The sequence below is a fragment of the Accipiter gentilis genome, chromosome 8 (genome assembly GCF_929443795.1).
Source record: "Accipiter gentilis chromosome 8, bAccGen1.1, whole genome shotgun sequence".
NCBI classification, from domain to species: domain Eukaryota; kingdom Metazoa; phylum Chordata; class Aves; order Accipitriformes; family Accipitridae; genus Astur; species Astur gentilis.
The window spans coordinates 31774636-31894050 of NC_064887.1; the positions used below are offsets into that span (position 1 = coordinate 31774636).

General features: G+C 40.9%; 2 protein-coding genes across 7 annotated transcripts; both read left to right on the forward strand.

Annotated features, from left to right (window-relative positions):
- The first annotated feature begins 7315 nt into the window (after nucleotides 1-7315).
- NIBAN1 (niban apoptosis regulator 1) lies at nucleotides 7316-77347 on the forward strand. Of its 3 annotated transcripts, none has more exons than XM_049809471.1 (14): nucleotides 7316-7420; nucleotides 38463-38593; nucleotides 40013-40144; nucleotides 40835-40949; nucleotides 42433-42600; nucleotides 58465-58580; nucleotides 64469-64573; nucleotides 64668-64830; nucleotides 65769-65956; nucleotides 66212-66373; nucleotides 69214-69324; nucleotides 69929-70036; nucleotides 71884-71995; nucleotides 72936-77347. In XM_049809471.1, the coding sequence occupies exons 1-14, from the start codon at nucleotides 7366-7368 to the stop codon at nucleotides 74654-74656; spliced, it is 3387 nt and encodes a 1128-aa protein (XP_049665428.1). In that variant the 5' UTR covers nucleotides 7316-7365; the 3' UTR covers nucleotides 74657-77347. The 3 variants fall into 3 exon arrangements, with proteins under 3 accessions (XP_049665428.1, XP_049665427.1, XP_049665429.1); XM_049809470.1 differs by lacking the exon at nucleotides 7316-7420 and adding an exon at nucleotides 31240-31360; XM_049809472.1 differs by lacking the exon at nucleotides 7316-7420 and adding an exon at nucleotides 38260-38339.
- A 494-nt stretch (nucleotides 77348-77841) lies between these two features.
- EDEM3 (ER degradation enhancing alpha-mannosidase like protein 3) lies at nucleotides 77842-108354 on the forward strand. 4 transcript variants are annotated; one of them, XR_007507130.1, is made up of 22 exons: nucleotides 77842-78154; nucleotides 80430-80475; nucleotides 84852-84952; nucleotides 87539-87578; nucleotides 89034-89146; nucleotides 89861-90014; nucleotides 91177-91311; nucleotides 92455-92560; nucleotides 93174-93271; nucleotides 94592-94717; nucleotides 95306-95389; nucleotides 96927-97010; nucleotides 97571-97695; nucleotides 98190-98355; nucleotides 100882-101036; nucleotides 101835-101988; nucleotides 102298-102492; nucleotides 102833-102998; nucleotides 103489-103674; nucleotides 104534-104581; nucleotides 105212-106222; nucleotides 106618-108354. XR_007507130.1 is itself a non-coding variant. In XM_049809473.1 (21 exons), the coding sequence occupies exons 1-21, from the start codon at nucleotides 77982-77984 to the stop codon at nucleotides 105616-105618; spliced, it is 2862 nt and encodes a 953-aa protein (XP_049665430.1). In that variant the 5' UTR covers nucleotides 77842-77981; the 3' UTR covers nucleotides 105619-108354. The 4 variants fall into 4 exon arrangements, 3 of the variants coding, with proteins under 3 accessions (XP_049665430.1, XP_049665432.1, XP_049665431.1); XM_049809473.1 differs by having other exon boundaries at nucleotides 105212-108354; XM_049809474.1 differs by lacking the exon at nucleotides 104534-104581 and having other exon boundaries at nucleotides 77843-78154; nucleotides 105212-108354.
- The last annotated feature ends 11061 nt before the right edge of the window (nucleotides 108355-119415 follow it).

The following is a 119415-nucleotide window of genomic DNA, read 5'->3' on the forward strand; positions in this document are numbered from 1 at the left end:
AAGGATCAGCGGGTACCTCACTCACCGACACGATTAGTACATTGTGTTCTTTGTTGTGAAGGTTTATCACCGTGTGGCTTTCCCATGTCAGAAGCTAGGCTTGGATGGATGGACTTATGCTCTGAGCATCTAAACTTAATGAGCAGAAAAACTTGTGAACACTTGGGGATCCATTTACTGTAAGTTAAAAACCTAGGAGTGCTAAGGTTTTTGTAAAATTATCTAGAAAGAAATGAAGCAGACAAGACAATCACTTCTGAGAGAGGGGAGGGAAAATATAAAAAATCCAAACTATTCAGCTTCCCTTTGTTTATCTCCCTTTGAACTCTTGCAGCCCATTCAGTGTGCAAGATGGTTTAGCAAATCCCATTTCAATCACTACGTATGCCTTCTTGGATAGGCTCCCAATGAGAAGCTTCTCCATGGAAAATGGAGACTTGGAACAGGAAGGCTGTGTTTAAACCCCATGCTTAGTCTTAATGAATATACTCAGAATAAAAAGCAACCAAAACCATCTGTGCCCAGAAGAAGCAAATCCAGATGTCATGAGGATTTAGTCCTCTCCTTCATTAATCATGTCTGCAGGATCATTCAGCTTCTGCAGCATATGCCTGCTGTACTTTTGAAGGGTAGTTAATAATACATGAACATCAGCTCACTTGGGAAGAAAGTTTTGATCAGATCTTTGTTAATCAAACGGAAACAGAATTTCTTACTCATCTAGGTAGAGTCACACTACAATGTACTTAATTAAGAAGAAAAAAATGACAGGTCTAATTTCTAGGTTTTGATGTTTTGCCTCACTAAAGTCTGTTCAAAGACAGTGGGATACCTTGAGCCTTCCTGTTACCTGAGCTGAAAGCCTTTAACACTGCCTCCTGCAGATTGCACCCTATAAACTCATTTCCACCACTTATGAAGGTTTTTATTTTTTTTTTGTCTTCCCAAGCAGGTGTGGCTGCCTATTTGAGGCAGTGAAGAATCCATTGGATCTCTGACAGATGGATTCTTATCCTGGATTTTCTGCTGAGATCAACAGATTGAGCTGTGTCTTTTTGTTTGCTCTTCTGTAACTGTGTGAGCACTATGGAGTGGAAAGTGCAGTCAGCTGTGGTTTTATTTACTGATTTCTCTACACCACCTCTATTTCAAGGTGAGGGAACAAATCAATGTGTCTTGTTTGACAATGAGGAAGCTGGCTTCAACAATTAATTTGCAAAGGCCTGTATGTTAGCTGCTTTGACATGAATGTCCTAGCTAATTAAAATACAGCCTCTAATGGCAGCTGAGCAGGGATGGTCACCTCCAGCTGTGTCGTTTAACAGATTTCATAACCCAGTGACTAAGCAGAGAAGGAAATGGTGTTTGAATTTACCCAATATGATTTGATTTGTGTATTTAGTAAACAAGAAAAGTCCAACACATATAATTTATTTTAATTTACATATATACAAACCCCTGTAATTACTTGGCCACTGGGACAGGTAAATGGAGTATGCAACAGCTGGAGGTGATTCTCAGCTCTAGGATGCCTTAATTTATAGGAAATAAAATCAAGAATCACATCTTAAAGATTCTGAATTTCACATCCCTGTTGAGAGTCTTCATTCCTTTCCCAAATGCCTTTAGTCCTGTGTCATATCCTAACAACAGAGTTTCCTCCTTACTGATTCCCATTTGCTGCATCTCTCTATTTTCTTGTTCCTCTAGACCCAGCATTGCCCCTCCAGCCTTCCAAAAGCAGAATCCAGCTTCAAAGAGTCACAAGGCTGACATCAAAAGAACAAGCTTAAAACAGTATTCTTATTAAGTTCCTGACATGCCAGGTGACAGGGCCAACAGCACTGCTGCAGTAAAACCAGAGAGGGAAGGAGAGAAGGCCAGGGGAACTTTTCACCACAGGGCTTGAAGATAAGTTATTTCAAAGTTAAGGTAAGGTGAAGTCTGTTGTTCTTGTGAGGTTACTGATTTCAGAGGCTTTTTCTACTGAAGTACTCATGGTGTGTAGAGTGCTTTTCCTTCTCCCCAGCCACTGTCTAGAGCTGTACTTGACAGAATCTGTTTATTTGTAATAAATCAATTTTAGAATCTGTTTTTAACAAGCAGCCTTGACATGCAAGTTGGTAATATGACCTAACTACTAAGAGCTTGTGTATTTTGTTATAAAGAGTATAACTTGCTCAGAATATATTTAGAAGCTTCTACTTGTACTCCATGTGAAATGGGAACATAAGACACACTGAAGGGCCCTTATGGATAGGAAAGAAAAGAACATAATTTCTCTTGAGTGTATACCATTAGCAGTGTGCTATTCTCCTAATTTTAGAGAAGCAATTCTATGTAAGCAGCATTCTTATGATTTGCTTACCTAGTGTCTTTAAAGCCCAGCTGCTTAAATCCTCCCACTCAAGAATCTGAGGTGTCAAAAGAATGATTAGCTTCTAGCCCTCTTTTACAGTGTATTTTTCATTACCCCACCTCACTCTTTGACAACTAAGAAAAAAGAGGTTTTACCCCAAGTTTTCTACCTTTCCACTATAAAGTATTTATTTTTGAGGAACAAGATGTGTGCTGTTTGGATACTGAGGATGGAAATTCTAGATTTGTAGCAATGCTAACCTCTACCTAAGCCTTGCCATGGGCTAGATGTGTGTGTGTATATATATATATATATATATATATACACACTAAATGCGAGTGGAGAACTACTGAGCTCTGATATGTCACAATTAATGCATTATGAGAACATTTCATTGCTGAAAAGTTTCAAAAATCTCTAAGGTTATGAATCAGATTAAATTCTGTGGACGAAATTGACATTTATGAATGACTGGCAACCAAGCAGGGTAAAAAGATGAATGTTATTTATAATTTGGTATTTTATGAGCACTGGTATTCCATGAGTGTTCAAAGGAATGTTGTTTACATGTTGAATGGCAAGAAAACATAATTGGGAAGAAAATAAGGAGTGAGGAAGGCAGCCAGTAAAGCCGCCTCCTGCATTGGGCTGTGCACTCAGTGGTCCGACTACATTCTGACCTGCACCACCTTTTAAACCCTGTTCTTTCACAGAACTAGTGAAAGATAGATACAAAGTATCTAATTTTACCACCAAGATACTGTCTGCTATTGAAACATACCTTTGCCTTGCTTTTCCTCCTTTATGAGTAGCTCAAACTGTCATCCATACTTTCTGAAGTTACAAAAATAAGGGGTTTTATCTGATTTCTTTCTTTGAAAAATGACCATAAACACCATTTTTATCTCTTCCATAGGACACAGCAGCACTTCATACACTGCCTCCACATCACACTTTTTCATTTCATCTTGATATAAGAAAGAAATTTTTATAGTAAGAACAGTCATGCACTGGAACAACCTCCCCAGGGATGTGGTAGAGTCTCCATTGCTGGAGGTTCTCAAGATGCAATTGCACAGGGTGCTAGATGATTTCATCAAGGCTCCCTTACCCGTGAAAGGATGGACTAGATGATATTTTGAGGTCCCTTCCAACCTGGGCTGTTCCATGATTCTGTGGTTAAGAATCTATTGAAATCCACTCTTCTGTTTGTGGGTTTTCAGTGCTTCTTGCCAGTCTCTCAGAATTAGGGTAGTAGCTAAACCACAACCAACTCTAACTTTTTTTTTAAGGCTACTTTATCAAAATATTATTTTTGGCTCTCCAGCAAGAACAGTTGTGATTCTCTTAGAGTATATTCCACAGCTAGATTTTAAGACCTCCTTCTAACCTTTTGAAAATAACTCATAAGAATAACATTCTTCTGTGTTACTAAGATGGAAGGGATTTGGAATGTATTTCAACCAGCAGCCTGTCCTGAGAAAAGAGCTGCTTTTATCTTCTGACTCATCTTCTCTGTACTACTTTTCTGCAACCTGGTTTTCACTTGCAGACAATAATGATTAACAGTTTCCTCTAGCAATAGATAATTATTTATCTGCGATGGTTTTATTATATTTGCAGCTGTCTTTGTCAACAGCACCTTGTTATCCTGCTTAGAGAAGTCAGTGATCTTAAAATGGCTACTTTCCCTTGGAGAAATCTTATAAGGTAGTTTTGGATTATCACTTTTCTCTTCCAATGGATTGCATACACATTTAACTTAAATGCTTCTGGTTGATAACAAACTGTATTTCTGAGGCAATCAAGAAGGTTGTGGGAGTGTACACGCAGGATGAACCCTGCAGTTCCCTCTAAAGCAAAGGGTGCAGTCAAGTGCTATTATGCAGCATGTCAAATCAACTGGTTCCTTGGCATGTCCTATTTACAATTAGACAAGTGTTGGTACATGGGAGAGGTAGCCAACAACATGGCAAAGATTTTATCAGTCCCTCTGATGATACATCTGCAGCTTGTCAGCCCTGTGGTTGCGTTAAGGACAGTGTGTTTGACTAACAACAGCTGGAAGTTTATTATGATGGTATGCCCATTTGCATTGAGAATGGATCTTGTTGTCATGTCTATGTCAGTGGCGCATCAGGGTTACATTATAGTTCCCTCCGCAAGGAGATAATAAAGAAGTGATTGTGGAGAAAACCTCCTTCTCTCTCCCTCCCAAAATGGAGTTGGAGGCTGATACAAAATAAGGCAGTGTAGTGACTGTGCACTGCACTTTTTGGGTACGAGAGCTTTCAGTACTTTCACTGGCTGCCTTATGGGTACGGACCATGAAGTGAAGCTTGGACTCTGGTGATGTAAGGAACCACCTTTCTCCTGATGTCAAGCCTCCACAAGTGAAGTCACAGAGGCAGTGGAGACAGATCTTCATTCCCGTGTTGGGGAGGAGGTGCTTCTCCTGGTCCTGTTCACTCATGAGTCCCCTTTCTCTATCAGATAGAAGAGCTCCATCATGTTGCCCTGTAGGACATAATGCAAATCAGGTGTTTAGAGAAGGAACTCTTTGGGAGAGTAAAGGAAAAAAAAATCTCAAAGATTAGGATTTCATAAGCGAAAAAGTGGGGAAATATTTATTTTGCCTCCGGTGGTATTTTTGTTTTGATAATATTACTTTATCATTGATAGCTGCAGTGCAGATATGTCAGACTAAAATCTAACATGCCCAATTTCTTATCTTGGAGAAGAATAGTTTTGTTATTAAGCAGTATAGAAATAGAATCATTTATATCTGTTCCTGACTTTGCTCACATTTCTCATGGTATCTTTTTAAGATGCTTAAGATACAAACTTTGCCATTAAAACACAGCATTTCCCTATCTTAAAAGGAAGATTGTGGTCTTTAATTAGCTAGCGTTTGTAAAATGCGTGGGGATCTTGGGGATCAGGTATTACCAAAGCATAAAATGTTATAATTAAAAAAACTGTTCAGATCTCATTTTGGTTTTACCCTAGCTGTAATTAGACGGGGAGGTTTCCCATTCAGTATGCAGACTGACATCTGTTCTTGGGTATAAAGCTTCTGGGATTTGACATATTTTCATCTGCTAAATGATGAGACAGAATAGCAATTCAGTTTACGGCTCATGAATTTTCCATAGTTTATCTCTCCAGACTCCTGGAGCTGACTTGCATATTACATGTGAGTGTACATTATGAAAGCCTTCCCAAATACATTTGACAAAAGGTATGCTACACTCAGTGGAGGCCAAATTCTTCTCTGAATTAAAATGCATGACAGTAAACAGTATTTCCTCATCATTGTCTGCTCACACAGCTCAAAGATGTGCAGCGAGCAAACCACAGCATCCACCTTTCTGTGAGCAAGTGCAAAGCTCTCGGGCAGAGCTTAACAACCAAATATATTGGTAATAGAGTCCGAGTCGTATTTGACCTCTAGAAGTGCTGTTGATTTAGTACTATATTCTCAGCTGAGATATCTGTAGACTTGTGAAACTCTGTGTTAGTGATGGTCTGGATGAACCTGGTCTCCTCAGGGTAGTTAAACAATTGCTCCATTATACTTTGGTACAACTAGCATCTGCCCAGGGAACGTGAATTGATACTGAAGTTGGCTTCAGTCAGCTTTCTTGAAGGAAGAGGCTGTTTAGCAGAATACTGAACTGGATGTTACATATCATCTTCAGTATTTCAAATCTGATCGAGTTTAGTGTTGGTTTTAAAACTTTTAAGATTCAACCCCAGAATTTTTAACCAACCTGTGATCAACTGAGTGGCAAAGTATTAAACGCACCTACTGCGCAATCCACTTAACTATGTTAAAGCAATTTCACAGCAAGTGACAGGTGTACAAGCTCAATGAAAAGTATTTAAGTCTAAAATACATAACTTCCAGTCACTATGAATCTCCAGCGTGTCAGCACAATCCATGTTCATTGCAACTCATTGACTCCATCCTAAACACAGGAGGCACAATAATGTATGGCAAGCTGCCCGTTCCCGGTCAGCTGAATTAGCATTATAAAAACAGCGAAACAGAAGAAACTACCTTAGAAAGTCACATGTGGTATAAAGCCTCACTGAAATTATTGTTCAGAGGCAAGGAAATTCGGATAGCTGTTCCATACTATCTTACACTGCTGTGCCGAGGATCTGCAAAGTGGTGCTCTTACACGTTTTAGGAAGTTGGTTTGATCACTGGACTATTTTTACTGAAGTGACATACAAGCGGGCACTAAAATGCATAGGCCTATCATTCATCCTGGAATCATATAGTCAACAATATCCTATATAGGCCACCAGTATTCCCAGTCAGAGGCTGACTGGAGTGGGAAGGTATGGCCCTGAAGACTGAACCACACGAATCCCATGGTGTCTCAACGTGCCTCGCAGAAGAAGGTGTCCTGTTTGAAGGACGTTTCCGGTGGTTCTTGCTTCTTCTTGAAAAGTGTTGGAGAACGTTTCTAACGGACTTCCATCCCTTATGGGATATCCCACATGGTCTTTAAAGTAGCCTCCATGGAAACTTCAAAGGGTCTCCAAGGGGATGCGGATTTTGAGATGAGGGTAGCAAGTGACAGGAGGGCAAGAGCAGACGGCAGCGCCGCGCATTTTGATGGGCCAAAGGAAACAGATGGGGGCATGCGCGCGTAGAGGCACACCCGCTCACCTGGCAGACGGACGCCTTCCCCATTGCCTCTCTGTCTTCTGCTCCCACGTTTCTGGGAGCGGCGAGGGGCGACCCAGGGGCGGGGCGGGGCAGGGCAGGGCAGGGCAGGAGGTCGGCTGGCGGGGTGTGTGGGGGTGGGGGTGTGTGTGTGGAAGGCGGGGAGCAGGGCCGGAGCAGGGCCCGACCTCCTTTTGGCGGCGGCGGCGGCGGGCGAGAGGCGGCGCCAGCGGGAGGAAGCGGCCGCGGGGCGCGGGGCCGGGCGGGGCCGGGCGGCAGCGGCAGCGGTCGCCGGCAGCGGTCGCCGGCAGCGGTCCCCGGCAGCATGGGCGGCTCTGCCTCCAGCCTGCTGGACGAGAGCAAGTGCACCTACATCCGAGGTAGGGCTCTGCGAGGGGGCGGCGGAGCGGCCGGCTGCTTCCCGGGGCTCTTCTTCTGAGAGCACTGTATCTCGCAGTCGTGCTTTCTGGTGGGGAAAGCTCGGAAAAAAAAAAAGTCCGTCCGTCCCCCTCCTCCTTCCCCCCCCCTCCCCCCCCCCCCCCGGGGAGGGCGAGGAGAGGAAATCCCGAGCCCCCGCGGCGCGGCGGGGTGCCGAGCGGAGCCGGAGCCGGAGCCGGGCGCGGTGCAGCGGGCGGCCGGGAACCCCGGGCAGCGGGCGGGACTCGGCAGCCGGTGGGGTCAGCGGGGTTGGGGGACAGAGTGCGACGGGGTTTCTGAAAGGGCAGTGCTTTAAAAAGTACCGGCGAGTGAGTTAGGACATGCAGAAGAGCAGACAGTAGAAACTTTCAAGAGTGTGGAGAGATGCAGCCTGAAACTGCCCGTGGGGACAGTAAGGTCCCGATTCCCCAGCGCCGGCAGCTGAAACTTTTCAGGCACCGGGTTTTGCCAAGGTAGATTGGATCAAGACCATGTGGCCTGATGTTTTGCAAAGCCCGTTGAAGGCAGTGGGAAAACTGCTAGGTGGGTATTTAGGTAAACTATTCAGACCTGTGCAAGAACAATTTTTTAACCCACTAAAATGTTGAGAGAGAAAACGAAAAAAAAATTGCTTTAAATTTATGCATATCACTATTAAACTACAAAGGAAAAGAGCATAATTCTGTATTTTGGTGGGTATTTTTGTTATTCGAGTAGTTAAAAGATGAAATATGTCTCGCTCTTGCCTGTCACCTGCTCTCCTTGTTGGTAGGGTAGCAGGTAAAGTATTTACAAAGCAAATTTTAAGGCTGGAGATTTACAAGCGAAATAAAAGTTTGCATGTGAAAAGGAAGCCCTATTCCAGTATATTACGTATTATGCATCTGAAGCCTGCGAGAGTCCTCACTGCTGTGGACTGGGAGATCAAACTTGGCGCTGATGATTCAGACCACAGGATGACTCCTGGGTGGTGCCCACAGCTGAGCTTCTCCTTTTATTCTGTTGCTTTGGGATTTTTTTGTGGTGTAGGGGGAGTGCAAATGTTGAACTGCTCCTCTGTTAGGACTCCTTTGAAATCACAGTGGATCTTTCAAGAGATTCCCATAGTGGGAAGGACGTCCAAATATTAAATGGCCTTCACCCAAAAAGCAATCGGCAAAGCTGCCAGTCTCACATGCGGAGATTTTTCTACAGTGTTGCCTCAGTATTGTCATCTTCTCCTGCGCCATTGAGGGTGGTTTCAAGTCCCATCAGAGCCACAAGGGTGCGATGCCCATGGACTTCTTTTTTTCTTTACACTCATCCCCATGCTGCAGCCACAATTGCATTTCCACAGTTCAGCATTTCAAGTTTTCTGTCCCTGACTGAGGGCAGTGGTGAGCGCCTGAAAAGGCTGATGTCTAATTACTGCAAAGAAAAAAAAAGTAAAAAAAACCACCTAGGAGATTCAGGGAGCTTATTAGCTTCTTCACAGCTGTGCGAGAGGAAATAGTACAGGTCTTTGCCCTGGACACCATCTAGAATTAGAACAGGGAGCTCATGCCAGAGGGTTGGGAAATCCATGTCTGTTCGGACACGTGTGAATCTGGACTGGATGTATGTATCTGAGACTTCCCTGTAGCTCAAAGGAAGCATGCCTTTGCCTTGCTGAGAGCTGTGTGCTCTTTAGACACATCCCTAGTTTGCCTATCACATCTTTGCAGAGGCAAGTGATAGAGCGAAACCATTGTGAAAAAAGGAAGCATTGTGCTTATCCCCTGGCTCAAGCCTGCCGTTCTTGCTGTGAGGATCCCCTACTCTAAATTCTTGCTTTGAAAAATAATTAACAAGGCACTTTGTATAGAGGCTGCCTGTAAATTAGTATTTCCAAGAAGCAAAAGGAATCAGGAAGAGCATCTTAAATCAAAACAGAGTGAAGTCAAACCAACTCACCAAACCTACCACTCATCTTGAGGCTGGAGTCTGCAAGATTCGGGCCTTGCTTATCTGTCTTACAGCAAGTGCCGTGGTGAGCTCTCCTCGTTTCAAGAGGAAGCGGGCTGAATCGCTGATTCTGTAGATTAAATGAGCAGTGCCTATTTTAGCCAGCTTTGTAAAGGTTTGGTGAGTTTTACTAGCAGCCTGGGTGCTTTGGGTTTTTTTCCTCCCAAGATGATGCAGGGGGGTCCTCAGTAAAAAGGAAAAGGAAATACCCACTTTTTGTCAGTAGAACTGTCAATCCATAGTGCTTGAATGGGGCAGCACTGGTGAGGGAGGTCATGAGATAACAAGCTCGAAGATGCTTCCTCGCACCTCTTATTCAGCGACTGCAGCCAGTGACGTTCTCCAAACTTTGTACGTTTTGGGGTGCTCACTCATATTGGCCCAAATATCAGTAGACTCAAGACAGGAAATCCTGAGTATTACTTCAAGTGAAAGTTTGGTCTAGATCATCTCTAGTGCTCCCTCCCAACCAGTGTTCCTGTAAATAAATTTATATTTGCAATCTATATGTCCTGGTTTCAGCACTAGATTTTTGCATTTCCCTTCACGCAGCTTGGTGGAGGGCTCGTGCCCCCATCTCCTTGCCTTCGCAGCAGAAGCTTGCTGTGGTTGAACACTGGCATCCTTCAAGTTAGTTCCTGCCGCGCTAATGTCAGCCTGCAGCAGAGAAAATTATTTGGGTGGCGTGTCAGCTCTGCAGCATGCTGGGCTGCTACCTGCAAGTTGGGGGAGTTAGCCAAAATTGTGTGGGGCAGAGTTAAACATGACTGCTTGAATGTGCAGAAGGATTGCTGCATGGTTGTTGTCATGATGGTGTAATTTAATTTCTTGTTGCCGTAATGATAATTTAATTTGTCTGAAGCCATGTCCCTGTAATGTAAAGCCTTGTGGTTTATTTAGACAACATTCAAGCTAAAACACAATGTAATGAATGGAAATGAGGGACTGAGGGCTAAAGGAGTAGATGGAGTTTTCAGCAATAAGCTGATAGGGTTCCTTCATCCACGTGTGTACAAATCTACAGGTTTTCTAATTTCCGAAAGTCTGTTTGCTCACATTGTTTGAGGGATGAGAGGAGAACAAAACAAGGACAAAAATTATGTGCTATGTAAAATTATGTAAAAAAATATGTACAAACATACTTGTAGGTGTCTATATAAACCAGTGAGAACATGGCTCTCAGCATGAGCACCCCCAGGTAGAGCCTGAGAGACGCTTTGCTCGGTGCGGTTCCCTGCAGGTGAATAGGCGCCAGCCTTGTCAGACCAGTAGAAGAAAGGAATCCTGGAGAAAATCATGAAGGCATCCTACGTGGAGTCTTGGTTACTGAATGCAGAGACTGTGATTTCTGCCTAAACCTACTTCAACGTCTGTGCTCTTAAGGAAGAAGTGATAGTATTGAACCAGCCAAATTGCACATCCTCGAGATCTGTGTATACTTGTACATGGGGCAATATCTTGAGATAAGACATACCTGAAAGTCAGCTAATATAATTATTGACCTGGTAGCGTGCATTTCCTGCAGCAAATAATGCCTAAGAAGAGAATATACGATGCCAATGTGTAATTTTTCAAGTGGTCTTCACAGCATGGTACATGTGAGGCTGTGTTTGAAATTGCAAGGGCAGGGCTCATCCTTGCCAATTTTGAATTGGGGACAGGTACTTTACAAGCTGCCTAAAGACTTATTTGAGGATGGCAGTGTTTTGAAAACAATTTTTATACTCAGAAAATCTCTGCATTAAGAAACTATATATATATAGGTGAAGTTACATTTTTCAAGCCGTCACAAAGTCTTTTGTCTTTTTCAAGCAGAAATGATTGAAAATTGGTCACTATTGTGGAATGAAATTGTGACTAAAACATCAAGATGTGATATTCCTTAATCCTACCTGAAGGAAATTAATGTCATAGTAAAATAATGGGAAAATGAGTCAGCGGAGACTCCTGTGAGGGCTGGGGACAGCTTGTGTCCACTGGGAGAGGGTGGGTGGAGGCTATTTAGGGGAGAGTAGGAGGCCATGTAGTGCCAGCAAGGAGGTGTGGGGCAGAAAGCCAGACCACATGCACTGCAGCATTACTAGTATTGAAACCACAGCAGTTTCAAAGGTGTCTTCTGTTCTGTGTAGCACAACCCTGTTTTTATAACCATACCTATGGAAAAATATTTTTTTTCCATTTATTTAAGATCCTTAAGATATTTTAAATACACACATATTATAAGTGGTAAAATGATTTAAACCCCCCTGAAATTAAAAGAAATTTTAATAATAATTCCTCTAGGTTTTGGACTGAGCCCTTAAAAAAAAGGAGAGACTTGTGGCAGAGATAATCCTTCTTTGTAGGGTTTTGGTGGGGCTACATGTGAATTATTCAGGATGTGAGTGAAATAGATGGAGTTTAAAAAATGGCAGTAATAATTAGGAGACTGGGAATTGGTCATGTGAAAAGAGTTATTAAAAAAATTCATGCTTTCAGTTTGATGAGGCATGGGCTAAACTTGTGATGGGAGGTGCTCATTGCATGATTTGTCTAATGATATTTAATGAGTGTTACACCCAACAGGGAGTGGTATAGGGTGGTAGTGGAGAGTTACGGACTCAGGGTGCAATCATGAAATTGGGGAAAAAGATTAAAGTGGCTGCTAAAACAACTTAATGGTATGCCCTGAGAGATTGTGCCAGAGGTTTCAAGGTTGCTGATAGAAAATTTTTGCTTTGGGTATCTAATACTAGACAAGAAACAATCAAGGAAGCAGATCTCACAGCAGGGAGAAGGTGGAAATGGCCCCTAGAGTCTTAACGATTTTCCATTTCTGCAATCTCAGCAGCAACAGTAGTAGAGGACCAAGCTCTGCTCTGTCACACGTGGTCTGTTAGGACCAAATTTTTCTAAATTCGGAGAGGTGGAGAGATTTAAAGCACCCAATGCCAGTAATTTCAACAGGTGCATCTTCAAAAGAGTTTAGCGTACAAAAAAATGAACTTCTCTGAAGGTTGTTTTTTTATTAAAGGTGTTCAGTGTGCTTGACCATATCCAATCTACCCATTTCTATCAACGTAAAGCTGTCCACAGGATAAGGCTTTGCTTTTTATTTGTTTGTTTAAAAGCAGTTTTTCTTTCTTCCTTCCTTCCCTTCTTTTGCATCTCTTTCCTCACCCAGGCAGACAGGACAGCCCGACTGAGGTATGCAGCGATGGTGCTGTGACCCTGTGGTGCCCAGGGATGCACCCTGTGGGTTTCCTCATTGTTCAGGACTTTTTTCTGAGCAGACCTTCCAGCTGTTCTTCTTTTCAGTTGACAGTGAAAGCTGTTACTTAATGTCTGTAAGAAATTTCTTTCTAGTCATTTGCTTTGCCTATGAATTTCAGTATGGTACTAATTAAGACGGGGGGGGTTGCACAAGGATAAAACACTTCAGATGTGTTCCTGCAAGATGCAGCATACTTAGAAAAAGTAGATAGACTCCTCCTATTCTGTCAAGTTTTAGAGACTGAAGAGGAGCCTGGTCTAGCCTTTACTTAAAAGACAAGATAAGGAAATCTGTCACTGGCTTTACAGGAAACTGTCTGAACAAATACCATCGGTTGTACGGAGATAAATCCCACTGACTCGGAGGGAGATAACCCAAGTACCTGATACAGCTCTGGAGTGAAATTCTCACCAGCAGCCAGCTGACGTGCACGTAGCTATGAGCAAGGATGCTGGAGGATGGAAGAATAACTTGGAATTAATTGTGGAAAAGTTGGCCTTTTTTGGACAGGCACTCAGACTGGATGTTGGATTTTCTGCTTTAAACTGTCGTGTAGTCCTTCTGGTTTTAATTTGGTGTACGACTGCAAGTATAACAAAGTTTTGTAAAAAATCTGGCTGCACTTACTGCCTTTTCTCTCAGCCTGTTACAAGCTATGTCTTGCTGTGTTTTGGAAATCCTCTCTTTCGTTTTCCACAGGTGAGCATGGCTGTAGCATCATATAGAGCAGGAGTGTGGTATCTCTCTGGACTTACCAACATCTACTTTGTAGCTCTTAGAGGGTGCTTTTCATTTTCATTTTCATCTTCTGAGGTTTATGGTAAAAGCTGATACAAGTTTTCTGTGATTCCCAAAATCTAAGGAAGAGGCAGAGTAATATTCTCTTTTACAAACATGTATTGAATGCAGAATTCATGATTGCGGGTTAGCACTTAGCAAGTACTATCTAGTCCAATCCTAATAGGCATAAATACCCACGGAATGAGAGAGTGAAGTAAAATGCATAGGAAATTCAAATTTTGATATGGATATGAGATTCTGTTCTTCATTATATGCACCTTGCTAAGTTTCCAAGTTCTTGAAGACCTTAAGAAATGTGATTTTGAAGAAAAATCCTTTTGGCTTTACTTGCTTTCTCGGAAGTTTTAGTCCTCAGAGAGGTTGTTGCTGTTGGAGCCAGTGGCAGATTTTCATCCCATAGTTTTAATAAATGGTGCCTGTCTGTGTTGGAAAGGAAAGGCAGACTGCCTTTGGTTCTTATATTCTTTAATTCGGGGGGGCAGGCACTTTATCTTAGACTAAATGGAAGCAAGAGGCATCCAGGAACGTGATTAATGGGAAAGGTATTTGCCACCCAACTTGAACAGAATTTACTGTACTTGGTAACTTCCAGATTTCAGCTTTGGGAGATTAAGGCAGGCGATACTTTACTCAGTTTCCATTGCTCGTATATTCCCATTTTCTAACTTCTTTCAAAAGTACAGTGAGCAATTTTGGAAGTTTACAGTCAGGTTGTTTTGCAACAGGCAAGGGCAAGAATTTCCCTAATCAAAGCAGGAGGTAAGATTTTGTTCTTCAGTTTGTCAATAAAAGGATTGTCCATAATCAGATCCCATTTACCTTCTGTAAATGACTTGAGGTTTTCATAAACACAGAAATCTCAGTTATCCATTTTGTGGCACGGCTCCTCCTTCTGCCAAAGCATCTGAGAAGCTGGGTTAGGCTCCTTGCCAGTTCAGCAGGATCATCTCAAGCTCCCTTACACCAAAGGAAACCCTGTCGCTTGCACAGGAACTAACCTTAAAGATGATGTACTATGTAACACTTGCTACAGACCCTGCACTTGAAAACTGAAAGGTGGTTTCTTTCTGGGAAAGAAGGTGTTTTTCGGGTAGTATTGAGCGAAGGGAAACCACCAGGTGGTAGGGGAAGGCATGTGGCATTTTTCATGCTTTTCTGCTGTCTGCGTAGAAGAAACTACATACAGTGTTGAATTAAGCATCGGTATCAGTGGAAAAAGCTTCTTCTCAATAGAAAAAGTGAGAAATATGCTCACCTTTGCCCAAAAAACCTGTAATTGAGAAGCACACTGTAAGTGTGGAGTCTCCTAACTCTTTTGTACTTGATGTTTTCTGAAATCTTGAAGATTGGAGGTTCTTTAATTAGTGCAGCTTGGCCACAAATTATAAGACAGTCTTTGCATCTGATAGAAATTTTATTGATATTAAAGGGAGAAAAAGCAAGCTCTGAGATGATTAAAGCAGCTTTGTTGTTGATGCCTTTGGGCAGTAGCAGCTGAAAACCAGTGTCTAGATCAGGAAGGATGATATTCATAAGCAATGTGGTCATGGCTGATTTTAAAGTACAGCAGCATTTCTTTCTACAGCTTTTTCCATTGCTTATAATAAACATGCTGTTCTCTTCACACTTAAAGAACTATTAAAAGTGGCTTCAAGTTTTTGAACATGCATGCAAGTGTTTTAGTTGCTTTTGCAGTTAAAGGACAGCGATGAAACGAGGCCAACTCTTACATAAAAGCAAGATTAAAGCTTGCGGAAATGGCTCAAACTTGTGTGAAGAAAGGGTTTGCCTGTTTGGCTTTTCTAAAAAACTTTATTCTGTATATTTTTATTAGTCTTACATATAAAAAAAAATTGGTGCTGACTCTATACTAATGCTTAACTTGATATGCATAACCTAAGGTTTTGGTGAATTAGTTTCTTTAGGTATTTAATTAAGTGTTAATTTTTGAAACCATAAACCTTTAATCGTCATGCTTCTGTGACGTTAGTTAGTAACTCAGACACGAAGAGTTGCTCTTACGCTTTGGATAGTACTAAAGCTTTAAGCCTACATATTAGGCCATTGTAGTACTACCAAAGTTATTATTCAGTTATTGCATCTTTTTTAAAAAAACTAGGTAGTTGTCTTAGCTAGCAATATGAGGACGTAGAAAACAAAAGTGAGGCTGACTCTTGGGTTCTTCTGGTTAGATGATTAAAAAGTTAAAAGCAATATAGTTTTCAAAAAATATATAGAATATTTTTGTATGGTTGAAATTCTTCTAGGAAATAAGTAAAATAAGGAATACAGTAGTTAATTTATTTTCTAAATAAATTTTCTTATCCAAAAATAGTTATTAAAAATAACTTGTTGATGTTGTTTGTGATGATCTTGATTCTAAGCCTGTTCTTTTGCCTTGCCCTGGGCAGCATGGTTCCTAAGGAATGTGAGGATGCTACAGAGGCTTTCGTTGTGGATGAGATGTTCAGTGTTTTCGTGCAATCCCTGTTCAATGCCAGACCAGCCAAGTGTCTCTCAAGCAGTTTTCTGCTGAACGTGTGGCAGGTCTGATGTGGATGGGTGAGGTGCCACGTCAGCCATCAGAGCGAGACCGTGGTGGTTGGTAGATGTTTGCCTCTGGCTGTTGCAGGTGCGTGGTCACGCTCCGGGATCTCAGAGGGTGCTGGGCCAACCCTTTAGATTGGAGCAGCGTGCGGTCCTTCGGGACCGCCTCAAACCATGCCTGGCACTGTGCTGCTCAACAGGCTGGGATGGCTGCGGTGATGGGGTGCAGCAATGCAGTAACTCCAGGGTGGAAAATAGCAGCAGAGGTTTCTGGCTTGTTACCCGCTTTACATATCTTCCCAGGAGTGAGCCATGATCTGTCCTTCAGAATGAATTCTGCTTTCGAGATTTATGCAAAGTGAGCACGTCAGCTGATCTTAGGTTGTTTTTTCAACAGGTCATTGCTTAAAGAGTGTAACATGGTGCATCCTCCCTGTTACAATTTCTGGCCGGGTGGCATGCTGAGAAAAGCCACCCACATCAGTGCCTGCCCCGTTTTTGGACTCTCCACTGACACCACCACCAGCAGTGATGCCTTTTCAAATGATAGTGGACTTGTAAGGAGATCATTGGTAATGGTGTAAGACAATCAGTTCATAGCTCCCCCAAAATGCTGCTGTTTTTTCCAGGTTCATTCTGTATCGTGCTTCTAAGGTCAATGCACATTTTGACCGTGGCTCTCGTGTATTGCAACAGGCAACTTGCAGAAAAGGTCATCTGTGCCTGAATTGCACATTAGTTGTGTGTGGGACATGTTGGTCCTCACAAAGACTGTCTCACAAAGGCAATCCTTGTTCCTGGTTGTTTACTGTTTAAGCAGGCAAAACACACAAAGCTAAAGCAAAGGTACAGAGAAAAGAAGGCATGGGACCAGGGAGTGCCAGGAGTAGGAGAAGCAGCCTGTGCCAATCCCCAGTGCAGGGTCAGGCCTCTGCAACAGTTCCAGCTGCACCGTGCTGATGTGTCCCAGACAGGCTATGATACGTGCTAGGGACCAGCTGGACGTTTAAGCACCCGTGATCACTAAATACTTTCACAGCCAACCTTAGGAAAAAATGCCTACAGCTTCTTTAAATTATTAAAACATCTGGGATTTCCTAAGAAGGTTTATATTCCCTAGGTCAAGGTAGCTGCAGATTTTGTGGAGCTCAAAGGCCAGCTCTGTCCGTGCATCCTGTTTCTAAAGATCCCCTGCTCGCTGCCTGGGATGGTTCATTCACTGGAGTAATGCCTTCCTGGATTTACTACCAGTTTTTAGTTCTGTGTGCTTGGGATCCCAGCTAAAAAAAATTGCCCTCATATGCCTTATCTGGAAACTTGCTGCCTGCCAAGGACCTCTTCCTTACTCTTTTCAGAAATATATGGGCATCATTGCTTCAAATTTACAAAAGATGCCACCACCATCCTGCCACTCAGCATCCAGCTCACTCATCCCTGTCCTTTTAGCTAGCACTCTTCTTCAGTCCCTCTCATCTGTTGTCATAGGAAGCAATTTTTAAAGCTTTATGTGATATTTTCCTTCCTCTGCATGAAACCACAGTTGCTATTTGTGCTGTGATTCTCTGCAGAGCTTTGTTGCGATGTTGATAACTGAAGACCTGACTCTTGAAGCAGCATTGGGGACATTAAATATCTTAGGTGAACATTGTCTAAAGACTGACTTGCTTTTATTGAATATGATACAGAGGATCCTTGCATATTTTCACTTGATATTCCTCATATTGTAGTGGTCACACTAGAGGAAAGGCAAGCTTTCATCATCCCCCAAGCAAAGATTTAATGGCAGGGTCTGTGCAAAGGTGGGGGGGGGGGGAGGGAAAGGCTTTTTTGCTCTTAGGGGTACTCTGTAAAGTAATATCGTTGTCTGTAATTTAGTCTTCCAGACACTTTCCACTGTTTTCAGTTGCAAATGAGGCTTTGCCAGGCTTCAGCTGTTCAGACTGAAGTTTCCATGCTGAGCATCTGCCTCAAATTGCATTTTTGAGAAAACTGCAGCTAAAATGGATGAGCTTTTTTTTCCTTTATAATTAAGCTAAAGAAAAATGTATTTTTCCTCTCTTGATGTTCTGTTGAGCAGCTCCGGCGTATCCTGCAAGAGGAGAGAAAGGGTTGGGGGGCGTAGAGCTGGAATAAGGGAAACCAGACGTGAGTGTGAAGGGGTTCTAAGCACTGCCAGTGTTTACCTGCTGACCTAAACCCTGTTGTTTCCATGTTTGCCCTCTGTGCAGTCTAGCAAGTAGCTGCAAAACCCACAGCCAGAAGCAGCTGTTCACCCCTGTAGACAAAGGCGATGCCACAAAGCAAACACAACTTTCTACCATTTAAGCTTACCCTGTTAGCTGAAAATGTCCAGGAATCTGAAGCCCTGAACTCACTGCTGATGCTCAAGACACAACGGGGTGCAAAGGCAGCTTTTTGGTATATTTTCTATTGGCTTCATTCAGTAGAAAGCCCTAGATTTGTTGTCTGTTTTTTGTTTTTTTTTTTTCCTTTCTGAGATTTCCTGTACACCTGCCAAGCTACAAAGTGCTGTTCAGGCATCAATCAGCTGATCTTCCTGCTGAGATACTGTGATAGGTGGTGGTATTTTATTTCATGCATGAGGAGTTATGGCTAGTAATTTGGATATTGACAAACCTAGTGCTTAATTTTTCAGGGAACTGGCCATTTTAATGCTCTCCCCAGATATCCAGCAGGGCTCTGGCTGTGCTCAGTTGTGACTGTGGGCACTCAGAGTTTCTGTAAATCAGAAAACAGAAGACAGCAGGAGCTATCTGGGAGCTTCTCCCATAAGTGACATACATTTTGTCCAGCTTTACATTTTGTGGCAGACAGAGACAGGATCTGGTTCTTTGGAGTGGTATTTATCTGCCCTAAATATAAATCAAGTCCCTGCTATTTCCAGCTAACCATGCCACAAACTTTCAGAGCTCCCCAATGAATGGAGCAGGTACCATATGAAGTTGATTAAATGATGATATTTTTCGATGTGATTGTAAAGTAAAGTACCTTTAACCACTGCTGCTTGCGCTCCATCAGACTTTGCTCTGAGCCTGGGAAGCAGCAGCAAAACAACTGACACAAGGAGTGTTTGAGGTTAGTGATGGTTTGTGAGCATGACTGGAGGGAGGTATCCAGATGTCACAGTTGCATTTGATGTGTCTGCAAGGAGGAGCCCCAAAATCATCCAGATTGTAAGATGATCTAAGTTGATGGTAGTTTTATGGTGCTTTTGGAGGAGAAAAGATCATAGAGTCAGTCATAGAATGGTTTGGGTTGAAAAGGGCCCTCAAAGATCATCTAGTTCCAACCCCCCTGCCATGGGCAGGGACACCTTCCACTAGACCAGGTTGCTCAAAGCCCCATCCAGCCTGGCCTTGAACACTGCCAGGGGCAGGGCATCCACAGACTCTCTGGGCAACCTGTTCCAGTGTCTTGCCACCCTTTAAAAGTGTCTCAAATGCACATAGAAAAGGGGACTGTCTGAATTAAAGACACAGGGGAGACATGCATTCTTTATTTTCATGTGCTTTTAAAACGTAATCACGCTTGTTTAGTTATTTATTAGTGTTTTTACCAAGCTTGATAATTTGCAATGGGCTTTCCAGCTATGTCCAGGAAATAGGGAATCAGCTGGAGTTTCCTTTACCCCTCTTGTGGCCCACACTGAAGACCCTCATTTGCAGAATGCAAAATGATCATGTAATGAAATTGTGCTAAGAGCACAGATCTGTCATGCTGCAGTATTTTTAATGAAGAAGGAAGGGCTTAGACTGAGACTATGCCATTTCCTACATATTAATGTTGAAAAAAATTATTTCCCAAACCAAACATTGCCTGAAAAAGAAAAAGAAAGTAGCAAATGTCAGTAGGCATGGTGAAGGTATGTCCACCTCCCGTGCAGGTTGGAATTAGCAGATCAGTTGTGTGTGGAGGAAAGGGTGACGCACTAAAACAAAGCTGTAAACTCTTGGAAAAACCTATGTGTAAAAGTAACAGAGCTGTTGGATTGTTCATGGGGGGTTGTGTTTTATAGAAACCGAAGCAGTTTCTGGCATTTCATGGATCAGACCTTGGAGGCATTGCTCAGTATTATAATCTACCAAAATGAGGGGTAGGTGGGTGCACACCTACCTGGTGTAGCTTCCTATATCTTGCACAGGAGGCTTGATAGACTGGAGCCAATGGTTGTTCCAGCATCTTTTAGTTTAAAAAAAGATAAACAATCAGAAATCCTGTGAAGCTAACCTATATGTGCTGCACAGGAGGATTTAATCCAGGCAAATCAACCCCATTAATCCAAGTGTGCACTGTGTGAAGGAGGGACATATATCCATTTGAATATGAAACTAATAAATCATCTATTTACTTAAAAATCTGAAATTTTCTATGCAAAGCAGGATGGCAAGCTATGTTAGCCTCCTTGTCCATGTATTCAGCTTGTGGTACAAATCAAACATTATGATTTGGAGAGAGGTCTTGAGCAGACTGGTGAAAGGCCACAGGACAGGCATTGCTCCCAGTTTCCATGAGCTTTATTTGAGTCTGACCTATATGTGAAAGGTATTTGTAGCCCACGCCAAGGTTGATTCAGCCATCACAATGTATTTAGTAGAAGAAAATGATCTCTAGGAAGTTCAAAAAGCTTTTTGAGCTACAGAAGCAGATCATGTGCTGAGTAGAAAATGATGTTAACAGCTGCTTCCATCAGCCTGTTGATCAAGAACAGACCAGAGGGATGGGGAAGGATGTCAGTGTCTGTGTGGACTGATGTGGGATTTGAGCACCTTTCTCTCTGGATACCAAAATCAAGGTATCTTGAAAACTTGAATCTTAATTCAACCTTACTTCTAGACGTGTGATAGCTCACTAGTCTGCTACATTGGCTGCACTGCATTTTTAGGGCCAGTATTGGGATTCGGGTCCCACTTCTTTCATTCCTTCATACATAAGTATTTTAATTATGTGACGCATGCTTTCCTTAGGGAATGGCTGCAGTGTACATGCTTGCTTTCATGGTACATAATTGCTGTGCCGCTGGAGGGACCGTTAGTATTTCATTAGCACAGCAGTTCCTTTGCCAGTCCAGTTGTCCTCATTAGAGGGTTTCCTCAGCAGCTGTAGAAGAAAGATCCCCACGTTGTTGTATGTATGTCACCATTCTCTACCACAGCTTCAATTCCTTCCTCCCGTTGTTGAGTTTCATATGCTTTTTTAGCTGAGAGCATAAGGGCCCAGCAGCAAGCTGCTTTCAAAAAATGTCCTACCAAACCCAAGGGAAGCAGTGGGGAGGAAGAGTGCCCGGAACAAAATTGAGGCCATATTTACTGTGAAACACACCCAAGACCTGCGACAAAAACAGCTTCTGTAGAAGACTTTGGAGACTGGGCATTAAGGGCTTGATGCGTTTGTTTGTGGTAATCCCTTGGGAGCAGTGGCTAAGTAGTGGTGACAAATCATAAACTGAAGCAGCCCAGTGAGAAGCAGCACTGGGATTTGTTGGAGGAAGAAGTTGGGTTTGAAGTGAATGAAGAAGGCAGGCCCCCATCTGAATTTTTCACCAACTTCCCTTATGTCTGGAAAAAACATGAAGCTGCTCAGCACATCTCATACCAGAATGAGGATGTCTAAAGCTGATACCACACTGAGATACAAGGGAGTTACCAACATAAACAAACATACAAAAACAACGCGTTGGTAAGAGTATAAAATACTAAGTGGTAATTTTGAGCAAGATCTTGTGGTTTGTTAGTTATTAGTCTTGCTACATGGTTTTTCCTTAGTGTGTATTAATTTAGGCAGCAGGAAGTGTGGTCAACTGAAAAGTTGCCATGCTCTTTCCATAACACTTGGCAGTGGCAGATGTTACTTTCCTGACTACAAACTAAAATCAGGGTTGCCTTGGAGGGTGCTTTTACAGCCAGGTCTTGCAGGGTGCTGGAGCTGGATGGTGTAGGTGAATGCTGGCTGGATTTTTATTGTTACTGTCTGCAAAAGAGTAATTTTGAAAATAAAATCCAGCCTCTCTGATAGCTGAGGTGTCTGGAGTTCTGCTGTTGGAAGGGACACACGATTTTCTGAGACACTGAACCAAAAATAAATTTAAAGCTGAATTTGAGGATGCTATGCAAAATGTCAGGTTGAGTTTCTGTGACCATTACGTATAGTAGCGTAGGCTGAACCAGTGCCAGAGATGTGAGCGTGCGCAGCCTTGGGAGGATGTGAAAGCTGTATTTCAGATGGGGCCCATCTCTCTATTCATAGTTTTAACTTCTTTTGGATGATGGGAATGGAGACATCTGTAAAAAGTAATAAGTCCCCTTTCCTTCCAGAATAAGGCTATGAGTTTTCCAGCTGTTGGCTAAGACAGGTTTTCCTGTTGAAATAGCTTTTGTCTGATATAAGTCTAAAACAATATGGTTATGGTAACTGAAAATATTTCTTTGTCATTTCTGTCCCCTGTTAGTTTTAGTTGTAAATCCAAGTATTTCTATTCATTGTTGCTTCTTGTAGCAGCTGTTTGATTTTTTTAAAACCTCATGCAGTCTTCCAGTGAAGTGCACCATGCCGATAGAATGCAGTATGGCTTATACTCTGTATTTTCTTTACCATATTGTGTGGCTGATTTTCTTTTATCTTCAGAGTGGATTCTCACGATTATAGAACATGGTCTTGCTTTCCTTCAGAAGTCCTGTCATCTTAAATAATGCAAAAACAAGCCCATAACATCGATTCATGTGGTTCTTGGTTGCAACCACAATAATATGGACTGTGCCATATATTTGTCAGCTGATGCCATTCTATATTCATAAAACATGCCTTGGGATCTTTTTTTAGATCTGTAGAGTTTAAAGATTAGGTTATTAGGCATCTCTCTGGTGTGTAATTATTCCAGACTGAATAATATGTTAAGCAGAAGATTTGCAATTTATATACAGTAGACAAGCAAAGAAGAGTGTATGTTTAAAAAATCAGTTTTCCGGAGCAATTTGCAAAAAAGGTAGTTCTAATGCATTTAAAAGACTTTTTATTTCTATTTAAATAGATAATAATAAAAAAGCATATGCTGGCTAGTGAAACAGTTTTACTTTCTTATCTTCTGTTTCTTTACTATAATTCTATGTTTTCTTTCGATTTCAAGATACAGTATTTTACAAATTAGAGGAACCCTAGGAAATTAAGGGTTTGAAAAGCATGTTAGGGTATCTGCTCAATCTTGAAGCCAAGGCTGCATTATCTCTTCTGGCTTTCTTCACATTGCTCTGTACGAGTTGTTCTTGAATGAGATAAGATCTGATGCTTTCATTTTTTTCTCACAGAACATTCTTCTGAAGCACACAAAGCAGATACTTTTACTACATCCAAGCAAAAATTGTAATTTTTAGAACTTCCGTTGGTATTTAGGCTTTCAGCTTAGCTTCAGAGGTTCTGAGCACCTGCCTGGCACTGGTGGTTGGTATCCAGCAGTTCTGGAAACATGAGAAGTTGCCTCACACCAGTGGCAGCAAAAGTAATTTTCAAAAATACCTTTGAATCTTCAACCACGTATATTATCCTCTTAGTGATGGAGGTACTTCTAAAAGAGAAATAATTACAGTACAAGGACCTGACCTCATTACTGATTCAAAAGCTGTTGTAAGAAGACCACCATCTCCTAGATTGTGGTTTTTGTGGCTGTAAGCTAAGGTACATGTCCCTCAGAGGGACATGCCTGCAAGCAAAATTGGAAACCAGTATATTAAATCTGAGGCCTGTGTTTTGTTGTCCTGAACTCTGAATTTCTGAGACATGCAAAGAAAAAATCATGACTCCATTTAAACCCAAACCTTTGGATCCAGCATCTTTGCTAGTCAAGCTCAGTGTAAAGCAGAGACCATAAGATGCACTTTTTCAACACTGTCTCTGTGGCTGTGCTTTTGCATTGGAAATTATAAAGCATCCATGAATCATATTGCTGGTTTTTGTGAATACAGTTTTCCAGAATTCTTAGCCTGTTCTTATTCTATCATCCTTTTCACTGATCTGCTTTTTAGTTAACCAAGAGCATGCCTGTTTGTACGAAGCTGCTGGTTTTATGCAAAACCTATGGTGAAACTGTTGGGGAAATAATTGCTTAGCGGTGCTTGAAAGCATAAATAGTGAAGAATTAGTGTCCCAGGGTACAAAGAAGTTTTGCTACTGTGTGAATAGCACGCAGCCTGAGTAGCATCTTATTGGACAAGATGATTGCACTGTATAGTAGAGGTCTTTAGGAGTAATGGTAAGGGCTAGAAAAGTCTCTGAAAGGTTGTTGTGGATTCAAGAGCTCTTGAGGGTGTTTTGAAGCCACACGGGATGCTGTTAAGTGGGAAAATATTTCATAGAAATTCAGTGTTCATCCTGCACTTCATCAGGCTGGTGAATCACATCAGCCCAAATGAAGATAGAAAATTGGATTTATGTGGCTTTCCCTGCATTTTTTTTTCTTCTCAGAAAGCTACAGGCTGACTTTAAGCCAGCATCAAAAGATGCAAACATGGTTTGAAATTTAGTTGTAGTCCGTAAATGCAGGCAGGCTTTGGAGGAATTCAGATTTGGATGAGATTCAAAATGAGTGTTAGTCTGTTAGAGGCAGTTTGTGGATGTTGGACGCTTGCATGGGCTCATGGCAAATTTTTCCAGAGCAGCCCTGTAGAGGCTGGAGCAAAAGCTAGACCATCTCATAGACTCTGCTTTATCTTCTGCAGTCACTTAACTGAGGAGTTGGGGGAAAGACACAAAGAAAATACATTGTATAATTTTGAAATTTCAAAGCAACACCACATAATCATAGTTGTTTATTATTAACCAAAATCTGCTCTTTCTTATGAAGACCTGAACTAACATAAACACTTTGTGACCCCTTTTGCCACAGAGGGGTGCCTTTAGCATCCTTCCCCCCAGTTGTGTGTCTGTAAATGAGCCTGGCTGCCTACCCAGTGAAATGACCTGTGATAATGTACTTAAAGTGCAGTTGACTAGATAGGAGCTAAATATTTTTAAAGTAGCATTACTAATGATTACTTTTGCATTCAGAAAATGAAAATGTAATCTGATATACATAAATTTGCCAGATAAAACTCTTATCACACAGAAGCTATATTCTTTTATTCTTATCAGCTCTTGCATGTTGCATTCTTAGGGATGTTTTTTTCTTAGTCTCCTAAATAAAACATTTTACCAAACACAGAAAGATGAAGAATTTAAGTTTTGATATGGACAAACAAAACAGAGGACCATGTTCTTCTCCAAAAAGAGAGGAAGTATCAGCATCCGTGTTGATGGGAGCTCAGATTGGGTTGATGGGGAGAACTTTATGGAGACCCATGGTGGAAGAACTGAGACTTGCAAAACTGGAGCTCCATAGTTGATTGTACAAAGGCAAGAGCGACGAAAGCAAACTGTTAAATGCACTAATTGAGGTATTGCCACCATAGGGTATAAAACCAGGCCTTGAACATGTTCTGGTTATGTCTTGCCACAAGTTGTGGGCATATGGGTGAGTACTTTTGGCATGTCTATACGTGGATGTCCTGCTGAAGACTTCAAGGGTCATAGGGTTACTGCAAACCAGCAGGAGAGCTCTCACCAAACCATTTCCAAATAAATTCCTAAGAACAAATTTCCTCTCCTTAATAATAACCTGCCTAGCTGTTTTTCCAAGCCCAGAAGCTCATGTGGTCCTACTGTACAAACACACCACTGGAAGAAGGTGGTTTTGATTTGGTTTTTTTTTTGCCTTTCAAGTTGTGTTGTGTTGTCTCAAGCCCTTCTGAACGTGAAAGATAAATGGAGAGGAAATGAGGCAACTTTTTTTTTTTTTTTTTTTTTTTTTTTTTTTTTTTTTTCAAAAAGGAAGGAGCATTGAAACATTGAGGCGGAAGAGCTGAGCGGCTGAGGAGACTGAAACACACATTTAGTGAGAGGGACAATAGCTGACTGGTGTTTCTTCCCGGGAAGTCTTCCTAGAAATGAAAAAAACAAACACTGGCGCTAACCCTATTGTCTTCTCAGTGATGCTTTCATGAGTGTTTGAGGAACTGAAACTTGTCAAGGCGGAAGAAGAATAATGTACAACACTTGGCAAACCGTCATGTGGCTGGACTGTAACCCCTCCGAGCTTGATTCCACTGTATGTAAGCGGACTTTAGTGAAACCAGCTCCACAGAAGAAACAAGATGACTTTGAGAGTCCACCCGGGGAGTTGTGTGCCACCACCTTCCCGTCACAGCAAGCGACACTGTAGCTACACCTGTCTGGGAGTCGCAGTCAAACACACAGTGGGGCTCTGATGTTTCTCTGATTTACAGCTAAAATTAGAAGTCTGAAAAAGAAAATAAATACTTTTCAACAGTTTGCTGGGACAAAGAGTAATTAGACCTTAAACCCCAGCATTTGCACAGGAGCGACTATAAGAAAAAGGTCTTGCTTCTTATGTGTCCTCTGTTATATTTACATCAAATTCTTTCTGAACACAGTTCTTCTTTACCCTTTTTTTCCTTAAATTCCCCTAACCTAGACCTTGTGACCTGGGAGTATTTCTACTACCTCTGGATTACTGGCACTGGCAGGTTGTAGGAAGAGCAGACCTGGTGAATGTGAAGGCAGTCCTTCATCTTTGATACTGCTGCAGTTGCAGAAAGTTAGGGGTTGTCTTGATTTTTACTTGACCTCTTTTCAGGATTAAATTTCCAGAATGAATTCTGAGTTTGCTAGCAGAGGGTATACTTTTATTAGTCTGGTGCCAACTTTAATCCAGAAGAATCAAAGGCATAAACTCTGCCAAGTAAGGAATGATTGATTAAGTTTAATGGGTCCTTTTAGCTTTGCAAAAATACCCCAAAATGTTTGGATCACTTTATTTCCTTCTTTTACAGTGCTTTGGAAATACTGGGATTTTGATTATGGCCTTGCTCAACTTTGGATAGGAGAAAAGAGAGAAAAGGACACCACTGGCAGGTCTCCCATGTTGAGAAGTCCCAGGCAGCCAGAGGGCCATCTCCTGTCTTCTGTTTGCTTGTTCCCCTTTTATTTTCTTTTCATGCCCTTTTGCCTCATTTTCTCTGCTCCTGTCCATGGATTGTCCCTGGACTAAATTTAGCAGGGGCTTTAGGAGCAGTTGCATTGGTTTCATGAGGCAAAGGAAGACCTCCTTTGCTCTGTTGCAGCCAGTCCTGTTTCCTTTGCACCCGTTTCACAGCTGGAAGAGAGCAAAAGTCTGCGTCCTAACCCAAACTGGGGCTTTTGGGTGGTAGCAGCTGCTACAGTAGAGGCTGAGTAAAGTGTGAGTGAGAAAACCAGACGTACTCATTCAGACAAAGATGGTTTTGAAGGATGAGAGGAGACTTGGTTGAGGTCTCTGTTCACAGCTGAGCATCAATGTGTCTTCCTCCCTCTGTGTCAAAGCAGACATTTCTGTAGCTTTGAAGAACCCCAGATCCAGGTGGCTAATGCTCTGGTACCACTTCTTGGTGTTTCTCAACTAACCTGAATTATAAAGCTTATCTGTTGCATCACAGAGCTGTATTTTCCCTTCCCTTTCTGTAATATTCACAGAAAAAGAGACTGTTCTACATGAGATTTGGTGAGCAGATTCATGTAATAATTATACGCTTGTTTTCTAAACTCAACCTTAATTGATGCTTTTTTGCAGCCGTGGGAAGAAATGTCCTTCCCCACAGGACGAGGTGCCAACGCTTCCTCCCGTCTCTTCTCCAGAATTAAAAAATCAGTGAACAGTGTGGTTTTGCTGGCTGGGAGATGCTATCATCCACGGAGAAGTAGAGAAGGGTTTGTTTGTAAAAGGAGAGACTTTTAATTGCATGAATATAGACCCTTTAAAGCTTGGAAGTATTTCTTGCAAAGTGTGAATGCAGTCATTTTTTAATCAATTTATTTCTAAAGATTTAGCAAACATGTTTAAGGATATTATCTTATTTTTCTGAACCTGAGAACAGACTATCAGCAAGGAGAATTTGTCTAGTTTGGCTTAGTTAAGTCATAGAAAGATTAACCATATATTAGGAAAAATCATTTAGAAATGCCAGAACTGAGAAACATTCATCTACTGATTTATTTTGCCAGCTTAAAACGACTAGTCCACCCTGGTTGCTGTTCTGCAGCTGTTGGGTGTACATATGAATGGATGATATGATGGAAATATTTTTTCAGTATGTTTAATACATATGCAAAACAGGTTACTCAAAGTCATAGTGACTAATTCTGGCTTTACCAGGGCAAGGACGCAGGCTATCTGCTGGGACCATGACATTGCACCCTATGGCTTAGTGCTGTGAAACAACATTTTTGTCTTGCAGGTTGTGTGACCCCTGAACCATTCCTACTGTAGCATCTTTATGGCCAGCATGGTCCATGTAGTGTCAGAAAGTGGTCCCATTGTATCACCATGCTTTGTAAAAACAAAATATATGATATAGTAAAGAGATTTTGAAATGATGCTTCATTCAAACTTCTAGGTTTTATAAAGTAAGTCCTCCCATCCTCTCTCCAATAATGTTTTGCTGTGACAACAGTTAAATTTTCTTGCATTCATCTTGCAGTATTATAGCATGAAATTAATGAGAACCTGAAGCAAATGACTAAAAATGCACTACAAATGAAATATTTTCCCGTTTTTGTTGTCCAAGCTTAATGTAAAGTAGGAGGTGGGGTAAAAAAATCCTTAGGATGTGAACTGCACTTTACATATTCCTCTTCCTGTAATATAAAGTTTTATTAGAAGCTTAATTAGATATCTATTTTAATTTGTATGTCCTTTTTAAAAAAGGGGGAAGAGCAATAAAATTGATTCTTGATTTTCACAAAGAGTTGTCTCTTTGTCCATCTAAAGACCTATGTTGTCAGCTACATCTAACAGGGTTAAATAGTTCTGTCTCCTTTGCTATGTGGAATACACATCTGTGATTTTTTTTCTCCCTCTGCATAATGAAGGTTGCAGCACAAGCATCACTGTGGTTTTGACTTGAAAGAACTTCCTGGGTGCTGTAGCAGAGATCCAATTTTAAAAATACATATTTACCAAGAAAGCAACGTGTCAGAAGAGCACAAGAGGAGGTTACCTGAGAGATTACAACAGCAAAAGGCTTTTGCCATCTCATAAGATGGAAATGGGAAGGAGACCATGGCCAAGACTGCTCCTCTAATGTACACCTCCCAGGGAGAATATGTGTGTGTTCCTTGCAGTCCACCTCCAAACGTCCTTCCATGGCTGCTGCCCCACATAGGACCAAGGCAAGGTGGTGTTGGCACAAGCTAAGAAAAATAGATGAAATTGGAAAATGGCCCCAAGTGACATATTGGTGACATGTGTATGACCTTGGGCTATAGATCAGTGCTTCAAAAATCTGAACGGTGCTAGTTGTTTGCATTAAAATGTCTGTATATACCCAGTTGGCCTTTTGGGGTTCAAAATGGCAAGGAGGAGCTCTGAGGCTGAAACTATTTCCTTCAATAAAATTAAGAGACATTGCTGTGGTCTTGGAAAGCCACTAAAATAAACACCCATACTTTGAGACCTCTGCTAATTTAGTTCAGGGATTAATCTTGGTTTTATACCTCTTTTTTGCATGTAGGCTAGCTGAAATACTGTCCTTTACAAATCATGACACTTACTCATTTTCAGTGTATATGAGAGCCAAAAGAGAATCAAACCCCTTACGATTTGGTAAGAAAAATTGCAAAGAAAGGGGACCCGACAGCACCCTTATTCTCATTTTGTTACCCATATGTAGCCCTTTTCCATTTTGTGGGGTTTGTGTGTTTGTTGAAGAGAAATGGAATAAAATATTACCACAGGATAATGGCCTTCTGCTACAGTGCTTAAAAAGTGATGCCTTCAGGGGAAACCTGCTACTCTGAGAAGTCCATCTGGGTTGACTTACGCTAGACTGGTGGTGAAAGGACTTATAATGTAAAGGGAATAAAGGGAACTTTAAGACTAAGGCAAGGCAACCTCAACATAAATGAGGCCCTGCATGGAAAGACGTGTATGTGTACTCATAACTATGTCCAATGTCATATATGCCTTTGAGTAATTTTGTAATAGGTCTGTCTAGTATGGCATAATTTTGGAAACATAATTAAGAAAAAAGAAATGAGTAAAAATATCTCCTAGATATATATGAGCACACTCCAGGCATTGCACAGAATTAATCTTGTGTAGGTCTGTGTGTCTGTATAAATATATATATTCAGAAAAACCTTCAACTAGTATCATGAAGATGGTTATTTCTGTTATCTCTATCTCTGATGTGAGAATTGTTTTCGTTATTTTATCTTGTGGCTAGTCGGGCATTGAAGTGACTGGCTGCAAAGCCTGTCACCTGAAAGGGAGAGAAGAGACAATACATCATCATAATTTAAAGGGTGATGTGGCACTGGCTTACATTTTTGGAAAGCTGTTTAAATGTACCCAAGAAACGTTCTTGTACGACCTACCATGATGTGTAACGTGATGCTGACATTGGAGAAAGCTGCTCAAGACATGCCTGGTGTCTTTCCCCATTAGTGGCTCAGCTTGTGGATCAGGGAGTTGAAAAAAACTCCCAAACTTGAAAACTATTGACCTTCACTAAATTAACTTAATACAGAGCATAGTTTAGCTTCTTGTGGCCCCCAGGAATTAGACTGTGTTCACTTGTTTTATTAAATCCCTAGTTCTTCCAATGCTGTGAAATAAGCTTATAAATAAAGGATTGTCAGACCTTATTCTTGTTGAATTTGACCATGAGTAATTGTTTCTAGACAGAGCATTGCTGCTTCTAACCCCATTACCAATAAAGGATAAATTTCAGCAGCCTTAAGGATAAGCTTATCTGACAGTGTTAATCAAACCCTTGTCTCGCATTGAGCTTGTTTCTGCTTGATTAACCACAAGCTTTAACCTTTATGTAATTCATGATTATTAGGATTTTTTTTAATCTGACAAGTGCAAAGGCAACTCGTGAAATCTTGTTTCTCCCCTAAATAATGATTCGGCAACAGGAGCCTTGCAGAGCTGGCAGCTGGTGGCACCCGCTGTTTGATAGAGGAGTGCCTGATCTCACTGGTTGCAATTCAGGTGTTTTAAGGTTAAAATTCAAATCCTTCCCATTGTTTTCCCTATCCCCTGCTCCAGGTCTACATGTTTAGGAGGGCAATAGCACTGCCAATGGCTTCCTGATGTTTACTGCTTCTCCCCTCTGCAATGCTGGTGGAGCTGTTTGTGCAGGACCCGTCTCTGGCTGGAGAGGTTGTCCATCATTTTCCCTCAGCATGAGAGATGACACATGTATGGGAGAAGGTATGAAGAAGCTGGAGGCAGTGGTGTCCCCGGGCTGGCACACGTCTGTGACGTGCACACGGTGAAGGTGTAGATATACCCAATGGAGGCTACGTCTCTGTTTCAGTTGGGCACAAGATGTGTGCCACCCTGGCCCGTTGCTTTGCAATCATGGATTGATGCTAAAATACGTTCCCATGGGCATTTCTATCTTAACAGCAGGTGGTCTCAAATAAAATACCCTGGGAACCTGCAGTGCAGTCAGAGGGAATTGCGTGCTTCTTGCAAAGGACACAGCATGGAAATAGTGTGATTGCAATTGAGATATCCTCCAGAGAGTTTTGGGTTATAGCAGACACTTGTGAAGGCGTGGAAGATGCGCTGTTAGGATAATCGTGGTTAACCATAGATCAAAGGTGTGATAGACCTGTCTCTGCATTTCTGGAGAAGAATTTTCTTGATCCCAGTCTGGGAGGGAACAAAAAGGGGAAAGGAAACTTGGCTGTGGGAATGAGTCTCTGAGTTTGACCCAAGAGACAGTCTGTTTTTAAGCAGGATTAGTGCTCTGTGTTTTGCTCTGCATTTTTTAATAATGAGACAGTATTCAGAATTAATTCAAAATAGCAGGATCCATAGTTAAATCACAAGCTACTCTTAAGAAAACAAGCCTTTTTTTTAGAGTGTATGAGATCTGTCTCACTCACGTCTGCCTACTCCCTCTGAAACATGAGATGCTTATGAAGTTGCTCGAGAATAACATTATAGATATATAAATCTATTGAAATGTAGGGGATAATTGTGCAGGTGAGTATAAAATTAGGCTCATTTAGAGGAGCATTTGAGGAAGAGCTAAGTAGTCGAGTAAAATTGTAGAAAGGGAGCTCAACAAGGCTGGAACGGAGCCTGTTATTTTTGGCTCCTCCTTTGCAGTGGATCAAGTTTACTTGAACAACTTACAAATGTGTTTGTTTAGCTTGCCCTGAAAGAGAAGCTTCGCTTCTGGTGGAGAACAAATTTCACACCCACAGTCTCGGCTGACAAACTTGCTAAGAAATCTGGGGGTTTTTTTTCACAAGACAGCATTGACTTTCCCACTCATCCTATGGAGAAAATAGGCTAAGCACCCAAGGAGTGCTTATATGCTGAGACTTATGTAGAGGATGATCTGAGGTGTGATGGTATTATTCTCTCCTACACATTGAGTTTTGGATGACTAACTGGAATTTTACCAGTGTAATTCAGTGTCTGCATTGCAAATTGATGATTTGGGGGGATGTACACACCAGTGGAGTTACAGCATTATAATTTTTTTGAGAATAGTCTACATTAATACAAAACAAGGCTGAGAGTAAATAATTGGTTTCAATATTTTATCAGGTGCAAACCACGCTTTTCAGCATGTCTGAAAAGGAAGAGGGGTGACTCCACCAGAGACCTTCTTGATTTGGCTGAGCAAATGCAAACAAACCTGTGGAGAGGTGATTCAGCCAAATCAGAACTTGGGATTTGTGTCTGTCATCCCTTTTTGTCATAGCAGGTATTAAATCACGACTCACAAGTAATCAAGATACTGTTTCTATACATAAAGATCAAACTGAGCTATGCTTTCAACAACAAAGAGAGTATTTTATATTGTCTCCCTGTACGTGTAGAATAAAGCCTGGGAGCACTTGGATTTAAACGGTTTCTGGGTGGTACCATAAGTACTGCACAAGAAAGAAGACTGTAGGAAAGAGGGAATTGCTGGTAATTCCTGCTGCACTATGACGTGTTCCAGAGCACTGGAAGGTGGTGGGCACTGTTAGAGAGGATGTGCTAAAGAGAATTGCTTTCACAGGTTTTCTGGTTACCAGATGCATTTAATAAGTGATAATGATGTTTGAAATGAACAGGTGAATTCAGGAAGAGCAGCTTTTATGCACAGTATCACAGCAGAAGCAGCAGAGGCTGCTTCTTTCTTCACGGCAAGCATCCAACCCATTTCAGAGCTGCCAATACTGACATCTAGCTTTGCCAATTCACAGAGCTCAAGTAGAGCATCTACAATTTTTGATGTTTATCTCAATCAAAGGTTGCGTTTATCTTGGAACTTGGGATGAAGTCAACCCATGAGCCAAATGCTGAAATTATTTTGTTAACTCATTTTGCTGCTACCCTGACAGGCTATGAGAATAAGATTATATATCTGGATGGATGGATGGATGGATGGGTGGGTGGGTGGGTGGATGGACAGTAGTAATTTTAAAGCTCAGTACTGAATTTGCTGAATAACATTAAGGCATGCAGTATAGTTTATAATTTATCATTGAAAAGCATGTCCCCAGTAGTGGGTCTCACTCCTGGCTGGTGAAGCACATGTGAGTATGATCAACTGATCCTTTTATATTTACTTCTGACAGCTTTGCTTGTGGCGTTGTGGAAGAAATACAAAGACAAAGTCATTCATTCCTGTTCTGTCTCAGTACTGCACACTTGTTTGAAGTGCTGGGTGTACTGGCATTCAGCATGCACAATGCTTATTGTTTCTTTTAGGTCTTATTTTGTCTAGGGATTGCTTTGATACAGTAAATCATCTCCTTTTTTACAGTTCATGTCCCTTGGAGCGCAAAGTGTATTTTCCAATGGGCTTAAATGGTTTAAGAAGATAAATCCCCCAGACCTCCAAAGAGATTTGTATCGCTGATTGTGGTATTTTCTGAAAAGCCTGTTCAAAAGGTGCTGAGTGCAAGCAATTGTACTATGAAAAGGAAGGGTCATGGTCATCTTGCTATCCTTGGAAGGGTCACCTTACTACCAAACACCAATATTTAAGTGGAGTAACAACTTTTATGGCAGGTGTTTACCTCTTTCTCTTCCTAACTTCCAAATGACTGAAGTCCAGTGCGTGTAGGCAACCCCTCTCTTGTATGCCAGCCAAGAAGTTACTATTTTCTGACTTTTTTTTCTGCATTTTCCTGACCTGCATCCACACCAGCCACTTGGCAACATGTCGTTGAGAGTGGAGAACCATGGCAGGGCGAGCTAGCCAGGCTGTGCACAGCCATGCCACGAGGCTGAAAGCCAGTGGCTAGACCAGCAGAATTTCGTGGGACAATTTGCCAAAGAGTGCCGTTATTTTTTAAAGTTGTATGTCAGTTTATTTCAATAAAAGCAGTGAAACCCAAAATAAAAAGTTGGGTATTTGAGGACATGCTCTTGGTCTGAGATGGAGCTACATACAAGTGTCCAGCACAGGTGATGCATAGTTTAGAAGGTCAAAGGCAGTGGAGAAGCAAGAATAAACAAGTTGGGGGGAGGATTCTCAATTTCCAGTGGGACAACTGACAGATGTTTCTTGTTTCTCAGTGCAATGACATTTGGTTTTAGTCTTAAAAGACGTATCATAACTTGTGCTAAACTTTTGTGATTGAGTGCAAGGGTGGTTCAGCAGAACAGGAGATGCATCATGAAGCATTAGCAAAGTTTATTCTGGAGCAGGATCTAAACCTCAGCAAAGGGGAAATGGACCCTTGCTCAGTTAATTTGACAAATCCTTCCACCTCCATCACTATGGTCTTTTCCTGTTGGTAATTTGGGCTGCATGCAGACTTGTACTGGAGATGATCAAACTACATATTCTCCTAGGATAAACATCCTAGCTGTTGGGTTTTCGGTTACGTTAGGTAGGGGCTGAAGCTGCGCCGTAGCCAGACCAACCAAGTGGGAAAGTTGGCCTTGCTCCATATAAACAGCTCTGCCTAAGCAAGCCACGCTGAATTTGGCAAAGAATTAGGGGAACTCATTTTTCAACTGCCCTGGACTATTTTATCTCCAGTTGTCCCATGTTATCATTTCATGGGAATAGTTTCTATTACTCATGGCTGTTTCCATCATGTTTGTTTTCAGATAGTGTATTTTTATCTTTTGTAAACCAGAAGAGTTTAAAAATCCATCAGCAAACAATGCATCAAGGGTCTGTCCACTTCTCTTCCTACCCGCAGGTAGTGGTGCAATTCCTGTTGAGCCGAGCAGTGCAAGGCCAGGTCCCTGAGTAGTGCCACTAACAATCTTGTCAAAAAAACTTTTCTTCTAATTTTAAGAGGGGGGAGTATTTTTAATATGAAGATCCTTTACAACCAGTAGTGCAAAGACTGGAATAAACAGCCTGAAACACTTGCTCCTCAATTCATGTTTTGGTTGATCGTAAATATAGTCTGCATACAAAAATTATATTGCTGTCATATTTCTCACTTACATATATTATGAATTGCATAGTTCCTTTCTCTTCCGTCATTGTACTTTAAGCTGATCTAAGAAACGTTGACAGTGAAGAATCACACTTCTGAGCCGATTTAGCCATAATTGAAAGACTTTGCCAAAATTACAGGTATTTCCTGTGATTGTTGGGGTTTTTTTCCTCACACCAGAATTTTGTTCTTTGTCCCACTTCCTCTACAAATTTTTACTGCAGGATGCAGGCAGCAGTCAAGTGAGGTCCAGTGTCCCAGAGCCCTCCGTAACAGATTAAGAGGCCGCTTGCAAGCTGGAAAAGAAAAAGCTGTGGTGGAAAATAGGGGCAAACCCTGAGCAGGAAACTCCACCGGGGCTGGGGCCAACAACATCCTTCTGCTGGCAGGGACCAGAAGAAAAAAAAAAGTTATAAAGAAGGTTTTGGGAATCTTTGTCCTTATTTGGAGAATAAGTTTATGCCTATGCCCAAAGCAGGCTAATTTTTAAAAGGCTGTCAGATGGGCTGGGCTTTTCTGCTTCAGCCGCACCGGTTATCCTGCTATTACATGCAGCCACATCCTATAATTGGCAGGTGTCAAAAAATCTGGTCTCTTAAAACTGGAGGGTTGGAGTCCAGACTGTCACCTGGTGCTGTCCAACAAGTAAATCTGTGAAAAACTTTCATACCTGAAAACTTAACCCAGTCTCCTGACATCCCTCCCCAGCTTTGTGTAATGACTCTGCAAACACGGCAATCGGTGGAGCTGCCTCCTCCATGCACCTGGGCTGGGCTCAGAGGAGCGGCAGGTTTGTAACCTGGCTGTGTGTGTGGTTGGGAAGGGGCCAGAGGGGGGTAAAAGGGGCTTTCAGTGTAGTCGAAGGCAGTGATTCTGTTGGTGCTCAAGAAGGAGAAGGCTCCAGCTCACCTCTCTGAGCTGGTTACACAGGAGTAGCTGGAATGAAAGGTCATGTCAATATTGTCCCTAAACTTGAGAGATGCGTCAAGTTCTGTGCATCAAACTGAAAATAAAATTGCAGAAGCAGAGGAGCTGATGTATAGCTTTTTCTTTTGCGTGCATGTCCATGTAACTACAGTGATGTAAATGTAATTATCAGGAGGTTATAGAGTAATTAAATACCGTTGCTATCTGAGTTGATGAGATTACCTATAACACCCTAGTAACGTCCCACATTCAGAGCAAATCGGAGCTGGACCTGAAATAAGCACCTTACAAAATCTTTTGCCATTGCCCATCTCTGCGAACTCCTTGGCAAACTAGCTAATTTTCCACAGCACTCTTAGCCACACATATTTGGGTTTTTAAAATGGAAATAAGGTAGCCATTTTAAAATGGAAATAAGGGCTAAATCTTGGATGATAGCATCTTCTACACCAGAGCATCCCATGCACGTTCCCCCATAAAATCCCATGCGCTTACTCTCATAATGATCGACAACTTTTCTCTTTCTTTAACCATATTTAAAATTATTTAAGATGAAAAAAGGCATGAACATTCTGGGAACTGCACTGACATTTAAACCCCTTTTTTTTTTTTTGTGAGAAATGGCAATAAAATCAGTAGTAATCCAGGCAGTTTTGCATGGTTACTTTAGAAGGACTATGTTTCTATGCTTGAAACAGCAAATCTGTCAAGACCTCTCTCTGATTTCATCATAGCTGCTGCAGACTCAGGGCCCGTTGTATAAAATACAGAAACATCATGAAAACTCCCAGTGAATCCCTTTTGGTGGTAGTGCTGGTGAGTGGCTCAGAGGAGTTTGTCAATCTGGGAACATCCTTATAGGATGCAGGTGGTTCAGTTTTTCCAGGACCCTGGAGGTCACAGTGCTTCTTGCTGGTTCCCCTGTTAGGCCATTCAGGAGCGCTGAGTGCCAGTCCTGCTTTAGGAGTCCATGTGTGTAAAGGGTTCAAGAAATCTCTGTTTGGGTACTACCATTTTTTTGTCTTATACAGAAAATTTAGTATTTTTTCCCCAAGCAGAACAAAATAAAATTTTGAAAGCATCAAAATTGCTTGAGGCGTGAAATTACATTTCTCTGTTGTATGCTCAAAAAAACCCTTTCTCATGGGGCTTCTTAACACAAGGAAGAAAGGGATGTCTCCAGTATCCAGGACGGTTGGGATGCTATCTAGACCATAGTCCGGTTTTGTTTTTCGCATTGCCCCAGACTCTTTGAGTCACATATGTGCACACAGCTTTAACTTTTAGCTTTGCTTCCCTGTTGTCTGTAAAGTATTATTATTTCTTCGATGGGGTTAATGAGTTAATTACTTGTAAATTGCTTTGAGATTCTCAGAAATGAGACTGTCTGTGTTTATTGCTGTTATTGCTACAGATGAGATCTTGATCATAGCAAGACAATACAAGATTAGTGTTTATTGCAGCATGACTGAGTATCTGTTTACATTAAAACAAAGAAGAGACTGCAGTGCCCACATCTAGAAAATAACCTTTGTAGGAGCTTTGAGTCAGCTTTAACAATCTCACTATGTGATAAAATTGGCTAATACGGCTAAACATCAGCCGGTAACACTTGTCTGTTTCTTTGAAAACCTTATCAGCTCTCGAACACCCATGGCTCTGTGGTAGTAAGTTCCAGGGAGAGGCAGATACCATCTTTTCTTGGAGTAATGGATTTGGGGTATGTTTTGCCCACTCTTAGAAGGAAAAACGACATCCAAACCCCAGTGTTCCTGGACAAATTCCCTCTGCACTTGGTTTTCACAACAGCTGAATGCATCTCCAAGGGTTTCCTGATATGCTGTGCAGTAAGTGGCTGTTGGTACAGTTGGGCAATATTTTGGGTTGCTGGTGATAACTGCCTTGGTTCTGCTTTACAGTTTTTGAACGCATCTACATTAAGTACAGTTAAATCTCTATTTCTGCTTCAGGAAAAACAGAGGCCGTCATCAAAAACTTCAGCCCACACTACAGACGCCAGTATGCCGTGGCTTTCTGCAAGCACGTGCAGGATGAGCTGGAGCAGCACCGGGATTCCCAGTCTCGGTTCCTGAAAACCAAGGTAGGAGGGCATGTAAGCCCTTCCCCATCCTCAAGCTGCCATACAGCTCTGCTCTTCTGCATGAAATAATTAACGCATTAACTATTTAAACCACACATTTAGTAGTCATAATGTATAAAAACATGAGATGGAAGTGTATCAGCTACTGACTGGGCTTGGTTTTCTTGTTTTTCCCAGTGTTGAATGCCCTCAAGTAAAGTTAATAGGTGGTACAGATACTCAGAGCTTCTACAAATCAAACCCAAAGTATTTTTAGAGTTATTTAAATGTTTCTGCACAGCAGTGTACAAGAGTGTTCTTTCAGCTTGTTATACTGGATAGTTGAATACATAATAAATGTGTATCTAGGATATTTTACGCCTGTACTTTATTATTTATAACCTAAGTGTACACAATAGATTTGCAAATGCAGATGTTGGATTTGGTTCAGCTAGGTTTTAGATGGAAAAGTTGCATTTGGGTGCAGGTTTTAAAGTGAATTTTTGAAAACTCATCTTTGTTTTGGTCTTGTTTGGTTGTCTCATTGTAGCACAAGAAGAACCATGACACAAGTTTCTGGTACAAAGCATGCATTTCATCAAGGTAGAGCTGGACACTTGGGCAAAACTAGTTGCTTCCTGCTGATTGCAAGGTTTTGCAAGAATCTTGGGACAGAGATCATACATTCAGGGCAGAAATTTATCTAGGAAACTTAATTAACCCTTTCAGCCATGGCTACAGGGTTCCATAAAGAAGACGGCAATAATGCCCTCCGTGAAGTGAGCTATGGAGAGCTGGTTTTTATTAGAGAAGGAGAGACAAAAAAGAGACAAAAGTCTCTTTATTAGAGGTAAATGCAGAGAACCAGCCTTCGATATTAAGAAGACAGAACTCTAAATTTCTCGGCTGTATTGGAAATCACAGGTTTCCAATGCTCTTGAAATGAGTAGGGTAAGGCAATGAGGTGGGATGTAAAAGGTGGCATAATAGAAGAGCCGTGTCTTTCAGACAGATGTGTATCAGTTACAAGAGCACAGATGCAAAAGTGTTACAAAGAAATGAGAAATAATTTACTATTTTATAATAAAACTCTTTGCTGCATCAATGAATGTTTTTAATACGTAGTGGAAAATGGGAGACAATGAACTACAAGTCATCTTGCATTCAGCATCCCAACTGAAAGGTAAATAAGAACATCGCTGATTCAGAAATCTGGAAGTATTTGTGGAAGGCAGAGCTCTTCTGTTGCCTCCTCACCTCAGGCTACAAGAATTTGATTGTTTATGTAGTATCTGCCTGAATCAGAGATATGTTTATGATTCCAAATTGCATTTGAAGATTCCAAAGCCCTAGTAGCAGCCTTATAGAAGTGTAGAAATAAAAGAGTCAAGATGGTCAGTAATCCAGAGCCATTTCAAATCTCAAAAATTGTCTTTGTAGCCTCCAGTGGAAGCTGGGACAGTCTTATATGAAGCAGAACTGCTTCATTTTGCTGAGGATCTGAAGAAGTGGAAGGACAGATATGTTGTTATAAAAAATGACTACACTGTGGATTGCTTTGAAACTAAAGAGGTAAATGCTTCTTCCTCTTACGTTCTTCTACGCTTCCAAATATACTGGGTATCAAGCGAATTTGCCACTGCTGCTGCCTTTCTTTTAGCAATACTAGATGAAACCTTGTCCTCGGCGAGGCAGCTCCAGCCTTGCAGGGCTGTCTGGAAGCTCCATGGGGATGGCTGAGGGTACAACCAAGTGTTGGCCATATATGTTTGAAAGAACAAACAAATCATTTTAACAGCGCTTTGAACCTTCCTTTGCCTATCACAGAAAGCTGCTTATCTGTGTCATTGTAATACATCCCCATGCTTCTGCAGTTGGATTTTAAGTAGCAGGTTTTGGATGGCTCCAAGCTGACTACAGTGAACCTTTTTGTTTGGCAGCTGCCATAGTCAAACTAGTCCTGGCTGACAAATCAGACAAACAGAGGTTAGAAAAAAATCCAATCCCTTTCCCCTCTCTTCTGTCCCTGACTCTTCACCGTGGCTGATAAGCACTGAGAGGATATTTTTACACACGTTTTTTTACATTTAACCATGTTTTAGATTTGATGTACCTAGGGAATATATCCAAAATTCAGCCTGACAAAAAAAAAAATTCCCTTTGGGGAATATCCCCATGCATTAGCTTTGTCAATAAGTTGTGTATTTTATGTTTTCCCTCTCCCTAAATCTCTACTTGACTCCCTCTCTCTTGATTTTCCAGGCCTACCAGAAAGGAGCCAGCCCTAAATATCAAGTTCTTCCTGCAGGAGGCAAAGTACTGACTTCAGAAGAAGATTACAATTTGCTGTCTGATAAACATTTTCCAGATCCTGTTGGTAAGCCCTGCTCAACGCTGAACTGCCAAACCCCAGGCTCTGTTCCTTGCACAGACCTCTTCTGGGCAGGCTTTCAGGCTAGACTTTAAAATGGGGCAACAGAAGATGCATGCAGCCCTTTTCCTAAGTCAAAGCACAGCTCCAGAGTGGACGAACACAGAAGATGCTATAAGCTAACTTTCAGAGAAATGCTGGCTCCCTTTTTTTTTTCCAGCATCCCGGCACAAAGTCACTGGAAGCTGTGCAGAAGCAGGGCAGGAACCACACCACCATTGTTCCCGGGCTTTGTTAATATTCCTGGTTTATTTGTTTCCATTTTTAGATGCCAGCTGCCTGTGTTGACTCACAGTTGATAATAAGTCCCACAGAGAGGGCAGGAAGGTTGCTGCTTCTGAATTTGTTGTTTCTGGGATGGGAACCGCTGTGGTCCTGCCTGCCCCCACTCCACAAAGACAGAGAAAATTCGAGCTTTAAGGGAGCAGATCTCATGTTGCAGACTCAGATTTGGAAAATGGGATGCCACGTAAGGAAAGGGATAAGGGCAACATGTAGACAAGGATTTTTTTTTAAAGTCCTGTCTCATACCACTTAAAGTTATGACTGTTGGGAGGTGTCCCCCTTACACCCCTTTCCCAAGAAATAGTGTGATCAGAGGGTAGCATGGGGCAGCGGTGCCTGGAGGTGTCCTCTGTGTGTCACCACAGCTCCATGGGAGTTGGGCTTGAGCAACATGGGGCAGCCCAAGGCCACTTGCAGGCTTTCCATGGCTCTCCCTTCACAAAGAGTGGCTGAGTTAGTCTTTTATGGCCCTTCTCCCCTTCTGTGCAATGCTGAAGACCCTCTGAGATGAACCTCTTGCGGCTGGTCTCTAGATGCATGGCACTGAGACAGGATCCCCTGTGCACAGTGACTCAGGGCAGGTGGAAACTGGAGATCTTCAATGCTTTCTTCAATGCTTTCACCTTCAACGGCTTGAAGTGACAGTTCATCAGGCCATCTTGCAGTTGTGTTTGAAAATGCTGGAGACAGGGAAACCGCTGCTGTTCCTACATGATGTAATGCAGGTTGTTGCTGTATGGAAGACCATATACTCCTATATGGCCTCTGTGTGGAAGAGACCAGAGCTGCCCACTTATTTACCATGAAAACCTTTTCCCTAGCAGCTACAATCCAATGAAATAGTTTCTTTGAAATTTCACCAAAAATGGGTAGTTTATGGCCACCTTGAATACAAAACAAGAGGACATCAGGTTGCTGTGGTGGTATAAGGTAGAGATGTTGTTGGTGCCTGCTGCGTTTGCCCATCCCAGCTGTGTCCCCCTGCCCTCTGTGCCAAATTGCTTGGATCAAGAAGGAGACCTGATGTTTTCACATCTCATGCTTCCCTGCTAGCAGAGGTCTGTTCTCTCTGTCATAGCAGAGAGAAAGAGCCACTCCCCCAAGAAATCTGCAGATTTCAAATGGAGATGTGTTTTTTGTGTAGGCTCGAGTGAGAAGGAGGTTGCTCAAGCCTTCGTTCAACTGCCGAGGGAGTTCCCGGTTTATCTGTGGCAGCCCTTCACCCGGCACAGCTACTATTGCTTCCCAGAGCCAGAAGCTCAGAGGCAGTTCAGCGCCGTGCTGGGGGACTGCGTGAGGCACTCAAACCACGGTGAGTTCAGAAAGGGCCTCTTCCTGTACATCATTCACCCTGGTAAAGATTTAAATAGCTATTATAGTAAAAAAGCTGTAGAAAAATGCAAGTCACTTATGAAAGCTGCTTGGCGTGCAGTGCCTTGAGGAATGCGTTAACATACCCTTTCTTACTTCAGTGGGAGTGAAGTTAGGTGGGATTTGAGCTGCAGTGTAGTAAACGTGGGTAGAAAACACGGGAATTGCTTTGAAAGTGGCATTCCCCTCTCTGTCAGGTCATGTAAATCCAGTATCATCATACAAAATCATAAGAGATTTTTACTAAATATGGCATGGCAAACTCTCACCTGTGTTTGCAAGCTTGACAAATGCATCATAGATACAGTAGACCAGGTTCGTACAACGTGGAGGGAATGTAGTGTCCCAGTACATTTCTGTAATGTTATACATATATCATCAATGGTCAAATATTTGGTGTTTTCTGTGGGTGCTTAGATGGCAGCTCAAGCCCCAGCCATGGTTAAACCTTGTAGATGGGACATGAATGGTGTGTAAGAGACAGTATTGATTATTTGCACAAGGCTGAACTTTAAATCTTACTTTCTGAGTATGTTAGACTAGAAAACTTAAAAAAGAAACCAAAAACTTGTGACTTGCTAGGATTATAAAAGCAACCTTGCTCCCATGAAATTGGAAGGCCATTTATGAGTTGGATGTTTCAGAAAAAGAAATGCTTTCCTGTTTTTCAGATGACTTTTCTTTTTTTCCATGAAGCTGACTTGCTTCCCCCTCTGGTGTCCAGGCTTTTCCATGCCTTTAGTGTCGCTTTCAAGTCCCATCTGCTCCTGCTGCCCTTGGTGGGAGATGGAAACACTCAGGAACTTCTCCAGCAATCTCAGCTACTTGGGCCTGAAGCCCATGCTTGTAGATAAATGAATTGAGAGTGCAGTGTGTGAACAGTCCCTTTTACTAACAGAACTGGCTCCCAGTGTATCTCTTTAAGCTGTCATTTTTGGCTCCTCGTCGTCAACTTCACCTCATTACCCTCAGACAGCTGTCTCGCACTGTCCTCCCCGGATCCTTCTCAACTGCCATCTCTTTTCCCTTGCCTCCACTTCCAAAGGCATACCTGGTCTCCTTTAGGACTCCATTCCCATGATGAAAACACACATTACTGTATTTCTAGGCAGTTTCCTAAGATGTGCGTGGTGCTCAGTGACGGTTGGTGGCAGGCACCTTCTTTGCAGGACATGCAGGATTCTCAGTCCCTATGCTAGCCAGGTGGCATACACTCCCCTGACACTTGGTGGTCCTCCTCTCCAGCTCATTTCCAAGCCATGTGGAAAGTGGTGAGACACAGCATGCCCTTCTAGCTCTGACAGCTTCATACAAACCAGAGCGAGTAGCTCCAATGCAAATCAGTGTAGGTGTGGAGAGGCCGAGGGCTAAAACACCCTGGTAGGCAAATATCCAGTTGCAGGGACTGTAGAGACTGTTTCATGGCTAGATTAACATAGGTTGGAGGCATCAGTCTAGAAGGAACATGCCTTCACTCAGCACTTCCAAATAGCTTGGGTCTCAATAAATATTCTCTACGTAGCAGGCAGAGGAATCTAAATTCCCATAGCATGCCCAAGGGCAAAACCTGCCTCTGTGATTTTTGGTTCTGATTAGCCTGGTTTTAGTTGCAGCAGTCACACAATATGAAAGCCCTGCAGACTTTCGACAGCCACCCCTTTGCTTCTTACTGGGATTTGATAAGGAGATGGGGATACAGTCAAGTTTTCCTGGCACTGTCAGTCCCTCATGACTTGAAGCCTGTTCATTAGCTTTGGGGTTTTTCATTTCTCTCTTCTGGAGCAAGTGTAACAGGCTTGACAAACCTTTTGGCAACCTTTTTTTTCCTTAAAGTTCAGCACAGCACTCTAGGGGCCAATTCTGAATTGGCAGAAGTTGGGACTAGATGACTTAATAGGTCTTTTCCATCTCCAATGCCTGCAAGTCTGTGTTTTATTATATTTCATATGGTTCAGCTATTGCTCATTTATGCAACTATTTCAGGATTTATCCCACTCAGCTTTTTCTGTGGTGAAGTTTTTATCTGACAAAAGATGCTTAGTGACACCACAGTGCCTTTGTCAAGGCTCATCCTTTCTGTCACATTATTTCTGCTCAGCAGACTGATTGGTAGGTAAAGACAGTCTGGATTAAGACCTGTTGTTGCACTGGTAAAAATTAACTGGTTTTTACAGCTATGGAAACGGGACCCCATATTTTCTGGATTTCTTGGAGTTATACCATCTCCTAGAAACCTAGGTGCTGCAAGCGGAAAAATGATCCCTGACAAGCACCCCAGTAACCTTAACTCTGCCCTTGAAGTGAGCTTCTTCAGGGCTTTTTTTTCAAGGACTTCATGCTAATTTATATTCATGCTCACATGACTGAAAGATGTTACTTTATTAATCCTTTTTAAAGCCTTATTTGCAAACAATTTTGCCTACAAAAAACAGGTGTCTGAACAATCCGACAAAGTTACAGGCACGTGCAGGAATACTACGGGTAATAAGGCTTGTGATATAAAAATTGGCTGTGTGTTCTTTTATTTTAAAAAAATTGAAAAGAGAGAAGAAATGCAAAAAATCCTTTGAGTTCAGTTGTGGAATATAATTTAGTGGGATAAGGAGCACCGGCCAAGGCAGCACTTGCCCCACCTCTCTAAAAAGTGCTGAGTTAGCTTTTGCCAGCGCAGATTTGGCAAGGGCAGGAGAAAGACAGATGTAATGTCTGATCAGAAGTTGCCTTTCTGTCTTTTCTATAATCTAGCACTTCTGGAAAGGAATGTATCACACTGGGCTTTAGGCAAAAACTTGGAGGACTCTTCGGTTAAAGTCTGTTTTCTCCCAGGAAGCAGAATTAAATATGGTCTCTTGCTGAACAGAAAACTGGAGTGAATCAGCATGTGGTCTTGCAATGGGAGCCGCCCTGACATTCAGCTATTTCCTCTCTTTAGAGTCCCTCTGTTATAAATAATCGGTCCAGCCTGTGTTTCTGGGTTTTCTGGTCAGAACTCATGGTCAGGAGAATAACTATAGAAGTGTTTGGATTTAGTGATCACCGCTTGTAAATATGATTCAGATGTACAGATTGCAGGTTCTTCTCCCCAAATTTTCCTGTTGTGTTTGTCCTTTATACTAATTGATAAGGGACTGCGGTTCAAGGGGACAATGATTTCCTTCATTATCAATGGAATATGTAGATCTTTTGCACCCTGCTTGAGTACAGTTCAAATAAGGCATATTTAAAACCTTTAAAATGAACCTAAGCCAATCAGGACCTGACTGGTCATAGCTTTAAAAATATTCTAGTAGTCAGACACGTACACTGAGATTCTCCGAATTACCCTTACTCTGAAAGTTGATTGACTGATTAATATGTGTACAGAAATCATCCCAGTTCAGTGACTCATCTGGGCAGCTCCCGCTTTGCGCTTTGCAAGTTGGCTTTTGTGACGCCTCAGGATTTGGGGAGGGGATCAAATGCTTTGGGGGGTTTTAAGCGGTGAGGTTGTGTGATTAAGGGCTAATGAATGAAACTACAAGTGCGCAGGGAGCAGCAGAGGAACCCCAACAAACCGATGGGTGCCGAGGGGACCCTGATGTGGCTGCCCCTGCGCTCGGGGGAGGAGGCTCAGCTCACGGTCCCGCCGTGAAACCCACCCAGGTGAGCCACCAGGAGCTCTCCCTGACTGCCTCGCCATCAGCAGGGCTGTCGTTGCCTAAGTGGGTAAGGGACTTGTTACGGGATGGAGGGGAAGGACATTTGGAGATTGTGTAAAGCGTATTATGGGAAGTTTTCCAGGAGACTGTTGGAATATGCAAGATTTCTTATGGGATGTTTAGGGGAAGGACCAAAGCTGTGAAAAGGGAAGGATCAAAGTGGATTGGAGAGGAACACGTGTGGGATAACAGAGGGGAAAAGGGGAGGCTGGTCAGTACGCTTGTCCCATGCTTCATCACCACAGACTGTCCTGTCTTACTAAACTCCACCGCTAACTATTTTCCAGGGTGAGGGTGCGCTCTGGTGTGTGTGTTGGGGTCCTAAGTGCCAGCAAGTAGAGAAGGAGCCCTGGGGTCATGGGGACTCCACAGGTTTGAGGTGCTAGCACGTGGAGAGACGCGTGTGGGAGGTCCCCATGCCAGCAAAGGGAGAAGGGACCAGAGAGCACAGGGGCCCAGAGGTGCAGGGCCATCATCTGGTGAGAGCAGAGTGCTTTCCTAACAAGCTTCCACCAGCCATGTGTGTACATGGGCTTCACTCACTAGCAAACTTCAATCTGTACTATCTGGCAAGCAGGAGAGGAGGTGGGGGAGCCAGCGACCAGAGATGCCGTAGGACTGGGACCAGTACTGGAGAGACCATAGGTCTGAGCCAGCTACCAAAGAGACATGGGGGTCTGAGAGTTACTGCTGGGGGGAACATAGGTCTGGACCTGCTATCAGTGGGGGCAGGTGCGGACGGATGTAACGAGAGCTCCAGCTATTGGGCTACCAGATTTGGCAACTCTAACATAATCCATACTTGCATTTGAGTCCCTTTTCTGGCTGAGTTTGAGTCAAGTATATTTCAAAATTGCTTTTCGTCATTCAGTATATGACCCTTCTCCTGGGAAAATTAACGACGGTGTAATTCTGCTCCCAGGAAAAAAAAGGTGACTGTAAATTTGCATACCCAATACAGAGGTGCTACTATCTAATCTTGGCCATTATCTCAAAAGCTCCATCAAAAACCTTTGTGGCCTCCAAACTGTCCATTCTTTACCAACAGCTTTGCAATTAAGGGCTTCAGTGGGCTGCATTAAAGAACATTGTGTGCAGCTCTGAAATACCACGATTCATTTCTCATTGAATTTATTACCTAGGCATCGGATATAAAACATTATAATGGGCATATTTGCTGATTTCAAAGCTTTTTGGCTTTGATCAATGAATATGTAAATGAAAGGGTGACTTAAATTAGTTCAATGGCATAAACATGCATATAGAAAGATAACATTGAGGGGAGGTCTCTAGATATATAACATGGGTCAGCCAAAAAATGTTCTTTGCAGAAGAACAACAAGCCAACAAATACAGAGGAGTCGATAGTAAAATATGGTAGTGTAGAGTAATACAACCTAGTGATGACTTTTGATGAAAATAATTCCACATACAGAGAAGAATGTACCGGGTACAGGGTTACAAAATTAAATTTTCAGTGTTTGCTTTGCTAGTCTGTTCCTTATGCTGTAGGACATTTGCTGTATTTTCCCAGGGAGATTATGTAGCCTTCACTTTTAGTAAAACTGAAAAATAAATGTTTCAAATGGTAAATGTGTCAAGACAAAAGATAGCTGTTGTAAAAATTGCAGTTTCAAGGGTCACTGGAGAATTCCTGCTTTCTGATCTGATCTTAGCTGGGAGGCATTTACAGTGTACTAAATGTGGCCTTATTTGCTTTAGTAAATAATAAGTATTGTTGACCACATTAGAATTGTTTATATCTACAGATCCTACATTACATGAATGTATAAAATGTATTACTATACTTGTTTTAATTTTGATGATTCATAATTAATTCAGGAGAATAAACATGTGACAAAAATTATATATCCTAATGCCACTTTTGTATCAACGTCCTGACAGAAAGGGCAGCAAGAAGGAGAATTTTCTGCCAGTAATATTATTTTTTAGCTTTCCTTGCCCAAGTTTTGCCTCAGTTGAGTTTTCCTTAGGTTGATAGAGAGGACCTGCTGACTGTTCACCGTTACTTCCAGAGAGCCTGTTCTTTTCAAGTGTCTGTTGAGGTCAGACCTTCATCAGTGGAGGATTTTATGTAGTAGTTAGTTTTAAAAACTTCTCAGGTTTTTAAAGAAGCTGTGCTTGAGCTGAAGTGGAGTGTGCAAGGAAATGGCTTCATTTTTTCCTCCAATTTCCTAATCCACTACTCCCAGTTCAGATGTGGGCTGTAGTATGCAATTCATTGGTTTGCCTTTATCTGCATGATCCCTCCACTTCCATCCACAGCTTGGACTTACTCTGGTTCCCTGTCCACCCCCATTTTTCTTAGTGAAATGGTGAGAACTGCACACCTCAAATTTTGGGGGAAATTTGCTGCTGAAATGGCCACCTAACCCGCAATGGGGAAGCACTGTCAGTCCCAAATTGGCGATAATGAGGGAAATGCTCAAAATATTCAGAGTGCTCTAATATTTCCTATTCTCCAGTGTTTAATCCTTTACATTTGTATGTTCTGAAAATCAGACTAGAAGTTTCTTCTGAACGCTTATTTATTTTTTTGTTATTTTAGGAGGTCATCTTGTTTCCTATATGAGGTTACCAGCTATTGCGTTTCACATAATACTTGCTGTTAAAAGTGAAGAAGCCCAACCACTTGGTGCTGGGATAGAGGGAAGTCTGTGTGATGAGAAGGAACATACAGCTAGCTAATTCTGGGAGACGTGGAGTTTCACTTCATGATTTTATTTTCTTTCATCTGGTTTGATTTCACATCCTTATCTTGATAATCACCCTCCTGACACAGGAAGCTAAGGGACTTTCAAAAACATATCCTGTCATCTCCAATTTTGCCATAAATAACAAAAAAATAATTAGAGAAATAAATACGTTAAAGAAGTACAATAAAGAAATACATTAGGCAAGAGAGAAATACAAAATGTACTTTTAAGCTCATGCAGGACATTCTGTCACAGCTTGGCTGCGTCAGAACAACTGGGACAGCTTTGTATTTTTTTTCTCCATCTCTGGCTTTTAGGGTTGCTGTTAGCTGTGTCCACATTTCCTTTTTCAACTCTTAAGTTTAGCTGGCAGGTGTTTTTCTTGTAATTATTTCTAGCTTTCCTATGTTACATGTATATAGTACATGTAGGGCTTACCAACTCTTGGACTATAATTCAAAATGATTACTGAAGCGTTGATAAAGGCTGACAAGATGACATTAAATACTTAAGCTGAAGGATATATATCTCCGTGTACAGAGCAAAGCAGCTGTCACGAGTCCAAATAGGACTTTGGAAAGATTTCTGAATCTTCGTGATGCAAACAGGGTGGCTTTTCTTCTCCAGAGGGGGCAGCTGTTTTCTTGTTGCCTTTTTCAGATGACGTGCAGAAGGACCAATTAAAGTAGAACTGAGGAGGAATCTGCTTTTTTTGACATTAAGGAAAAATGTCCTTCTGCACTGGGATGAAAGCAAGACCTTTCTGAAGGTTTGCGTGATAATTTGGGGTGGGAAAAGGTATGAATGGAGACAGAGTACTCAGCCCTTCGCCTGCCTGACTCAAACCTGGGACTTGTGTCTTGGCTCCTCTCACTGCAGCTGCTGCACTTTGATTAATTAAATCACTTTATGGTTAATAAGATCAGATGTCCTATAATCCACATAGGTGGCTGAGACGATGGCTGGTCTTTCACCAGAGAGACATCTGAGGTCCAAATGGACTTTTCAAAACTGATGTGTAAACTTCCATAGAAATATTAATGCTATCATAACAATCAAAACCATTTTGCTATAAATATCTTTGATGAGGCTTGTGGGGTGCTATGAAACCCATGAAATGTTTTAGGACCCGATTTAGAATTTTTTTGTATAGTTTAGAATATTTTGCTTAAAATAAGACTATTTTTCCTCTTTCTGAAATGTTTTTGCTCTACAACATCAGTTCTTTCAATCAGCGTGGCTTTTGCTTTTCTGGTAAGCCTGCTTGCCTGTACTGTAGTTAGGATTTTCAGTCTGTAGGAGTTACATTCATTCTGAAACACCAAGATGATTAATGTGCTAAAATTCTAATTGTGATTACAGTCTTCCTACCTCTCTCACCTCCACGCCTTGGGCTGATTCTCATTTTCTTATGTATTACCAAGCATGGGGTGGTGCAGAAGAGCCACTGCTTTGCACCCACCACCCAAGCCTATTTTAGGAGCCGTGAAGATACTCAGTTGTGCAGGTGTAAGGTTGTATTCAGGCTCCAGCTTCAAAGTTCAGCACCAGAAAAATTCTCACCTGCACCAGGAATATAGTAGCTGGTTTGCAAAGCGCTTGGAAATTGTCAGAGATAAATGATATTGTGATTCTTTCTGTGTGTTTATGCAGTGCACTCACGTTTTAGGCTATGAAACATAAAGCTGCTGGTCCCAGCAGAAGGACGTTCCTTGTAATCTGTCTCGTGCTGCTTTGAACAGCTTTAATACAGGCATTGTGTGCTGCAAAGCAAATAGTTAAATCCTCTGAATGTTGGTTTGATGGTCTTGGAGGAAATTTGTGCTGCAAAACTTTATTTGCTATAAATACAGCATATTATTGCAGGGTTGTATCCTGTTTGGAAATTACCTCATCTAGCTTCTGTTAGTGGTTAGCAGCTTCATACCACATGATCTATGAATAATACGATAGTACAGTGCTCTCAGGAAAACATCAGAGCTGTGAGGTTGATGCTTCTCAGACCCAGGACATCATACTTCATTCTCGATTTGGATAATAATATCACAGAACTCCATTTTGTAAAAGCAAACGGTGTGTCCTTTTATTCAGAAGATCATTTCCAGAGGTGCCATAGCTGTATTATAAGCCCTGGGCAAACTGTCTTTCCCTGAGGTCCAGTTCCTGAGCTCTCCTCATCTCCCAGGTTCAAGCAGATGGATTCACTCTCATTTTCTTACCTGCTGTCCCCTTTGGGTTGGAACCATTTGCTTTTTTTTTTTTTTTTTTTTTTTTTTCAGACAGAAATTTTCAAAACCTTATTTTTTGGAGTTGATGGCCACGGCCTTTCTTACCAACTTTCTGTAGTATCTTACAAACAACAGCTCTTAAAGTGCGCTGGGACCTCAGCTGGTCGCTTTTTGCAATATAACAACACGAAGATCGGATGGTCTTGCCCTCTCTTAGCCATTCTCTCTGCCCTGTTGATAATCCTCTGTGTGGTATTACTCATACACCCCACAGTAGAAAGTTGCTCATCATTAAACAGAAACTATATGAGCAACGGACAGTAATCACCATAGTCCCTACCCACAGCAAATAAATCCCAGGCAAGTATTACCAGAAATACTAGAAAAAATGCTATTGCAAGAAACCTGTGCTACAAACATCACTCTTAGAAAGGGAAATTGTTCTTTGTCATGCTCATTTATTTTTATTTGATAGGCATCCCCTAAATGTGGTGTTGGGTGGTTGGCAGAATGATTCCTTAACTGCAGGAATGTCTCTTATTCCCTGATTTTCTCCAGCAGCCTTCACCCCAAATCCTTTGGTGGCTGGCAGCGTGCAATTGCTTTCTTTGAAGTACCAGTATAGGAGATGGAAATGTCTTATGTATTTAGATGGTTAAGACACCACAATTTTAAAAATGGCAGCTTCCCTCTGGTTTGGGGTTGTGTATTTTCTTCTTTACCAGCTTTTGTTTTAAACAATCAATTAGATTTTTTTTTTTAAATTAAAGAGCATGTATAATGGAAAGCAGAGGAAAACAACAATCTAAGTATATTTGAAAGAAACAGATGCCAAGGTGAGAGGGGGATGACTTGGAAGGATAAGAAAATTGGGAAAAATTTAATTTGCATTTCTTAGCGTGAAATCTATTCTGTTGAGGGTAGCAGTGTCCGGTGGAAATAGTAAGTGGTGGAAGCACCATCTTTTGAGACTGCTAAAACCAAAGATAAGACACTTAAAATTCCAAATATTTTTCAGCTTAACACAGCTCCTTGTATGTATTTGTAGCATCACAAGAAGGAAGGCCCTTCACTGATATCTGCACAGAGATTTTTCTTGTCCCAGGAAAATGCCATCTAAGGAAAACACTATACAAGAAAGAGCTACAAAAAAATGTTTTTGGCACTGTGTTCACCTGAGCCAGTTTTCCACCAAGTAGATGATGAAGCAAGGAGATATTTTGAGATTCTACTAATTTGTCATATTCCAAAAATTACAGTAAGTGACAAACATTCTCCCCATCAGTGAAAGACCACCAAACTCGACTCCTCGGTCATCTTCATTTCCTTCCAGTGACTGTCCTCCTGCCTTCCCCACTCTTTAACCAAAGTCAGCATGTGTTTTTTGAAGATTTGAGGAGGTATTCAATAGGCCCTCTTGTAGGAGGGAACTAAAAAGTATATCAGGTTGTTAGTGACTTGTGTTGGGAAGAGACATTTCACCAAAGCTGCAGTTACTGAGGTAGGCAAGAGCCAGGCAAGGCTACCTTCCTACTTATGGGCCTCTACATGACCATCTCTTATAAATACAGCCATCGCTGGATGCCAGATTGCTTTAATATCAATTATAGTTACCTGCAGGAAGAATTCAGGGACCATATGGAAAACAATATTCACTGAATGCAGAATCTTTTACCAAACTATAGGCAGCTCTCCAGCTCGGGAACGTATATGCAGATGTGAGTGCTGCAGGAAACAGATGAAGCCAGGATGGATTACTTCCGAGTTTTGGTAGTCAGATGATGGGCGTTATGTCAGAAATGGATTTCTTTAATTAAAACATGTGCTGTGTGAGCTCAGAATTCTGGATTCTGGTTTAACACTTGTTCATCTGTGGTTTTGGGCCTCAGCCCTTTATGAAATGTCAGCCAACAAGCTTCAATTACTCTCAATGGTTTAGCTTGCTTTGGTAAAGCACTTTGTCCACAGTCAATATACCCCTTCACTGTTATTAAGAATAAAAGTAATAAATTTATTGTAAAAAAAGCCCATATGGGAGAAAGACATTTATTGGATTGCAACAGGGGCGCTCAGTTTGTTTTGAGGAATGACATATTCAGTTTTTACACATCATAAAGCATCCTGACTGCAGTTCCTTGGCTCTCTGAACAGTTTAATATGGTAATGCTGCTGCTGCGTCCAAAAATCAGCGAGTCCCAGTTTGCAGAATTAGCCAAGACGCAGAAGGGAACTGTGAACCACTGGTGTCTCAGTAGAGCAAACTACCCCATCAGCTCTGGGAGGTGGAAAATTCTCACTGTCTGGTTATCACATCTGACCAAAGTCCCACCAGGAGCTGGAGAAACGTTTCCCTGCTGTTTGCAAACACAGACTTTTCCATGTGGTTACATGAGCGGTACAGAAATGAGCTGTGCTGCTACTTACATGAACGCTGGACTTGTCGCCATTGCATTTGTTAAGGGGGCATACAATATGCCATCTCTCTTGGCATTCCTGTTGTTTGATGACCATTTTAGCCTCCTTCATGCTGCAATAATGAGTTTGAATAGCTTCATTAATGACAATTATTGTTCAGAGGAGCACACAGTTTAAACTGGATATTGAAATACTCACTTTTTATCAGCTAGCATGGCAGGTTAGAATAGGTAATATTGAAGACGTATCTTGCTTTGATCATAATTAAGAAAAAATCATCATCTAAGCAATTAAACATCAGCTGATTTTGAGCTTTCTGCTGAAAAGCACAGCAAGAGACCCAATGCAGCAGTCTGTGGTACGTACAGGTACAAAATCTGAACTGGAATGTTCAAATACAGATTTCCTATTATCTGGATTTTCTGAAAATCCACAATTTTAGCTAGAGGCAGTAAGGTCTGTGGCACTCATCCTCTCTGGTAATGAGGCCTATTTATAGAAGTTTTTGCAGAGGTCTTCAGTGTTTTGAGTGATATAAGACTGGTCGATCTATGGCTACAGATGAGACCAAATTCACCAGGGCAATTAATTTCCACAGCTGGCTTTAGACACACACAAGAAGTGTTAGCAAATCAGAAAAATTGTTCAGATAGCCCTTCCCAAGGGGCTTTTAAACAATGTGCCAGCAACACGTCCATCTTCAAACAAAGGTGCAGCTGTCCTGCCATGGGTGGAAGAGCACGTAGGAACTTGGGACCGAAGATTTCCTCATTACTTGCCCGTATGATGAAACATTCATCTGCCAACTGACAGAGAAGGAGCTGCAGCTCATAGCCTGGAGCACCTCATCAGGCAACTGCAAGTCCTACAGCAGCTGAAACATCAGATATTGCTGAAATGAGGAACGGGACTATCTAAGTTAACACTTCTGCACCAGGTGCAAGTGCACTCAGTGGGTGTCAAGTAGCCCGGTCCTCTGTGTATCATTTTGGTGAGTTAAGGTTTGAGATTTCTTTTTATTTTTAAAGAGGGATTTAAACTGTTTATACACTACAAGGAAGCTCATTCCTGCAGACAGCTTTCTGCAGTACTGAACAAACTCAGCCGTGCCTTTGAGAGATGTGCAAATTTGGGGAGATTTATAAAGTCATGGTGTTTCCACATGTCCTTCCATCTTTTAAAAAGGAGCTTTATAGCAGTTACTCTGTTATGTTTATAAGAGGAATCTATGGTTAGCAACATCTTATCTGTTATTAAAATTAGGCTCCACACTTGGGTACAGAACAAACAGAATTTTGTGTTGCTGTCCAAAAATAAGCTGTTATTATATTCATTAGCAGCTGGAGAAGCTGCTTGGGTAATTTTCCAAGTGCAGAGCACCCTGGATTAAGCACATAGCATCAGTCTGGGTACCTGTAAAGCCTCACTGGCCTTTTGCTGGAGGACATTCAGTAAACTTTATGGCTTTGTTTGGCAGTTGGATAAGGATGACCTACAGCCACCACTGCACCAACCTCCCCTAACATGCTCCACTTTCTACAAACAGGAGGGACAGATGCATCACTCGTGATAGGTGCCAGCCAGATTTGTTGAAGGGGAAGCCCCTGTGAGGGTGTTCAGGAGAGTGAAGCACACGTCGTCCTTTCTGATGATGAACAATTGTTCCTGATACCACTGGGGTTTACCACCTGCCCTGTTTGCAGCTGTGGCATCTGCTTCCATCTCCCATGCACCATCCTCTCTCTTGCACGCAAGCAGGGCTACCCCAACAGCTCATTCATTGTTTTCCTTGCTTTGCCATGGCATAACGGAGCTGGCTGCCAAGCCAGCCGCAGTCCTCTAGCCTTTTCATAAACTGCTAGTTCTGATTTACAGAAGCCCTGGCTCTTCCCTGCTGAAATCTTGGAGGATGTGCACTGCAGCTCCTTTCAGCTTGGGTACAATTCACTTTTCTTGAGCCATATCCCATGAATGTGCCTCTGTCTTGTGTGCCTCGCCAACAGCTTCTGCACAGCCCAACACTGGATGGATCTAGTTGTTCAGTGCCTTATCGCTGATGCAATCTTTTCCTCCTATGGAAAGTGAGAATGAAATTGCCTAAATTAAGCAATTGTAATAGCGCTGAAGTATAAAGCTTCCTTTTTTACTTTGAGCTGTTTTTGTAGTAACACTGCCATACTGTTTTTCTCCTGTGTTTACTGGCATAGGAAAGAATGTGTGATTGGGATTTTATGGTACTTACAGCTTGATATTTTTCCCATGAACTATTCAAAGGGATTGCTCTTGGGTTTTCAGCATCTTATTCCCACTTCTTTATGGGGGTTGGGAACAGTCAGAACAGAGAGAAAATACTCCTTTGAGCATGGAGTTTAAAACTTGATGATCTTGGAGAGTAAACTCTTGTCAGCACTGGCACATGATCATCTCAGCAGGTCCAAGATCCAGCCCTTTGGATAGTCTGTTGTCCCTTTTGGGTAGGAGGGAGCACAGCTGTGAAGAAGGAAAACATGTGAGTCATGGTTGGATGGCTGCAGGACCTGCAGTTCTCCCTCCAGCCAAGCCCGGCCCTCATCTCGTCAACATATTCAGATTTTAATTTTGGGAGGACAAAAGTTTTCAGATGCAATGCTTCACCAGTTTCTCAGGTGGAACACTCCATTCTTTCATTGAAGCTGCCATCAGGGGATGTTCTCTTGGCAGTGAACAGTCTGACTTAAAACTCTTTTACTGATATTTTAGCATCCTGGTTTGCGACTTGCTATTAAAAATGCTATAAATCATGGAGGTAGCAGTGAAGATATGGTTGGGATTTTACCTGGCTGTTTTTCTCTTGTTTGATCCTTGTGTGAGCTTGAAGAAATTGTGTGATCTCTCTAGACCTCCAAATATCTGCCAAATAGGGACGGTATCTATAGAGTGGCACTGAGACAGTGTTTACTGCACCTCAGTGTGTATAACATACCTTCATGAAGTAATAATTACGCCCAGGGGAAACTCTGAAAGGGCGGATTCTGACATTTGGGCTCGTAGCAAATCTGAAACCTCATTGCCCGCCATGTAGATAAAATCTCTACAGTGCTGTTTTCAAGCAGTAGTCAGGGTGAAGCATTAATGAAATTAATTGCAGGTTTCTGTAGCTTTTGGTCTTGTGTACAGCATATGGAGGAGACATTTCAGGCATGACTGTAGTGTTAATCCTTTGTGTTTCCATAATTTGTATAATCCCTGTATTGCCCTTGGCATGTATGCAAGCCTCCTATAAAGCTTCTCTCTTTAGAAGTTTCATGAACAAGTCAAAAGACGTGTCTTGCTTGACAGGCAAGGCTTGAGAACTTACTCTCTGAGTCTTCACATAACAATTGTTTATACATATCAGTATCTTTTAAAGCAGCATACTTATCTCTGAGAGAATTAACATTATTCTTCTTCCCTCCTTCCTTCCTAACATGTGCACAACAGGACTTCAGCTGATCAAGGCTGCAAGTAGATAACCTTGATGAGGGGACAATAAACTATTGTGGCTTTGTTTTTCCCTTAAGATAATAATCCTCACAATAATCCTGAAGCTCTGTTTCATAGCAAAGACACAGCACTTGATTCCTGAAGCATTTCAGTAGTGGTTTTTCTTACTCAGGTTTGTCAAGCAGCCTGATGGCTCTAGGAAGCTTTTTCACATTTTGAGGCAGAGGGACTGTTTCTCCCCAAATCATGACAAACTAGTTCTGCTGTGTAACTGCTGTTGCAGTCTTAATTACCTGTGTTTTTGTGCACTCTCGTGTGAAAGAGTGTTGGCTGCAACTCTCTTGAAACCCTTTAGCAATTTGGAAAGAACACATTGCATGAGATGTAATTTCTGTTGCATGACTGGTTATCCGGAGTTTGTAAGAGCAAACTAGCTCAGCCACTTCTCAGGTTTTTCTGTGCTGTGGTCTCATTTGTACAATAGACTGTCCCCAGGCTACCATGTCGTTCTTGGGAAGAGCTACCATCTAGCCGTGGATGATAACCAGATACTCTGGAGCTGTGGTTAAGCATTCCTGAAATATTTAGGGAAAGCAGCATGATTTTGTCAGAAGTTTTTGTGCTTAATTGTTATGAGCACAGTCCTTACTTTGTCTGGGTCTGTTTTATTGTATGTCAATGAAAAATCATCTTGATCATCAATTCCTTAATAAAACAAAGGAAATAAAAGATTATTGGGGAATGTTAACTCAAGGTTTAGCAATTTATCAGGGGCATACAACGTGTTGCAATCAGCTGACTATTGTTATCTTAAATTCTTAATTCTTATCTTAAATTAAAGAAGTAGGAGCTCCCAACTCTTGGCCCTGGTACGTGCTGACAAAGTCTTCCCATGTGCCATCTTACACTGCTCACAGGTATAAAGGCAAGGGATGAGCTTTCATATGTTAATGACTGCCTTACCAAAGTCTACCACAGACAAGGCTTCCTGCTGGAAAATTCTTACCTTATCATGTGCTCCATATTAACATCTGGTGGTGTTGGTTTAACTTATCAACTTAGATGGGATGGCTTGTGATGGTTCGTACGTGCAATGTGATAGTTCAACATTATGCTTCTAAATCTTAATGAAAGCCCAAGGTCTTCAGACATTCAGGTTTAGTAAATTATTTAAAAATATTACAGCTAGATGCACATGGAACAGGAAAATGGATCAAAAAAGGATGGTTATTTTTTAAAGGTTATTTATGGATAAATCCTTTGTGTTACTTTTTGTTTTCTTTAGATTTTCTCAAGCAGACCACGTATGAAGTCGAGGCATTCTTAGAAGCCATTCAGTTCTTCCGGCAGGAGAAAGGCCATTATGGGATGTGGGAAATGATAACTGGCAACGAAAAAGAGGTAAAAGAATATCTTCCAGATTTTTTTTCTGGCTTTGGATATGGCAGCTCTGAGGATAGTGAAGGTTCTAAAGCCTCTGTGGAAAAAATGGCATTTTTTTTTAAAAAAATCTAGTCAGTAGAAATACCCAAGATTTCAAGATACTTCTTACTGATATGTAAGTGGTGATTCTTTTTTAATAAACCCCATTTTCAGTTTTTTGCTAGAAAGTGAAAGGAAGTGTGCTGTGAACTAAAGTTGTTGTGTTGTGCTGAAATGTAGTGATGGCCACATTTCCACAAAAAGCTCATAGATCTATGTTAATTTTATGCCATGGGGTCAGTTGGTGAATAACTGCTGTGTCTAAAACAAGGCACTTGCTAACATCTCGCTACCACGTTTGCTGCTGTTTATAGTTTTAGTAAATCAGTGAGACCAAAAGCAATACACACCAAACTCAGAACCCACATCCTGTATGCAGCAGATACTCTCTGTCAGCTGCGTTGGGCTGTGCTGTTTTTCTGTCTCTCCTGACAGCTATTTTGCAGGTAAGAGATATTTTTTTCTTCTGTTGCTATTACCTTTGTTACTAAACACAACTGTTCCCTGTTGCTTGTTCTCTAATGCCTCCAGATGCCATTGAAGGAGATCAGGCTTTACAAAGAACAGAATAGCAGCTAAACATAAATTTTGAAGAATCTCTTCATTTTGCTTTTTCCCGTTCTTTGGGAATGAAGCTTTTAGTCCTAAGTGGATAAACTAGTAGACCTACTTATTGTGCCAGACTTCTGAAATAGTCTTGCATAGTAACAGTCACACTTAAACACCAAAAATTTGTGTACTTCAGTTCTTCAGAAATGAGATGCTAAGCTCAGGGTCTGGGTCCATATTTGGGCACCTGAGTGAGCAGCTTTGGAGCACTGATGGTAACTGAAGTAACTCCATCATTCCCCCTGGCATCACTCCAGATGTCTTTTAGTGCAATTGAGACATTATGTGGGTTCTGATTTATAATTTTTTTCCAAAGCACTGAGCACTCAGCAGCAAATATTTACTTTAGTACCAGCTGCTTGGTGTTTTCTGTAATGAAATCTGGCTTCCCTTTGGGAAAATGGAAGAAAGCCTGATGAAGAGTTGACAATCCCGCGTTTTGTTTTAAGAAACCGGATTATTCTTTTAGGAGAAGTCTACCTTTGAAATGCTGAAAAATGTGGAGACTGGAGAAGAATCTATAAACATTGTCTTTCCCTGTGCCATCATGTCAGGGATTGAAGTTTCCTGCTAACATCGGATAATAAATTCCTTAGTATAAGGAGTTCCATCCTTCCAGTGGAAGGAGTAAGGCTTTTTCTCTTCTTCCCTCCTTCCTCCAGTTATGGAGCTATTATAGTGCTAGTTTCATTTTATGTTTTATTTTTCCTATTGCTTGCCAACTACTTACTCATCACCAATATACCTCAAGAGAACTGTAATCAGAAGACATCCAGACTAGTTACACTATTATCTTCTTAGTAATAATTCATTCTGTAAGTATAGTGTGTTCTCATGCCTGCTTTGACCAAATATAATAATTATTTTAGGCAAATACCCAAGCTAAGTGAATGGTTTGGAACAAGCAAGCTACGATTTGTTCGTGTTAAAATCTCTGCAGAATGCCGACAAATATATTCCCTGACATTTATTTATAATGACAGAGTCTCTGCAGCATTAGCTCATGCATTTCTGCTTAGGTACTGCAACATGGATGTAATATTAGCAAGTTCCCAGTCACTTGGCTGAAGACCTACTAAAGTTTTTTTTTGTTGTAAAACTTCCTTTTCCTGGTTTTGTTTTTGTTCTTTTTCATTTTTAAGGTTTCATTACTAATAAAGGATGAATTCAATTGTAGATGGATTTCTGTAGGTTAAGTGCTGAAACATAGGCTTAAACCCAGGAAATTTTTGATAACGCTTGTTATAAGCAACGGTACAGCCACATAGTGAGAGCACAACAACACACCAATTTTATACTAGCATAACTCCATTGTTCAGTACTACATGAATGTAGAAGTAACATATTGGTAAATCAAGGATAGCTGAATAAGTGATTAAAACCCCCCAGACCCCTACAGTGTACCTTTCAGTACAAAAACATAAAGCCAATCCAGCATTCCTAAAAATGTTTCTGGAGAGCTCAGATTCTTCAGAATATGTTTGATCCATGGTCACATTATTTGGTCTGTGGTGCTCCAGTTTGGGTTATTCATGAGATTTTTTTTTAAGTGACCCATTAGTTTAGGACCTGACTTAGTCCATTGATTTTGACAGGTATTTGGGTCAGCATAGCTGAATCTTAAGTGGTGCTGTGGCATAATCTATAAGTACTTAAGTTACACGAAACAACAATAATAGGATATTGCGTATTATAGGTATATTAGAGGTATATTTGTAAGTAGGGTATTGTGTGTGATATTTCTGTAGGGGCTGTCTTATGCCTGGGAGGTACTTTTTTCCCCACTACATGGCATGCAGTCAGAGCCCTTTCTTACTTACTTTTGCTGTCTAAATTCCTGCCATTTCCCTATCATGTTGTTGGTGCGTGCCTAAAGCCCACTCAGGCAGCTGTAATACATGAGGTTGAATGTCAGAAAGCACTGACACAAATGAAATGGCACGAATGAAAAAGCGCTGGCATGATGAAAATGTAAAGTTGAGTGGTGTTTTTGCACTCTCTATTGGCTCAGCCAGCAGCTGGGTGTATCAGGGCAGTGATCCTTCAGTGAGGACTGTGCTGGGCTGTTGTTGAAGCAAGAAAAAGAGCAGGGCTCAAATACACATGGCTTAGCATAAACTCTGTTCAAGCCCCACTGGAGACGAAGGAGGACTGTGTACTTTGTGAGACTTTACTGAAACTGTTGAGCAAGGTAGTAATCCTTTACCCAGAGTAAATGAGATATGTAGAGAACCTTAAGATGCATTTTGTCTGCTTTTTTATAGGGTTACTATATCTCTCTGTGATTTGCAGGCTATCTACTGCACTTCAAAGCTTTCAAGAGGCTGTGGGCAACCTCATATGTGCTGTACAGTTGGGGCAGATAAAAAGCCTTGATGAAAGGTTTATATGCCGTTCTGTGTAGCGCATGCACGATAGTATTGCCTCTGTCATAAATTGGCAGCTGTGCATCTGTAACTGTGGGCCAGTACAAACATACCTGCGCAAGATCTATGAACAGAAAATGAACACATCCAGAAATAAAAGATGTCCCTCCCTCCTCTGAATCATGAGGATGAGTAATGACTGAACCAAATAAGGGACTGAGGTCTTTAGTTCAAAACTGAGATGCTTTTAAGTAGAGAAATTCAAGAATCCAGCATATATCGCCAGCACTGATAGATGCCTCCATAGGAAAAATGTTCAGAGACCCGAGATCACAAAGAAATAGAAATGGCAGGTCCCATGATGAACTGCTTCTCTGTGCTTGCATAGTTTGCCTTATTGGCCAACAGCAAGAGGAAAGCACAGGAGAAAGAGAGGTCTTGCAGCTTTCTCAGGCCAAAGATACAGTGTCCATAAATAAAAAAAATGGAGAGGAATGCCTAGACTTTCAAAACCAGATGTGTGCCTGTAACTCTGTGTATTTATTGCCAGCTTGGTGCATCTGAATGGGATGGGCAAGAAAGAAGTTGTAGTTCAAATCTAGTGCAAAGCCTGACAGAGTGGGTGATTCTGAAGAAAATTTCTGAAATGGGTGCCAGTGAATGAAACCACGAATCTATCTCACATTGTTTCATTCTTTCTGTATCAAAGAAGCCAGACTTTGATGCTTCTTCTGTACAAAGTTGGGTTACGCTACCAAGAGAACCACAGAATAATGTAGTTAAAAAGGGATCTCTGGAGGTTATCTTGCCCAATCCCCCACTCAAAAGAAGAGCCAACTTTAGGGGCTTTGTGCAATTGAGTTCTCAAGATATCCAAGGTTGGAGATTGCATGACTTGTTCCCATGACTGCCCGCATGGTGAAAAATATTTCTTAATACCTGATTACTATTTCCCTTGTTGCTACTTGTAGCCATCACCTTTTTCCTTTCCCTGTGCATTTCCAAGAGAAGTTTGGTTCTGTCTGCCCAACATCCTCCATTAAGTAGTTGTAGACAGCAATAAGGTCTCCCCTGAGCCTTATCATCTTAAGGCTGAGCAAACCCAGTTCCCTCTGCCTCTCCTCACGTTATGTTCTCTGTCCCCTGACCATCTTGGTGGCCTCTGCTGGACTCACTCCAGCAAGATCTGTCTTGTACTGGGGGGCCCCAAACTGGACACCATGCCAGTTGTGGTCCGACAAGTGCTGAATAGAAGGAAACGTTCTCCTCCCTCGACCTGCTGTTGCCCTTTGCTGCAAGGGCACCCTGCAGACCGATGCTGAATTTCTTGTCCACCAGGATGCCCAAGTCCTTTTCTGCAAAACTGCTTTCCAGCCAGTTGTTGCCAGCCTAGACTGGTGCATAGGATTTTTCTATCCCAGATGTTGGACTATGCATTTGCTTTTGCTGAACTTCATGAGGTTTTTGTCCACCCATTTCTTCAGCCTGTCTAGGTCCCTCTGAATAGCAGCCTTGCTTGCCAGCGTATTGACCACTCCCCCAAACTGGTATAATCTGTATTCCCAGTCTGATGCCTTTTCTTTCTAATTGGAACCATCTGCAAGACCAAATTGCCAGTTAGATGCTGGGATCAGAGAGGGCGATGCATCTCTTCTACAACCACTGAACCCTGTTTCAGAGTGAAAATGTTCTTGAGGAAGAAAAGTACTCAGTGTCAATTTAGAAAAATACAGCAAAGATAGACCAATAATATACTTACAGAAATTACAAAAAATGGGGCAATGATATCTTTTCCTCATTTTTTCTACATTCCATCACAAATGCTTGATGTGTAGAAGTCCTTTTGACACTTTTCTTCCCCCTGCCTTTCCACTCTGGTGCACCTTCGTCACAGAATATCTTCTTAGGTTATATATTTCATATGGTTTTTGTTCAAGAATCTGGAGGTGTTGGGAGGAGACTTTAATGTATAAGAATACTACAATGTGAAGGTTTTACTGCTTTTAGAGCAGTGTAGTTCTCTTTAGTGACAAAAGAAATTGCTTGAAAAGTTTCTCACAAACTCCAACAGCTACTTATTTTATACCTTTTGCCTCAGGATTAGGCTGGAACTAATGAATCTTTTGGATCATGTTACACATTTTTGAAAAAAATAATCAGATAGAGTAGAATGATTTGATTCACAGATTACCCACTATTGTTTTCTGGGTTCCATTTCTGTCCTATATCCTGTTTTCCTGGTATCTCCTTTTCTTGTTTGGGTTGTGAAGTTGGTGCTCGCCTGAAAAAGTCCTAGAGATTCACATTTGTACAATCATATCTTTCTTTTCTTGGCCAATTATCTTCCTATCAGAAGCATCCTTTGTCTGATGACTCTTTAGAACAATTTATCTTTCATGATACCTCCTCTAGGGCAGGTGTGAGTGTCCCAGAACAAGGTCAGTTGGGGGAAGCAGTAGTCAGCAAACCAACTTTTCAAATGTTTTTAATCTGGTTGCTCAGCTGATATCAATCATTGATTTGCACATGGCAATTTCATAATAGCATGCAGTAAATTTAATGAACATCTTAGTTCAGCATCTTAGTTCATCTGTTGTCAGTTGTTGCATGGTCTCTCAAAGTCTTTCAGTGAAAAATGCTTCAGATGAAATGCATGGAGCTTCCCTCAGGCATACCTAATATTTTAAATCCAGTCCTCCTGGCAACCTGGGATAGCTAAGCCATTGTATATTTGAGGTTGCCTGTTCTGCGCATCACTATGTGATGCGAGTGCTCAGTTTTCAGATGAAGAACAGTGTGTGAACATGTCATTTTAATTTTCTGACCATATAGATCCTGAGCAACCTTGTGATGGAGGAGCTCCTGCCTAACCTTCAGACGATGATCCTGCCTAAAATGAAAGGAAAGAGGAACGATAGGAAGCGGGCCTGGTTTGGTGTAAGTACTGATATTTGCAGAGTGATTGTTTCTCATAGCAGTTTTCTGCATGTGCTGATTCCGATCTATGCTTCTTAATTTAATTTGGGTTTAGATTGTAGAAGAAACTTATGGCTTAGTCCAGCAGCAGGTGTCAGAAGGCTTAAGTACCTTGAAAGAAGAATGCAGAGATTTTGCAAAAACTCTGGAAGGAACCATTCGTTCAGACATGGATCAGATTCTGAACTCCAAGAACTTCTTAGCTGGAAAAATCAAAGGTTAGTGGAGGAACAGCTGTGTTTTAGAGCAATTTTTTAATGTTTCCTGTTGTGTTGCTCATATTACCATATGTCATTGTTTTGAAATCCTCATGTCTTTTGAAAAATCCAACTGGAGGCACTAATTTTCAGAGAACAAATGCTTTGAGCCTCTGCTGCCTTTGATGGGAATTGATACCTGTGGCCTCTGTGTCTGTGAAAGCACCAGTTCTTCTCAAGTTGGAGCTAGACCTGACAGGTTTTGCATATCCTGATTAGAGTTGCTCATTCTGCTTTCATTTTCACTTGGACAGCCTTATGTTATGAAGACATGGGTCACATGAGCATAATTAAAAATACAGTGGTTTTGATGTCTAGGAATGCACCACAAAACCAGGTTCTGGTCATGTGACAAATTCATAGGCTACCAAAGAATACTTAAACCAAAGGGCTACTTAGGTGGTTTTAAACTAATGTGAAGTAATTATAATTTTGCTATGTGAAGTAATTATAATTTTGCTATTAATAGAAAAAATGAGTGTAAAAAGCAGGGGAAACATTAGTTGATGTTGCTTAAGCCAGCAAATAAATAAATAGCTGATAATTTAGGAGCTGTTTTGGTAAAATTCAGGTTGTTCTGTTGACTTATAGAGTCACCATGGCCACGCTCTGTGCAAACCTCCCAGTATGTATCAACACTTAGAGCTGCCCTTTCCTCTGCTCTCACAGTGCCCCCAAGCTGCTAGCATTTGGTTAGGTGGGGCATGGGAAAAGATGTTTTGTTGTCACTCATAAAACTATAAACTCTCCTTTCACCACCCTTATCTGTGTGGAGGTGTGACTCCAGGGAAAAAACACGGAGTCATTTAATTAATTCTAAAGTAAATCAGTTCAGATCACTTTTTTCACTGTATCTCTTAGTAGCCTAAATGCAACCGTTGTATTGTCTGACACTCCAGCCACTGTTTCTGAGCCTGCCCAGAAGTGCTGCACAGAAAATATCCAGCCATTTCTCACATCCATATTAGAGGAGCTCATGGGTCCAGTGAGTTCTGGATTCACTGAAGTCCGCTCCCTTTTTGATAAAGAAGTTCATGAAATTATCCAGGACTTCCAGAAGACAAATGATATCACGAAGCTAAAGGAGGTAAGACAAAAATATATTTGGAGCCTTTTACATGAGCGCAAGGACCTTCTAGCTAGAACTTGACGGACACACTATTTGCTTTCCCAGGTGGTAGTATGCTAGCACTTTCTTTTGTCATTTAGAAAGTCTTGTGGTATTTGTGCAACTGGAGTGCGGATATCAGAATTTGGTTTAGGGCCACTGTTACATCCTCTATTAAAAATTCACCTCTGGTTGCTTTCTCTCAAAACCTGTTCTTCTTCCACTGGAGTGCAGAACATAGATCAGCTCATGAACCTACCATTCAACTCTGTGAAAATGGAGCCCTGCTATCTGAAAGTGAACCTCCTCCAGGAGCTCCTTCAAGACCTCAAGAGTCGCTTCAAGGTGTATCACATTGATTTTGTGATTCAGAGGACACAGAACTTCATGCAAGAGGTACTGTAAGATCCAGTTTTTCCTCCTGGGAGAACAGGTTAAGTTTATCCTTCTAATCGGCTTCAAAGTAATCTTGATAAAAAGCTGTGCAAGAGTCCCACAGTATCTCTCAATCAAAGCACAGATAACAAACCTAAGAAAATCACAGCTAGAAGCTGTTTGACATTTATATTCTTGAGGTTGCATGTGTGTGAGTCTTTCAGCAAGGCACAAAAATTTTGGATGGATCATCTTTTCCCCTGAACTTTCATGTTCTGAATTCTTAGAGTCTCAGCACCAGAGAAAGTTGAGCTTGTAACCAATGGGGTGGCTAAAATCTACCTGATTTGCATTCTCAAGGGTTGATTTTGCGGGAAGGGTCTTAGATATATTTTACCAAAATAGAATGTCTTCTCCTTTGTAGTTTATTTTCCTATCAATATAAAGTAAGGCAATTAATGTTAGAAACTGGCAATTACTTGGACACAGATGACATCTCTGGATGTAGCTGCATGTAGGTCCTTTAACCAACTTCACTTCTCATGGGAATGGTTCAAGTGACTACATCATTTCAGATGAAAAATGAATTCCACCTCTTTTTACCCTCTAGTGTATATTGGTATAGGCTATAATTTTGCTTTGATTTTATTTCTTCTGGATGCCTGGCCAGAAATCTATTAGGACCTGGCCAGTAGACTTGATTTCCAGATCACAAGGCAGATTTGGCCTTGTGGCTCTATGTTGAATCCTGTGGTTTTAATCCATAGTTAAGAAACTAAATAATCTGGTCGGTAATCTTGGGAAATGAAGTTGGTCCAGTTCTATGGAGTGGGAGTTATGAATGTGGAAAATGAGTCTCTAGCACAGTGCTGGGACAGGGTTTTCCTACAAGCAGGTCTTCTAAGTACAGCCATGATCAGCAGCCAAAGAATTATTCAGAAATAAAATTCTGATTTCATGTCTGGGTCTTTCAGGGGGGGACCGTTCCAAAATGCTGCCAAATAAAATGCCTTTCAGTAAGTGAAGACCATAAGTCAAGACAAAGAAGTAGACAGAAAATAGACCCATACAAACCAAGGGGTGTTTTTTTTCTGAACAGAACATGAGTCAAAATTCACAATAAATAAGTTAAATTAAAGCACAACTTGTTCTAAAAATGCTGTTAATTGCTTCTCTCTCTTTAAAAGGATGGTATTTTTCTCATAAACATAGTAAGTAGTTTCACTTTGTGTCCGTGGACATTTATTTTATTAACAAGTAGGGTCAGACATGTCTAGCTTACGTAGTCTTAACGTGAAAAGAAGCGTTTGGCTTAACTCTAGCTCGGGTGGAGGCTGGAGCGGGATTCCTTGGCTCGGGAGCTTGGCATCCTCTAGTGGCCAATTTTAGGAAATTTGGGAGCACAATGCTCAACTGGCATAAATAAAACGGCTTTACTGACTTCACCAGAACTACACCAGTTTGTGATTTGCTTCAAATAAAAATTGAAATAAAAAGTCAGCAGTTCATCTTTTAATTAGCCTTAACTCTACACTGATCCTGTCTTTTTCTTGTATCCACGGTCTTGCAGTGCATGAGCATTTACTGTGCAGCCTTCTGATGCACGGACAAATTGAGTAAACTTTCATCTTCTCTATTTCCATTTATAAATTCAGACTATATAGTCCAATCCTACAATATCTGCAAAGTCAGTTATAAAAATCGGCCTTCAACATTTGTCACTGTGTATTTCCATTCATGAAAATATTACTAGCCAAGGAGGAATTAAAAGCATGTCTTCTCCATAAGTAGGTACATATTCATTTACAAACTACAAGAAGTCCTCTGTAGTATATGGCTGACTATATATATATATATTGACTGGGATGGTCCCATGTGATGCAAAGGAAGACCTGGCCATGTGGACAGCCTCCCTGTGGATGTCCCTGTACTTCTCCAATAAGAATATATTAAAATTTGAATGGAAACACTTAGGTAAAAAAGGCAAAACCTCATTAAATAGACATAATTACCACTTGCCGAACTGTTTTTCTGAAATGTCTTTTCAGAGTAGGGGGTTTAATATTTTTAATGACTCTCTGGATAACCTGAAAATATGGCAAATGTGAGCCTAACATAATTCTGTGAGAAATTATTGCACTCTGTGTGATTTTTGCTGATAACTATTTGTATTATAAGGAAAGCTGCTGATTAATTACTTTTTAAAAAAATTATCTGCAGTATTAATGACTGAGACCATTAGAATCTGGTAGGAGTCAATGAGAGTCTTCTTGTTAGGGATAATGAGTTTTGTCTATAGCCTTTATATATAGATGATCGATTCTACTTTTTGTCTTTGTCACCATCAGTTTGGATTGTGACATGAGATTAAACCTATACAAGAAAGCTATAATAGCATAATAATGATACCAGGGCTTAATTTTTTTAGTTTATTGCAACATTTCTGTTCATGTTAGCCTTCAGAGACCTGAAATACAGCAGAAAATTTTTGGACAATATAAATTAATCTACTCTGAGTAAGTTTGCTGATAAAACTGTTTGTTTAGTTACCTTAGCAGACTTCCTAGTATTGACCTGCATGTAGTTTCATTTTCTTATTTTCTTGCATTAGATAATCTAATGTTGGGGTTTCCCATTCCAAAACTGAGTGTTGCAATCTAAACTAAATAAGGCTTTTCTTCCCTTTCCACAATCATTTAAAGTACTTGAAATATTTATTGATTTTAGGCTCATTATTCTTCCTCTGTATCACCTTCTCAAAAATACAATTTGAGTTAATGGTTACATTGAACATTCTTCTTTACATATGTAGGAATTTTATGTTACTGGTCTTTAACAGATTTTTTAATTATTATTTTTAGCTGATGGAAAATGCAGTTTATACTTTTGAGCAGTTGTTCTCTCCAAGTCGCCAGGCAGACCCAGCGAAATTTGCAACAACCATTGAAAAAGTCAAGCTGAGAGTACTGAAGGTAAATGTAATGTAGCAGCATTTGCACAGGAGGACCTTCGGTTCTGCCTTTTCGGAAACAGAGAATATATTTTATGTGAATTTATCTCAGTATTTGAAAGAAGATATCTATTACTATCCAGCTGGAAATACTGATTTGGTGGCACTTAGCAAAGCTGCTCATTTGTGGGGTAAAACAGTTCTGGCAGACACTTGTAAAGGTCTTTACATGTGCAGTCCCTTTAATTGCAATCAAATCAGCTGGATATGATGCTGTGGATCTGGGTAAATAACTTTTTACTAGCTTTATAATTAGCCTGCCCCTAGAATTCATTACTCTTGGAAGAGGCAGCTCTGAAATACCTGGAGTGATCAGGGAGCTGTTTCTAGCCTAGCTATAAAAAAAAAATGAAGGGAAAGAAATCCTAGAAAAATAGATTTTAGAGTATTTTTGTAAAAGCTGAAATTAACTGCATGGGAATTCAAACCCCTGAGTGCACCTGTGATGTGGTATCCTTTGGGATTCACCTGTCACCAGATACAGGATAACAAGAACTAGTTCCTTCTGTGAGTGATTAATAACCCCAAACACATTTGGGCTTGTTTCTTTTTGTCTGTTTTGACAGCAATATGATTATGACAGCAGCACTATCCGGAAGAAGATATTTCAAGAAGCACTGGTACAGATTACTTTGCCCACAATGCAAAAGACACTGGCTTCAATTTGCAAACCGGTAGGTTTATGTGATTAAACAAAAGAAACAGTAATAAAAGGCAGGGAAGGATTTACACCTTGTCAGTAAATCCTCAACTCTGTATAGTTGTTTCCTCTCAGGGTGTTGTGTAGATTGGCTGCCTGCCTAGCCAAATGACACTTAGATTTGCCAGTTTGTGGATCAGGTAGATGTGGAGCATGAGGAAGATTTCAGGAAACGGAAACTGTATATACAGCTTTCTTTCTCAAAGAGAGTTTGCAGACCTTTGCCCATCCCTGTTTCATTTCTTCCCTAGAGATCTGAAGTCCCCTCAAACTGGACTCCTCTTGACAGTTATGATTGTAGGTTATGAGCTTGTCCTTGTGTTCAGCAGCCCTGCTGCAGCCTGAAATTCAGTCTGTGGGAGAGGGCACTTTCCTCTTCAGCAGCACCCCTAGGCATGGCTGTGACCATACACAGCCTCTGCTGACGACCTCCTTCAAAGCCAAATGCCTGCTTGGGCAGCAGGACCAGCAAGCAGACAGGCCGTGCACTTGCTTTCAGTGATTTAAATGGAAGTAATTACATCAACAATCAGGAAACAAACATATAGAGATGATCTCTGTTGCCCTTACAGGTAGATTAATACTCAGCAAATGTGTCTGCCAGAGTTTCATGGAGGTGTTGTCAGTGTGGTTACATCAGGGGCCAGCTGGAACACTATTCGCCTTGGCTCAAAATAAATAGTCTGTACCCTTCTTGAATCCCATGCATATCCTCTTGCATTTTCACTGTACCTGCTGAAAGATGACTGCCCTAAGCCATCCTGGCCCCTCTGCCCTTTTGTTTCCCTTGATGCTCATCAGTTTCTGGAAGCTGTAAGCTCTCACCCGTGGTGTGCTGCTCTTGCTGATGCTCTCCAGATTGTTTCAGTTTCAAAAACAAGTTTAAGACCAAGTGTTATGCCAAGTTACGCTTGCAAGTCTTTGAGTATGGAATACTAAAACTTACAAGTCAAAAAAATATATTTAAAATCACTCTCTTCTGTATGTCACTCTACTCTCTTTGCTATCCCCCAAATAATAGTCTCTTGTAGGGTGTCAGCAGTGCCTTCAAAACATGGTGTCTATGCACAGGGGCAAGCATTTCACCATCTTGAATACATGTAGAGAGGGTGGAGTCCCACATGGTGTCTCTGTCATGCAGAATGGGGGAAGAAGTGGTGGTGCAAATTTCCCACAGGACCTTTCTGTTTAACTTCCCACGAGCCTTTTGCATTTGTGCCTCTGCAGAAATGAGAAGCCAGATCCAGAAACAAATGTGTGGCACAGTTGACAAGCCCAGTCAAGCCTTGACCTTTTACTTGAAAACCACCAGATGTTTGTATGTAGGCGCCTCTACTAGAAGTGGGCAGTCATTTAATTTACATTTTACAGACCACCAAGTAGCTGCTTAGTGATAGTGACTCAATTATTGCCTAGATAGCTATTGCATATAAATCAGTAAGCTAGAAAAGTTACACACCTATTAGAAAAACAAAACCAAACCCAGTATCTCCCATGCTAACCGTGGATTTGCCTCCTTGGACAAACAGCGACTGAGACATTTCCTCACCAGCTATTTATTTCAGACTTGTTTATTATAGTGCAGATGGCAATTATCTGAAGTGCTTTTAAATGTAATTGTAGTGCAAGAATACTGTTTGATAAGTGCATAATAAATTGTTTATTTAGTTCATTTACTCATAGTTCAAATAGGTCACTTCAACAGCCAGCAAGGAGCACTGCAAGACCTGCTAGATGGCATGTCCAAGGTGCGCTGTTGAAGTAGGACTCTCAGAATCTCTCATTTTTATATATCTGTTCCTTTCTTCTCTATCTGCACAGGAGCTGCAAAAATACGAGCAGTTCATTTTTGCTGATTACGCTAGCGTGATCCAAGTAGAGAATGTGTATGAAGAGATTTTATATCAGACACTGCTTGAAGAAACCGTGAAAGGTGAGAACATTCTTGAGGTGACAGTAATAACATTTCGGCCGTTGGCCCATGAGCTCTTGCTTCAGAGCTCCCCAGACTCCTAACCTGGCTGTTTCAGACCCAGGTCCCACTTTCCCAAAGAATGGTGGTTATGATGCTGCAGTGTTCTGATTTAGCTCACTAAAGGTGTGTGGCAAGCCCTAAAATCTGGATTATGGGGCAACTTTATTAAACCTGGGAAACTCAAAGTGATAGCTTGTCACAAGCCTATTTCTAACAAAATGTAATTATGACAACTTCATTCTATCATGATTCCCTGGGCCAACAAGTGACATTATGGTCTTATGTGCAAAGGCCTGGTGATATCTAATGGCAGCAAAAATTAATTTCCCCAAATGAAATGTACTGCTGGATGCAGTTTTCAGTACATCACTGATGCCAGGGCAGTACTCCCTGCAGATCTCTCTGCTTTTGTGTCAGAAAACTAAACTATTCTTGATGGCATATATAGATATGTAAACCACTTGTGTCTCTTTGGATCTGTCTGTCTAAAACCTAGATAAAAGACAAGCATGTGTATTGCACAGCAAGTTTTAACAGACCCTCTTTGGCATTCCTGCTCAAAAATATCAGTATAATAATTAATGTAACAAGCACACTTTTATTCATATATGCAGTGTAAATACTTCTGCATTGAAACATTACCTTTGTGCATCGCAGGTCTTCTGGTAGTTTTCTATTACAGCAATGCTTAGGTCAATATTGAAGTTCCATTTTTCAGAACAGATAAATCCCCCCCCCCCCCCCCAAGAAATGTAAACTAACAAGCAAGTTGAAAATGAAAATTACTGTTGTCTGTAATATCAAAATGTATGTCATTAGAAACTCAGGAGAACAGTGTAACTTCTTCAAGGTACCTCTGTCAGTCTTTCCAAAAGTTTGATCTTTCTGTTTTATCTAGTGATAAAAGAAGCTGCCATTATGAAGAAGCACAACCTCTTTGAAGATAACTTGAATATGCCCTGTGAAAGCGTGTCCAGCTTAACGGACCTGAAGACCCCTTCAGGATCAGCACAAACCACTCCCGCAAAGAAACCTTCCACTGCCCGAGCTGAGATGTCAGACACTGAAACTCAAAGTGACGAAACACTCATTGTGACAGAAAAAATTTCCTGGGAGAAGGATAGTGATGATAGAAAGTCATCAGACAAAGAGGCAGTCACTGCTGTTAATACGGCTGGTGATCAGGCAAGCAAAAGTGAAGAAGTGGTTGTTACAGACATCAGTGAGAAACAGGAGTCCCTTTCAGCTACTCTTAGAGAAGTTGCAGAGGAAAAAAGTGCTTTGGAGAATGAAGACACGGTGAAAGCAGAGTTTGTAGCGAACACTGAGAAAGAGCTTAAGACACAGCAAAAAGCTGTGGAGGAAAAAGTAGCTCCTGGGACTGAAACTGCAGTGAAAGATTCTGGAGCCAGCCCTAAAAAAGAACTTAAGGTACATAAAGGAGCAATGGAGGAGAAGGTAACTTCTGAGAGTCAAACAGCAAGGGATGCTGCATTTGTCAGTGACACTGAAAAAGAAAGCAAAGCACAGGAAGAAGTTTCTGAGATAAAGCTGACTTCCCCACATGATAATGTAGCAGAAACAGAGATTTTAGGGAATGCCAAAAAGAAAATCAAGGTAGAAAAAGAAATTATGGAAGAAGTATCTCATAGAGAAAATGTGGTAGGAACAGGGCTTGAAGAGGATAGTAGAAAAGAAAGCAATGACCAAGGAACGAGTACTGAGACAGGGGTTATTTCCCAGGATGAAAACACAGGGAAAGGGGGGGTTAGGGATAATCCTGAAAAAGAAAGCAAGTCAGAAGGAAAGAGTTGTAAATTCCCTGATGATGTGAATGAGATAAGGAGTTTGCTGATGGTAACAGTTGAGATACCAGCAGATACTCCAGCTGAGAACATAAAGGAGATTTGTGAAGGTGAGATATTAAAGTTGCAGGACCACAATAAAGAGGATGATGAGTTGAGCAACATGGCTGTGGCAGAAATTCAGGTGAGCCAGACAATGATGAATAAAGATGCAGCAGAATGCACAGAGTTCAAGGAGGACCGATCATCTTCATGTAGTTTGGGGACAGATGGTACGAATTTAGTGAATGTGTCCAAGGGGGCCTGCAATATGGCACAAGCAGAATGGCTGGTGGAAAGCTCAGATACGCCTCAGGAGGCAAAGGCAGAGGTGGAGATCAAGCAAAGCGTTTGGTACGCAGGTGTGGGAAGCTGCGAAAGTGATAGACTGCAGCCAGAGGAGCACACTGAAAATGTGCCTGAAGGCAAAAGATTAGATGGGGAGAAAGGAGGAGCAGGGAATAGCCATGCCATCCCGGTGGAGGTAGGAAGCTTTTTTCATAATCCTGCTGAAAACGCAGACACAAAGCAAGTGCCCATTTTGGATACAGAAAACCCAAGAACAGGACTGCTAGACGTGCCAGTTTCTTTGGTGCTGGAGCAGGGTGAGGTTAGCGCCGTAGAGGTCACGGGAGATACAGAGGCTGGTGAGGGTGAAGGGAAGCCAGAAGATGAATCATCTTCACAAACGAAAATAAAAAGCACAGAAGGAGAAGATATTTTCACAGAAAAAAACAGAGAAGATAGTTATGCACAACAAAACTCTGAAGAATAAGAAGCGTTTTTCAGCCCAGCCCTGCAGGATTTATTTAGTCCAGTAATCCCTGTTTAATTGTGAATACTTACTTGGGTTGGGGCTGGAGGAAATGGGCTTTGTTGTGGTATTACCAGCTCTTGCAGTTTTAGCACAGATATCTTCCTGAGTGATGGGTGATAGACTTCTTTTTGGTTAAAGCCCTCACTGTTTAAAACCAGGTTACTGTTGGGCAACCTCATCTTTCACTTAAAACTTGCTACCTTTTATGGTTATAGAAAAAATCGGAAAATGTGACCACTGAATGCTTCAAAAGCAACTCACCCCCAGCTATAAAGTTATTTTAACAACATAACTGTTTTTAGGTGTTTTAGCAGGGGAGTAGCTCATGATTTTTAAATGCATGGATTTGACAAGTACTGCTATGATTCTTAGGTGGTTGGTATATACACGTTGCTATTCAACGATGCTTTTAGTATTTGCATGCAGTATATGGGAAATAAATAAAACTTTTAGTAGTTAAACAGAACCAAATAGTTAATTTAGTAGGTTGCTCAAAAGCCACACTCTATGCAAACTCTGCAAACTGATTACTTAATTATTTTAAAGTTTTGACGGATAATAAAGACAAGCAAGTGTTCTGATTTTTTTTCTTCTCTTATTGCTATATTTAAAATGGGGAAAATATGGGAGCAGGTTTCTCAGTCCCACTCTGCACTTCTGGGTTATTTAGCCTTCCAGAGCACTTTATGGCTATTTTATTTTGTTTTATTTTATGGAAGGGAAAGATGAGAATGTTTACAATAACTATAACCATTAGGCAGCATCTTTCTGTTTTACTTCCCACCACTTCTTCACTTATGGCTATCTAATACAGAATATTAAGAGTCCTGCCATTCCCATTCTTACTGAGTTACCCAGTTCTGTAAGCCTTTTTAGGTGCAGAAATTATGTAATAAATTGCAATAATTGTGAAATATCATAATCATTGCATGTAATTTCTGACACAAATGTTAACTGAAGCAAAAAGCAGCCAAAGATTATTCACATGTGCTTAGATTTTGGAGGGCAGAATCACCTTTCAAAAGCAGTTATTAAAATGACACCTATTGCTTTCATAGCTAGCATATTATCTCCATATCAAATCATGATCTATGCATAAAGTTGCTTATATGCATTATTTGCATGCACAATTTCCAGAGTGTGCACAGAAAAGTTTGGATTTGAAAAACAGTATTTTAATAAATTGGGCTTTAGAGTTCAAGACCTCACTTTAAAGGTCAGTTTAAGGCACCTTAAAAATTTGGCCTCGTGTTTCAGACTGTTTCTGAATAAATATAATACAATACAGGGCAGCAAAGATTAATGATGAATAGAGTAGGGACTGCAGGATTTACACCCATAGAGGAAACTACAAAGTGCCGAGAGCATAATACCTGTTAACGTTTTACTTCAACAAACTGTGCAAAGTCTACTATTTAATGCTATCAAAATACGCTATAATACTAACAGAGAATTGACACTAGAGGAACAGGCAAATATTACTGCATAAGTAAGGAACACGGTTGGGTCACTGGACCAACTGCAACATCACTATTGTAAAGTAAATGCAACTCCTATTTATTCCAGAAGCCATACTGTGTTATGGAAACATTAAGATCACAGATGTTTTCCTTGCAAAAGTACTTTGACTCGTTTCCTCCTTATATTTCATGCAAAAATACTAATTTGTAAACGCACAAACCACTGTCAGCCAAGTTTTTTACAAATCATTAGTTATTTCACTGTCAGCTACTTTGTTTTTACGAAATATTAGCTATTTCTAATTGGTACTGAATGTTAAGTGACTTAAAATTTACAACATGTGCTTTACAGTTAAGCAGCAGCAGTCTCTTTTAGCCATGCTGAAATTAGGGGGCATGATGGTTTTTTAATAGAGTGGTTTGTACAAAAGAGGACTAGCAAGACAGCGACTCTGCAAAAAAGGCTGCAGTTTCCTACAAAAGCCGTTTACAGCTAATATGATTTAGATATATCCATACAGAAAGTATTTAGCATAAACATTCCCATCATAGTAATTTTTTAGTCATTTCTATGGCAGGCTTAGATCTGGGTAATATTTTCCTGTAATATTAAAGAATTGAGTTGTTGAATACAGATGCTCAGCATATTTGTTTTTCACAAGTAGGATGGGAAAGAACAGGGAAGTTTTAGCCTGTACATTGCCTTGCTCCACAATTTAAATTGAAGTTCCTCCTGGCTAGGGGACTGATTTTTTGCCTTTGTAGATGTTTTCTGTACATTCAGATGTTTGCAAATGGATAGAGAGTAGCATTTTTCTCATCTTTAACCAGACTTCAGTAGAGGTGACAGCAAGTTAGAGGTCAGCAATCTGCAAGGTGATGTTGGACCACTGATCGAAAAGTATAATAATCCACCCATTCGGTAATTTTTGTCACTTTCTTAGAATTTCCTACACTTACCTGGAATGAATTATTTCTCGTGTGAACTAGGAGCAGTAATAAATCACCTTTCGCCGCCTGGAGGGTTGAGGGTTAGGAGCGCCGAGGGGAGCGGGCTGCGGGATGTTACCGCCGTCTTATTTCGTGGCGTTGCGGGTTTTAAAGGACAGGATATGAAACACATTGTATCTTGCTTATAACTTTGTAAAAACGGTTGTCACGAAAATAAAAGCAGCTCTTTCCTTCCATCGCCGGGAGGTCGGTGTGTGTGTGTGTGTGTGAGGTAGTTTAATTTGGGGGGCGGGGGGGGGGGGTGTATGAAAAAAAATGCACCCCCAGCGGCTGCCGGGGCGGGGGGAGGCCAAGGAGACGCTTTCCTCGCGCTCTTTGCGGCCGAGGGCTGCCGTTTGGGCCCGGCCGCCGTCCCGCCGCTGCTGCTCTCCTCAGGTAGAGGCGAACTACAGACCCCGACGGCCGGCGGCAGGGCCCGGAGCCAAGGCGCGTCGGTGCATGCCGGGAGTTGTAGTCCGGCGCCACTGCGCCTGCGCGCCGCTCTCCACCCCACCCCGCCCTTCCCGCCTTTCCTTTTGTCCACGTCGCCCTCTCCGCCCGGCGTCCCGCTGCCGTCACGTGGCGCCGCGCGCCCTCCCGCCTCGCGGCGCTCTTGTCCCGTTCCTATTGGCCCGGCGGGGCGGCGCGTGCGGGGGGACCCGGAAGCGGCGGCGCGAGGCGGTTTCCTTGGCTACGCCACAGGAAAGCGGAGGGCCGGTCCCTTCCGCCTGTGCGTCGGTGCTGGGAGCCGCGGCCGCCGCGCCGGGAGGGGCGGGCAGCGGGCGAGATGGGCCGGAGCCGGGCCTAGCGGCAGCGGGCAGGCGGCCGCGGCCATGAGCGGAGCTGCGGGCTGCCAGGGCGGCGGCGGCGGCGGCGGCGGCGAGCGGGGGCACCGCTGGAGGAGGCCGTGGAAGCTCCTGGCCCTTGGCCTGCTCTCCGCCTCCTCCGTGCTGGCGGCCGCCCCGGGCGCCGGGGCCATGAGCAAGGAGGAGAAGCGCCGGTTGGGGTGAGCGCCGCCGCGCCGGGCCGGGCCGGGAGTGGGGCGGCGGGCGGGAACGGCGGCGGCGCCGGGTCTCCCTCGGGACCGCAGGAGCCTGGTGCGGCCGGGGCGGAGGTCAGCGGGGCCCGGGCCGAGCCCACCGCCCGCGGTGGCTTTGCGGTGCACCGGCGTCCCCTCGCCGCTCAGCGGGCCCTCGCCGTGCTGGGGTAGGGGGATCCGCGCTACCCCCGGGGGTTGGGTTGGGCATGGCGAGTGCGGATGTGCCCCTCGCCCGGCAGAGCTCCGGGAACGTCTCTCCTGTCCCGTCCCGTCCCCCCCCCGGAAGACTCTACGAGATGCGTGGCATCGGTCTCACATCGATGTTTGAGGTGCGTATGCCAGAGCCGGGCTGGTACCTCGGGTCAAGCCACCACAGCTATTTGGGGCAGGCAGCCCCTTACTGCCTTTGCCCCGTCTGCCATATGCTTGGGAGCTCCAGTCTTGAAGATTGCAGCCATTGGTTGTGGGTAATTGTGGGTAAAAGTGATCAAAGGTGAATGTAAACCCATAGTCAGTTGGTCTAATTATGGCTATGCCTCTGGAGCATGTGAGTGTTTAGGAGTCATAAAAAAGGTGAATGTTTGCACGTGTTCTTGCCTGGTCACTGTATATAAGGTAAGCCACTTTGGTGCCCCATGCATGTACATGTAAGAAGCTGATTCTCTTTTAGTATAGTTTTGGTCAAAGGCTAAAGATTACAGTATAGGTGGCAATGTATTGCACTGCATGGAGTAGGATTTCTTTTACACAAATATGTAATCAAGCATATCATGTTCTTAGTACACTACTGGGGCAGTTTTGTCATCATCCTCTTCCCATCTACTGGTCAGCTGCACAGAATAATGATGTAAAAAGTGCTGGAGAAACACTCTGGATTCTCTTAAGGTTTTGAATCATTAGGTATAAGTGGATATGTAACTCTGATGATGTTTGCAGTTACTGGGGTTTTCCATCTGGGGTTCTCAGGGTACTTGTGTATATAATGTTTTGTACATGTTCTTCATGTGACTACATAAGGACTTTAAATTTTGTTCTCCAATTGGTTTTAAAACTTTTGCATTTGTAACTTGCACTCACTGTATCATCTGATGTCCCAGGCATATGCAATTAATATCTTGCCACAGTTTTTGTTTGGGGGCACTGGGACGGGTCATTCCTGAATAATGGCAGGTAATCTGTTATTTATTTAATGACAAGATCATGTCAGTCACAGAAATTATTTCAGAAAATGCCCTGTAAATGTAAGTTGCATATAGAAAAATAGAAATTTTAAGAAGATTTCTGTATGCTATATCACTGAACAGCATTGTATGCTTAGTTCATCTGGAGGTGGCACTTGGGTGTCAAACCCTGGGGTTTTGTTCACTGCAACAGATCGCAGAACTACAGCCTGGATGTAGTCTGTGAAGTACCTGAAAAAAACATCACGCTCTGCTCTTTTGATGACTTAATGCATTTGATGAGTTAAAACTACTTCTTAAATTTCCAAGTCATTGAACTAAATCAGATATTTAGAATATAATTGTAGTGTTCTTGTTTCTTTTATGTTCAGTCTTATCAGCAAAGACTGTGAATTATGTTGATGGTAGCTTAGAAATTAGCATGCTCTTTTGCCTTGCAAGGCTCCTCAGTAAAAGAGTGAGGAATGATTGGAAGTAGTGCTGTCTCAAAAAACCCCAGTGCTTTTTTATATAGTAGTATTTCTCACCTTGACAGCTTTTCAAACATGTAAAATAAATGTATCTACAAGGGTTTTCTTTAGTATTTGCTTGCCAAGACTTTTAATGCTAGGAAGAGGTGTACCTCATAACTTATGGTCCTTTTCTGAATCACAGACAGGAATTTGTGCTGTGTCAGTTGGTTTTAGTATTGGTGATAACAAGCAGAACATAATTCAATTTTCTGTTTTTTGCTGAGCATGGAATGTGTCCCATCTCTAGCTTTAATGGGTTGGTGACATCTACAGCTATTTAAGGGGAAGCACAGGAGGTTGAAAGAAATCCCCAAATAGTTCATTTCATGTTAGGTGAAGAAATAGTCTTTCCTTTCTGCAGTGAATGGAAGTAGCCAAATTAGGAAAAATTATTATGCTATATTTCACTTACTTGAGTAGAGTACGTTAGTAGAGGACCTGTTACTGATATTCAGATATTAAAGTGTAATACATGTTGCTGTTCTAAGATAGTATGTTAAAGGCCATTGTGAAGCAGACCACTAATGCTTTTTCTTTTTTCTTTTTTAGAAACCAAGTGCTCGAAATGTTTGATCATGCATATAGCAATTATATGGTAAGTAAAACACTTGTTTGCTTAATTTTTTTGGAGTTGTTATTGCTGACCTGGGATAGAAAGCAACCTACAGTACCTGACATTCTAGAGAAATAGCAGGGAAGTAGGGGCGAAAACAAAGCTAAAATAAATAAAAGCACCTGTATAGCCTTTAAAAAGAAACGAACAAATGTTACTTTCAGGAAGAGCAGTGTCAGGAGGTTTATGATGGCTTTCAGAATCGTAGCTAGGAATTGCTAGCGGTCACTCTGTTAATCTGTGCCTGATATTCCTCAAACCAGTTTATCTCAAGTCAAGCTATGAACTGTTTTCATCTTTGGTAAAATATTTGGTTTGAAATTCCAGACACCTAAAAATATGAGGTAAGAGCTGTCTGTAGTCATCGGATTCTGGAGAACACAAATTGTTCTTACTTATTTTGTAGGTAAAATTTATGTACAGCATTTCTTCGGTGGTAAGATATGTTAGATGCAATTTGGTAGCTCTTTTGCAAACAAACAATGTAGAACAAAGTAGAACAAAAAGGGGATCTTGTCATATCTACACATTATAGTCTCTTCTGAGTATGTCACTGTCACATGACAGTGAGCCAAACGCACTATAGTTTCTGTTAATATGACTTGTGATTTTCTGTGCAGGTGTCCTCATGTTCTGGATATGTGAGCCATTCTGCACTCTAATCAATCTTGAAATAAGTTAGCTTAGTTTAGATATGATTAAGAATAAAGAATTACTTAGAGTGGACTGACTTTCCTCAAGTAATAATTACTTTCAAATGTGCTATTAGTAATGCAATTCTGAGGAGAAACTGTAAATGTGAATAAGATAAATATAAAAGATGCATTCTTACTGAGTTTACATTAACAATCTTTTTATACATTCTCTGTGGCTGTTGCAGAAACCCCTCTCTTTTAAGTTGCACCAGTTCCTGCAGGACAAACTCCTGTCTCTTGACAGTGTCTTGCCACATGTCCCAGTTTCTGTATGATGCTTTAACGCTTTAATATGTAATACAAGCTTAAAAGCTTGTGAGTTACAAGTTTATGCAGTACCTGAGAGTTATAGAACTCTAGAATGGATAAAAAGCCAAGCAACAGTATTTTCAAAGTGGGTGTAGTTTTTAACATTAGCTTTTGCTTTCGACACTTGAGCAGTTTAACAAGCATCAGGCTTTTTTGTGATAATTTGTAATTAGTTACTTGGGACCTGGTTCCCTGAAAAACACTTGGCTTGAATTTCCCATGGCATTCTGAAGGAAAAGCTGTTACATATTTGGCAAAATCAGATAGAATGTTACATGCCAGTAGACAGGATCTGTGCTCCTACTGTTCATTGTGTGATAAATTGGTAACTGGTAGGTGTCTTACTACATCTGAAGCAAGAAAATTCTGGATGAAAAAGAATGACTTCAGCTATCCGGGAAGCTTTGAAGCCAAAAGGATATTTACTTGCCACGTATGCCAGAGCACTAAACAAACAGAGAAATATGACTTGTTTGTTTAAAGTAGAAGAAAAGATTAGGGTATCAGACTTGATTCTGACAGCAAGAGAATTAAGTATTTTTGCAGCTGCTTTTGAAACAGCCAGCTGAAAAGTTTTGATTTTCTGTTTCTATTAATATGCATTTTAGACACGTGTATTTAGAAGACCGAAAATTCATGTTTGCATGCAAGGGGGGAACTCCCTTGTCTTTTTTTTCGGTTGCTACCAGGAGCTTTGAGTAAAAAGCTGCTTTTTTTTTTTTTTTTCAGTCCTTCAGGATTTTTTTTTCTTGACTGTCAGAAAGAATATGCGAAAATGTCAGTCACTTGAGGCCAGCAGGTATTTCTTGGTTTACAGCACTAGTAGCGATGTGTCCTTTTTCATTATTCAAGTACTGTGCTGCCTTGAATGTACAGTCCTGACATTAGGCAATACGATCATCTGTTCAGTCAGAATGTGTAGAAATTCCAAAGTATCTGTTGAGCTCCCTTTGTATAGTATCTTCCAGAAGTATGTTTATTGTAACATTTGTGCCATGTTTTATATTTAATGGGTCTTGCTACCTTCCTTTGAGGTTACTTGAAAGGGGAGAAATTACAAGTTGGGAAATCACTTGACCCAGTAACCTTTCCTGCTCTAGACAGAATAAGCAAACTTTTATTTTTCAAAGTGCTTCTAGTTCCTTATGATTTTGTAAGACTAAAAGTCCATTTTATCCAGAATTTTTATCACCTTTTTTCTCCATAATTTAAGGCAGAGATCTTAGTTTTGACTTTGCTTTTGTCATGCACTTTTTTAATCTGTTTTTCTGAATACTTTGCACGGATATTCAGAAACATCTGAGCCATATTAAAATGATCTAGATTCTGGCTTTTGTAGCTGAACTTGAGGAGAACAGAGTCGTGCAAAGACCAAAACACTTGGGAGAGTGGTAGGCAGGGAAATAAAACATCAGTTTCAAAAGAAGTTACTGTAAGAGCTGTTTATTTGTGGATGAATGTTCCTTCTTTTCCTCTTTATTTCATGTTTGAATATAGATTATTTTTGTACCGTGTATTTGGAAAGACTTTGAATGTGTTTACTTGCAGTTTCAGTGCAGTTATTGAACTTTTTTATCCTGCCACACATTGGTTCTCCACTAAAAGTAAAACTGGAGGGCACGGTACAGTGTCCAGTTTCCTGATGTAAAAGAGAGAAACTCCATTCCAAATCACTTGTATTGGGCTTCTAATGGAGAGGCAATTTCATGCATGTTTGAAATTAGATATATTTAAGATTCATCTTTATTAATGTCAGTGGCCACTGTGAAAATTTTTCAGTAAACCTCTCCTATTGCACAATGATGTATTTCAAATTTGTGTCTATTTCATTTGATATCCCATTTTAGTGATAGTTTAAACCTATGAAACTTGCATTGACTTGGGAGACAATAGGAAGAAAACAGGCCTTTTATTCACAGTGCCTGACTTAGGCAATGGTGCCACTCCTGTTATTTCTGACTGACAAGAAATAATATTACAATACTTTGCAATGCTTGCTTTGCAGAGTGCTTTTTCTAGAAATATGGAAAGTAACTGTTGCTTTAAAAAAAAAATAATCTAGCAATGTCTCTCTCTCTTTTAAAAAAAATGTTATATTTGTAAAAGGTTCAGTCTTGCTAAGCTTTTTTGTGTTATCTTTTGTTATGCCTTGTGTAGTGATTTACCAGTTTATTATTTTACCTTCTGAGTTCTCTTATCTGTCACTGAGTGTGACCCTGAGTTGCTTGTGTTCACTTGGAAATGTTTCCAAAGTGACTTCAAAGTCTAATTCACACTAATTTCTCCATGAAATACCAGCCACTTGATAATGCCTGCATTAGCTTTAGGTTTTAAACTCATCTTTGAGATGATAATTCCTGCCTTAGAGACATTATAGGAAACGTCATATGCACCTTGTTGCAGAAAGCACAGAATTACCTATTCAAGTTAATTGGTGGGATTTTTTTGGATGTGCTGTTAGTTATTCCAGACTTTTCTGGGAGGTTAGAGAGAAAGAGGTCCTGTTGCTCTGTTCACAGTTTAATCATTTCCAGCCACCCAGCTGGAGAGCAGCTCAGCAGAAAAGGACCTGGGGGTCTTGGTGGACACCAAGTTGACCATGAGCCAGCAACGTGCCCTTGTGGCAAAGGCAACTGATGGTATCCTGGGCTGCATTAGGCAAAACATTGCCAGCAGATGGAGGGAGGTGATCCTTCCCCTCTACTTGGCACTGGTGAGGCCACACCTGGAGTACTGTGTTCAGTTCTGGCCTCCCCAGTACAAGAGAGAAACAGACATACTGGACAGAGTCCAATGAAAGGCGATAAAGATGATGAAGAGACTGGAGCATCATTCCTATGGGGAAAGGCTGAGAGAGCTGGGGCTGTTCAGCCTGGAGAAGAGAAGTCTCAGGGGGATCTTATCACTGTATATAAATACCTGAAGGGAGGCTGTAAAGATGACGGAGCCAGGTTCTCAGGTTCTTCTCAGCGGTGCCTGGTGACAGGTCCAGAGGCAGTGGGCACAAACTGAAACACAGGAGGTTCCCTCTGAACATCAGGAAACACTTTTTTACCATGAAGGTGACCGAGTACTGGCACAGGTTACCCAAAGAGGTTGTGGAGTCTCCATCCTTGGAGATACTCAAAACTTGTCTGGACACAGTACTGGGCAACTGGGTGTCTAGATGGCCCTGCTTGAGTAGAGGGGTTGGACAAGGGGATCTCTAGAGGTCCTTTCCCACCTTAGAGATTCTGTGATTGTCATGCAGTTTTTTGGAAGTACAGTAATGGGGCTTCTTTTTAACCAGCTCTGAAGACTTGCTGAAATGACTCTAACAATTGTAATGTATTCCCTTGTTTTGTATCCCCACAGGAGCATGCGTATCCAGCTGATGAACTCATGCCTTTAACTTGTCGTGGACGAGTACGGGGTCAGGAACCAAGTCGAGGGGATGTGGATGATGCCTTGGGAAAGTTAGTGTTTGAAATGGTTACTGTCTCATGTAAAGATGTAGGAATCTAAATACAATTTGCAGCCCGTAAAACTTGTTTGTTCAGTTGACAAGTCCAGAAACTTACATTAGTAAGAAATACTTCTATTGTTTCTTCCCATGATGTTAACTGATGTGAAATTGTACTTCAATCAGAAAAAGAGAATTGACCAGTGAATGAAATCCAAAGATAATTTTTTAAATCATTCTCCAAGTATTTTCCATAGGAAAGTGTTCCAAATGTGAGCTGACATTTATGGTATTAGTAAATTTGACTGCTCAATAGAGGTTATAAGGGTTAGTTATCAGCTGCACAGAACAGTAAACTGTTACCCATTATGCTGACCTTATAAGTGATATTAAAAATGCCTTTTTTTTTGTAGAAAGCTCTCTGAAAACATCATTAGTCAAATGATTATCATGTGTGTGGTAGCCTAAGGCCTTTGCCAAAGTATAAAACATTATTTCAGATATGGAAGTTCTTAATATTTTTTATTTTACGATAACTTATAATACAAAGGACTGATCCTTTGGCCAGCAAAATATAGATTTAAGGACTCTTTCTCCATGTTAAATTGAACAATCAAAGACAAAGTTTAATTACTCTAAATCTGATTGTAATTGATTTCTTTGTTGTCTGTATGTGTGCAGTTTGTTTATAGAGCAAATAGTTAACAACAAATACCTGCTGCCTTTTTTTAATTGGTATAACTGCTTGGTGTCCCTAAGAAGACTAGTGATAATCAAAGCTGAAGTCCTTGTCTTAAATACTACTTCTCTTCACACCATGATATTGAGCATGTCATTTTGGTTATTTTTTGTTATGTACAAAAGCTCCTTAGTCTGGAGATTCCTATATAAGCCTGCTGCTTTGGAGGTATTGAGAGATACAACTGATGAGAAAGAAGTGTCAAGCAAATGTATTTTCAATCCTGGTCATGCGTTCTTTTTAATTGCCTTTTTCCCCATAGTAACATACTATCATTTGAATAAAAATACCATTCAGCCCCTTAGATGCATTGAATAGTGTAAGTATTTATTATTTTTCTGCATACATGCTTTTTTCTGTTCCTAATAATTAGATATATTAGTATTTATCAGATTTCCTATATAATCCTTTTTCTTGCCAGCTGGCTCATCAGTCATGTTCTCTACAAGCCTTTGCAATCACAAAATGACAGGGTGAGACAGCTAGGTCGATTCTGTTTCCCTGGAGGGCTAGGGAGTATACTTGTACACCAGCCTTCCCTACAGCTGTGTGATGCATAATCTCCTCCACTTTTGTATGGAAGAAGCTGTGTATTTGTTATACAGTTGTGCATAGCCACTAGTTAATCTCTTTCTCTTGTAGAACGACACTCACAGGATGCTGCTATATCTTTACAAATTGAAGAAAATTATAATATATGACCACTTAATTAGAATTTTAATTATGCTTCATGCATAGTCATGTGTTGCCTACAGGGTCTAAAACATTGGGTACTTGCTTAAATTCTTGACACTTGTTCTTCAATAGGCAGTTGTAACTGTTTCCAAAGGTTTCAATTTTAATACCATCCTACTCTGTAAAATCTTTTCTATGAGTGGTGTGTGTTTCTTAACATAAGAGCAATTTTATTGGGTTAGGCTAAAGGTCCACTCAGCTTGGTATGCACTAGAACAGGCCTAGAGAAGAATGTACAAATGGGACAAGCCTTATTGTGATATTCCTGTTTCCAATAGTATGGATCTGATTTGATGTTCTTTTTTTATGGAATAAGTAGGTTTTTATTTTAAGCCTGCCGCTTGCTGCTGCTGGATAGCATCAGGTGAAACTTAACTGTGAGAAGCAGTGAATAGCAGATTCTCATTCACTTTCTTCATGCCGTGTACAATTTTAAAATCTTTGTATAATGATGCTTAAGCTTTTGCTCTTGCAGGCTGAAGAGTGTTAGTCTGTTCACTAGTTCCTAGTACAGAAACTGCTACTTGCCCTCAGCCCTCACTTACTGCCCTTTATTGTACCTTTTCCTGTTCCATTTTATCCCACATAGAAGTTTCATAACAAAGTAACATTTTCTTTAGTCTTTCATCACTAATTTTAACATTGAGTTTTATTGCAACAAATTGCAGCTTTTTCTGAAGTAGGTAATTGGAACAGTTTCTGGGAGGAGAAATTTAGCTTGGAACGATTTTTGATCTTCTTCCATCTTTTTATTGTTACATTTAGTAAGTCAACATTCTTTGTTTTTTGAAAAAGAAAGAAAAAAAGAGGTTGGAAAAAGACTTTGAACCATTCTACTGGGTTTTTTAGTAGATTTGATTGGAGACTAGAAATAAAAATTTAATTTGCTTACAAGAATTTTGAAAGCTTTGCAGTAAATAAAGGTATCTTTGTAATCATAGCTTGTTCCAGACAGGTCCTATTCTGGTCACTAACAAAGGGAAGAAAATTAGTAGGGTGTTATTTTCTAGCAGCTAGTGGTCTGTGAGAATTTAGTTCCTTCCATGGTATTGGTTACTATTAAAAATTATTTAATTTCTACACATACAAGTCTATAGTAAATCTGTTTTAAATTTTGTTTCATAGATTTTCACTGACCTTGATTGATACCTTGGACACTCTTGTGGTAAGTTTAATCTATTGATGAACTTTGATAAAACAAAAAGATTGGCTTCTGATGCTCAGACTTATTTTTAGATTTCTATTTTGTTAAATTATACATAAAAAATACTAATTTTTCTTCACCTGTAATCTCTGGCTACCTGTTTGAAGTGGCTATTGCTTGTAAGAACTTTCAAGTGCTGCGATGGTGGCGTTTGGAGTTTGTTGCAAAAAGAAAACTACAACAGTTCCTTCACATTTCATTGATGCTTTCTTATCTTGCTTTTCTTGGGCGGTAACTTAACAAAAAAAGTATGTGAGTTTGCTTCTCATTATAGTTTAAAGCAACATACTGACTTATAGGTGAACCCCTCTTAATACCTACTGAATTAATTTATGTTTTTAAATTGTACATACTTGTTTCATGGATGAATTTGCATGCACCTAAATATTTGTTTAAAAAACCCGCAACCCTGGACATGTTTGCCAGGAAATGTTGCCAAACTTCTTAGGTTCCATCTCTTATTAAAAGATTCCAATCATTAATAAACTACTTTTTGTTAGGTTTCAATCCCTTTGACATGTTTTGTCATCATAAGATAGAGTTCAGAAATCAGAAATTTTTGGCCATTCACATCTACAGGTAAATGTAAAAAGCTTTGAAAATCCTTACTGTGCTGATTTAGTGTGTGAATCATATAATGCTCTTTCCCTGACAGCTGTTCCCTTTTTATGATGTGCTGTGAGACGACCCTCGTCTCTTGAATCAGGACCACAAATGTTGAAAATGTGGAGTCTGGAACTCCCAGTCTCTACTGGACACTCAAATGGATTATTGCGTTTTATTTATTTTCTTGTCTTAGAGCAGGATTAACACTTGTGGAATTTAAAGTCACTTATAACAAATTGGATAAGTCACTAAGATTCTTAAAGTTTGATTGAACCAAAAGAAAGTTGGTATGAAAGAAAATCTGTAGGAAGTGCCCGAGCTGTTCTTCAGGCACAAGAAGGAAACTGTTGGGAGGAGGAAGGCTGCTAGGATGATTCATGGAACTTACGATGTGGCTTCTTAGTCTGTGGATAGGAGGGAGGCCTCTGTGAAATTGGACGCATCAGAGCAGGCCAGTCTTTTCCCACTCTGCCAGCACAGCCCGCAGCCCACTGGGTCCTGTCGCACTACAGTTATGGCATGCAAGTAGGGGAAGGAACAAACAAATAAATCCCTGGCTAATAGTTTAGGTACATTCTCAGTGACTTTATTCTTTGTGTACAGCTTTTATTCTCTTTTATGTTTCTCATGAGAAAAACAATAATACGAATGTGTTTGCACTGTATCAGTGTGCCCCTGCAGGACCAGAATATCAATCTAAGGCATGTTAAATGCTTTCTTTTTTAATTCATTGCATTTGTTCTTCTACACCTGAGTGTGACTGTATTAGCTATGTTGGAACTTAAACACCTGGTTACATTTGTATTCCAGGTGTTAAATAAAACCAAAGAGTTTGAAGAGGCTGTAAAAAAAGTAATAAAGGATGTTAATTTAGATAACGACATAGTTGTATCTGTCTTTGAAACCAACATAAGAGTCCTTGGGTGAGTAACTTTTATGTTTTCAAAACTTAAAAATATGTGCTTTAGCTAAATGTCCTTAAGGCATACCTTTCTGTGCTATTTCACCTCATTTAAAACAGTTGTGGCTTTATCAGCATAGCTTGACATATGCCCTAAGAAAGGTTTTAAAATGATAGACAGGAATTGATGCAGTGGTACTGAATCAAGTTGACCCCCATCTAACTGCTGCAGGTGTAGCTTTTTTGATTAAAAAAAATTGTCCATGCTGAGGTAGCAGTGTTTTTTCTTAATGGAAACAGTTTTTAGACTATTCAATACTTGATTTAATCAATAGAACACTTTGATACTTAGTGTAATAGATTATTTCAGGGTGGAAGGGACCTCTGGAGATCTCTAGTCCAACTTGCTGCTCAACGCAGGGCCAGAGCAGGTTAGTTTTAAGCTATGATATGCAATTCTAGAGGTATTGGTTTGTTATTCTTGACTAACTATATTGATGAATCAATGATTCCTCTACAGTTTAGGACTGAGTCCTAAATAACATGAATTGCTCCCAAAATACTGGCAGCTAACCTTGATTCTAACTGGGACTTGCGTCTGCTCAGCATTTCTGAAAATTAGGGCCATGTGAATATAGCACAGTTATGTACATAGTCATCTAAATAGTAGAAACTTTTGCATTGCTATTCAGATGAATATACCTTTTGAGATGTGGATAATTTTTCTTGTGTTTAGAGGTCTCCTAGGTGGGCATTCAGTAGCAATTATGCTGAAAGAAAAAGGTGAATATATGCAGTGGTACAATGGTGAACTTCTGCACATGGCAAAGGAACTAGGCTACAAGCTTTTACCTGCTTTTAACACCACTAGCGGTCTTCCTTATCCAAGAGTAAGTTCTCTCATTTCTGCAATTCAGGATTACTTGTGTAAGCAAAATTCTTGTTGTTTTGTTTTTATCTCTGTTTCTAAAATCACTTGTATATTTATTAACTGTACAGAAAATCAAAAGCTGATAAATTGCTCATTTGTAGTACACGATACCTGGTATTTTAAAATAAAGTCGTAGGTGCTCTGAATCTCTATATTTCCAGCTCTGAAAATTCTAATATACATTGTTGGGGGTAAAGAGTAACAAGAGAAATCTTGTCTAATCACTGTCTACTGATTTCTTGCTTCCTGCTACTATAAGCACCACCAAGTAGCTGAGGAGAGTAATTTTTGTTTTGGTGCATATCTCTCACTAAGACAGTGAAAGAACAACTTGCAAGCACATGCTTGTGAATTTAGCACAAAACTGATTAACCTTCATGGTCTACATCCACATTTTCATAAGAGAACAAAGGTAGCTGTAACCTAAAAATATTCACTTAATGTAAAAACTTTCATCAAATTCAAACAAAGCATGGTACATGGTCTTAGAATGACAGAAAACTACTTCCAGTGCACATCATCAATTGAGTTTGTGAGATGTACCTTTGATTGGAAACTTACCCATGAATTAAAAATCTAGGCTCAGTAAATAAGCATTTTTCTAGTGAAAATGTCTAACTCAAAATGTTCAGGGTTTGACAATTTTCTGCTGAGAGGGCCCTCTCTATCCAGAATGCAGAAAGCTACGTTGTGCCCACAACAAAAGCAGGTCCATCTAGTAAGTATTGTCTGGAGCCAGGAGTAGCAAGATACTTACAAAGCTGAGTTTCCATGAGGACTTGTGATGTTTTGAGTTCTTGGTTTGCTGGTAAATAAATTGCTAGAATTAGATTTTCAGGGTGGTATTCTTTTATTCAAATGTCTAGTGAACCGGGCAACAGGTATTTGGGCCAGTACTTGTTTTGGAGGGTTGAGTATTTTGGGTACTTCTGGATAACTTTATGTGCATGTTTGAGTTGACAGTATATGGTGAAGCAGAGCAAAACTGAAGGGGGCTGTGTGGTCTTTTTTCCTTACCTTTAGAAAAAGCATAGATTATATAGTTGCTCTACTGATTATCAAGGGAGTGTAAATTCTTTCAGCTAGTAAAAATAAAGATGATAGTATCTACTTTTCTCTAGGTTAACTTAAAATTTGGTGTAAGACATCCAGAAGCACGAACAGGAACAGAAACTGATACCTGTACAGCTTGTGCGGGTACCTTGATCCTTGAGTTTGCAGCTTTAAGCCGATTCACAGGAACATCTATATTTGAGGTTTGCTTTCTATGATATCTTATTTTTTGGATTAGGTATTCATTAGTGTTCTGTTACATTTCTGTAATTTTGGAAAAACAATTTTGAGTTCATGAAATGGGTGCACATCTTGGCTGTTCTGCACAAAAAGTTTGTGTGTTCAGATTTGTTGTGTTTGTGAGCTTTCTTCTAAGTTTTGGTGTTTTTTTAACAGAAAACCACAGGAAATAATTTTGTTTGAAAGTAGCAATACAGAAGTAAACAGGATAAATACACTGAAAAGTAGCTAAACAATAATGCTTGCATAGTTTTGGAGTAGAGGGATCAGGACTAGTAAGAAGAAAAGTGAGACACTTGGTCCTTAAAATGCAGGTTAAAAAAAAATAAAAAATCCCCATACTTCTGTTGTCCCACTGAGCATGTGCAAGACCCGCCTAAGGCTATATTGTCAGCAGAAAGCTAAATGAAAATGCTTGCAGGTATGGTTTCTTTGATCTAATACAGAAAAAAAAAAAAAAAAAGCAAGCTCTTTTTAAGGTTAGAAATTTTTTAAAATCTTTCAGTATGGGCCTGGTATTTCATTTCATGTCATGGAACCCAGTGGAAGCATAGCTGGGCCTGTGTTCTGTGTTTTGGTAAAACTTGCCCCCTAAAATCCCATGCATGTGTTTGGTGATTTAAAGCCATTTTTATTGGGTAGGTTGCTACATGAAGTTAATTTTATGTATAAAAAGAATGTATATAACTTGTATATTAATGAACAAGGGTTGCTGTTCCACCTTGAAATGTTTGAAAAGACAGTGATTTTGATTCTAAGGATGTTATATTTCTTGAAATATTTTAATTAGGTTACACTATCCCATCTGTATGCACAATTTTAGAGTAGGAAACCCATGCAGAAGGATATTTGACTTGCCTATGACCATACAGTGTATTGGCAAATAGTTGTGTAGTCAAGCACCATTCTTACTAATCAGCAGCTGAATAACTATAAAATGTGGACTGAACTTCTTACTATTTAAGTGTGTGTAATACTGAGTTTTAAAATTTAGATATGAAACATCTTATTACTTCCTAGGATCTTAATTTCAATAAACAAAATAATAAGTCTTTAGTATCTGTGTTTCTCTAATTTCCTTTAATGAGCGTTTTTTGTTGTTGCAGGAGTATGCACGAAAAGCGCTTGATTTTATTTGGGAAAAGAGACAGCGCAGCAGCAATTTAGTGGGCGTTACTATTAACATTCATACTGGAGACTGGGTCCGCAAAGGTGTGTGGTATTCTGACTCAGAATCAGTGACCACAAGTGGTTTTGGGCAGGAAAAAAATCTTGACACACACCCCCACCTGCCCCCAAAACGCTTATCTAGACTACTTATAAATATTAATGGCATAGGCAAGTGGAGTTACATAATGTCAGTGCTGGAGAAACCTGCTACAATGAAGCCTGGCTTTGCTCTGAAAGGGTGTTTTGGTACAGAAACTAGTTTTATTCATTGCAAAGGAAGTGTTCTCTGATTCACTTTAATACTGAGAAGGGAATGCCTTGGGATAAATTTTTGGAGATTCTACTATAAATACATAGGAAAAATATAAATAGGACTGTGGTTGTTTATGGCAGCCAGTTGAAATATTTTCATATTAGAAAAGTGAAACAACTGGCTTCACTGCATGTCTGTTCATATTAATATGTGCACTGATATTGCAATGCCTTTAGTGTAGTCATACAGTATTGTGTCTCTGCATCTATCTATGCCTTAATTCTAGTGATAGAAGGCTTTTCCTCTTGCTGAAAGAGCCTTTAAAATCAAAATGAAACCAAAGGAAAATATCCATATAGCTACTTAAAGTAAAACCACCTTTTCATTTTCTGCTGTTTCTAGATAGTGGAGTTGGAGCAGGAATAGATTCATATTATGAATATTTATTAAAAGCCTATGTCTTGCTGGGAGATGACAGTTTCCTGGAAAGATTTAACACGGTAAGTTAACACCTTGCTCCGGTTTGTGTCTTCTGTAAGACAAATTTAAGACTAATTGTATTGTCAGTCAGCTGTTAGCCTGAGAAGCCTATGAAAGAGATCTTTAGCAGAATTTCTGTGACTGCTGATGTGTCCAGTGCCAGGTCTTTTTACTGCAAGTTCTTGCTAATCTTGGGTGAACTGTCACCTGAGCAGCTATTTTAACCCCATCCAATGAAAACTGGAATTTTCTGGAACTTTTTCTATGTTTCCAGTACAGGAGAAGCTGTATTTCAAGATCACCTTGGAGAGTGTAATACTGCAAATGTTTCTGTAAAACAATATAAGGGCCTCTTATTACAAGCCGTGGTACAATTTCTTTCTGCCCTGGAGCAACAAAAAAGATCTGAAAATCAAAGTCCGGATTGCATTGCACTGCAGATCCTAAAGCCCAGTATACATTTAATTATACTTACAAGCTGAAAAACACAATTAGATTACTAAATTCATAAGATTACTAAGCAACTTTGTCAGCATCGTTATTTTTTCATAAAAGTATTCTTTCTTTTGAAAATAATATCCTATAAAAACATTTTAAAACATGATTTTTATATAGCATGTTTTTATATCATAAGCAATATTAAAATTGGAATAATTCAGTAGCTAAAGGCCTGTTGCAACACTTTAAGTGTAATGATTATTTCATATTCCTAAAAAGCAGCCACCATTATTATATTTTGCCTCAGTTATGTCTGTTAACTGTTTCCTATTAATTTGGCTCATGTGCTCATGATTGTACCTTCTGTGCTTCAGAAAACAAGGCAGGCAGTTATCTTGGGGAGTATAGAATTGGAAGTCAGCAAGTTGACAAGTGAGCTAGTGGGTTTTAGAGTTGTTCTGAGCCATCAGGTCCAGCTGCTTTGTTGGTTTTTTTTTTATACCTCCTTTCCCCCTTCTCCTCCTGAGATGCATTTGCTTTAGAATTCTCTTGTTCAGAGAAAGTAATTTCAGCTTTGTTTAGTGCGTGCTTAAAGATTCAGCCAAAGCAAATGTGCCTTAATTGTGATAGTTGTTTATCATGTGGCTGCTGAATTACATCTTTGTGTATGTGAATTACTTTGAAAATGTGATGTGTATTGCATGTGTAATACTGTGGAGCTTTTCAGTATTTACTACACTTTTTAGTTTGCAAAACTAGAAACTACTGTGCCTTGCCAAATGTTATAATGGAGTGTAGTACTGGTTCTCCCATTGAGATAAAATGCCATAGTCTGGTGATCTATGTCTGTCTTGTAAAATGTATTGATAATATAAACTCATGATTTTTCTGATGTTTGTCAGCACTATGATGCCATAATGAGATACATTAGCCAACCACCTCTTCTTCTTGATGTTCATATTCATAAACCAATGCTAAATGCTAGGACCTGGATGGATTCTTTGCTAGCTTTCTTCCCTGGATTGCAGGTAAGGTTTAAAACCCGCATGCAGATGATTTTAATAACATGTAAACAATTAAATAGGCTGGATATATTGATAAGTCAAGCTTAGTAATCTGATTTTTCAGAAATCCTGAATGAGGATTTCTGTACTCGTTCCTCCTGTAACTTCAGTGATAAGATGCAAGTTAACGTGCATTTCTGGTTATGTTGAGTATCAAGAAAAGTATGTCCATATGATTTGCTTCCTTCACTCCTAGTCATGAAAACACTAATATTAAGCTGCCTTTTTAGTAGTCCAGTGACAAATTTTCTAGGTTGTGTGCCATTTACATCTTTAAGACAAACTAAATCACGTTTCCACCAGAGTACTCTGTAAGTGATAGAGATCCTTTTTCTACAAAGGCAGTAGTCTTAATGAGCTCACTGATTTTGCTTAAAAAGGTCTTATGGAATATCTATTGGTTACGCTGAAAGGGAGTAATAATTACAATATGTGTCTGCTGGAAATGTAGAAATTGGTCTGTAGCTTTACACAAACCCAGCAAGTGTGCCTAACTTTGAATATTATTCCTATGCATGGTGAATTAGTGTTAATTTTGTTATTTAATTTTAGGTGCTGAAGGGTGATATTAGACCTGCTATTGAAACTCATGAGATGCTGTATCAGGTTATAAAAAAGCATAACTTTCTTCCAGAGGTAAGGTAGTAATTTTTTGATCATGTAAACTGATTCTTACCTCAACTTGAGCAGTCTCAAGTATCTATTTGAAAAAATAGTAGGTATATGTGTTATTAAAACCAAAGGCTCATTTCCACAGCATTCTTATGTGACTTACAGTTCTGCATGTATGACAACTGTGTTTTGGATATGAAATGTTTTTCCTTCAGTTATGCTGTAATTAACACAATAATAGGAAGCTGCTGCTATTAATAATTGTTTAGCCTTTATACTTCAGCCTTTCTAAATTAACCTTGACTCATTTTAGTATGTAAAACTTGTATAAGCATATGTAGTAGTAGGTGCTTAGTAATATAATAGCATTAATGCTAAAGATCAGTCATCTTTATTAACCCAAAGAGGGAAACTAAAGACTGAATTGTTCTGAGAGAATGTTCTGACATTTTGCATAATGTCCTTGAAAGCAGGTACACAAACTTACCTGTAGATATTGCAAGTGCAGTCTTTGAGCAAGTTAATTCTGCACAAAGGCTTGTTTACCTTCTGAAGTGTGTGTCTTTATTTTGTGATGATCCAGAATATGAGAAAGCTTCTGACTCCAGTTTTAATTTTTACTTTCCTCTGGTGTAAGCTTATTTCTTTTAGAAAACATTTTAATTAACATCCCATTCACCTAATGTGGATATTGAGACCAAAGAACGCTCTCTAAGCACTGGAATGATTTTTTTTTTTGAGTGCTTTTAAAATGGTATGATTTGGCTTTTTAGGGTTTTGGGGGGTGGTTTTTTCCATGCTTTGTGCTTATGAAGGAAATTTTGAAAGATCAGTTAGTTGTATTTAAGCCAATATGCCATCCTCTTTAGCAAAGACTTAGTTTAAACCCTAGTATGAACTAGTAGTGAATGTAAGCCATTACAGAAGTGGCTTTTGCCAGTGCATATTAAGAGTGAATACATGGACTAGGAAAATTTTGGATATACCACAGACTAGAAGTCAGTTTTCTTGCGTTAGAAACAGCTGCTTTGCCATCTGTCAGTCTGAAATGACAGTTTAATGCACTGGAAGTGTCAGGTGGCAGGTATGTTTGCAGAAATGGTCTTTGTCAAAGCTCAGGTGGTCTCTGTAGCGGCCCTTCAACAGGCTGCTTTGTTTGGATTGCAGTAGCAGTTGTGTGCTTGTGCTGGTGGGAGCAATGAGAGGCTGTGTGCTGCCTCTTGGGTCTGGAGCACAAGTTCTCATCTGGCACTTCTTGCCAGAACTCCACTTGCTGGACACTTGTCAAGAGGCTGGGTGGTGTCTGGACTCCTGCACTAACACAAGCTTAAATCTCACTCATGCTAAGTGGGCTAGAGCACTCGTTTAGGTTTTGGCCTTAAATTGTACTAACTGGACAGACGTGGTTGTAGCATCCCGAGATCGATGTTGGGCTTTCAGTCCTCCACTGTTGGTTGTGTGTACTTTAGCTGTTGTAATACAGTTGATGTAGGATTCAAAATAAATGGGTTTTTGGTTTTCATTCTTGCATTTATTTTTGTCTGTTCTTTTTCTTCCTCAGGCATTCACAACAGACTTTAGAGTTCACTGGGCTCAGCATCCTTTAAGGCCTGAATTTGCTGAAAGCACTTACTTCTTGTATAAGGTAAAATCACTTTCATTCCTCTGACTTTTGGTCACTTTGTCTAGCACCTAGAATTTTGTTGATGTTTTATTTCAATATAGAATGAGTAGCGTAACTCCAGCTTATTTTATCTGCTGGAGCCAGTTCTGTATATAAACAAGATGAAAGTATTGGTTATGAAAAATTGTTCTAGGAATATTTTTATATGCTTAGAATTAGAAAGAAAACTGTTAAGTGACAAAGGCCCATATTTTTAAAGATACTTAGGTGTTGCTGATCTCTCTTAAAGAGATCTTGGAGACTAAGAGCAAAAGCCACTTGTACCTTGCAGAGAAGAGTAGTGCCTAAATGTCTAAGTATTTCCATGTGCTTATCTGCATATCCAGAAAAGGTAATGCAGCAGTATCTCAGAAGTCTCTCTTGTGACTCTTTAGCACTATTAATAAATTGGACTTTACTGGTGTCTGAGAATGTATGGAATCAATAAATTAGCATTAGAAAAATGAAATCTGCTAATTGTACAGTAAGTCTAAGTGCATCTATATGTTTGGGTTTGGGTTTTGTTTGTATTTCTTTTATAGGCTACTGGTGACCCTTACTATCTAGAAGTAGGAAAAACACTCATTGAAAACTTGAACAAGTATGCAAGAGTACCTTGTGGGTTTGCTGCAATGAAGGATGTTCGTACAGGAAGTCATGAGGACAGGTAAAAGTTTTTGCAATTATTTTTTTCATAAAAAGATTACCAAAAAAATCTAATTACACTGTTTATATAATTTAATTAATTGGCTTTTGAGTAGCTGTCTCTCTTCAGTTGATAACCAAGTCTTAAATTACCTGTTTGTCATAGTCTATAAACTATTTCAATAGTTTTATGGCTTGTTACATAAGAATATTTTTAGTTTAATAATGTTTCATTTGTCTCGGAGCAATAGATTAATTACTTTCAAACAAAATATACTTAATTCTAGGAGTTTTTAAAGAGAATTATTTGTTTTTTCTATACTGCTGTTCTGTACTGAACATGCTGAATCATTTCCCTCCAAACATAGTTTCTTCCGAGTGGAAGGAATGCTAATGGAATTAAGTTCAACAATAATAGTCATGAAGTCTTCAGAGGTGGAGAAATATGAGTATTTGTTTTACTGATGTTTTAGAGAAAAGGGGATATTCCTAAAAGACATCCATTTTTTTCCATAGAATGGACTCTTTCTTTCTCGCTGAGATGTTTAAATATCTTTATCTGCTGTTTGCTGATAAGGAAGACATGATTTTTGACATTGAAGATTATATCTTTACTACAGAAGCTCATCTATTACCACTTTGGCTTTCCACCACAAACCAAACTATCTCTAAAAAAAATACAGTAAGTAATAGCTCAAATTTAAATCAGTTTTAGTGGTGCTTTGAAGCAGTTCCTTTTTTTATGAGAGGAAATGGAAATAAAATCAGGAAAAATCATAGTTTGAAGATGCACGCCAGTTTTAACACTTTGTTTAATGTGAACTATTTCATCATATTAACAGTGACAGTCACATGAATATGAATAATGTTTCCATGACTGGATTCTGCAACACTGAATCTTGGGGAAAAAAGCTGTGGAATATTATCAATATTTAAAAAGAAAATCACTCCCCGTCTCTGTATAAATTTGAAAATAACATGCTATGATATTTTTGTCTTCATCTTTATTTTCTATTATTTTTTCTAAAACATTTGCAACAACATGCTAAGTTTTTGTTGCTTATTTTACTACACAAACCCTTGGCAAATTTTGAAAGGTTTTTGTAAGGTTTAAAGTTAGACAAGATACAGCTCTAGCTTTTGGGATATTTAATTGGTTTAGTCCATGCAGTAGGCATCTATTATGTAAATGTGAGAACGTTTATGGGTTTATAAATTACTTAACCTTCCAAAATAACCTATAGTAATACAACTGTGCCATGAAGCATCATAAATACTAGTCTCTTTTTTTTGTGCTCAGTAAGCTGACATAATTTATCTTTAAGGCAATAATACTACTGGCAAGTAAAAGAAATGCATAAGAAAGTGGAGAGAGAGGTGTCTAAGGCCTCGGGGATGTAAATTCCCCTTTGTTAGTGTGCCTCTATTTTTACCCTTTAATATGTTTTTTACAATAAAGCCTGGATCAGAGGAAAAATGCTCATGTTGTTTGTCAAGACGTGTTCTGGAGAAATCTTAAAACTGAGTAGAAGGCACATGGTTTTAAGGACTCTACCATTAGACAGTGAAAAATTTTTAATTACTTGCTCTTAGTGTCTAACATGGGTAAGACATTTAATGGGTCATGGGGTTGGTTTTTCATGTTCCTTGATGGTGGAGATCCTGCACCCTCTCTGAAATGTTCTTTCCTTGAGCATTTATCATGTTTTGTCTTTGAGTTTTGGAAATGGCGGCTATGTTTTTTAAACTATGCAAGAAGTTCTCTGAAGAGTCTGAAAGAGCATTTTATATAACTTTTGTTCCCAACATGAGAAGTTGATACTTTTGAGACAGACAGGATTTCACAGCTGATCCTGTGTGAAGTGCTGGCCTGACATATGTAGTTCTCTTGAGAACTGCAAATGTTAATAAAAGGCCAATAAAGAGGATAGAGTAAATTGTTCAAATGCGGTTTTCTTAATCTCTTTAAGTCAAAGCTGCTAAAGTGCATAATACAAGGAAGAAAGATCCATTGAAAATGGTGTCAATGAAATGCATTAAATGTCTAAAAGACTGTGAAGACAAGTGTTACTCTTTTATGGAATTTATCTGATGGAGAAAAAAATTTATAAGAAAAAATGGAATGTGTAAAGTATTTTTAATATAAACACAGTGCTGTTAAGCTGAAATGTCTGTGAAATAGTTGGTAGTATCCACCCAACATCCTGTTTGTATTTATTCTCATAAACAGGAAAAGTCATGTCTTACTATGCTGATGCTTGCAGTAGCGCTTGCAAGATCTTCTTAAGTGATGTGACTACTATTTGTCACACTAAGAGCATAAGGTACTTTGAAGTGTTTATTCTGGTAAACTAATACCTTTTTAGGTCTTGGTTTTTAGGGAGCCTTTAAATACTTGATTTTTAATTAGCTAATATGTTGCAATGTGTTTGGTTTTTTTAATTATTTTTTTGCAAGTAGATAAATACTACATTAATTTTTATAGGTGGGAAAATTAACTGGCCAGTTATCCAACCAATTATTTGCAAAACTAAGAACAGGCTAAATATGGCCCCAAATCACTATACATTTTCCACATGGTTTCACGTGTTACAAAACAGTGATGTGTGCAACTGATAACTGTCATCTTTTCTGAAAATAGAGATTGTTTGATTTTATATATAGATTCATCTGTGTGGCTCCTGAGGAGGAGAATCTTTTGTTCGTATGAAAAGGTGTGACGTTCTTAGTAATACAAAGCAAGAATGACCTAAGGCCTACAATTGGTCCACTCAACATAAAGGCAATATCAAATGAAATTGTAACTACTTCCTTTAGTTGTTCAGCACATAAAAGTACAGGGGCACTAGCTATGTCACGAGCAGGCTTGAGAAGCTCTGTTTGCCAGCAGAGGTTAGCTGTTTCTGCAAAAAATTTCTGGAAACTGTGGATAGAAGTTTGAGTTACAAATTGGAACTGGTGCTGTATTTATTTATCCGTAGAAAGGGATTGTAGTGCACTGGTTACCCTTTATTGTTACAAAAGTGTGGCACAGAAGAGCGGTGTATTATTCATTCCTGAAATCTGTGTGGTTGTAGTACATCTATTACGTTCAGCTGCTGTATGTCCCACGTACACAGGTTACTTAAGGGTAGGTCTATCTGTTGATTTTCTTTGTATAAAAATGTAACCTGCATTTTTAATAGGTGATCTGTATCTTTCATTTTAGACTACAGAATACACAGAGCTGGATGACAGCAACTTTGACTGGACCTGTCCAAACACCCAGATTCTTTTCCCAAATGACCCTATGTTTGCTCAAAGTATTCGTGAACCTTTGAAAAATGTGGTGGATAAGAGCTGTCCTAGGGGTATTTCCAGAGCGTAAGATGAATATTTTCTGTCTTTCGTTAGTGTAGGAGTGAGTGGAATAGGGTCTGCTATGCATGGAAGGAGAAGTACGAGGTGGACTGGAGCCTGCTTTGCTTGAGTTTGTAGTCGTTTTGGAATGGCTAGCTTAGCTACGGGAATAATCAGTTATGTTTTCTCTGGCATCATCAGCAAGACTTAGTTCATTTCCAGCAGGAATTGGCGAGTCTTTCAAAGCAGAAGTAGCTTAATGAGCCACATATTCCAAGTGGGACTTGTAGCCCAGGTATTACAGGAAGTAGGTATCTCAGATTTGTAAAATTAATTTCTGTTATCTCTTGAATCGTTCTGCAATTCTTTGTAGTAAGCAAATCATGGTACAATACATAACTTCATCTACTTTGAAGAACTTAGGACAGTCTGTTGAAGCTGAGGAAGTTTATCTTTTGACCACCTCTCTGCTATTTTTACTTCATGAGTAAAACTGAGTAGCAGCTGTATGAGGAAGATTGGGTTTAGTCAGTCTTAAATAATGCAGACTACTTAGAAATGGGAGATTAGTATATAGTAGGTTTGTTAGCAGCATTGCATATGCTTTTTTGCACTGCAAAATTATTGATAAAATCGACAACTTTTAAAAAAGATAGTTTGACTGAGAAGTTGCATTAGTGAAGCTTGTACTCCACATTATTCCAAATTATTTTTATTCCAATTCCAAAGAATTCTAATCTTGTGGTGGTAGGAATAACGTGAGAGTTATGTTTTAAGAATAATCTGGTTTTTAAAGCTTTGATATATAATATCTTTCGGCAGAGAAGAGAGTTTGGGAAGTGGACCAAAACCACCACTGAGAGCCAGAGATTTCATGGCCAGTAATCCTGAACACTTGGAGATATTGAAGAAGATGGGAGTCAGTTTGATTCATCTGAAGGATGGAAGAGTACAATTAGTACAGCATGCAGTGCAAGTAAGACCTGACTACTTAGTGATGTAGACGGCAGCATCTTATCTGAAAATACTAGCTTTCGGTGTGAGATACTTCAATTTGTTTAGAACGTTTTATATGTTTGTATGCTTTTACTCTTTTGGGTGATGGAGGCACAAAAAGGTTAACTTCCTTATTTGAAATGATGAATGAGTGCCAGTGAGCATCCACTCTGTATTTTAAAATCTTTGTAGCAGTGGTCCAAGTAAACATAACTTTGATTTTCAAATTTTTTTTTCAAGTTTCTCAAACATTTAAGAAGAAATTGTTTATCGTTTCTTTACTACTCAGGCAGCAAGTTCACTTGATGCTGAAGATGGCTTACGGTTCATGCAAGAAATGATTGAACTCTCCAGTCAGCAACAGAAAGAGCAACAGCTACCTCCTCGTGCTGTCCAAATTGTTTCCCATCCATTCTTTGGCAGGGTTGTCTTGACAGCTGGACCAGCACAATTTGGGATGGACTTATCCAAACACAAAGCAGGGGTATGTAAGATATGTATGTGATCTGTTACTTTCCTTATTGCGCAAGCCTAAATTTTACAGTACTGGTACTATTTCAAGGTGGCCGACTAGAGGGTGACCCATTGATTACAGTGGTTAAAATGACAGGGACACTGAATATGAGAATTAGGTTTTCACTCAGTCATTCTTTGCTTCTTGGAACTCCAGCGTCAGGGTAAAGATTGCCTGCACTGACAGAAGACAACACTAAATGCATTACATTAACTGAAGAAATGAAAATGCTTAGGAATCTTTTGCAAGCTTGAACCTAGTGCTCTAATTCTCTTTCTGTTTGGTTTTTTTTTTTTTTTTTCCCAAACAGACAAGAGGATTTGTTGCAACCATTAAGCCATATAATGGATGCTCAGAGATCACTAATCCTGAGGCAGTGAAAGAGAAAATTGCTCTGATGCAAAGAGGCCAGTGTATGTTTGCTGAAAAGGCACGAAACATTCAAAAAGCTGGAGCAATAGGAGGCATTGTTATTGGTAAATAAAACTTTAAGTTCTTAAAATATTAAGTTTGTGTAGATGTAACCTGTGTTTTACAGATTTGAAGATACCAGAGAGCTGTTAAACTCTCTGAGATGACAGTACTCCAACACAGAAATTGTGCTTTCCGAAGATGAAGAGATGTTTTGGTTTTGTCTGGTTCTGTGCAGAAAGTGTAGCTAAACAAATTGGGATGGGTGATTGTCACTGTTTTTGCAGATTTAAAGTTGTTATTTTAAGGATCACTGAGTGTTGGAATAGTGCTGTCTACTAACTGCTGAGGAAGACGTGAGATACAAATGTTAAGGAAAACAAGTACACAAGTTGGCTTTTTGCTTTTTACAACCATCTTACTGTTTCCTGCCTGGGATCCTCTTAACTGACTGGGCAGTAGAAAGCTGCTCAAAAAGTCTGCTGAACTTCAGAATTGTAGTCTGTTTATCTAACAGGAGGCTTGCCGCTTTTCCTCTTGTGTGCCTCTGGCTAGATGACAATGAGGGAAGCAGTAGTGACACAGCTCCTCTCTTCCAAATGGCCGGTGATGGAAAAAACACAGATGATATCACAATTCCTATGCTCTTCCTCTTCAACAAAGAAGGAAACATTATACTGGATGCAATCCGGGAGTATGAGGCTGTGGAGGTGCTCCTTTCTGATAAAGCAAAAGACAGAGGTAAGCTCAGAGGTTATTTATCCAAATTTAGCTTCCATCTGTGCCGTGGCACAATGTGAAATGTACAATAGTGATTTCTACTGCTACCCAAAAGTGCATATGTGTTATTTGGTAGCTCTAGTTTTCTGTTCTTTGGCATTGGTATTATTTTTTTCATAAGAAAGCCATTATCTGAGATGTGTCGTTATCTGCTCCCCGCCCCAAGTTAACATTAACATCCAGAAATGCTGTTCATAAGGTAAATGTCAGTTTGACTAATGAGAAAATACAGCCTTTTTGGATTCCTTTTGAATCCTTTTTGTCATAATCGGCTTTGAAGTGGTGTCAGGAATAGCGTAAGTGTTTTCAGTGCCCTACATTGTAAATGCCTCTCTCTTATCAAGCTCCCCAGTGACATTCTGGAAAGAGACAACTGTTATAACTATTTTGCTTATCTAAGGAGAAGTGGTTATCATGAGAAATAAGCCTGCTGACCTCAGATATTTTGCAGTTTTTATTGTATAATACAGGGAAATTGCAAGCTAATACATTCCCAATTAAAATGTTTGTATATGGCAGAAAATTATAGGTTTTCCTTTTGTAAACCTTCCTCATAGCACTGCTTTGTCCAAGCAGAGTACGTAAGAACAAGTATCTCTAGTAAACCAGTGACAGCATTTATTTTCTGCACATTTGCAAAGGTGATAAGCCAAAAGCTACAATGTTGTTTCTTGATTGCTGCTTACAAATTCCTCCTGTTTATAACTATGGTTAAGCTGCTCTAACAAAATACTAAATACAAAAGATAGCTCTGCATTTGAGAATTTGTAATCCATATCTGCTTCTTCCCCCCTTCTCGTGCTTCCATTTGGAATCCCAGCAACAATCTTTAAAGGTAAAATGATTCCAAACTACATTATTGATAGCAGTAAGTATCCCGTGTTAAACATGGCGTATGCAGTTAAACTGCCTAGAAGTCCTGAAATATTAATGTCCTGTTCACTAGCTATAAACGTCAAACTCCAGAGAAATCTGCATGGTTAAATCGGACAGCTGTTGTAAAATTACAAGCTAAATCAGTACTTGAGATAATGTAGTTGCTTTGCGTGGGGATGTGATGAGGGAGGTTTTGGCTTTGGGTCTCTTTAATTCACAGTTCAGTAAACTTATGAAACTCTGTCACCCGCTTGCTTAGATGTGGGTTCTTGGTGGATCTGGGAGTGCTTTAAAATCCGGTATTGAAGTTCAGTGCACACAGTGGGTATTTGCTTAAGACTGAAGGATGGTAACTAGCACTGACCCAGAAGTCACTATTCAAGTTTGAGGAACCAAAATTAGTCTCACTATATTGTTTGCCCTCGTTTAAAATGTGTTTAAATGTCTTTCCGCTTCTTTCTCTGTAGAATATGTTCCTTTAACATTAAATTTTCATATCAATGGAAAGTCTGCACTTTCTTGAGGAAATAAGGCCAAGAGAAGTGACCTTGCTTTTGAAATACATAATAAAATTCTGCCTTCCTAGTTTTTTCAAAACTTTTTTTTCTCTCCCCTCTCAAAGACTTAGAAATGGAGAATATGGACCAGAATTTGTCTGAAAATGATTCTCATAAACAGAATGCAGAAGAAGCTACTTCAGCATCTCAGGATGTTGGTGCAGTCAGTGAGGAGCCTGAAGAAGGAGAAAGCTCTGATGTTACTGACCCTGATTCTTTATCTCCTGCTAATGCAGACAGTGACAGTGTTTCCATTTCAAATCAGGATTCCTATGTCCCTGGAACTGATGAGGCTGGTGCTCCGGAGCCAGCATGCACGCGAGGGGATAACCAGCCTCGGGAACAAAAGACTGAGGCAGAGTCAAATTCCAAAGTTAACTGGGATAATAAAGTCCAACCTATGGAATCCATATTAGCAGACTGGAATGAAGACATTGAAGCATTTGAAATGATGGAAAAGGATGAGCTATGACTTGTAATAATAACTTATTTGTTAGTAAACAAATGGAGAACTCTTTGGGTAGAAGTGAGGCCCTGATATCTGAGAACTAGAAAACATAATCAGTATTGTGATGAGCAACCAGGTTTCACCTGGAAATTACCACAGAAATCCAGCACACGCTCTTTGTATTGTTTTAATTTTTCCTGTTTAAAAATGGGAATGTGCAATTGAAGCATTTGTCTCGCTCCACTGCATGGTGCTGTAACCCAGGAGGCTCCTTCAGGGAACGAGCCTGACTTCTGCATTCCAGGCTCTGAGAGGTCACACTCCCTTGGTCTCTGGAAAGCAAAAGTTGAATGCAATTGGGTTAACATACCATGTAACGGTTATCGATGAGAGCACTTGAAGGCAGTAGGTCAGCCACTGTTCTGGTTGGAGCAAAGGTGCTCTTACACTGATTTCTACTGAGTTGAAAGCCTTCATTGATAGCAGCAGGTGAAATTGTTTCCAGTTGTCCTGTCTAAGAGACAGCTAGAAGCAGTTTGATTTTTGTCCTGACATATCATACTGAGACATAGCAGTGTTGCTCATCACTCCTTCCATCTGTTACCATGAAGAACGACCGTGATGACATGTGAGTGTTCCCTTCAGCTCTGCTTTCAACTAGAGAAACTGTATGAACCAAAGGCAATGTGTACTTTGTAAGCAGGTTCCATTAGGGAAACTAGGACAGCTTTGGGGTCTGCCAGATAAAGGTTTGTGGTGTGTTGTGAAAGTTAATGCTCAAGGTTAAGGTAAAGTGGACAAGGCAGATGTTGAGTTACAGGTATTTCTTTTGGCCTTCCAGGTTGAAAAACCTCAGTCTACCCCAAGATATGGAATCTAAACTGGCAATATTCTCTGAAAGGACACTAAACGGAACTAGATCAGTTATAACAAAATCTTCCTTTTTCTACAAGTTTGACTTCTAACAGCTTGACTTTGTTGTCATTCTTTTTATATGCAACTTCTATATGTGTGATACTTAAGGCAATGAGGCCAGTACCAATAGTGAAGTGCAACAGTTTTGGCTGTTGGGTCCATAGTTCAAAGTATAGTGGCGTGAACTGCGAGGATGACTGGTATGTTACTCTGGGCTTCGGGAGTTTGTTACAGGTAAGTGTGAGTCCCAATTTGTTATCCCTATTATGAAAAACATTATTTAAATAAAAATGGGGATGTTCAAACAACTGAGAGACATTTTGACTGTGTCCAAAGAAACTGCCAAAAACTAATTAACTTGATTTATATAAAACTGCTTTTAGTGAATTGTTGTTCAAAGAATTCTTTTATATTAAAGAGTAAATTAACACTGCCTATATGCTGCACCAGGCTAAAAATGAAGGTTTATATTCATCTTTACAATGGAAAGAAGAAAAAAAAAAAAAAAAGCAAGCCCCAATCTGAATTGCACCTTTCATTTAGCTGGTGAAATTATGCGTGCTGAATATGCAACTGTTAATTAGTACAGCCATACTGTATGTATTTATGTGTACTCCTGTACAGTGTGAATGGAGAAATCCCAGGCAAATGTTGTATACATATATACTTAATGACACTTGCTTTCAAGAGTATCAAAATGCACAGGCACCTTTTGAGAGCATGACAGTCAATCAGAATATTATCCATAAACTGAATGGTAACTTTAAATCACTAGAGTAGGCGGTAATTTTGAGGAGGAAATGAAGCGGTAGCGGAGTAGTGAATAAGTGTCCTTTTAAATAAATTAGCTTTTAAATGTAGTTGTAATTCCTTTGCACAAATAACTGTATGGAGGTTTGGACTGAATGAGTAGGACTTGAAGCAGCTGGGGTTTTTCAGTTGGGAATTCTTTTATTTATGTTTTTTGTTATGAGAGTTTCTTCATGCAAGGCATTTGATCATGGGAGCCTTTTAAGTGTCCTTCGTTACTTGGAGCCCCAGGCCGCACCCGAGAGATGCTGCACTCCCCTGGTAGTGCCCGGGCTTGAAGCGACGTGGCCAAGTACAGTCAGCTGCAGGATCAAAACCATCAGGTGCAGATCAAAAGTTTTCACTCTGATAATTCCTTTGATCTGTCAGTGCTTAGTGCCACAAAAGGAGCATTTTTGTTCCTTGCTCTTTGACATAGACTATATCTTCGTACTTGTTAGCTCTTTTGATGGAAATAGAATTATATTTATAGCTATAGGGGCCCTCTGGTCACTGTGTTAAGACTGTCAATATAGCAACTAAAGGTTTTGGTTTTTACTTGCAGAAAATTTAGGTGTAGATGTAAAATTTTATTAAAAGATTCACTTTCCTTGCCATCACCAGCTCATTTTAACTGTTTTTTCCACTTCTATTGCTAAAGCAGCAGACATTAGCTCTCCTTCTAAGGGATTTTGAGTGATCCCAGAACTCTGTATGGATTTGAAGCATCATTTTGGCGGTGGCCTACCTCAGATAACTGTTGCCTCCTTCCTATGGGTTTTTTTTTTTTGTTTCAGTTTGTTCTAAGTTACCTTTGAAACCATCGTGAGAGCCATAGCTTTGTTTACAGAACTGAATTGGGTAAGGTTGACCTTTGGGAAAGAGAACTAAATTGGGGGGGGGGGGCAGTTATATTCAGGTTATTCTTGTTTTGTATTTCCTTATGAGGAAACAGGCTTTAGTTTAACCTTTTCATATCATTCTGGAAATAATTCAATCTTCCGTCACTGTCATTGTAAAAAGCAAAAAGAATGTATTCATCAAAAAAAACCAAAACCTTCTGGAGAGGGGAGTAAGTGTTCTTCCCAAATTTCTAGAAGTCTGCTCCCTCCATGTAGAATATTGCTCATATATCATTAATCAGTAATTGCCTCTTTCTTTGTATAGTATTGTACATTTACTTGACTGGTATTGAACACTGAAGAATTCAGGAATCACAGCTGGAACTAGCACTTATTCCATGCCATGTAATTCAGATCAGCCAATTAATTTCTCATTTGATCTTAGAGCATTCTTCTTAATTGTTTACATTTATTGTTTCTTAATGAAGTTTCAAGATGAGCCCAGCTTTGGTTGTCCTCCTCCTGCTAGCGTACCTGAAGGCATAGCAGTGGGCATGAGTAAATGTATGTTGAGAGGTTAAAAATGGGACATCTTATGCATCAGTCAGAACATAGAAAACAAACAAACAAAACATTCTGTGAATGAAATATTGTATGTTCAGATTTTATAAGATTATTTTTTTTTTTAGCCAGCCCTCTTTACAGCCGTATATTTTCTTATAAAAGATGTCTAATAACAGGTGCTGTAACACTATTGTTGGGTTTTACTGTCTGGTGATAAGTGTATACAATATTTCTAAGGGCAACTATGTACTGTGATGTAAAAGTCTGGGCTAAAATGTATATAATCTATGTACATAATTGTGTACTTGATTATAATTGCTGATTGTAAAGAATTTAATAAAATGTAAATATTCTGGTCAAGCTGTGCTAAACTGCCACTAACTCCTGAACTGCCCAGCTGGCTCTCTTTGCCTTGATTTTTAGCAAGGCCTTTGGTAGTTGCACCAACACTGTCCCATGTCTTTATTAGCAACCTTAATGAGGCTCAGCATGTTCCTGGCTACCACCCTGGAGAAGCGGTCAGTGCCCCAGCAGGCAGCACTGCTACCCGGGGTCTTTGAAAGGCAGGAGAAGGCACTGCTGGGAATCTCGGAGAGTTCTGCATCTGGGAGGATTTAGCCCCATCTTTGGCTCTTGTAGGGCCCAGAAGCAGCTTTGCAGGAGCCAGGAGCAGGTTAAAGGCAGGGCCATGGTGCGTGCTGGCGATGAAGCAGGTGTGCAGTCTTGCTGCCACGATGCTGCAGAGGTGCACAGCCATGGGTAAAAGCGACAGACATGCTGCAGTGCAGGAAATTTGGAAATAAGGGGTAACTTTTTCCTGTGAGGGTGGTCAAACACTGAGATACTCTAAGTAATCAAAGCAACACCTGCAGTATAAAATTGAAAGTGGACTGGAAAGGCTCTCGGCAACCTCATCTGATTGGAATATTTCAACCTCTATTATTCGTTGATTTGAGCATTTATTTATTTGTTTTAAATCCATTTCTGCAGTGGGAATACAGATCCTCAAAAGTTCATTTGAAGTATGACTATTTCTGATCCTGTTTTCATTAGAATTGAAAAAATCCACAACAGCTCTCTCTTGGGCCTGATTGGGTAAGTCTCAGAGGAAACATACTTTGTCATCCCTCTTCTGTTATCGGCTGTTCTCTGACACCTGTACTCCTAATGGGCTTTTCCTCCACGGAAGTTAGGATTAAGAAAATAAAAGATGCAGGAGCCCTAAATTTAAGTCCTTGTTCAAGTGTTCAGCAGCTTTTATGACATCCATTAAGTAGAAACCATTACCAGCCTTGCCACTGAAGTGCTAAATTTCTTCAGCCTACTGTTACAGGAGCATCAGGACTTCAGGGACTGGAGTAGTTTGGAGCAAAGGCACCTTCTGCCTTCCTTAGCCCTTCCTTGAAGGGTCTTGAAGCTGGGGTACTCAAAAAAGCATTTTGGTCTGTGGGGTATATAACAACACACTTGAAGTCCTGTACGTTTCCTTTGCATCTATTTCTTTCGGGAGTAGTAGGTGTTCCTCAGATAGATGTCTGCTGTCTATTGACACTGCAATTGCATTGGCAGCTGCTGCCATACGTGCGGGCTCTGTGTTTCACTGGGGCTGGACAGACAAACAGGTCAGACAGTGCAGGGCACTGTGACTCAGAGCCAAGCAAACAGAAATATTCTCAGAACTCCAGCGCAAACCTGGGTCTTTGCAGAAAAGATTAAAATAATGGTAATAAATATATGATAATTAAATGTATTAAAATAAATAATGATAATACCACAAGGAAGCATGTGAAGAGGCAGAGATGGAAAGAGGTAAAGGGAGCAATTCTGCATAATCCTGGTCCTCTCAGGCAGGCAACACGCTCACCATGAGAAACCAGAGCCTGAGACCCCATGCAGGAGGGTTTAACCTGTTGCCCTCTGTTGCTGCTGGGGTCTCGTGGGTGGTGGATGGGGCTTGGGAGGTCGGAGCACAGCCACAAACAGCAGCAAAATGTCTCTTGTAACTGGGATAACAAGAGACCTTGGAGCAAACCCTCATCAAACTGCATTGCTTTTTATTGAAAAAAAACCAAACGAAACAAAAAAAAAAGGGGGCGTGGGGGACACACTGTCTCACAGGAATCAATATGTTCTCTCTTGGCAGTACCCTCCCACAGTCCTTGGAGGGCCTGGGTGTCTCTTTCCACATTCATCTCCACCACCTTGCTAGCTGTGATGCCCAGATGCTCTTTGGTGTAACAAGGAGTTGCCCTCCCATTGAAGATGGTCTCTGAAAAGGCAAAAATACTACACAAAATTAACAGCTAGGGTGCCTCCCAGCCCTGCCTCTCTCTGTATTTCCTTTATAACATGAAATCAGGAGTATTTCGGTAGTTATTCCTGGCTGTGAACACATTCCTGATGCTCCTGCCTGCAGGGACTCTCATTGCACGGATGCACGAAGTGTAAGGGAAGCACAGCAGCATTGGTACATCACACCTCCTACTAAACCTATCCTTAATAATTACTTTATGCCAATAGTTGCATTTGATGGGCCATTACTCCATTTTCACATTTCCACTTTCCAGTTAGGTCACCCAAAGCTGGAGAACTTCGGCGGCTCTGACCAAAATTCAGCCTCGGCTGCTGCTGCATGTCCCAAGATCCATCATTCACGTCAGCCTGAAGCTGCTGGTGCAGGAGTCCCATTTTCTTCCTAAGTGCTACATAAAAAGGTAATGTTAATAAACGTTTCCAGCTGGAATGGTCCTATAAAACACCATTTGCCTGGGAAAGTTCACCCAGGATGTTAAACCCCATTGAGGGCAAATTCATCTTTATTAATCCTTTGGTGGAGGGCACTGCGTGATGGCATGACACCAGGGCTGCTCCGACCGCAGAGGCATTTAAGCCAAAATCATGGAAAAAAAAGCAGGCGCAGTACTCGGTGGTACCCGCACGTGCTTTCGGGGAGCAGCGGGACCACCCCAGGACGGCTCAGCCGCCCCACTGGCTGCGACACCAGGACAGACCTGATGGCAGCAGTGCAGGGCAGAGAATAAGAAGAAATACAGAAAACCAGCGTTACCCAGCATTTCTCTGCCTTTGCGCCCTTCACCAGGCGCTGCCATCGCCTTCGCGGGCTGGGAAGGAGTTACTGGGTTTGGGGCACGACCCCTGGCTGAAAGAGGTGCTCGGAGGTTTGCCAGCGGAGCGGCAACGTGGGCGAGAAGAAATGATGAACAATTCAGAGCTGGTTGTACTGAATTTGATGCATTTTGGGATTTCTCTATAGACCTCTCCTCCTCGCGGGCGGCAGGGTGGTGACACAGTAAATGTTGATCATTAGACACGTGTGATCCCTCCCCGGCAAAAGTCCCTCCTCTGGCCCAACAGTCCTCACGCTCCGGTTTAAGAAAATCAGCAAAGGCAGCTTAGAAAGGCGTAAGGGAAAAAAAAGGCAAAAGATGTGCAGGAAAGGGCAAAAAGGCATTTCCGACACAGGCCGGCTCTCGCAGCTCTTTTATGTAACCAAGCATGTGGCTTTCCACGTTTATTTTAGGGTTTGACACGGGTTATCCGATTACCAGGCAGAGAGCATCTCTGTTAAATGATGTCAATCTTCACCGTACTGGCATTACAGCATCATAAAAAATTACATAGCTGCTATTTTGGGTAGCAGCTCTCTCCGACTCAGTGAATAAATGCATCTCCATATGACTCACTCTGGGGGATTATTAATAGACACAAAAGCAGAATGCCAAAAACCCGAGAATATCACTCAGTTATCACATGTAGCTTTCTAGTTTCTCACAGCAATCACACTTGAGAACTTTTTGTCTCAAAAAATTAATATTATATATATAGGGGGAACAAATTTTCTATTCAACTCATACCTTGAAGGCTTGGGCAGGGTTGGGGGGGAGAAAGTCTGCAGTGATGGAGGATGCTCGTTGCTCCAGCTCTGGGTGTGCAGGGTACCACACTCCAGCCCTGCATCGCACGCTGAGCTAACGCCCGGTCAGGACAACGCCTCCTGCTAACAGACCCGTTAAGGAGAGTCTGCCACTATTAACAAAGCTTGAAATAAAAGCTCGGGTCTCCTCATTTAAACGGAAACCATCCGGGACAGCAGAGCAGTGGGGAGGAAGCGAATTGTTCCGAGAGGAAAGAAATCGCACGCTTCCCCTTTTGCTGCGTGACGGCCATACCTGCGTGACAGATAAATTGGTGATAGGCAGCAACCGGCAAATAAAGATACGGACTCAAGCCTGGAACTCACCCCGCCTCGAGGCTGGCTTCTTCATTCAACCAGCTTTTCAGTAATCAGGGTCAAATTCATCAGTGAGGTCCTCTGTGCTGTCCCGGCCCTGCTGGCACACAAAACTGCTGCATTCAAACAGAGTCAGCTTTGATAATGGGGGCAAACCTTTAAAAAAAAAAAAAGACACTTTTCCCCTAAAATGTTCTGTTGGTGTTTGTGACACTGCTGAGACGCTGCCATGGGAGCAGGAATTGGGTGTTCATGAAGATGGCATTATAGCTGGCTTTTACAAAGCAGGTTCACAGTCTCACACATGTTTATGATGATGATGATGATGATGACTGTGCCATCTTCAAGCTCAAAGAGAGCATTCACCTGAATGTCAAAGAGATGAACTCGTTTGAATTCTACCAACTTTCACACTTCACAGTTCCCCTGTGCTGGGATTTGTTTCCCTTTGCCGAACACTATATCCACAACAGCACAATAGCTTTGGTATGAATTTTCACCCTTTCACCAACTTTTTTGATGTTTGACACCAAGGTTTGCTCCCCAACAGTAAAGCAAATAACATGCCCCTCCAAAGCCATCCCTGCATTCCTTGTCTCCTCTCCCCAGACATCTCCAGGATGAAACTACATATGTGAACATTTCAGCCTGAAAAAGGAGCTTTCCCCAGTGGTAGCAGGACCCAGAGCAGGGGCCAAAAGGCAGCAACGCTCCATCCTGCTTGCCACGGGGGGTGGCACATGGACACACACTTGCATTCACCCACTTATAGATGGTGTTGGCTTTATAAAATGTTCTTTAATGTTTGTTAGGTTAGAAAATTTAAGCTTACAGAGCTGATTATGCCAGGTATGTGGCTCCGTAAAGCCTGGTGCTCTTCATTGGTGGCAGGGAAGGGGTGATGAGCTCTACTGCTGGTCCTCACAGGCTGATATGATGTGGAGGTGAGGGAGGTTACCCCCACACTGGGCAGGTGGAGGCACCTGATGGGCCACCAGAGCTCAGGTTTGCTCTCGGTTTATAAAAGAAAGGGGAAATTGCCAATGTGGCAAGATGTGTTGTAAAATGTGAATATAAAACATGTATGTTGGATATGAAGCCTACGTGGCAGCATGGACTGTCATCCGAGAAGCAGCAACGCAAACCAAAGCTGTTGATGGGACAGAAATGCCAACAGCAACTGGAAATGACCCCTTTTAATTAAAGCTCATATTAAATTTGTTCCTTGGCAGATGCATACATTACCCAGCTGGAAGCCTCTCCTAGTCTGAAGATTTGGTGTGTCAGACAAGCCGATCTGGAGTTGAGTCATTGCTAACTCCAAAATCGAAGTGACAGGTAATCATTGTTTTATAGACTTGATAAAACTGAAATAGCTGAGAACTGAATATTTATCTTCAGTCTAATTTTCAGATGATGATGGCAATGTCTTCGGAACTTAAACAAGTCTCTCTGGTGCTTCATCTACCCATTCACTCTTGCCTACTAATTCAGACTTTAAAGTATGTGCTGTGCTTCATGGGCAGTGCCAGTCATCAGTTGGGCTCTGTTACAGCAATTAAAAGGCACGCTGCAAAAAAAATCATGCAATATTGCCGATCGCTGCCTCCTTTCTCTTACAGCCGTGGTTGCCATGTCTTGTGGCAGCACCATGCACAACTCCACTGGCTGCAGAGAAGGTCAGAGCCTGCCCGAGTGCGCACGGGGATGATGGGATGAGGGCATTCGTGGGCTGAAGATTTCACTTGTGCAGCCAGGATTTGGAAAGTATTGCTATTCCTGTTGTGCACAAAGGGACGAAGAGGTGCAGTAAGTCAACCCAGGTTCTGCATGGTCCATCCATGGCCACAAAGGACTCATGGCAGGGGAGGATGCAAAGCTGGGTCTTCTAGGTCCCAGCACAGAGACTTACTTTAAAAAAAAACACCCACCCACCACCACATCTGACTGAAAGCAAAGGAAGAAAGAAATTAATGTTAAGTTTCAGATGGCATAGTTTTGGGGCTGAAGTCCAGCATCAGAGAAGGGTTCGTGGGATCCAGGAAACAGCAGTATTAGTAGTCAGATAATTAACCAGCTGTTTTGATGATCCTTTTTGAGGGCATTCTGGCCAAGGTCTGCTAACTGGTTTCTCTGTTATATCTATTTGCATGTCCATCCTCTCCATCTGCCTACAGGGTTTCCAGGCTGCTCATCATCCCCCGGTGCCATAATGTCTATGTGCCTCCCAATAGCACCAGGCAAATAAAACACCTGCAGGCATGACTGCTTCATGAGAAGTCAAAATGGATCCTGCTCCAGGCAGTCCAGGCATGTTTTTAAAAAGATAAGTCTAAACAGAGATTTGGAGGAATAATCAGAGGAAAGGCCATCTGCTGAACAGTCCCAGTGAGACCAAGACAACATCCTAAAAATCACCAGCCACACCAGCAAAAGCCCTGAGAGCTTCTAATACATTGTCCAGCTCTTCATGATGAAGTGGGAATCTCTGCAAAATTTTACAGAAGCCCAGAGTTTGTCAAGCTACACTCTCTGGTGGTTCGACAGAGCTTAATTTATGTGGAAATCCTGCAGAGGCTCAGGAAGTCCACCTACCCATGCAAGTCTTGCTCCTGGAAGGGGCTATTGCCCATTTTTCCCCAAATGGGAAGGCTGGGAGTTGCTCAAGTCCTTCACTAGTTTCCTCAAAGTCCCGGCGCTGGAGAGAAACCATTCCTGGTCCCTCATACTGCACACAGAGACCTGGCCCAGAACATCTCCTGCCAGGATTCTGGAGGGAAAAAAGCGTCAGCATCTAAATGATGTGAAATGATCCGCAGCCTTCCAAGATGAAAAAAGCACTAATAGGAGTTCAGGTTTCTTTAATCCAGTTTAGGTGCAGACTCCTGTGACTCAAGATATGCCTTGGGTCAAATGCTGCTCTTGGTTATAGGGTGATGATGTTGAGGCAAAACAATGCCTTGGCATGGAGGGCTGGTGCTGGCGTCCAAGAGCAGGATTGCCCCTTGCCCCTGAAAAAGACCGATATCAAATGCCAACCTCCAAAACAGAGTAAAACCAGAGCGGCACGCAGAATAGCCAGCTCCTCCTTGGACCAAAGCAGTCACAGCCCAAGTGCATCAGAAAACCACACTTCACCACACTTCAGGTAGGAGGGTAAAGCTTCCTTCTGCCAACCACAACTGGACCTGTCCCCTTGGTAAGCTGGATGCTATATGGAGAGTGGAAGGGTTTGGGAGGGGGCACAGGTAAAGAGAAACTCACAATAATAAATAAAATACAGGCATCATCTTTTTAGGCCAAAGCATATGTGTTGCGATAGATACAATATGGAGACAGTGAGTGAAGGAGACATTGCCAAAAACCTCACAAAACTAGACTTAACACAACAGTGTGTCTCTATCCCTGCCTACCAGTGATGGAGTCAAAAATAAGTGTCAGATAGACAGTCAATAAACAGATTTTTCTTTTCCCCAGATGTCCCTCTCCAGGTCAAACGCATCCTATGAGCACTGCACCAAACTGTGCCCGAACTGCCCCGAGAGCGTCAACGTTCTATCTCAGCAAGCCCTGCTTGTTAGGTGAATGACGATGATGATGCAGCTCTGGCACGCTGGCTTTGCGCCTGCCTGGGATGGAGCATCCATCCAGGCAGCCCTTGGAGGGCTATGGGCCCCTTGGGTTGGGTATTTGGGAGGCTTTGGCATGCACCAGCCATGGCATAAGGCTGGATCTGGGGATGGTCACTGGCCTCTTGGGCAACTCTTCCCACTCCGTGGTTCCTCTCCTTGCTCTTGCCCAGGGCTAATGCTTGAAGTAGGCTCCGAGGAGGAAAAGCAGCCCAGCTCAAAGGGCTTTAGAGAAAGGAAAAAGCACATCAAGGGAAGAAGGTTGACTGCAAAACCCCTTCCCCACAATTTTCTCCGAGATATCAGAATATGACTCAGAGCTTATTAAATAGTGTCAGCCTCCTAAAGAGAAGTTTGGCCCCAAATGGTTTTCCTGGTATTTCTTTTAAAAGAAACCTTGAAAAACCCATTTACAACTAAGCACAGCACATCTGACAAAAGCAGTTTTCCTTTTCTTCCCAACGTCTTCTTTTCCACCCCACTGAATATATCTCAGTGGAGTAAAAAGTAAGGTGGAGGTATGCCTTCAAGGAGAGATGCAGTTTAAGCTACAGTAATCTGCTTCTACTATTATAGATGCTCAGCCGCTGCATATATTTAGACTTTTAACAAAATCTGCTAGAACTTTGCAAAGGTGGAAGAAATAAAGCAGGTTAAAAACCAATGTTCACCCAAGTGACCTTGTGGTTCCGCTTGTGGCATGTGCAACTTCTTACAAGGAGGTTTGGTTATTCTTGTCCCTTTCCCAAATGCTACACAGCTCCCATCAGGTCCCTGCACTTGCTCTGGATATGTTTTTGCAGCAAGTTGCTGCTCAAGGCTTAAAAATATGGCTATCCTGCTTCAACAATCAAAGCAGACCACTCTTAGGGGCTGAGGGGTGGAGAGAGGGACATCAACCCAAAGCCTGAAGTGCTTAGAAACCATTTTATATTTCAAAGACTTCAGACATTCAAGACTGGAAAAAGGTTTCTGCTCTAAGTTTTTTTTCCATAAGCATGACTCCTTTTAATAAGTAATCAGCGCTGATCTTTTCGCTTTTCCATATCCCAAAGAGTTTGAGAGTAAGTCTCCTGCCTGACCAAGAACCTGAGTCAGCTGAAAACCATCAAGAAGCTCCTGGGTTCTGCTTTTGGCACACCATGATGGTTGCAAGATGCGCCATGACCAAGGATTTCCTGACTGGATGTGAATGGGCAACACCCCTCCCCCAGCCTCAATTCTCTTCATGTTTTCATGTTTCTTGCAGAAGGGCAGAGCGAATCAAAGTCTGTTGCCCTCACCCCAATCCCAGCAGCAGCCTGGGGCACTTTTGGAGCACGTCAACTCCAAAGACAACTACTGATGCCCTCCAAACCTCCTGCCCATCCTCATGCCTCCACAACCAGCAGCAGGACAGTCTACCCAGGCATTCACAAATATTGTCACCTAGAGGTCCATCAGTGAGGTTAAAATCTATGCAGAAGACTAAAGCACTTGCTGCTGGTCACATTAAGTGCACAGGTAAGATGGGAATTAGTTCTCCTTCCCTCACAAAGCTTCCACCAAAGCCCATGTTTGGTGCCATCAGCAGCAGCAAGGAAAATAGGAAAAAAAATATTAAAACTAATAGGTGGCTGAAAGAAACTCCATGTAAAAGGAGGCTGGTGTATTGAAAGACCATGACATATCTGTAACACAGGCTTTGTATGGGGAAATTTATACATGAGATGTTCAGCATCTAGAAAATGAACAATGTTTCAAAAGGACAGCCCCAATTCCATCACTCTTGTACTACTTGGAAAAGCTTTATAAGGCAGTTTGGAGAGAAGCATTTGTGGGATCAAGCCCCAGGACTTTTTATTAATTAAAGTGTTTAAATAATTGAAATGTGCAGTCTCTTGACTCTCCTTAGTGTGGCTATCTGCTTGAGAGCTGACATAAATTATGGAAAAAAAAATCATATGCAAGAGGACAAAGTTATCACCTTGAAGAATTTTTAACAGATCAAACGGGTCCATAGCACTGAGAAATGCCAACAGCCCTAAGAAGGACAATGTGATGGGAGGAAGGTGGTGAAATCTTGTCTCTGGGGAAGTCAGGATGCTCAGGAACAGCTGTGTGGTCAAAGCAGCTGCCGAAATGCTGCAAGGATTTAGGAAAATCAGAATTTGCTGGGAATTTTTGACCACGAACAGGATAAAGAAGCACGTGGTGAAACCTGCCAGAGAGGACCCTGTCACTGAGCTTTTATATGGGAAGCTATTAAAGCTAGGTAGTGCTTGTGTTGTCCCAATCCTGTGATACAGCAATGACTCAACTCCACAGGAGACCAGGGGACTGAGCAGTTTGCAGCATTCAGAAATAGCTTCTACCTTAAGAAGAGAGCTTGATACTGCAGCCTCACAAACGCTGCTTGGAAAGCTGCTCTTGCTAGAGGTGCTCACATCCACTCCTGCACAAATAAGAGTAACTCCTGGGTCTCTCTCCCCGGTGGGCCCTTCCTACCCCACTGCCTGAAAGCCGAAGGAAAATCCAGTGCAGGGAAGGAAGCATAAGGAACTTGCCTTTTTTTCTGCAATATGCTAGGGATGGCACAGCACTAATATGGAACAAAATCTTCTGACATGGACTGTCCAACCCCACTAAGAGCAAACATTGGAGGAAATCTCTTCAGTCATGAAAATCCCTAATATTTTAGAGACTTTCAGAAGTCACAGGCTATTTTTGAGGGACTTCAAACCCTTTAAAGGGATCTGATTTTCAGAAGGTCCAGTGAAAAATGGCCAATGTTAAAGGGCTTTGGGCTGATTGCCCCATTCAAGTATCGGCCGTATCAGCAAAAGATGCT

Bases quoted from the DNA above. Each gene is read 5' to 3' on its own strand.
- EDEM3 (XM_049809473.1), top strand. From the start codon at position 77,982: ATGAGCGGAGCTGCGGGCTGCCAGGGCGGCGGCGGCGGCGGCGGCGGC. The intron at 92,561-93,173 runs GTGTGTGGTATT...TGCTGTTTCTAG, and splicing joins TGGAGACTGGGTCCGCAAAG to ATAGTGGAGTTGGAGCAGGA. The intron at 101,037-101,834 runs GTAAGATGAATA...ATCTTTCGGCAG, and splicing joins CCTAGGGGTATTTCCAGAGC to AGAAGAGAGTTTGGGAAGTG.
- NIBAN1 (XM_049809470.1), top strand. From the start codon at position 31,240: ATGTTTACTGCTTCTCCCCTCTGCAATGCTGGTGGAGCTGTTTGTGCA. The intron at 64,831-65,768 runs GTTAGTGGAGGA...CTGACACTCCAG, and splicing joins CTTAGCTGGAAAAATCAAAG to CCACTGTTTCTGAGCCTGCC. The intron at 65,957-66,211 runs GTAAGACAAAAA...ACTGGAGTGCAG, and splicing joins ATATCACGAAGCTAAAGGAG to AACATAGATCAGCTCATGAA.